This window comes from Cygnus olor, chromosome 26, assembly GCF_009769625.2.
Source record: "Cygnus olor isolate bCygOlo1 chromosome 26, bCygOlo1.pri.v2, whole genome shotgun sequence".
Taxonomy (NCBI): Eukaryota; Metazoa; Chordata; class Aves; order Anseriformes; family Anatidae; genus Cygnus; species Cygnus olor.
In genome coordinates, this window is record NC_049194.1 from 4707703 (window position 1) to 4846867 (window position 139165).

The window sequence follows — 139165 nt, forward strand, 5'->3', positions numbered from 1 at the left end:
TCAACACATCACGAAGAATAGTTCAAAGACCACAGCAGCATTAAAAGTGATGAGCAACAACTACCCCGGGACAAACCAAAGGCTCAGTAAGCCCAGCCCTACCAGCAGGCACTTGTTGATGCCTGAGGAAACTGCGCAGGAAACGAGGCGAACACGTGGCACACCCTCCTTAGGACGCGCATTCAGACAGGCTGAAGACACAACACAGAACCAGAACAGGGATCCAGTTTAACGAACACAGGCAAAGAAGGTAACAGCACCACCAAAACATCATTCACTTGGTTTATTTTGTACATCAGCTTTACAAATTACTTGCATTACGCCAAGACCAGCTGTGGAAGTGATGAGAAGAGCACTAGGCAGGCTGGTACGTGAAGTAAAATCCGCTCACAACCAAGTGGCCACAACTGCTCACGGCAGAGAGCGGGACGTGACAGCCCGTTGCAGAATCTGTACCAGGCATTTCAAGTTCACCTCAAAGCAGGTCTCAGCGGACGGATGGCTCCGAAACACTCAATCCAGCAATAAATTTCCTACAATAAACACAAAGCAGTCATTGAGCAGCGCTTCCCGCAACGTGCTGCAGCAGTCAGCACTACGGAGAGATTTCAAAACCCTCCGGTATTCACACAAGACATTTCTGTTACAGATACACAAACACCAGAAGGCTTTTAAGTCTCTTTGGAAGGAACCGTAGGCCACCGCAGAAACATCCTCCTTCTCTACAGCACTGAGCGTTTTCCAGATGATTTGTGCACACTGACACAACAGTGCTCTTATGTGAGGACAGAGAACGTAAGCTCAGGAAGGCATCCATGTACCTACTACTGACCAGGACAGTTTTTACATAAAGAAAGCCCCTTCTGCTTAATTTAATCGTTCCTACATCACCTGAGAGCTTTTCCGCTGACTTCTCCACAAACTTCCACAGTCACCTGAGATACTACGAGCACAGCTGAGTTTCATGAAAAATTTCTTTCATCCTTTGGTTACGCTGAGGAACAAATAACCTGTTTGATGCACACTTTGAAAACAGGGAAGACACAGTAAAGCATTTACAATCCAACAGGTACCTCTGCAAAAAAGCCTTACAGAAGTACTAATGTTCTTTCCTGTGACTGGTTTCTCTATGAAGTTGTGTAGCTTGAAGGCAAGCCCCTTACTTTCATCTACCAACGTTTATACGTAAGTTATTCTGAGAAGCAGCAGCAAATATGGAGGGGCATACAGCTTCTTGTCGGCCTCTTCCTGTCAGCATCCTTTAATGTAAGGCAAAGTCTTCAAAATTCTTATATCTGCAGCAAGGAATGAACTAGTTCTAAGCCTGCTTACTACACGTGTGTGTATTCAGAGGCCCAACAGCAGGTACTGTAATTGCTGCTCTAGCTTTATGGATGGTCAGTCTCCCCAAAGCCTCAAAACTTACAAGAACTTACAAAAAAACAGTGTATTTCATATGCAGTTAGAAAGGGAGAGGAAAAAACACCTCGAGAAAGCCCATTTTCAAATGATTTTTTTGTATATAGTAACCAGCACAGAACGCCTAGCTTAGTTTTAGTAACTCCATGGAACAGAAAGGCATCCGAATTTGCCTGACAACAAAACCAGTCTTGAGCTTGAAGCCATTCTAGCTAAGATTAGAAGCAAGTGGCTCCCTCAGAAGTTCCAAATTACCACAAAAGGCTTTATTTGGCTTCTCAAGAATCTCGGTAAACTGTGAAAAATCCACTGCTTACCAAATAATCACTTGAGAATAAGACTCTTATTAATATTTCATCCTTTGGCACTCTGAGAAGCCCTGCCCATAAAACAAGACAAGACAAAGCAATAAGCACTGAATAACACCAGATTAAGCAGCACTGTTTTGGACCAACAATTTGGCTGTGCCCCGGAGAAACGAGGCACGCCAACTGTCACATCCACACACCTCTGCCACTTAAGCTGCCAGGTGCACAAAGCAAACTCACCGTTAGAGGGACGCTTAGTCTTCATTTTTATACTTGCCACCGATGTAGGGCACATACTGAAGGACGAGCTTCCAGTCTGTGATCCATATTACGCCAGCACCAGCTACACCACCCCATGTGACAAGGGTGGGAGTCCTAAAGAAGAGAGGCAGACGCACACGGGTAAACAACCAATCCTCCACTGTCAGAGGGCTGGCAGACATTCACCCCGAGGTACCTGGGAAATTCATTTCAATCAAGAAAGCAGCTTGGCAGAAACTTGGAGAGAACCCCATGCACGAAGGAGCTGGTTTCTAAGATAACCAAGATGTTTTTACAGGAAAGGGTTGATAAGCTTTTATTTAAGAGGGGTGCTACTAAGCTTAGAAAATACATACAGCTTGGTTTATTATTCTAACTCTGCAGCTTGTGTCCCCTTTATTCTTGCCTGTGGCTACCTCATCCTTCCTCACCATGAACTGGCAACCTCAGGTGTTGCAGCAGGCACCTCTGAAACGCTCTGAGGACAGCCAGGACAACACGGAGGCCAAACGCACGGCTGTCAAACCATGGTGGGATAAAATCTAACCCCAACAGCCACCTCTCAGTGCTGCACACCCAGCTGTGGACTCCCACCGCACCAACAGAGAACCATGGAGAGGTTTGGGTTGGAAGGGACCTCAAAGCCCACCCTGTCCCACCCCTGCCATGGGCACAACCCCCCACCAGCCCAGGCTGCCCCCAGCCCCATCCAGCCTGGCCTTGGGCACTGCCAGGGATGGGGCACCCACAGCTCCTCGGGGCAGCCTCAGCCAGGGCCACACCGCCCTCAGGGGGAAGAATTTCGTCCTGACAGCTCACCTAAACCTACCCTCTTTTAGTTTAAAGCCATTACTCCTTGTTCTGTCACTGGTCCCTCCCAGCTTTCCTGCAGCCCCTGCAGGCACCACAGCCCGCTGTCAGGTCTCCCCGGAGCCTTCTCTCTCCCTGAACACCCCCAGCCTCCCTCAGGGCTCCGCCGGCTCCTGCAGCAGCCCCCAGCAGGGCTGGGGCGCCCCAAAGCTCCCTGAGGGGAGCAGAACAGGGCCCAGAGGGGGAGCTGAGGGCCGGCTGCGGCCCCCCAGGACTCCATAACCCCCCTCAGGACCCCATAACCCCCTCAGGACCCCATAACCTCCCCCCCCCCAGGACCCCATAACCGCCCCCAGGACCCCATAACCCCCCTCAGGACCCCGTAACCCCCCCCCAGGACCCCCCCGCCCCTCACCAGTTCTGCAGCAGCTGGGCGTAGCGCGGCCCCAGCACCCTGCTCAACATGGCGCCGCCTCAAAGTCACCCCCGCCCCGCGCATGCGCCGCCGCCCCGCGCCGCGCAGAGGAAGGCCCCCAGCCCGCCGCCAGGGGCTGCCCGCGGCGCTGCCTGAGCGCGGCGGTGTTGTCATGGCAACGGGTCTCCATGCCGATGGGGAGGGGGCGGGAGCTCTGAGGGGACAGGGCCTGGCTCCGCAGGGACACGGCGGGGATTGCGCTGTCCCCACAGCATGACAGGGGCACAGAGGATAGAACCATAAATCATTGAATCATTACGGCTGGAAAAGGCCTCCAAGATCACCTGGTCCAACCGTCCCCCTCCCACCACTGTCACCCACCGAACCATGTCCCCAAGCACCACGTCCAGCCTCTCCTTGAACACCCCCAGGGACGGTGACGCCACCACCTTGCTGGGCAACCCGCTGGGAGGGACTGGCCCTGTCCCCACACCAGGTCAGGGACACAGGATGGTTGGCCCTGTTCCCACACCAGAGCAGTGACACGGGATGGACTGGCCCTGTCCCCACAGCATGACAGGGGCACAGGATGGTTGGCCCTGTCCCCACACCAGGAGAGAGAGGTGAGCCCTGAGGATCTGGCCCAGTCCCCACACAGGGCAAGGGACACAAGCCCTCAGGGCATGCCCCCGTGCCTACAACGGAAAGCGCCGAAGGGGCTGGCCCTGTCACCACAAGGAAGAGGGGTCACAAGCCCTGAGGGGCTGGTTCTGCCCCTATACAAGGGCAGAGATGTGGGGTGAGCCCCCTGTCCTCATGCTGGAGCAGGAACATGACTCCTGAGGATCTGGTGCTGTCCCCACGCTGGCACCAGCTCAGCTTCTGGCACTCCGTGCTGGAGGAGGCTGGCATCTGTCCAGAGGAGTTTCTCCAGCGCCTGTCCGTGCCTCTGCAAACCCTCCTTGCTGCTGTCACTCAGCCTCTTCCAACAGGAGAGGGAGTTTTGAGCCAGATTTTTTCATAAAACATCCCTAAATCCACCAATGGTTCCATAAAGTTCCTCAGACCCCCCAAAGCCAGCTCAGCTTCTTGTTAATCTGCAGGTCCCAGGAAGTCCAGGGGGATGCTGGAGCCCGATGCTCTCATCTGCCTGAGCTCCGTGGCTGGGCTGCCTCAGCCTTGGGGCTGCAAACCCCGTCAGAGCTGGTGTCCAGGAGTGATGCCAGCAGCCAGCGTCTTCCTTCACACCCTGTGCCGCGTGTGCATGTTTCACAGAGCCCAGATCCACAGAGCTGAATCTCTTGCAAAAATCCAGCCTGTTTTTTTTTTTTTTTTTTCCTTCTCACAGGGACACAGAACAGCTATTTTATCAGCTCTTTGCATGATCAACTTCACCACCACATTTTGACGGTTTGAGTTTTTCTCTGCCTAGATACCAGCGGGGCGATGCAGGTTACTGAACCATGCAGGCTTTTGGGTTCATTTCTGTGAGTTTTTTTCTCCGTTGCCCACGCACCAGCTGGTGCATGAGGAAGTCAGACGGCGCTGCACGGCGTGCGACCCTGCAGGAAACCGGTGCCTTTGCCACCACCACTGTGGGTATGGAGGGGGAGTGAGCCTGGCGGGCAGGCTCTGCACAGGTTTTGCTTTTTTAATGACATTTCAGCTCTATGTCTTGAAGTCATGCAAATGCAGGACAGTCTCAGCTTTCAATTTGCAATTAGTTTCCTAGATGACCAAAAAATAAAAAAAAAAAAGGCAAAATAACTCCAAACTTTAGAGGCAATGAAAAACATCTCAATGTGTATCTTCAGAAAAGCCCTGGGGCTTTCAAGGCAATTCTGAGGGTATTTCCTCCTGCTTTTCCACAGTCCAGGCTGACACCGAAAGACACAATAATACTACCAATTTCCTGGTTAAACCAACAGCAATATTATCTTCTTCCAATGTATTTTACTGTCATCTACAGTTCAAGTGCTGCGCAAAGGGATCTGCTGGCTGCTCTGGACACCACACTGTGACACCATGCTTGCTCTTTCCTTGCAGAAACTTGTTTCGGCTGCTGGGAGGAGAACATGGCTCAGACCGCAGCAGGGAGCTGAAGCCTATCTCCTAACAGTAAGAGGCCACCAAGGTGAGGGATACTTTCTTCCCTGGCTGGCTTCTGTGGCACAGCTGTCCCTTTAGGTTTGGAAGCAGGAGAGAGGGCAGCGAGCCTGGTTGCCCAGAGCTGCCTTAGGGACACCACAGGGAAGCCTGGAGCGAACTATTTGCTCTCGGCCACTCTGCAGCACCTCCTGCATTGCTCCTGCCCACAGCTCCCAGCCCAGGTGCTTGCCTGCGTTACGTTCCGCCTGGTGCATCTCTGAGCGTCTGTCTTCCAAGCTGCAGCCTTGCTCCCAGGCACGCTTTTCTCTCACGTCTAGATTTGGTACAACCTTGGTTTCTCAGTCCTCACCCTTCCTTGTCCTGATAGGGGTAGATGGCTCCATCCTCACCCTGAGAGCGCTCTTCACTCCCAGGCCTGGCAGATTGCATCTCAAATTTCTTGATAACCCAAGTATTTGGTGTCCTGAAGCAGTTTGGCTTCTCTGGACCTGTCCTAGCACTTAGCCAGCTCTAGGGAGGAAAGCAAGTAGGCTGGGCACACGGCCATGCAACTCCCAGGGCCGAGCAAGCGATGAACAATGCAGGGAAAAACCAAGCCCTGCGAGGAGGCAGTGAAGGCAAAGAGGACGAGGCGAAGTGTATCAGCTGGGACAAGGAGACACTGAATTAAAAGGACAGTCATTTGATTCACTCACTGCGGCTCGGGAAGAGCAGTGCACTACCTCAAAGAGAGCTTGCTTACAGCCGAGAGAAGGGAGACAGGGCTTAATGACATTTAACTAATTACTGCAAGAGTCACTGCTTAGTTAATTTGGTCGGTTTTTCCTTCATGGCACTGTGTGGACAAGCCCTGGGCAGGAGCAGTGCAGCAGAAATGCCAGCAGCAAGCCTGAGGAAGGAGCTGCTGTCAGGCAGCATCGCGACACCAGGGCCTCAGAGAGGGTCCGCTGGGGCTCGGTGCTCCTGGTTGCATCTGCCACGGCTTCGTTTCCCCCCGAAGCAGCCTGATGTGATCAGCAAGCTGGCAGCAGGGGGCTAACCCAACCACTGAAACCACAAGGGTTAACGTGATGACAAGCTGGGGGAAATGCCTGTTGATCAGAGGGACAATGCACGGGGGAGCTGCCCAGTGAAGGCTGGGGGACCAGGGAAGGGAGAACCCAGCCAGGCAGCGCAGCGGTGGGCTGCAGATGCAGAAGGTGACGGAGTGGGACAAACCATCACGCCTGTGGCAGCTTGGCCAGGGCACTGCCTCACCCCTACGATGCGCTCGTGAGGCTGGGTGACCTCCTGCTACCGGCTCCAATCCGTTCCTGCTGGCTTTAAGCCCTCCCGACCACTCTGCAAGGTCGTCTCCCCCCTCCCCAGGCTGTGCCGGGCTCCTGGCAGGGGCTGGCCACATTTATCCCGAGTGCCTGCTTGCACCGACCGGCCCCGACCTCGCTGGGTGCTCCCCAGGCAGGGCAGAGGCAGGGAAGCAGCAACGCCCTGGGGAGGAGGCCCAGAACCTCTTTGACCATGGCACGGCCGAAGGAGAAGCTGTGCCAGAGACCCCAGCACCCCCAGGTCTGCCAAAGCCTCCTGGAAGCTGCCCCGATCCCGCGGTGACGGGCAGAGCTGGAAGCCTTCCCCGGGGGCAGCAGCAGCTCAGGCTGCCCCACGGCACCCATTCGGTGGGCAGGAGGAACAGAGAGTGAGGGGACAGCACCTGGAAACCTGCTGTGGCTAGTCTTTTCCTTCTTTCTTTTTTTTTTTTTGTACAAGGTAAAACCTTTATTACAACTTTTCATTCATAGGTATACAACATCTGAAAGACAGATATGGGGAAAAAAGGTAATATTGTTATAAAATGTCACATTTATTGCTACATTACTGTTATATACAGGACAGTTCTCAAAATCTACTTTAAAAAAGTTAGGATTATTTAAAAATTCCAAATAATCCAGCCAGCTGTTTTGACACTTGTATAAAATTATTTAAAAAAATGAAAACAATTCTTATCTTGAGGCACTCAGAAACACAATTTAATCCCCCAATTGTGATTCATTTCAAAGAACAACTCATTTCCCCACCCCCAAATACTTTATTTTTCTATTTTTTTATTTTTGCTGGGTTAGGCATATATATATATATATTTACTATATATATAGTTCAAAACTATAATGTGTATCTGATTTAAGAACAAGGATTTCAGCCACTTAAGTACATCTGGATTTACAGGTAGGCAGCATAAACATCAAAAGCAAGGACCAATTTTTTTTTTTTTAAAGGCCAAAAACCAAAAACAACCCAAAACTTTCTACGGGGTTAAAAATAAACAACGTCCGCAGGCATCTCCCGTCTGCTCTCCCCCCCCCCCCTCCTACAAAAATATATATGAAGAGCAACCAAGTAATGCTTCGTTTTCTCAGGGAGCTCCTTAGAAAATGGCTCCTTTCCTGCAGACCGCGAGGCCGTCCCCGCTCGGCCTCCCCGGGTGCCTCCTTCCCCTCTCACAGCTCCAACACCTCTGGCAGGGGAGCGCTCGGCCTCCCGCGGCCCCGTCCCTCCCCGAGCCCCCGCGTTACAAGGTTTGCTCAAGCGCTGGTGGGTTTCAAGTGATTTGGGAGACGCGGGAAGGGGGAACCGTGGCGTCCCCAGCTTGCTGCTCGTCAGCAGGCGGCCTCGGCACCCGGGTCCCCCCGTTTTACAGCACAACCCCTCTGCTCCCCCCCAGTGCCACTGCCTGCAGCCGCGCTGTGCCCACAGCGGGGATCGCAAGGCCCGAGGAGCAGGAGGCGTACAACAGCAGAGGAACAGCAATACTGGTGTGGAGCCCCACGGCGGGGCTGCCTCTCGCCCCCCGAGGGGGGCACGCAAGACGGGAACACAATTTTTAGCAGAAAGGATGCCACCTCCGCGCTCGGCTCCCGCGGGAGCCCCGTGGGTGAAGGCCCTGAAGATGAAACCTCCGCAGGGAGCAGCAGGTCCCCACACCCGCCGCAGGGGCTGCGGACCCCAGACCCGCTGCAGCACCCATCTCCCAAATCCTCCTGGCCCAGCGGAAGGGCTTGAGCCACCTCGGGGCTGGAGGTGGATGAAGGAAGCCCAGCCCAGCAAGGAGGTGGGACGCAGCTGCTCCAGGCGGAGGTGCTGGGGAAGAGGGGGCGAGATGAAGGATGCTGGCAGCGAGCTGCTGAGCATTGAGCAGAAGGCACGGGAGGGTGAAGCGTGCACGGAAGAGCCCCAGGACAGGCCCTGCCCCTCCAATTCAGTGCTCAGCTCCCGCAGCACGAGTTGGAGGGGGTGTTCCTGTGCTCTCATCACTCGTCCACCCCCCTGGTTCCGGGGCGCCGGCCTGAAAATGGTTTTGGAGCTGCTAGAAATGAAGCTGGACCCTGAGAGCAGCAGGGAGCAGGGGCTCAGCAGTCATGGACAAGAGCGGAGAGAAGGGGCTGGGCTGGGACCTGCAGAGCCCCGGGGGAGAGGAGAGGGGGTTGCATAGGATTTCACAGGGCAAAGACCTCGTGCAAGCTTGTGGTGCAGAGAACAGGTCTTGTTATTGCTGGTGTTAAGCAGGAAGGGGGGAATCCAGCAGCCACGGCTTGCTCCAGGTCAGCCAGCCCCATGTCTGGGGCTCACTGCCTGTCCCAGCCCAGCTCCAGCGCCAGCTCTGCGTCACCTCCCCGTCCCCAGCTCTTTGCTAAAGCCCCAGCCTGGGGGCTGGCTGCACCTGGAGCTGGCCCCGATTCACCAGCACGGCACACAGCAGGGCCTGCAGGACCACGGGCTCTGCTGGGACATAAGTTGGCGGCCATCCCATGAAAGCAAAGCTCAGGGATGGAGAGGAAGGGGAATGGGGGGTCGGAAGCCTCCTGTTTCTCGAGGGCCCCCTCTCCTCTGCGGGCTGAGGGGAGGGAGCAGTGAATCACCCAGCCAGGGCCCAGGCCCCAAAGGCTCTGCTGGCTTCAGCGTGCGTGAGACACAAAGGACCTTTGAGAGAAGCTTCTGCACTGAACCTGAAATTGCAGACTCCTGGGGAAATCCCAGCCTGCCTCTGCCCTTCCTGTCCGATCACCACCGGGCGGCAAGTGCAAAACCTCTAGGAAACCGGCGCATCGCCAACGCACCGACTGCCCGCCGACGTCACGGCTGGGGAGCTCTCACATCACGCTTCTGCATTTCTCAGCCGGAGAGGGCAAAAACCCCAACTGCCGAGCACAGAGCAGGGCCCCGAGCAGTGGGCAGGCAGAGCACGTCCCCGCACCGTGCGCAGCCGCATCCCTCGCTCCCAGGCTGGAGCTGGGTGCAGGAGGTGGCACGGGCTGCGACCCAGACGTCGCAGGTCCTGTCCCCTCCCGCCGGCACAGCACCTTAGGAAACCAGAGCGAGATGTAAAAGCAGGGGGCAGAGAGCCCGAGGAGATGTTGAGCAGGAGCTGAACGGCAGCCAGGCAAGTTGGCTCGGCTGCGAATGGGTCTGGTGGTGGGTCACAGGCAGGGGAGCGGCTGCCAAAGGAGGGGGGAGCTGGAATTCGGCTCCCCAGGGAGCGCTGGCAGCAGGCGCAGGCGGGGGCTGCCACCACCTCCCGCCGGTGCCGTCAGTGCGAGACCATCGAGGTGCAGTCTCGGGGAGGCTGCAGCTGTTTTGCTCTGGGGCAAAAGCAGGTGAAGGCGAAGAGAGGGAGAAAGAACAAAAATCTGCGAGTTTTGCTGTTAACAAACCAGATTCCAGCCACTCCCCAGCACCTGGCGGCATGCTCAGCTCTGCAAGTGGGGCTGAGGGAGGAAGCACAGCACCGAGTCCACCTTGCAGCACATCACCCGCCCACGGCACCTCCCTGGGCAGGACCACCCTGGGCGAGGGACACTCAGACAGGCAGGGAAGAGAAAGGGGGCAGAAAAGAGATGTCTGAGTTCACCAGCAGAGCTCTCTGGCCACTCCACCTGAAGTTTCATTGCAACAGGCTGGTGCTTCGGGGACAGCACCTGGCTGATGATTGTTTTTAGAAAAGCCACTTTCACTGCAGGTTACAGGCACCACGTTCACCCCAAGCCAAGCACAGCAGGCAAGCCAAAGTCATTTTTCCTCGCTACACTCCTATAAAAGAGGCAGCTCCTGGGCGCAGCAGCGCCAGGCCCCCACATCGTGCTTCCCTGCTGGAGAACGGAGGAACCAAACCCTCCCCAGGCCCTGGCACAGTGGGCTTTATGCTCGAGGACTCATGCCACACCTTTGTCCAAGCCCTGCCAAGGAAGCTAGCCGGTTTTGCTACAAACAAAAGATCTAAACCACCTAAACGCAGATGGAAAGCCCCCTCTCCGTGGGAATGCCCGCCGGTTTGGGGGTGCTGGGAAAGGCGCTGTGTCAGCCAGAGCCCCCTTGGCCTGCGGAGTGTCAGGCAGCACTCGGAGGGGATTAAGCTTTCAGTGAAATTTTGACCCAGTCATAAATTTTCACATGTTCTTTGCTGACAGTTTCTGCATTATTTTTTTTTACAGGGCCTTTTCTTTCAATCCACCTGTACACGACCACCTTCTCAAGTTCTTGTTGCTAAATCAAAGTGTTGGGGAAGCACTTGAAAGTCTTTTTGTATGGTTTCAAGCTTGCCAGGCTAGGACATTGCTGCATCCCCCCGGTACTGGGGCAGCTGCGCTGAGCCCACGGAAAGCCCCACACGAGTGCAGCTGACTCCCCACTTCCTACCCCAAAAGAGCACCCAAAAGAGCTCCGGCTGGACCAGCAGGGAGAGAGGGGCCCATCCTGCTCCAGCAACCGCACCCGGCTCCTGTCTGGGATGCCTACAGGGAGACGAGCGATGTCCTGAGTGTTTCCAACACGTTTTGCTAGAGCACAAAGCATGGCTACAAAAAAAAGAGCACCAGGTTACGCCAAGGAAGTGCCGCGGGACCTAATCCTGTTCACCAGCCCTTCCCCTTCTCTATGCTGAAGCAATGCAGCTCCCCGAGAAACACAGGCCAGAGAAGCAAAGAGGAGAGAGATGGACCCTGCTGCTGGAGCTCCAGCTGTACTCGCTGTCCCCACGTGCCCCCCGGCCAGCCCCGCACCCGCAAGCTGTCCTGCTCAGCCCGGCCCCGCCAGGCAGAGCCAGGCAGCAGCTGGCCCTGGGCATCGGAGGTGCTGCCGAGCTGGGGCTTCGCCTCGCCCTGGGGTGCTGACCCCATCTGCTGGGAAGATCCGGGCACAAAACACTTTGGAAGTGATTCTGGAGAAGGGGAAGGAGAGGGAAGAAACAAAAAAAAATCCCGGTGGACGCTCTTCCGTTGCCAGCTGCTGATGAGCTGCTGCAGCTCAGCACCATTATGGCCCTGCTGAGCTCCCTGTGCTGGCTCCTGTGCCGGCAGGGCCCCTGCCGTGTGCTGGGGCTTCCTCCTGCTGGGTACACTGGAGGCATCTGCAGCAGCCCCGGTGAGCTTCGGAGTGAAGGGGTCGTTGGCACAGCTCGGCTACCGGAGCATGTCGCGTGGGACGGGTGCTTGCTGCTCCCCGTCCTTCCCAGACAGAGAGAGGAGGCTGGGAGCACTCGACAGCGGCCACCATGCGTCCCCGGTGGCAAGAAGGGTGGCGTGCTGAGCTGAGCTCACCTCTGTGGATGCTTTGGAGACACGACAGCTGGTGAAGGCGGGATGCAAAACCACCCCTCTTCCTGAGCCTGCAGCATTTGCACTTCCAGTGGTCACAGCTCCAGAGCGCGGAGACGCTGCAGAGGCGGGGATCCTGCCGCAGCCACGGCTTGCCGAGGGCTGGAGTGGCTGCTCCCCTTCCCACCACCTCCAGCTCCTGTGTCCGTGCGTCCATCCGCTCCGACGCTGACGGAGCAAGGTCCCCACTGCTGCCTTTGCTCCACCTCCCTCTGCCTCTTCCCAGTCCCTCCAGCTTTGTTCGGTCGTCTTTGTTCAGCACAGCCCCTGGAAGCGCCTCTGACAGCAGGAGTTCGCTCGGATGCGCGGGCGCAGGGCGTTCTCCTCCGCCCCGGGTCTTCCTCTCGCACCCGCGTTGCTTCTTGGCTTACCTTGGAAGCGCACCAGTCCCTTGGTTCTCTTCCACCCCCCAGTGCCTGCTCTCTCCCGGCAGCTCGTCCTCCCTGCCACGGCACTCCGGAGGCGGGATGCAGCCGCCAGCAGCCTCCAGGAGGAACGCGAACCCTGCAGGGAGCTTTGATGGACCTCGGTCTCCTCCCGGGAGGAGCTGGAGCACTGCAGAGGATGCTGCTGCAACTTGCTTTGCTGTTTAACTTCCTTTTCCCAAATCAGAAGTGGCCAAAGCAAAGAGATGGTGAATTCAGCACGAGTTTGTTTGTTTTTTTTTTCTTTTTTTTTTTTTTTTTTATAATGGAAGGTACAAGCCAGGCAAGGAAGAACATCTCCTTGCTGTGGCTACATTCGTTTTTAGTGGCTTTCAGAGCCGAATCTGAGAATTCCTCTTTATATCCAGTCTCTCTTAATACAATTTTAATATTCTGGTTGATCCTAAAGATGCAACGTTAACTATAGAAACAGCAGCAGAAAAGCATGGGGTACAAGACATTTTTTTATACAAAAAAAAATTCTTTTCGTCGCTTACAAAACATATGCAAAAGAAGCTAAAAAAAACAAAAGGCATTGCTATTTGTTCTACATAAAAAATCTCATAACTAATGTTCTTTTTTTTTAAAAAAGAAATATTAAGCTTAGGCACAATTTTGCTGCTGGCTGCTTGTGAACAAGCCAAGAGAACACGCCACCCCCTCCTAACTGAGTGATATGTATTGACTGTTCCGCACTTTATACTTAAGGCAATTTTTTTGTTTTTGTTTTGTTTTTGACAAAAGTGTTTTTCCACCCCTTACGTCATGCCAGGATCCGTCCACGTGTGTCAGTATTAGCAGTACTAAAGTTTATGGTTCGAGAAGGTTGCAGGTCACACCGAGGGTTTTCTTCCTACAGATCTCTGTATCCAGAGGAACAAAAAGATCTACAAACAAAACAAGTAAAAGCCACAAATGAGAAAAACCCAAGTGAGAATAAAACAGGGCCACTGTACCGCAGCCTCATCTCTGCAGGAGAAGTCAGCCCCGAGGGCCTGATGTGGCTGAGGAGAGCAGAGACGTGAGCTTGCTGTTTTGCTGGGTTGCCAGCTTTTGACTTTTTAAAAATTATTTTTTGTTTTCCACAGCAGCACCATGCACCCAGGGGATGTGGGGCCACTATGGGGGGACTGCAGGCTGCTGGGTGAGCCCTGCCCCATCTCTCCTGGATGTGTTCAACCCCACGTCAGCACCCCTGTACTGCTCAGACTAAAACCAGGGACAGCCCAGCAGAACCTGCGCCTGCCACGGCCTCGCTTGGGTTTTTCACTTTCTGTGCCTTCCCCAGCATTTCCGGGACCTGCCCTTTCCCTCCCGTGGGACCACCAGCAGTCACTGGTTTCCAGTAGCCGACTGGGGCAGGGCTGGGAAGCGCAGCGCAGAGCTGAGCTTGCTCAGGGTGGTGAGAGCGCCCAAACCCCCTGTGCCAGCTACGGGATGGTGCCTCTGCTCGGGGCAGAGGCTTTGGGTGTGCATGGACGAGCAAATGGCACACGTGTGGCTCAGCCCCCAAAGGTAAATGAAGGAGGACGCCGGCTGCAGCCCAATGAGGGGCGCTGAGCTACTGAAAAGGAGCAGCGCACGTCTGGGCCTGGCTGGGATCGCGGGGCAGGGAACAATACCTTTACATGTGTCCGACAGGGTTGTGACCATCTCCTAGACCAGGATGTGAAGCTGAAAGTGTCATCTGGGGATCTCCTACCACTCCGGACACTTTCTCCTCTTCCCGACGCTTCAAGCAGGCTGCCTTAGGGTTCAGATTGCGCTCTATGCCAAAAACAGCAAGGGAGGAAAGGAAGCAACCTCAGTCTGGGCAACAGCATCGTGCACAGCAGCAGCATCCGAAAGCGAGAGGACAGAGTCCCAGGACAGACGCACGGGACATGCGAGGAAACGAGCTCGGTGAGAGCTGCTCTCTGCCTGCTGCTCCCGGCAGTGGCTGCAGTAACGTGGCCGGACCCTGCCAGAGCAAAACCCCGTGCCCGGCCGAGCCTCCGTGCCAACCGAAACGTGTGCTTGCTTTCAGAAACCCCCACGTGCCCCAGCCAGCTAACGGAGCCGAGGACTGAGTTTTCCAAAGCTGCTTAATGGGATCCAGGTGCCAAATTCCCATTAAGCACGACAGGAAAGGGACAGAGAGGCTCCGAATCTACCCCGGGGCAGTGGCTTTGGAGAGCTCAGCCAGCGGCGCGGCGCACCCGAGGCAGACACACAACGAAGCAGGAGTCGCACAGAGCCACACACGCACGCAGAGCCGTGGGGGGAGAGGCCCCGAAATGCACCTGCCAGCTGTTACCATACCTCGTACTTGCTGCTCCAGGCCCAGAATGACCTGCACCGCTTGCTGTAGGATGATCAGTTTGGTCTGTGCTTTGTCCGTTTTTAAGTGCATCTGACACATGCGTCCCAGTTCCTTAAAGGCCTCGTTAATGTCCCGCACGCGCACCCTCTCCCTGGCGTTATTGGCCATTCTCCTCTCCCGGTCCCTCAGATCTTTGTCCTCCAGTGACAAGGCCTCGTCTGTACTGCTGGGTTCATAGCACCACAGGGGTTAGTCAGGGGGGTGGTACCAGGAGGGGGGCTAGACGTTGCCGTGCTGGTAGTGCTTCTGGTGTCCGCTGCGTACGGCCCAAATGGCCTCACTCTGGGTGCCAATTCGCCTCGGGTGCGTTCCGGGGCGGCCCAGGCCACTCGGGCCATCGGCCACCCCTGCGAGCCGCAGGAAGGTGCTGCCAGCGCGGGGCTGGGGGGCTGCGGATGCAGCAGCAGCACCGACAGCTTCCCCCCCACCCCACAAAATTTCACCATTCTGTTTGTTTTCAAAAGTTTGGGAGGCGCGGGGGGGTGTCTCAGCCAAAAATGTTAGGTTTATCCCCCAAGACAAAGACTTGTTGGCAGAAACCAAATTCTTCTTTGCAGTTTCCTTCAGAACCCAGAGCTGCAGCCATCCCAGTGAAGGTGTTTGTGCCCCAGCAGCGCAGGGCAGCGGGGCCCAGCACCCTCTTACGGGTGGGGGCAGCACCGGGGTGGGAGCTGAGTGTGCTCGGCTGCTGCTGGAAGTCAGTCTCGGATGCAGACACTGAATCCAGGTCTTTCCACGGGGCCAAAATCCAACCCCAAAGTCAGCCTGGAAGGGGGGAATTTTCTTTTCCAGGCAGGGTTGGGAGCTCAGGAGAGCTTCCACCGCTGGCGGCATCCTGGGGGTGCCCCAAACAGGCTGGTGGGTGGGGAAGGCAGCACCGTGCTGGCAGCATCTTCAACCGTGGCCTCGCCTGCAGCCCGTCCCCTCTGAGCCCCCAATTTGCTGTACAGACGACCTTCTCCCCCAGAGCAAAAATTCTTGCAGGAAAGACACCTTCCTCAGGTGAGACCTCACACCAGGGCAGACCATGGCCTTCGGCTCCAGGGGAGCCATGCGGCGACAAGCTCCCCCTGAAGGTGGGCGGCAGAGGCAGAGCCTTCCTGGGTCCGCTCAGGGGTCTGGAGAGCCCCCGGGCTGCGTCTGACCGCACGGAGGGGAGGCGAGGGCTCCCCGGATGAGCTTTTGACTGCGTGGGGCTGGGGGCTGCCGCTGTCCCTGCCTCTCCCCAGCGCCTGGGGACGCCACGGCCGGGGAGTGGAGCCTGGCAGTGACGGGGCTCATTCCTCCCAGCTAAGGCTGGTGGCTGCGGCTCCTGGCAGCACTGTGGCTCCTGGCAGTGCTGCAGCTCCGGCAGCGCCTTGCACGCCGCAGCCGAGCGGGATGGAGCCCTTTCCCCGCCGCCAGCAAGTGCTGCTGGAGGTTTGTGGGACCGTGCGGCGTCCTCGGGGCTGTAAGGACGTGCGGCACCTTGGCCACTTTGTGGCACCTGCCTGCCTGGCTCCTGTAACACCTCCCTGATCTCCTTCCCCTTCCTGCCCTGTTAGCCACTGATTGCGGCAGAAGGACCCCAGCAGCCCTGGCTGGGCACACGGGGGCCCGATGGCCCCACTGCAGCCCCGCAGGAGGGGATGTGGGGTCGGCTTCTCTCCTGCAGAGCAGCCCGGAGACCAAAACTGCTGGAGAAGTGACACCCTAGCTGCCTGCGCTAAAGTCTGCCGACGGCAGCACACGGGGCTCGGCTTGCCTCCCCAGCTGCGTCCAAGAAGGGTTTAAAAAGGGACAAGCGTGGGAGACCAAAGTGACCACGGTGCCAACTCTGTCTAACCCGGCCCCCCGCCGCCCCTCGGCTCCTGTCTCCATCCGCAAGCAGCAAGTACAAGGTAGAGAGTGGGACCACCGAGAGGTCACGGCTGGGGACTGTCTGTAGGAGATCAGAAAGAACAGAACCAAAAAATAAAAACTCGAAATAAAAAAAAGGAAGGGGAAATTAAAAAAGAGACAGGAAAAAATATACGTTATGAAAGGCAAAAAATTACAAACTGAAGAGAGGCACAAAGGACTCCAACATCAATGCAACAGCAGAGGCCAGCAGAGAGGAGCACAGCCAGGCACAAACCACGGATTCGTGTTACAACAGCCTCTGCAGAGAGAAAGGGGGTTAACCTGCCCGGCTCCGGGAGGCAGGAGCATGCACTGCGGGTTGCGGGAACAAAGCAGCAAAGTCCTCCGGAGCGGGAAGCTGAGCCCTGTGAGCCCTGCGCCTCCCCTCCGGGCGCACACGCGTGGGGAAGGAGCGAGCCTGCCCCGGCGAGGGGGAGAGCCCACACGTGGCCGCTGCTGGCTCCGGGCCCTGCTACGGACACGCAGAGCTCCCGGCTCGTGCGGGAGAGCGGTTCTGAGAGGCGGCGAGGGCTGCCCGGTCCTGGGCTCAGCGGTGCCGTCCCATCACGCGGCGCCTGCGCTCCCCAGCGCTGTGCCAGGGAGGAAGGACGCACCTCCCGAGCAGCCACAGGGAGGGATGGGCACTGGGCTTGGAGCTGCCCTCGGAGCGGTTTCAGGTCCTCTCAAGATTTGCTGTTTGTTTGTTTGTTTGGGTGGTTTTTTTGCTGGCCAAGCAGCTGAGCAAAGCGGCTGGCTGCAGGAAAGTGGGGACAGCCGCTGGGGCTGGCGGGCGCAGGTTCCCCCTTGGGGACCAGCATGCAGCACACGCGATGGCAGAGGGGAACAAAAGAGAGAACAGCAGGGTTGCAAAAAAAATTAAAAAAATAAAAAAAAAGGACAAAAAAAGGAAAAAAAAAAAAAGGACATCAACAGCCTTGGGAATCCAAGGCCACAGGGCAGAGAGAGAGTGCAAGGCACCACAGCACATGTCACAGGAGACAGACAGACAGACAGCCCCGTGCCGATCAGATACGTAAAATATCACCACTCCGGGACCCTCACTGACCTCTAACTTGTTGCTCCAGGTTCAGTATGACTGATACGGCCTGGTGTAGGATTAGCAGTTTGGTCTGCGGTTTTTCGCTGTTTAGGTGGAGTTGGCACATGCGTCCGAGCTCTTTAAAGGCCTCGTTGATGTCACGGACCCGCAGGCGCTCACGGGCATTATTGGCGACCCTCCTTTCTCTCTCTCTCTCGGCTTTTTGCTCTGGGGGAAGAAGATCGTCCTCCTCATCCTCATCTTGACTAATGGTTTAAAATAAGAACGAGACAGGGACATTCCTCGCGTGCACTCTCAGCACTGGTCAACTCACAGAAAAGAAACACACATCGGGCACCGAGATGCTGCGCCCCACGTGCCCCTGCTGGGACACGGGGACATGCGGTGACTTTGGAGAGAAGCAATTAAAACTCTTCTTCCATCCCCTCCACCCCCCCCTTTTTTTTAAAACACAAAACAAATAAAGAAACCACAACAATGCGATTAAGGCCTGAGTTTGTCGCTGGGAGGTCGTGCGGTGGCCTGGAGAAGGCATTCAGGGCTGACCACTGGTGTCCCCAGCTACAATTTCGGGGATGGGCAGCACCTGCTTCTGGGGCAGGAGGCGGCTGCTGCCCGGTAGGAGCGGGGCCGGCACTGCCCCTCTGGGCAGCATTGCCCTGGCGAGGTCCCCGAGCCGATGGTGAAGCTGCGGACAAGCCAGCACGCTGGAAGGACTCTACCTGATCCGCTGCCACGTGTCTGGCCGGATGCAACGGGGATTCAGGAGCCCCGAGGCAGACAGCAGAGCCGAGCTGAAGCAGGGAGGAGGCTGAAAACTCCCCCAACCTCCGGCCAGGGACGCTGAGCGCCCCTTCCTGCCTGAGCACAGCCACGATGCCCCCAGCGACCACGCAGGCGGGTGCAGCTTGAACGGACAAGGCACAAAGCCTCCGGCCGCGGGGACGGGGGCAGCAGGGCAGGGAGGCCAGGAGCCTTCCCCAGCACGGCACGGCCCACGCCACGCATCTGCAAGGATGGGCAGGGCTCCTGTGGTGGGCAGGGGCTGGCGGGTCCACACCACGGGACGACCCCTGGCCTCACCGGGCCGAGCCCAGCGCCCGGGGGTCACCGTGGCCGTGCCCCAGCCCGAATGCCTTCAGACAGGTAACAGAGTAAGTGAAGGGAGAGACCTGTTCAAAGAGCACCTTGTTCTGTTCCGGGAGGGTTTCAGCTCCTTCTTCTCCTCTTCTGAGTTATCCGCCACTGATGTGTTCTCCTCGTCCTCCTTCTCCTCCCGCTTTATTTCGCTGGTTCCTGAGGAGACGCTGCTTCGCCCCAGCCCCCCTGACAAGCCTGCCGAGGAAGCAGAAGGGGTTGGAGCAGGCTGGGGGGGTCCACAGCCAGCAAAGCTGGAGGGTCACTGGCTCTGCCCCATGGCTGCATCCCATCCCCTTCACTCCCCATCCCACCCCCCACCCCCTCCAGGGTCAGAGCCCAGCCTTCCCCCAGCAGCACAGGGCCCGGGGGCTCTTTGCACCCACAGCCGAAGGGACAGGAACACGCAGGACAAACCAGAAGCCACGTCAAGGACCTCTGGAAAAGGGTCAGCACCGGAACCACCAGGGAGCACCAGCCTCGTGAGAGCCCCCACCCCGAGCTGCCGTGGGACTGGAGCGTGTGTGCGTGCAGAGCTGCCTTACCGCTGTACGTGTCCTGCGGCCTGCTGAGGTCAGGGAGCGAGCTGGGCTGTGACGGAAGTGTGACATGGTTGTGGAGCATGCTGGGGGTGCTGGACAGCCCGTCTTCTGGGTGACCTCCTCCCACCTACAGCAGAACAAGCAGAGCAAGCCTTGAGGGGTGGCAGCGTCACGGCCAGCGGGCGCAGGTCACCCCGAGCAGAGCCGCGTGCCCTCCCTGCACGCTCCCACCGGGAGGGCTTGCATGCAGGAGAGAAGAGCCAACCTACACCGGCTCCACTCCAGGGACTGTGGTGAGGACACTGCAGAAAGCAGCTCTGTGCCCCACGGGAAAGCCTCTCTCTGCTGGGATGCACGGCTCGCACACTGCAGAGACACCCTGCGTGGTTGCACGCATCCTGTCTCTGCCAAGCACCAATATTTCTGCAAGCCGCCCAAAAGCCCCTGGAGCAGGGGACATCCCGGCAGCACGGACGTCACCCTGAAGGGCTTGGATGCACGGGGCAAGGGTTGGGCAGCCTTCCCGAGCCTGAACCCCCCCAGGGCCACACTGCATTGGCAGGGCAGAGCCAGCCCTGCTGCAAGCGCTCATTTCTGCAGCTGGCACTGGTTTGTGGCACGGGACACACAGGTTGTCCATGGCTTAGCTGTAGAGATGGGGGTGCTCGGGTGCAAAGCACGTCTGGTTCTCCAGAGAGTGGAAATGCATTAATGTTCACTTCAGCAGGGAACCAGACCTGCCAAAAACATGCTGCTGTGGACAAGGGGGGACCCTGGGGAACCAGCACAAGACCCCGTGGGTGCTCAGAGCACCTGGGATCAGCGGTGGCAGTTCGAAGCTGCCACCCAAGCTGGACAAATCGAGCTGCTCTCACACCAAAAGCGACGTCCCTCCAGCTGTTGGGGGACGTCGGGACATGGGTTCCTGACACAGCCCCACCAGCCACCACCGTGTGCTCCCCTACTCACCAGACTCGGGTGCCTGCTCCCCAGGGACATGACCGAGGCAGGGAAGGCCTGGCCCAGGCTGCCCACAGCGGCGCTGTGGGCTGGTGCTGAGCCCAGGAGCCCGTGCATGTCCCCGTGGCTGCTCGGCATGGCAGCTGTCTGGCCCACGGCGTGATTCCTCAGCACGTGGATGGCTTCGTCCAACCTGTCTTCCATTTTGTTTTGCTTCAGGGAGTGGGTGGAGAAACAAACCTGCGTTAACGCTCACAAAGCCAGCAGCCCCTTGCAGCCCTCTTGCTAAGGCTGCAACCACACCTCCGCTGCTGTGAGGCGGACGTGGGGAGAAACAACACCCTGACCCTGTCACTGCCACCCCCAAGGACACGAGGTGTCACACCAGCAGGTCTGCTCTGACAAGGCGGGCAGAAACCAGCACAAATCTGTAAGGCTGGGCCAGCCCTGCAGTGATGTGGGTGGGCTGTAAGGGGCTAAGGGTGCTGGGCTACGTCAGCAAGGCTGTGGGCTCGGGGAATCAGGTGCCCAAATCTGCTCAGCTGCACCCAACCGTGTACCAACCACCCCCTTTCAGGTCCCAGACGTCTGGGGGAGAGGCGTTTACCCAGCCCGCTCCCACCAGGTGCCTGGTGGAACAGAGAAGGAAAGGAGAAAGGAGAACCTTGGGCAACACTTACTAAGGTGTGGAGGCTCCCTTCGTAGCTGGGAGATAAGGCACCCTGTCCGCTCGCTCGTGACCACTGGGATGTGCCTGCAAACAAACGGTGACAGCTTGGGACCGGGCACAGCAGCCGCTAGGTGGGGCTGGAAGCTGGGCCAGCACGGGGCCACCAGAGCGCTGCGCAGGCAACCATGGCATGCACTGCGATGCACAGGGCCACCAAGGCACTGGTCACACCGTGCAAGGCCACCGTGGCACTGGTCACGCCACGCACAGGGGCTGGCACACATAGGTCCGGCCACGCCACGCGCAGGCACAGGTTTTGCCTCTGCTCCCCATCACCGCTCCCAAGGCAGCGGGGTGCCTGCCGAGGAGCTTTGGCTCCGGGCAGGTGCCCACCTTATCTCACAGAGATGCTGCCAAGGGTTGTGGTCTGGTCCCACGGCCACCCGGGGGAATTTCTGTATGGCCCCTGCTGCTCTGCCTTGTCAGGAACCTGAGCTCAGGTCTTCAGAGCTTGAGAGGTTTTAAAATCCGTATTATCTCAGGGAAGAGGCAGGCGGTGTGCCCACGCTGCTGGGCCAGGGACCAGGGATGTGCAGCTCTGAGCACCCCTCCCAGAGCCTCCACGTCTGCTCCCATTTCGGTGGAGCAGCAGGCCGGGGGGGGTTACGTCGCTCTGCACCCAGGCACCTGGGAGGTGGACCTTCAGCAGATGCTGAAAATGCTTTTTACTAGTTGGCTGCGTCCCAGTTCAACCTGGGCTCCTCTCATGGGAGACAAAACCAGGGAAAAGCTGCCCAGGCCCCACTGAGACAGGATGCTCGGGGACGGAGCTCTCTGAACAGCGTGAGGAGTTCGAGGGGGGGCAGAGATGCTCCAGGCTCGCTCCTCCAGCAGAGCCACCTCCCGAAATACCTCCGCAGGGGCAAACCCAGGGGCATGCAGGGCCATCGCCCCGCGTGCCACGCTCCCAGTGCTGTGCCATGGGATGGGAGCTGCATTGTGCACTGCTCCACTCGGAACGGAGGGGGACATACACCTTCCAGCTTTCTTTTCCTCCCTCTTCACTCCCCTGCTTTCAAAAATAAGGGGGATTTGGTCAGATTGCCAAAAGCAGAGGGTCTTTAATGAGGGTTTGGAGCTGATCTGGGAAGCACACTGCTTTACACCCCCTGACAGCAAACCTCACGCATACCTTTACACGAAGAGCAACGCTTTCACCTACCTGCAAGGCCCTGAGGGGAGCCGACCGGTGTAGAGGGGTTTGATGAGAAGTTATTGCTAGAGTGATCTGGGGAATAAATCTGGAGCAAGAGAAGCAGGGCACAGTCAGCAGCGCTCACCCCGTGCTCGCTCTCCCCTTCCCAAGCACCGCCGCAGCGAGGACCAGCACGTCCCTCCCGTCCCAGCGCCAACCCCGGAGCTACCCCCAGCACCCTGGGAGCCTTTGCCCTGCAGGTCTCCCTTTAACACTGGGGTCTCCCTTTGTCCCCCCACTGCCGCTGCCCCTGCAGCTGCAGCCTCCCTTCTTGGGGTCCCACTGTGGAAGGAAGCAAGAGACCCAAGAAATTATCGTGGGGTGCAGCACCTTTTGCAAAAGCAAAGGTCCCTGTGCTGAAAGGGACAGGGGCAACCTCAAGCTCTGAGAGCCCAGCAGCAGAGGATGCTGCTCCCCAGGGGAACCAGTGCCCTCCAGTTTGAAGCAGCACACAGGGACAGGGCACCAGGACCCTCAGGTCCTACCACAAGGACAGTGCGGGGCACATGGCTGTGCGGTGCAGTGGCAGCTTGTGGGCACGGGTCTGCCCGTGGGGCTGTTGTAATGCCCAGTGCCTCAGTTTCCCCATCTGCTAAGGGGAAGCTGTGTTCCTGGGGTGCACAGGCTCACCCAAACTTCTTGTGTCTATCTTCCCCACTGCCAAGAGGGTCCCTGTTACAGAGGGGAGGCCTATAGGGACAGGGAGTGGGTTGGGGATCTGCCGCAGCTCTTACTGAAGCTAGTGCCTTCCCAAGCGCGTCTCCTGAGCTCCCGGCCGTGGTTCCTCTGTTACCTGTCAGGAGAGGACAAAGACATCACTGCAGGGCACCAGAAACCCGCTGGGACGAGACACCTCGTACCTGACCTCCTCTTTACCTGCTCTCAGATTGAAATCCCTCATTCTTACTGCTTTTCTTGAAAAATAAATGGATGCACAGCTCAGAGCAGCCCGGACGAGGGCATGTGTGCCCCAGTGGCTTCTCTGCGGCCATAGAAACGTCTCGATGAGACGAGGCTGAAGGCGTCGTGCCCTGACAGCAGCCAAGCGTCCCCACCACAGCAGGAGCCACTTTAGCAGGGCACTTTAGGCCCCTACAATCCCCAGCTTGTTCAGAGAAGGGGAAAGAAGGGTTTCCCTAGGAATCAAGGTCAGGGACCTCACTTGCCAGGGAACACGAGTCCTTTTCAGTAACAGCCTTTTTAACAGGTTCAGCAGGGCCGGAGATTCAAGCACTCAGGGCTTTAATTTGAACGCAGCGCTCCGGATTTAGATGAATGGCTTCATGCGAAGCCCCTGCGCCTTCCTGCAACTTGATTCCAACTTCCCCCGCAGCTCACTTGAGCCGTGGCATCCCCACGGGGCGATTTCACAGACCCTGGTCTCCTCCCGGACTCACTCAGGGGGGTGCCAGCCCCTGCTGCCTCGGGAGGCCAAAACCCCGCACCCGACCCCTGTTAGAGCTGGCCCAGGCATCCCGCAGGGGCGAGCTGCGCGTTGCGTGGCACACGAGGGACAAAGAGGGCACACAAGGGACAAAGAGGACACAGGTGTCACAGCCCGTCACCGTGTGTCGGCACGAGGCTCCGCGGGGTGCCCGGGGCCCTACGTACCCATCATGGTGTCCGTCCCGCTGATCGGGGGCGTGTGGCTGGAGACGCCATACGGGGTAGAGGCCGAGGAAAAGCCCGACACAGAGGGGAGCCCGCCGTTGACCTCTCCTGAATGCAGCTGGTAGTTCTGGCAAGAGGGGGGAAAGGGGTGAGGGTGGCCCCCGAAAGGCTGCAGCCACCGGAGCTCTGCCCGCAGGGCTGTGCCGTGGCTCCCAGGGGACGACGGGGACGTTACCATGCGTTCGTGCTGATGTAAACTGTTGAAGCCGGCGGGCTGCGGGAGCGGGGAGGAGGAGCTGCCCAGCATGGCCCCGTAACTTGACTGGCTCATGGCACCGGGTGAACTCCACAGGTCTGGTGAGTTATGGAGCCCGTCTGCAAGGGAAGGCAGAAGTGAGCTGGGCAGAGATGCCAGCACGTGTCCTGCAGCCTGGGCTGGGGGCTGCATCCGTCCCCTTCAGCCATTGCCCACACTGAGCATTGCCCTGTTTTGGCACATGGAGCTGTTTTGGGGCTGCATCTTGTGCTCCAGCCCCAACCACACGCCGTGCAATTCCTCCCCGTGCAATTCCTCCATCGGCTGCAACGTGCTGGGCAGCCCCTGCGGCACCGGGGTGGTTAATAACTCACCTGCCATATAAAAGGCTCCGGGATACACAGTGCTGGGAGGTTTCGAGGGGGTATATCCAGCTGGATCCCTGCTGTAGTCATCACCTGAGTTGGATGGATACACCTGCAGGGGGGAAGAAGGGGTGAGGAGCAGTGCTCAGCCACCCACCAGCCCCGCTTGCTCCCTGGGGGTCACCCCCCCAGCACGGCTTTGCTTCCCCTCATCCCAGCAGGCAACAAAAGAGGCAAAATTTGGCAAAAGAGGTGGGGGTCAAAGTGACGGGGATGGTACCAAACAGACAGGGAGTGGCGTGGGGTCGAGCCGACCAGCTTGCGCCTTCCCGTAACAGCGCCCAGGAGGCCGGCACCAGCACAAGTTTCGACTCGCTGCTCTAGTTCCCTTTTCTGCGGTTATAGCTTTTTATGGGTAACCACAAACATGATCATTTCTGCGCACTAACCCGCACCCAAGGGCATGGGCCCGGCCGGGAGGAGATGGTGCTGCGTGGTGGGGACGGGGACCAGCGAGCCCTTGGGACCAGCTCATCCCCACGCTGCGTTCACTTGTGAACCCGTGGGCTGCAAGGTGCCACAGCTTTGTTTTATTTATTTTAACAATCCTTCTTCATTCCAGCAGCAGGACAGCCCCCAAAACCCCAGCCTGTGAGCATCCCAGGGCTGTAGGGACACACGCAGCCTCCCAGACTCCACAGGGGGAGTGCCTGGCCCCAGCCCCGCTCCTTGCACTTGTGCCCGGGGTCAGGCTGCAAAGCACCAAAAACGGGGAGACCACAAAGCTGTGACCTGAGCAGTCCCTCGTGCGGAATGGCACACGGGAAAGAACAGCTTTTGGAGGGCTTTCGGCCAGATTTTTGCAGCTCCGTTCAGGTATGTGGTACTTGACAGTACATTAAGCAAAAAAAGATTTTTTTTCCCTAAATTAACCAACCGCATCCTAGAAAGCCCTCGCAGAAAACCATCATGCGCTTTGTGCAAAACCATACATTTTTAAAGCAGGAATTCAACACGCAAAGAAACCGAAATGCCACTCGAAATTACGTGAGAACCTTTGTTTCGGCCTATTTTCATCACCCCTTGATTCATTCTGAAACTGCTATTTGATTTTTTTTTTCTAATACCCACGAAAGCAGAGGCGGGTGCAGGGGCTGGCTGGGCATGCTCAACCAGCTCTGCCTGGAAGATGCAGCTCTCTTTGGAAAGGAAACTGGCCTCAAGTTTCTCTTTCCCCACACCCAGCCAGCCCCTCTGACCCCTTCTCCTCACCCAGTACGGGAGGGGGAGCATAACTGTTCTCTATTTCTACAATTGCCCAAAACACTGAGAATTTCTTCTTTTTAGGGGGAGGAATAGATTAAAAAAAATCTCTGAAATGCACCAGTGATTATATTTAAATGCATTGCTTCTTTTTCCCCTTGGGCCCCAGGTTCCTGCTTCTTGGACCAACTTCCCTTGAGCCCCGTGGGCAGCGCTCACCCTGCACACAGTTCTCATCCGTGCCAGTCTCTGTCCCTGGGAGCAGGCGGCTCCATCCGAGGCCAGCAGCCCCCCCGTGGCTCCCTGCCTGCTCCCCTTTGGGTGCTGACCTCCATGGGGAGGCTTTGCCCTAAACCAGATCTGAAGAAACCTCCCCAGGGCCAGCGCGGGGCTTCCCTGGTGGGCGGCTGGACCCCATGGGGCACCAGGGAGCTAAAAGCAACTTGTGGGCATCAGCGCCACCAGGGAGCCAGTGAAAAACGAAAATAAAGAGAGGGGAAGGGTAAAATCCGACAGACAGAAACCACCCTCCATCCCTCGCTCAACAAATGAAGATTTGGGGGGGGCTTTGCCTTTGTGCCGCATCGAGCGCGTCTTTGGAGGAGCCCCACGCGTGGGCAGCGCGTGCGCACGGCGGCCGGGGAGAGCGGGGGAATGGCGGAGGCTGCGAAGAATGAGAATCCAGTAAATTGACTTTTCCTATAATTTGATTAAATAGCGGGAGCTGGGACAGGGAATCGAATGAAGCACGTCTAATAGCCCTGCGCCATCTGCCAGGGGCTGGCACCTGGCCAGCACGCGAGGCAGCTGTGCGGCAGCGGAGCGGGGGGGCCGTGGTGAGCCTCAGCATCCATTTAATAAATCCAGAGTGAAAATAAGAAGAATAAAATAGCGGGGAAGAAGGGAACAGGGTTGCAAAGCAAGGGGGTTTCGCCTCGCTGTGAACCTGCCCTGTTCCGACGTCCCCAACCCTCTGCCTCCCATCAGATCCCGAGGGTCCCATTTCCCTACCCCAGCCCCAGCGGTGCCCCCAGCCCCTCCAGATCTTTAATTTCACTTTTGGGGAGCCAAGGGGAGGCTTTGAAAACGCCGTCTGAGCTTTTCCCCAGAGCAGCAGAGAGGGTGCAAGGCGCATCCCAGCCCCGCTGTGCACGGGGGAGCCGGCTGAGCCGCGGCTGCCGGCCAAGCACCGCAGGAAGCGGTAAATCAGCGCCAGGTCCCTGCTCCCCCCCGCGGCCCCAGCCCTCGCCGGCAGCTCCGGCGTCGGCTTCGAGGACCTCTAGGTGAGGTCATTTCCTCCGGTTAAAACTGCCAGCGCGGCGAGAGCTGGCGAGGGAGCTGCGTGAAAAGCCCCAGCACTGGGAGTCGCAGGGATTTTTTTTTATTATTATTATTTTTCCCCTTCCCTGTTTTTCTTGCTTAAATGCATAAACTGGGGTGGGACTCCAGGCAGACTAAAATCAAACAGAGCAGTGACCAGACTGCAAATTCACAGGCTGAAGCAGCTCCCAGCCACCATGCTCACTGCAGCAACAAAACCCTGCAGGAACCAACTCGCACAAAATCCCCCCCACCTTCCTCCAGCAAGGCCAGCTGAGGTGCAGGGGCCTCATCCAGCCCCAGGTGCTGTGCCTGGGGACGCCTGCGCGTGGGAGAGTGCGGCTAGGAGCCCTGACCCTGCCGTACAGCTCTGTAACAGCTCCGCATCGGACGGATGCAGCGATGGAGGCCTGGAGGCTCTCTGTGCCCTCCAAGGCACACGAGATGCGGTGCACTCTGCCGTGCGAGCCCAGCACCCAACGACCTATTTCGCAGGAACTGACCCCAAACGGGGTCGGTTCCCATGAGCCAGGGGGCACCATGGGCCTGTCTGCAGCCAGCAGCTGCCCCTCGCATCCCTCTTCAACAATCTCACACTGCCAGTGCCTTCGGCACCATCGCTCCCACCTCAGCCACCAACTATTTCAGCCGCTGACCACTCCCAGTTTCCAAAGCAGCTACAGAATTACAGATTAAAGCACTTTATTTTAATAAGAGGCTTATTAATCTATTTATTTTGCACGGGGTCCAGCGATAACACAGAGCGGGCTCCTTCACAGGCAAGCCAGACACGAAAGAGCCTTTGATCTGCTGCCTTTGAGGCAGGCGAGGGCCTTTTGCCTTCCTCACCATGTAGGTGTGGATTTCTTTCTCCTGGCATGGAAGTTCAAAAACAAAACAAAAAGCCAGAGGTCACGGCAGAAGGGCAGCCTCTGCCGGGGAAAGGGGCTCGGTGGGGACGAGCCTGAATGAGGTGGGCTTTTTTTTGGTGGGGGGCGAAAGCCGGGCGCAGGCAGCCGCATGCACAGCCCCGGCCCATGCAGCCAGGCCCGGGCTCCTCAGGTGAGGGCCCGCCGGGTCGGGAGGCATCGCTTCCTGGGGTGGAAGAGCAGGGTGCAGGTGTCGGCGCTGACACACACACGGGGCCGAGCTTCAGCAAACACCAACAGCTCCTCCGGGACGGCCGGGGCCCTCCTCCGGGCACAGCCAGCGCGACAGGCGGAGGGCCCCGCCGCCTTTGATATCCGAGGCCAATAAACGGCCATTTGTCGGGAGCAATGTTTTCCCCACATGTCAGCTGCGGTTTAGAAGCTCCGAATTTCACACAAGCACGACGCAGAGACACGAATTCTGCTTCAAGCAGGTTTTCTGTTAAAACACACGGCTCTCAGAGCAACCCAGCACTGCCGGTTGGAGCCGGGCTTCTGCTCGCTGCCATCTGCTGCCCTCCACTCTGAGAGGTGATGCCAGCAAGCCCTCAATGCCCTTCCCTTCCTCTGTCCTCCCCAAACTGGCAGCTGGGGTCTTGTTTCCACAGGCAGAACCCACAGCGGAGGTTTCAGACCATGCTTTACATTAGCAGCGACAGCACAAAAGCTCCTCAAGGCTGGACACCCATAAACGTCCCCTCACTCCATGCTGTGCCAGCACCAGCTGGGTAGGGGTACGATGTGTTCCGGCAAGAGCCACGTCTGCAGCCACCCCAAACCCCAGCTCCAGCCCAAACGCCAGCTCCAGCCCAAGCCCCAGCTCCAGCCCTCCCACTGGACGCAGCCCGCCCGAGCCCCTGCGAGCATGCAAACGCTCCGGCGAGGAATGCGGCCTCGGCCTCTGCACGGCCAGACAGCTCCCATATTCCTGCAAGAACCCTCCAGCCCACCCCAATTAGCTTTCCTGCAGATCCCATTACTTCTAGCCACAAAGACATTGTTCAGTTTATTCCCCTCTAACAGCCGCAGGAGCATGGCTAACATATTCCTACAGGCTGCTCGGTTTTCTTATAAAACAGCGCAGGCAGCGCACACACCTGGAGCAGCCCCAGCTGCCTGCCTGTGTTACAACTGGTTTGGTTTCCCTTCTGGAGTGAAATCTGATCGCCCCGAATATTGCATTTCACTGGGGCACTCGCGACATAACGTCAGGCCGAGGAGAGCGGCGAGGGCAGGGGGCCGGGCGCAGACGCCGCAGGCTGCTCCGCTCGGGGAGCACCGTCACCCCTTTGCCTTGATAGCACCCCAGCCCCGCTGCGATTCCCCGTTTTCCTCCCATGAAGGAAGGCATGGGCAGTAAAACCCTTCTTCGTCCTGCTAAAATGCCAGCCCCCCCCACAGGAATGAGGATGCTTTTGCTGGCTGGGTGGCTGGAGCCACGGGGACGGCAGCGTGGGCTGCAGAGGGAGCAGGGGATGGGAGATCCGCCGGGATCTTTGGTTTATTGGACTCACCGAGGAGGGGAGTCCAGGAGGCACCTTCCGAACCTTTTTGGGCTGTCCATCTGGGTGAAAGAGAAGAGAGGATCAAACTTTCGAAGGGGGTTAGCAGGAGGGAAAACAAGCTACAGCTAAGCCAGGGACAGAAAATGCAGCCGCAGATAGAGGTCAGACCTCAGATGTCCCATAGCCAAAGGGTCAGTAGCAAGAGCGACTGAGGATGAGCCTCTCCTCCTGTCCCTGACTCCTCGTCCCATCTGCACCCTCAGGGTGGGTTTCACCTGCAAACCGAGCCACAGGACAGCTGCAGTAAGGGATGCTCAGCAGGCACAGAAAGGCTGCGCTTGCTCCTTGGATGAGACAGAGCCCATAAATAATCCCTCGCTAGCTTTTTTGGACACAGTTTAACTCTAAGTTGGTTTATGAAGAGAGGATGTGGAAAGAAAACAAATGCAGCAATAGATTTGTATTTTCATTTGCTCCTTAGAAGACAAATATTTCGGAAAGCTTCCCCGCTGCAGGACAGCAGCCCTGGTGCTCATCTGGGCCGGTCCCTCCCAGGTCCAGCCCCAAACAGCTGGCAGGGTGGGAGACAAATTTTGGGGGGAGGCAGTGAGGAAACATCCTGAGGAATGGCTCAAGAGGAAGCACCGGTTAAAAGTTTGTGGAGCCAAGGACTCTGCTGGGTAGAGCTCAGGAGGAGAAATTCATCACACAGAATGAAACGGTGCAAAAAGTCATTTCCCAGGCTGACAACATAAAGCAGCACCATTTTCAAGTGGCAATATCAAAGCAAATGCCTTTTTCTGAAAAGTACTGGAAAAAATACATGTTACACTAGGTCACTTCTGGTTTCGTTTGCTGGGGAAAGCCCAAAATAGCAACAAAGAGACTTTTGGTGGGGGTGACGGGTGGAACCATGACAAGAAACACAAGTTCTGGTGAACTGGGCCTCGTCTTCACTCGAAAATTAAATTCACACCCAACCTTAACCTCCACTGGAAGCAAAATGCCCAATTTCCAGGTGGATCCAGACGTGGGCAGCTGGGCAGGGAGAGCTCTCAGAGCCAACCCCACCACTGTGGGGTGCGCAGCTCCCCAACCTCGCGCTGCTGCAGCTCGCTTGCAGGGGGACCAGGGCTCTGCCGAGGGCCATCAGCCACAAAAACACCTCAAAGACAGCCCAAGGTCTTCCAGGAACGACTACTGATGTGCAATGTGGCTGGAGGTGTTTTTACAACAACCTCAAGCCATTTGCATCTTTCACCCAATCTGACATTTGCTGGAAAGAAGGAAATTCCACAGGACTGAGAGTCCAAATTCCCAGGTGGTTTTTGTATATATACTTTAAAAAAAAAAAAAAAGCAAATGCCAGATTTGCACCTATGTGAACACATGGCAGCCTCAGCATTTTGATTTCTGAAGGCAGACCTGACCCAGGCTCAGCACAGACCGAAGCGGTGGCATCTGGGGGTGCCAGAAGCGACTTACCTATGTTGCTCTCAGCACCTCTCCTGCGAGGATTGTTGGGGTAAGAAAAATACTGAGACCCCCCTTTCACCCCGGTGGGGGAAAGCGTGCTTGGACTCGCGATTCCCATTTCGCTGGGCAGGAAACCAGTCTGCAAACAAGGAGACAGAGAAGCCCTTCCATGTGATTACGCTGGAAAACCACCGCACTCCCTCGGAGAGAACAGAGCTGCCTTGAGCCACCCCTGCACAAATTCAGCCAAGAGAAAAAAAAAACAACGAGCCAAAGGGCCAGAAGGAAATAATGTAAATACAGGGGTGGGGAGGAATACGTGTGCAGCAAGAAAAGGGTTTTTCAAGCTGTGTTTTCTCACTGGACCCCAGCGAGGAACCTCTCTACAAGCCAGGGGTGCACTCCAGCAGGTGCCGTAGCAGGGAGCATCGCGATCCCACGCTCACCGTGCCACCTCGTTGCCCACCGGGGCAGGATGGATGACACCCCACCGACGGTGGCCAAGAGGAGGCTACCGTCAGGCTGACGGGCTCTGTGTCTCCCTCGCCATCCTGCCGGCAAACCCAAGCAGGTGGGAAGCATCTGCTTGAGACCACGAGCTCTGCTCATGTGGCACCCACGAGGGGCCCGTGGGTGGTGATGTTCTGCTGGGGACCTGGCTGTGAGGTCTCATTCTGCTCGATGTGGTTTCACTGGCTTATTCTGCTGAGTAATGTACCCCATTTACTCTGGGGTAAGAGCTCTCTCCCTTTTCTCTCTCCCCCTTTTCAGGAACAGCTGGGAGCTGGGGGGGATGCACCAGGACAGGAACAAAGATACAGCGCTCACCCACCAGCAAACCCATGCGTTAGAGGATGCGTTCCTGGAGGAGCCCCTGTGCTGTCTCAACTCTCAGCCATGCCTGAACATTGCCCTAAACACACGTTTTATCTCGGTTGCAAGACATGGGAGAGGTTACACTGTCTGTGGCCCATCTGACCGCACATCTCCAAGTCCCTCCCTGCCTGTAAAACCAAGCCCACGATCCCAGTTCCTCTCCCGTCCATGGTGGCAGGCAGCCAGACCCATCGCAGGCAAAGCAATGGAGCTGCAATGCCTTTTCTCTTGGTGGTTTTCTCTTGTGTTTTTAACAGGGAAAAGTCAAATCTCTCTTTCTAAAAAGAGGAAACTCTTCCCTCGTGTTTATCCGAGCTGACCTTGGGGGGAGCCCGACCCCAGGGGAGCAGCACGGCCGTCGGCACTGCCCCTTGCACCTCGGGAGAAAATTACGTGTATTTACATGGAATTTAACAGGGCTGGCAAAGGGCCTTTGAGTCACAAGCTTAGTTTCAAGCCATCTTCGGAGGACAAGTTGAAATAAAGGAAGACTTCGAGCTTTTGAGAAACCGGAAAGAAAAATGGACTGCTGTAAAGCTCAGCCTCCTCAAAAAAGGGGTCGGGGAGGGAAAGAGTATTCATGTATTCACAGCTGGTAGAATTCCTGCAATCTGTTCCACCGGTCATATTACCTTTGTGCTCAAAACGCTATGCGCCATGGAGCAGCATGGCCAAGAAAAGTAAGGGGCTGGAGGAGGTGCTGGTGGTCGGTCACTGCTGCCCTGCTCCATCCGCAGGTACCTCCAGGAGAGCCACTGAGGTTTTAAGGCAACTTCCCAGAGAAAAGGGCATTTTCTTCCCCTTCCTCACGCTGGTAATGCTTCCGGAGGCAGCTACGGGTTAAGTGAATGGGGAGCTGCAAATCTGCCTCAGTGGAGGTGTTTTGGGAAGGAATGCTGGCATTTTGGGGAGGGCGTTTTGGAGAGGGCATTTTGGGGAGGGCATTTTGGAGAGGGCATTTTGGGGAGGACCGTGCTCCCAGACATCTGCCATCGGACAATTTTCCGTCACTTCTCCAGCAAACCAGGTTCGAACCCTCCGCCAGAAGCAGAGCCAGAAGCAACAACTGTTCTGGGGGCCACGGCGAGCAGGCAGACGGCCCCGCTCGCTGCCCGTGACAAGAGGGGTTTTGTCTCCCCTCCACATCAAACGGGCTCCGTCTCGCCCGCCGCCACCCGATCCGGCCCCGCGCGCCCGCGCCAGGGCCTCTCCCAGCCCGCGGCACCATTTGCCCACCCCATGTCTGTTACCTTATATCTCCCCCTCCTCCACGAAACCCCAGCAAAACCATAACATTAAAAAGCACGGCTTGGCATCTGTCCCGTTTTTATTTTAGCAGCTTCAGTGGTAAATTAAATCCACTCTGGCACAGACAGCCAGCACAGCTGTTTCAGCAAAGGAAACATCCTCAGTTCAGAGAAGAGGAAATTATGACAAATTTGTGTAAAATTAAAACACGTAATATGTGTGTGTGTGTACATCTATAAAATAAAAAGCTGCCCAGCCAAAAGCTGCTCCAAAAGCTGGATGAAATGGTCAGACGGCTTCCTGGGGCAGCGCTCGGGCACCAGCGCAGGGCTCCGGGGGCTCTTGCAGCAGCACATCGAAGCGGAGGTGCTCGCTCCTTCCCAAAAAGCTATTTCTGGCTGCCCGTGGCAGCAGGCGAGATTATCTCAGTGCTGGTTGACTGCGCTCCCGGGCTCTGATTTACACCCGCGGGATTCCCCACAGGAAGCAAATTTCCCCCCCACTGCACAGCCCTGGTCCTGCCCCTGGGCTTCCCACAGGGCAGCTCAGCGGGGCACGGCTGCTGCTGCGAGGGGCAGCTCTCCTGAGCCGTGTCCCTCCCCGACCAAGGAGATGAGCATCAACAGAACCAGCAGGACCCCAGCCACCACCCGATGCCCCCCCAGGCAAGGCAGAGACCACCCTGCAGACTCCCTCTGGCGCATGGGGTGATGTTAGCCAGGGAGGGCTTTTGCTTCCTTTTTGTTTCAAGCACGGGCTTCTCGCAGCCTGAGCTGCTTCCAGCACGCCCGGGAGCTGCGGCATGGTGTGATGGAGGTGTCGGAGCCAGAGCTGCCCCATGGGAGATGCCGGGGGCAGGAGGGGAGCAGGGAGAGGAGGGCGAGCAGCACCAGCGGTGCTCAGCCCCCAGGCAGGCAGCCGGAGGGGGCAGCACCTCCATCACGCTGCTGGCTCTGACAGCACACGTACAAACCGCACACGTACGAACTGCAGGCACCCGACGGTCCCTCCTGAGCAGACCAGAGGCTTTTCAGGACCCTGTGCCCAGAGGTGAGATGCAAGCTGCCAGGGTGCTTCGTGTTCCCCTTCCCTGGGCTCTCACGCCTCGCAGCGCAGCCACAGAACCAAGCAAAAATCGCGACGCGTTTTATCGTTACCTGGTTTAGTCCTGGCATCCCTGTGTCTCTTCCAAACGTGGAGTATGAGGCTCTTTCGCTGCTCTTCCCTACAGGGGAAGAAAAAACACAAGAAATGTTTGGTGTCCGAGGGAAGCGGGGGTTCCGCACACATGCTCTCCTGCCAAGGCGCAAAGCCCGTTCCCGTAAGGCAGCTTCCTGCCCCTGCCTGCAGGGGCACCTGCAGCAGGCAGCAGCTTGCTGCTGGCACAGGAGCTCTTCCAAGTTCATGAGCAGTGGGGCTCGCTCGGTCCCTAAACAGCAAAACCCCAAACCGGCTGCAATGCAGGGAAGTGCTTGTGGCCATGGAAACTGGCAGTTTCAGACCAGAGCAAAACAAAAAACAAAAAACAAAAAAAACCCTCCAGACACATTAAAAAAAGCCATCCGAATTTGGCAGAGGCAGGGGCAGAGCAAACCCGAAGCCAGGCGCGACCGACCAGACTGCGTGCACTTCCCATACAATAGGAAGCACTATCTCAGCAGAACTGAGCTCCTGCTCCTCACGGATTATCTCCTTCCCCTTTCTTGGTGGATATTCAACTTTCCCAAAAACCACGCGGCTCTACAGAGCAGGCATTGAACAGAAAAGCGTCCCCTTCCTCCTCAAGCCCCTGGGTTCAGTCCTGTGAGCAGGATCAGCCCCGCTGCCAGCCAGGCCCACGCGCCCCAGCACCCTGAGCACCCCGCGGCGGCTCCTGCCAGCGCTCAACCTCACCCTGCCCACGCGCTGCTGAGAATAGTGCTTTCGAGGGGGAAAAAAAAATAAAAATAAAAAAATAAAAAGAAACCCAAGAGGCATGGTGAAATGTTTCCATTCTGAAACATCCTTGCAGCCCCTTCCCTCGCAGCCACCTCCCTGGAGCATGCCGCGGCCCCGGCAGGCAGCACCCAGGGGTGCCGGGGCAGTGCTGCAGCCCGGGGCGGGTGGGATGGGGGCGAGGGGGGACCCCTGGCTGGGAGAAGAGGCAATGCCTTTGTACTGCATCCTGACAGCCAGCTTTGGGGTTTTCCCCCATGTGAAGCAAAACAAGACGTTTTTGTAGTGGGGAGCAGGCACTTTTTCACTAAAAAAAAAAAAAGAAAACTGGACTTAAAATACTTAAGATACACAAGGAGTTTTCCCCTGCTGTTAATTATAGCCTCTTAACGGTGCTGGGGAACAGGGTGATGGACAGGAGATGACCTTTAGAAAGGCTTTGGCCAGGGGCAGGACATCCCTGTCCCAGTGCAGGGGAATGTGCAGGGATGAAGCCAGGTGGTGACGGGCTCCATGAGCCCCCTGCGAAACCCCTTCCCCGATTGGGGTGATTGCATCCTGCCCCTGGGCTGGCTTAGCAAGCAAAAATGGCAGGGGGAGGATTTTGCCAATCTGCTTACCCTAAAGCCTGCTAAGATGCAGGGTAATGCAGTGGGGCTGCAGAGGGGCCGGCAGGCAGCTACAAGCGCCATGAAGAGGTTTGGGGGAACGGCTGAAAGATGTGGGGGAAGAAAACTTCCCCAAACCAGCCCCAGTGAAACAGGCAGAGAGGTGGGACCGGAGAGGAGGCTGCTTGGTTTTGCAGCCGCTGGCACTGACTTAGTTTGGGGCCTTGAACTCAACCCCAAATTTCTGAGCGGGTCCCTCCTCTGAGGCAGCTGAACCCGAGAGCCCCAGGAGGGACCGGGCAGCTCCGGCCCCGCCGTTCGGCATCGCTCCTCCCCGTGCTGGCATCCTGACGGCCAGGCCCCGCCGCTGTTTCGTTTCAGAGGCTTAAACGTTAAGTAAACTAAGGTCAAAATGTCAGAGGACAGATCTCTTAAATGACCTAATTTTTAAAAGCGCTTAGCGGCTATATTTGCCGCAGCGCCAGCGGCGTTACACAAATAACTCAACAAGTTGTGTCATCAGGGAGACGGCGATCACTCCTAAACCAGAGGAAAACCAGGGTAATTCCACAATGGTTTAGCTGTTAAGCAACCGCAAGCCCTCTCTTCTGCAAACACATCGCTGCTTCCACGCGCTGTAAGCCAGGGGCAGAGCACCTCGTCCGCCACCAGCCGCCCTGACGGTCTCCAACGCCGCGCTGAAAGGCACGCGAACAGAAATTCGACGACTGCAGCCCGGCGTAAAGTCTGCCCGATCTTTCTCAAAAACCTGCTACTTTCATCTGACGTGATTCATGGCAGGAACAAAGCGCGCCTGGTCCCACCGATCCGCGGCACCCTTTGATCGGCAGCGCTCTGCAGGACGGGAGCAGCCTCAGAGCGAGCAGGGAGCGCGGCCCCGGTGCCTGCGCGCGCTCTGTTCCGTAATGACATAGAAAAAGGAAAAAAGCAGCAAAAATCTCAGCAGCAGAAGTTTTAAATTCAGTTGTCTAGGAAAACAAGGCGGGAGGAGGAAGGCTGGAAGGATGGCAAACTTTTCTGGATCGTAACAAATACCGAGCTTATTGAAAAAAAGAGCAGGCAAAGCTGAAGTTGGCAGGAGGAGGTGCTGTTTCTGGTGCCGGGGAGATGGCCGGCAGCACAAGCAGCACACCAGGCTGCTCCAGGACTTGGCACAGCCCAAAAAACAGAGCCAAACCCCAGCAGAGCAGCATGGACCACGATGGAAGCAGCTCTCGGTAGAGCAAATGCCAGGAATCTCCCTAAACACCACCTCCAAATTACTGAAATCCTACAGGATGAGAAGGCAGGCAGATATCAAGCGAACTTTGGAAAAAAATCAGGATACCAAGAATAAAAGCCTTTGAATGAGGAATTGGATTCCAAGGGAATCACGTCCTTTGGATTTGCCCCTGCAGCTTTTAGCACGCAAAGGAGAAGCACTGCGGAGAGCACCTTAAAAACGAGGTGCACCCAGAAACTGGCTGGGAACATTTCATATTTATGGCGTTCACCGGTTTGCTTCGCTGCGAGCCCTGCCATCCACCCCCCTTTGCCAAGCCCTTCCCTTGCCTTCAACCCTGCTCAGCAAGTGCTTTCCCAATCCCTCCCCTCTCCCCGGCGTGTCCTCTCTTGCAGGATCCCGCAGCGCCGGCGCTCAGCCAAAGCCCTCCCCAGGGCTGCACCCAGGACTCCTGTTCTCCCCTCCCAAACGCAGGCTTGCTCCCGGAGCGAGGCGAAACAACAGGATAAAAATTCCTCTTTCTCGAGGCGAGCCGTGAGCTCCGGGAGGAGCAGGGTCTGGCCTCGCTGCCCCGCGTCCCGCAGCCCTTTCCGCCCCCGGGGCTGAGCGCAGGCATCTCCCCTCCAACACAAGCCGGGCAGTGCTTTCAAGCAAACCTGCGGTTTTGCCGTTTCTCTCCCCGAGACAAGCCCCGCTGGCAGATGCGCACAAGAAAAGGCGATCCACGTTGCCTACAGGTTCTGCCAGCGCCTGCCGGGAGGACGCAGGTGCCTCGCCGCCGCGCGGCCCCTTCCAGCCCGCGGGGAGTTCACACGGGCGCCCTCGCATCACCCCAGCCCCGGCTCCCACCCACAGCGCGCCTCTCCCAGCCCCGCTAATTCCATCAGGATTACGTCCTGGGGAGAAAGGGGAGGAAAAACACAGCCAGCCATTAAGAGGGAGGGGGGAAATAGATTGGGAAAAACAAAAAACAAAAAAAACAGGAGCGGCGACAAGCCCCCTGTCCGCAGGCAGATTAAAACCATTGTCCAGGAAGAACACAATCCACAACAGCTCACAATGCACACAAGATTAGAAACACTCCTCTGAAAAGAAGCTAATTACTAGAAATAATTACTAGAAAGAAATCTGTTATGGCTTATCAGTTTCCCTGCTGTTTAAGCAATCCCCCCCCCATCTCCCCCTGCTGAAGATGAATGGTAAAAGAGTGACTGACTTGGAAGATTGGTGAATTAAAACAGAAAACGCTCCTCGCTCTCTGTGACAAGCCAGTTCGTCACCGTGCCGCGTCCCGGCACCCCCCCTCGGGGCAGACAGGGATGGCCCCCATCCCCTCATGCCACCCAGGGCCACGGGGGTCCCCGTCCCACTGCGCACCCCCAGTGCTTGGACCTCGCCAGGACATCGTCACCCAGCCTTGGGGAGCGGCACCGAGGGGGCACGGGTTGGGAACTTGATGGAGGGGGCGATGGAGCACGCGGGTGTTGTTACTGCTCCCTGCTCATCGCGGTCACCGTCCCCTGCCTGGCGCCAGGGCAGGTTCTTGTTCATGGCACTAACAGCAGCTCCGTTCCAGGGCTTTTTATAAACTTAGCTCATCCAGTCCACTGCAACGCAGGCCAGTTTCCCACCCGGCCAGCCTTGCAGACATCCCTCTCGCTTTTTTCCCAGTGCTTTGCTGATTGGAAGCTGTGCCAGAGGGGGACCCTGCGCTTTGGAAAGCATCTGACTGGAGACAGCCCTCGTGCCATCCCCTTCCCAACGCGCACAAGCAGGGGCCCGGGCAGCCCTCGGAGCCCCGAGAGCAGCGGGAGCCAGCTCCTGGGTCCTGCTGGGGGAGCAGCCCCCCCGGTCTGTGCTCAGCGCCTCCCAGAGCCCAGCTCCCACCGTGCCGGGTGCCGTGCGCTCACCTAAAGACCGCCGGTGAGCCCCAAACGTCACATTTGGTGTCCCAGCTGAACGGAAAGGAAAGCAGCACTTCTCCTTTCAAAGGGTGCTCTGCGAACTCAAAACCAGTCCTGGGGGAGGCGTGCACTGCGTGGGGCATCTCTGCCATCTGCAGAGCCTCCCTGCGGGCCCAGCGCACCCGGGTGCCTGCAGCGCCCGTATCGCAGCCAGCAGCGCCCGTGCCTCCCGCCCCCCGGATCCATCGCCCACTGCAGAGAACCACATGTGCTCCGTCCTTCTGGGATCAAATCTCCCCAGCACTTTGCGCCGGAGCTTTGTGCCCCCTCCCCAGTGGGGGCTGTTGAAGCATTTTTCTCCCCACGGCTGCTCAGCCACGCTGCACGTGGAGGGGAGCCCTGGGCCAAAAGGCCGTGGTTTCCAACAAGGACAATGTTCCTCCGGAAATATTTCTGCTAGCGGTTTCTGATCCTCCCTGAAGAAATAGAGGTTGAGTGGGAAATGGATACAAACTCTTATTCTGGAGAAGGGTTTACGTGAGCGCATTTCATGCACCTTTTGCCCATCCGGTACCACCTGAGGTGTCTGTCCATGCTAATCTGCCCCTTCCATCTCCTTATGCTTTAAAATTCATCAGTCCCACTTGACTGCCCCGTTGGCATCACCTTTCCCAGCTTGTGCCCCCTGGGGGGAACCTTTTGGGAAACCAGGGAGTGACACACTGAAGTGACATCTCCAAAGCTCACACTTCCCGCCCACTTCGCTACTGCTATCATATGCAAAAGGATTTTTTTTCCTGCTCTCCTTTCTCTCATCTTCCATTTATGATTTTACCACTTGAAAAGTTTTCGGTTTGGCAAAGAGGAAGAGAAAACTCCACCTGTGGTCTTCCTCCAGCCTGTCATTCTCAGCACAAGAGCACGGAGGCTAAGCAAAACCGATTTATTTATTTTGGAACCTGCTCCAGGAGCCGGTGTTTTCTCCTTTAACCGCATTCAGTTTTAGGCACAAGAGAGACTTTGAAACGTCCGGAGGTCCCTGCCCCTCCTGTCTGCACTTTCCCGGCCCCCCCACCGCAGCTCCTGTCCTGGTGGTGGGGCTCTGGGTGCTGCGCCTGAGACCTCGCACGGGCAGCAGGAGGGCCGGGGGCAGCGCAGGGCGCTGGGTGCCACCGCTTTGGTGGCAGCTGCTGGAAGTCACCGCCGGGGCGGAGGCGGCTCCGGCTCCACGTGCTGGGGACCGGCTGGGTTCGCAGCCCCGTCGGGGAGTGCCGCGGTGCTTGCCAAGCACCGGGAGCCCTGGCTTTGAGAGGAAGCCAAACGCGTCTTCCCTGCACACATCAAAGGGGAAACCTCCGTGTTCCTCCCCGGGCAGCTCCTTCTCGGCTGGAAGCTCTCAAGGCTGCCTCTGCCCCCGGCATGGGATGGGCTGGGAGGGGCCCTCCCCCCGCGCACACCCCACAAAACCCTGCTGCATTACATCAAGGCTCCCCTGCCTTATTACGGAACGTCTCTCCTACTTTGCTTACATCCTCCTGGGGCAGAAAATGAGAAGGAACAACCACCCTCGCAGAGGGAGCCACTCGGAAACGCTCTTCCACCTTTGGAAGGCGAAGGACAATCGAACGTCCCGCCCCAGCAGCGAGGAGTTTAACAGGGGAGCGGGGCTAAGGATGAGCCCCGTGCCTCAGACACGGGCCAAGAGGAGGAAGCGCGCTGACAGCCACTTCCCAGTGCTGCCCCGCTCTTCTCTTCCCCTTTCTGACCAGCTCTGGAGGAGGAACCTCAGAGCGTGGTGGGGATTTTCTGCTTCAAACACAATTCCCTCTGCTAACCCCACCCTTGCAACCACGAGCGCTTGCTGGAGGGCTCGAGCCACCACTGCGTGGGCAAAGGTGGGGAGGACTAACCCCAAATCCTGGCCTAATGTCATTAGAGCTCTCTAAGACCTTCAAGATGGCTATTTTCTGCTCTTAATCTCTCTCCTTCCACCCCCAAGCTGGGAGAGGGAACCGGGTACATTGTGGCACGCATCCCAGTCCCGCAGGATCACGGTCCCTGGCACAGCGAGGCGTGCTGTCCCTTGTTTTGCCCGGCACAAGGAGCTGAGGAGCTGGATGAGGGATGGAGGAGCCCTGCAGAGGGCTCTGCCCGATCAGGACACAAAAAGAGCGCCCCCCGAACCCCAATGCCTCAAGGAAGGAGCACCCTGGCTCTCTGCCCACGGCAGCAAGGCTGGAAGGCAGAGCATCCCGCCACCACGAGCCTGTTGCAAGACCTTAAGCATGGGCTGCGTCTATTTCCCCCCCCGCATGCCTTTCCACCCCTGATTACCAGCTCCTTGAGAGCAAACTCAGCCCTTCCCGTGCCAGCGCAGCAGGCATCAATCTCTGTTATCGCCCTCGGGTGTTACAGCAGAACAGGAAAAAATAATCACGCACATAAAATCCAGAGGCTGCCGCGCACATCAGGCACTGATGAGACCCTCTGGCCAGCAGCCCCTTTAACCACAGCTCCGATAGCCCCTTCTGGAGCGGGTCCGATGGGGGAAGCAGGAGCGCTGGGCAGCGCAAACGCTCCTGGTAAGCACGTACCACTCCCCGTTAGATCGCCCCGGTTTAATCCCGCACCTACGGGGCAGCGGAAGGCACTTACCCACTAGTCCAGGTCCCAGGAATGGTGATGAAGATATGCTGTTGTGCGACGGCAGGTCCCTGTGCTCGCCGTAGTGGGGGCCTTCACCATAGCTCTGCTGAAGCAACACGGACATGATCAGCGGGTGCCTGGGGATGCTGAGCCGAACACGCAAGGCGTGCGTGGGTATCGACCTACACGTGTGCCCAACCTAACGCGGCGTGACGCTGCCTGGTGCTGCACGACCTGATGCCAGGGGGGAGGAAGGAAAAAGACCCGAGCTGCTACTGTATGGGCAGTCTCTGGAGAGACCAAAAACCCCAATCAGTCCCTAAGTCGCATCGGTGCACCGCACAAACTGGAGAGGCCAGGCTGTCGGGGCGCAGTGCCTCTCGCAGCAAGAAGGGTCAAAGTCAAAGGCAGCTCGCGAGCAGGGCACAGAAATGATCCCACCCTCACGGCAGGGAGCAGGCAGCGCAGCTGCAGCGTTTGGAGGGGACGTGGCACCAAGGCAGGGACACAGGGAGGCTTTGCCCCATGCTGGTGGCTCCTGAACAGTTTCTGCCTTTGCTCAGCAGCTCAGCACCCACCAGGTGAGAGGCACAGATCCCCAGAACCCCCCCGAGCCGGGGGGGCAGAGAGGGAGAGGAGGAGGTCTATAAAAATGAGAAATGATACAGCGCCTGCTCCGCCACTGACCTAAGGGAAGGGAATGGTGTCATTGCGAAAACGAATCACACAAACCCATTAAAACATGAGCATCTGTCAAAAAAACACCATTTCAATTAAGTTAATGTCTTTTCTCTCTTCCCCTCCTCAGGCCCCAATTCTGTGCTGTTGCAGCCTCGGCTGCTTCCCGACAAAATCCTCCCAGTTCTCTCCATCCTCAGCCCCATTCGGGGCCCTCCCCAACCCCCCTGCACTGAGCCCTCTTCTCCCCATGCCCAAACCCGAGCATGGGGAGAGGGAAGACCGCAGGCTCCGGGTCTGGGCGAGGTTTTTGCCTTCTCCAGGGGCACCTCAAAGCAGCAAAGCCTGCGGGGATGAGGTTGGGGCCCCTCTGCCCGCGGTGCCCCCTCTGGTAACAGAAACAACACTGAAAACGAGGCAAAAAAAGCTGTTCCAGGGTTAGAGCCAACCTGGGCACAATGCGCGCACTGAGAGGCCATCGCAAAGCCCCCGTTTATTTTCATTTGAGCTCGGTGTTTGTGCTTTATCCTTACCCTTCCTTGGTCAAATGTGGAGCTGTTTTGATCTCCCGTTCCCCAGGAACCTGATCCCGGTCTTTCATCCAAACCTACCGAAAAACAGGAAGAACAAAGGTTACTCTTGCTTTATCAGCAAAGCCTCAAAGGTGTTCTCGCAAAATTAACTCTTCCTTCTACAAACAAAACAATATTTTCATTAATAAACCACTTCCACTTGGCGTGACCGATCCTCCCCTCTCCATCCCCACCTTCCCACTTCAGCTGGGAGTTCAAAGCCGATCCCACCGCAGCCTGGAAAGGCTTCAAAACACGGGGCAGTGGGAAGAGGAGAAACGAGTATTTTACCTCCGCGTTACCCCGCGGTGCCGAGCAGCCTGCTCTCGCCGAAGCCTGATGTTTAAGAGGGCTGCAAATTAAGAACCGATCGCGCCCATCCCGGTGCTCCAGTGGGACCCGATTTTTGCTTGTGAGCAGCGTGCAAACAGACTTGCCCACTGCTGGATCATGGGCTAAAAAACTCTGTTCTCCATCAAAAGGGCACACAAGCCTGAAAGAGCCTCGGATGTGACGTGCTGGGGCACACCACTACCTGGGGCTCACGCTTGTTCAAGGCTATTTTTGATGTAAGCCCCGTGCTCCTGCAGAGGAAGGTGCGTGGACGCTGCGGCTCTGATCAGAGCCTGCTCCCACCCGGGTAATTTTTAGCCCTCCGAAGCGTGTCCCGTGCAAAGGTGACTCAGCCCAGGATGGCAGCGACCCAACGGGAGGGGTTTTGCAACGTGCCTGCTCGCAGGCTGCGGTAGGAAACCGTCTCCTTTCATCGCCTGCCAGGTCCGCCCAGGCTGTGCCTCTTGGGCAACCAGCACACGAGGTGCCCGAGGGAGGTGGCCGGCGTCCACCGGGACAGAATCGCCCGGGGAGCCGCAGCAGCCGAGCTCCGTGGTTAAATCGGGCACTGCGACTGCACGGAGGAAACTTCTCCTGGCAGACGAGGCTGGAGCCCTGGCCCGGCCGAGCAGTGGGATGTCCAACTCAGCGTGCAGTGGATGTGAGCTAGCACCCAGGGCTCACGGCTGAGGCATCACAAAGCCAGAGCGGACAGGATCCTGCACCCACGGGTGCCACGAGAGACCGGCACGAGGCAGAGGCCGTGCCTCCTCCACCTGCTTTCATCCTGGTGGGCCAGAGCTGGGTCGGCTGCGGGGCTGCTGGGGAGAGCCACCGAGCCCACAAGAGGGTTGGAGCCGCCTCTGCCTTGAAACTGTGCATGGAGCCCGTCCCCATCCCCGAAGGCGGGGACTCCGTGGGCTCCCCCTGCCCCGGCCAGCTCCGTCAGGGTGCCAGCAGCCCGGGTGCCAGCAGGATTTACGGGATGTTGAGCTCCAAACAGAGCGGCCCCGACAGGAGGAACTGGGGGAGCAGCGAGGGCTGGGCAGTTTCAGGGCGCACTCTGCCCGCATTTTAGCAAAGCTGATTATTATGGCAAACACGCCACTTATTTGTCTCCTCCGCTCCCCTTACTGTTCATTTAACCAGAAACTTCTTTCAAATTACATCCTTCTATTTCTGTGCCTTTGTGTTAATCATTTCCCCAGAGAATTGGTGTTTAATTGCTGTCTAATTTGCATAATTATGCATATTAATCTCTACACCTAATGAATATTCATAATTCTCATTTAGATTTTGTTTTCTAATCAAAAATTTCCAATGTGATTACTGTGCAGAGCAGGGATAAGCCTCTAATAATACCTTGGATACTAGGGAGAATTACTGCCAATTCTCCCACCTCCTACTTCCTAGAATAAACTTTTGCTTTGCTAATGTGTTTTTCTAAAGCAATTCATCTGCATACCCCGCAAACACCAGTGGAGATCGGGAGGCAGAAAGGCTCCTTCCATTCACTTTGCTTTCCCCGGTACTTTTTGAGCATCCCGGCAGTCGGGGTGACGATGCAAGCAGTAGCCGCAGCCTCAGCCACCCCTGGCAAAAACTCAGCCCCTCGTGCTGGAAGGACGAGGACGGTGGCATGCCCCAGTGGCTGCAGCCAGCGAGACCCCCCCGGCCCTTCTCCAGCCCCCCTGAACCAAGAGCAGCTGCCCCAGGGGGGGATGCTCAATGGGGCAGCCTCCTGGGGGGGGCTCTGGTGCCTGGAAGCCCACGATGATTTTTTGCCAAAATCCCTAATAATAATCATAATGAAAAAATAAAAAAAAATCAAAATTCACTGCCAGGCTCGCCCAGGGAAGGAGGGAGGAGGCAGAGGCTCAGTACAGGGGGGAGCACCAAAGGGCCCGCTTGGTGCCTGAAGGCTCCAAGAGGCTCCGGTGCCGTGAGCTGGCCGCCAGCCCCAGACAAAGCCCGGGGGGAGCCGAAAGGGCCCTTGTGCCTCCAGGCACCCACAGGGCTGCGGTGAGCTGAGGCTATCGCTCTCCCAGCCGGCCAGCAAAGCCAGCAGCACGCAGCCCAGCAGTAGGCACAGAGACAAAACGGGCTCGGGAGCCTCCAAACGCGCCCGTGCCGGCACACCGTGCGGCGGGGCCAGCCTGAGGACCAAAGCCTTTCCAAACAGCTCGAAAAAAGTCTCACATCCTCCCAAGCTATAGCAACCGGGGCGAAAGGTGCCTGCACAATGTCCCATTTTCAGCCTGGAGCTGTTCTAAGAATTCAGGCGTTTCTGGGATGAAGCCAGGACAAAAAAACCACCCTGCCCACCTTACGTTTCTGGCAACCGTCCCAATGTAGTGCCGACCTGCTCTCCCCACCCTTTGTATCAGACCTACAACTCGGCAGCAAATGCCCTCTGCCAAACCCGTGAAAACCCAAAGGCTGGCCAAAAGCAGGTGCTTCTGGAAAACCACCCACCCGAGGCTCAGCCCACACCCTGCAAGGCTGCGAAGCTGCTGCCACCACCACCCACGGCCACGCTTCCCCCAGCCTGTGACGCTCACCCATCGCTCCCGGTGCTCCAGAGCCCTCCCCACAGCACCAAGCAGCTGGGCTGGACCCAAAGAAGAGGAGGAGGAAGGGGAAGGAGCAGGAAATGGAGACGTCCGGGCTGAGAAGGGCCCAGGGCGGCGTTTGGGACAGGCTGCAGCAGCTCCAGCACATCCCCAGGTGCTCGCCCAAGGGTGTGCAAGCCTCTCACCAGGACCCCTTGGTCACAGCGGCCCAGGGGGAGAGGCCACACGCCTTGTCCCCATCCCGATGGAGACTGGGAGTGCTTTGGGCACTGCCGATGAGTTTCCTGCCTGCGGACACTGCTCACGTGCTGCAGGGAGAGCTGTCGGGCTCCCCCAGCTCTGTGAGCACACCAAGCCTCCAAAAGTCACACCCGAACCCCTCGAGGGGGACTCCAAAAAATCCCCCCTGGCTCAGGGACCTGCCTGCAGGACAAGGCTGTCACCTCCTGCGCTCCCTACCTGAGCATCCCCGCAACGGGACGGGGACCTGCGGGCACCTCCCTCCCTCCCCAGCCCTGCCTCGTCCCCAGAGCAGGTTTCCTGCACACGAACGTGCACAAGGTCCTGGGCAAGAAATAAAGCCAAGGCCCCAGCTGAGACCGTATCAAGCTCGCGTGGCAGGGAGCAGCACTGCTTTTGCACCAGCAAGTGAAATCCTGGCATATCCCAGCTTTTGAGCTTTGCAGCGCTGAAAATGCTCTCCCAGCGCAGGGCACGCGCGCAGTTTCTGCAGACACCCACATGTGCACGCAGCTGGCTGGGGCCAACTTTATTTTAAAATAAAACCCTTTTCCAACTAACCAAGTTAAGGCACACTTTCCAATTCAGAAAAGACAAAAATAGGAGCTACCTCCTCTCTCCATTAATACAGTTATTAAAAAACGTACAGATTAATTGTGCATTTTAATAACCCTGATCATGAATATTCATAATGCATTCCTTGCTCATGTTCTAATTAAAATGTACTAATAGAATAAGATGTAGCTGTCAGACAGTCATTTTTTTTTCTTACGATTTCTGTGCCGCAGCTAAGAAGAGCTGATAGACAAGAACTGCTCTAAGCTCTCAGCACGGATAAAAATAACTTGCCCAAATAGCCCGAGTAAAAGCCCTCCGTGCGCCACGAGGCCCTGCATGCCCTCACCACCCTAGCACACCCTCCAAGGACACATTCAAACCACGGGGGCTTTCAGTTATGAGTGAGAGGAATGGTGAATTTAGCAGTGCATTTACTACCCCAACTTTGCATGCTACAAAGCATCCCCCTGCCTTCTGCATCCCTTTCCGAAGGCGAGCAGGGTGCTGGTGTGTTTGCTCCGAGACGCCTGTCCCACCCCACACGAGCTCTCCAGGCCCCGGGAGCAGCTCCCCACGCAGGAGGGAACCTGCAGCTCTGAAACCAGCAAACTGGTTAAGGAGGGCGTGTGGTTTTCTGCCCCGTTCCCACATCCCAGCAGCAGCCACATGCGCTCCTTCCCACCCCGTTCTCTGCAGGCTGCTCCAGCCCCCGTGCCCGGGATGCCTGGAGCTGAAAATGCCATACAGAGATGCTGGCTCTGGCTTCAGTCAATAACCAAAGCCCTGGATGCTACCTGGGAAGGTGTCTGGTCCCTTGAGCCATCAGAGAGCCCCATGGCTTCAGGAGGGGCGCTTCTCGGAGCTTTCAACTCCTCGATCCCAGCACAGCTCTGGGATGCAGCTGGCAGGGAGCAGGGTTGGGTGTTGGATGTCTCCACCATCCAGCCACTGCAGGTCCTTCAACAGGAGCTCAATCCCCAGTAATCCCTTTGCAAGCAAAACCCACAGGGCAGGCAGTGCTCCTCTGGACCCAGGGGACACGCAGGAACACACGGAGTGGGACATCTTGCCCCCAAGACTGCTCAGTCACCATTTGTGCACCAAGACCAAGGGCTTGCTCTTAAACCCTGCACCAAAGTACACCTGGAGGAGCAGACGTAAAGCTGCAAAGCTGTGGTCCAGTACGTTCAAATGCCTTGTAGATGCCTCGCTTTTGGCCTCAGAAGAAGGCAGTGGTAGCCCCGCGCTGGGGGACATTGGTGGGGACATCACCGGGGGATGCTGCACGGCTCAGGCTGCAGCTGAGCCGGGCTGAGCGCTTCCCTCCCCCTGATGCCTCCACCCTGCCCGGCACAATCTGTCAGCATCAAAGCGCCCTCCTTAATCTGATTCCCATCAAAATACCCTTTATTATTATTATTATTTTTAATAAATCTATTAGAAATATTAAGGCCAAGCCCCTGCTCTGGGAGCAGTCGCAGCCCTGGCTTTGCTGGCGGACAGCAATGCCCAAGCACGAGCGAGGTGGCTCTGGTGGCCCTCGTCGCAGCAGGACGGGAATACAGAGCTGGGAATAAAAACCCCACAAGCAAAAAGCCCACCAGGGCCATGCCCGTGAATACACCGGGCAGCACAGAGGGTGCCCACACGACGCCCAGTGCCTGCCTCCGCTGGAGGTGGGATGCTGCGGTGACAGCCACCGGTGCCACCGTAATTTGATTTGAAAGAGAGGTGACAGAAGGCTGCTTGATAAACACTTCCAAATTAAGCGGCTTTGTGTCCTAATCGCTCTGGCGATCAGCCTCACAGCAAAATCTCCGCTAAAAGGGATTTGAAATCAATAAAATTAGTCGACTAGTAATTAGCTTTAGTCCCAGTCAAACCAGCAAACTTGTTTTTCCTGGCGAGGGTTCGCTCCCTGGGCCCATGCGCTGCTGTCCGGCAAGAAACAACGGCACCAACGCATCCCAACACCGAGGCATCCTCAGGGAAAGCCCCCCCGGCCACCGGCATGGCCTCACCAAGGGGAAAACCGGGGTGTTTCGGAGCGGCTGCCTGTTTATTTACCAGCCCTGTCCGCCCCCGAATAGGAAAAAACAGATTTGAATGGGAGGCAGTCGCCGGCTGTTTACAGGACGTTGATTGTGGACGGGACTATACAATTTGTTCACTTCCTTTTCCCGGCGCAGGACAAAACAATTCCACCCCCCCAACCCCCACGCAAAAAAAAAAAAAAAAAAAAAGGAAAAAAAAAGCAAGAGCAAGCAGGGCTGAACACCTGGAGGGTAGCTCGGGATGCTCAGCACTGCCAGCCGAAGGCAGGGAGGGCTCCGTGCTGCTGCTGCCAGGGAAGGAAGCGAGTACTTTGGTGGGCCCTCCGGATCAGGCCCCCCAAGGAGGGATGGACCCTGCCAGCGCACTGAACGAGGTCACCTCGGAGCCTGCCATAGCAGAACCCTACAGGTTTATGGGGCAGACCCTTTCCCATTTATCTTTGTGCCGATGAAAGCACGAGGAACTCAAAACCTAGGCACACGCAGCCATGCCGCACAAGCGCCCGCACCCCGACCCTGAGGGGGACGCCTGCTGCTGGCTCCCCCTCCCCAAACGGGGATAATTTTGACTTAAAAAAAAAAAAAGCTGATTCCACCACTTCCGTGATCATTAATTCCTCCGCTTTGCATCTGCTCTGGCATGTCCTGTGTCGTGTTCTGGTTCAGCAGTTGCTGCATGGTCCATACTCAGAGTGGGATTTTAGGAAATATTTGGGGCTGGGAAAAAATGGTAGAGGTACCCCAAAGAGAGCAAGGAAAAATGATCCATTCCCCATTGGCTTCGGGCAAGGGATGAGTATGGAGACAAAGCAGGAAAGAGAAATTAAATCTACAGATAAAACAAAGCCAGAAAGGGGGAAAAAAAGCCAAGGAGGTATTTTGTACTCACAGGCTTTCGGAAGATGGTCTGGGAGATGATGCCTGTGGCATTTCCAAACAGAGCTGCATTTGCAGCCCCTGCTGTGGGTTAGGGAAGTGCTTAGCCTGGATTTCTGAGCCCAGGGGTGGCTGCAAGAGCTCTTGCAGGACAGGGCAGGCTCCACGGCAGCCCCCAGGCCAGCACCAGGGGCCAGGGCGATGTCCCAGGAAGGAGCAGAGAAAACCAGCAGGCACCGCACCCAGCACAGGGGTAAGGGGTACCTGGTGCGGAGAGCAGGGACAGGGCCCCCGTCCCCACTGGTAATGGGGATCAAGGCGAGAGCTTGCCCCCTCCAAGTCATAATTAACAAAATAAATCACCTGGACCAGCCCCATCGAGGCCGTGCAAAACAACGGCGCGATGTGCAGGTGGTGGGAAAACGCTGCACTGTGGCCCTTCTCCTCAGGGGAGAGGCCAAGCTGGATGGGTTCATTAAGTTAATGACAGCCAACGAGGCGAGGCCAAGGTAGCAAGGCCAGCGGGCCTCCCGAGCACAGCCAAGCAGCCCGCTCCTCCAGCAGAAAGGCACGAAGGCACGAAGGCCTACCTCCCAGCCCCGAGTAAGGCCAGCAAGATGCCACGGGGAGAAAGAAAACAAACCTGTGACGACAACCAGAGGGAAGAAAATAAACTTTAAAGCTCAAAACACTTCCACCAGCTGTGAAAACAAAGGCACAGCAATGACCAAACAAGAGCACAAAGGAGCAGCATGAAAATGGGACAGATGATAACGGGGCTGGGCCAGGCAGTGCCTTCAGCAGGTCGGCAGCACATGGGCCGGTCCCGCTCGTGTCCCTCGTCCCCAGCCTCCCCGGGAGGTCCTACCTATGCCCCTCGCCCCCAGCCTCCCCCTGTGCCCACCGCCCCATTCTTGCTTTGCAAGGAGCAGGATGCCAAGCGGGGACACGTCCAAGAACAATGTTGGTTTAAGGCGGGCTGATAACAAACGTCAGAATTAGCCTGGCTTTGTTAGCACCTTGGATTACGGCGTAATTCAGAGGAACAGCTCTGCTACCCGTGGATGGAGAGGCCCAAAAAGCGAGGCGACAGCTTCCAGGCAGCTGCTGGCAGCTCCGAGGGCACCAGAGGCCGGGGGCGGCGCAGGGCCGACCCCGCAGGCCCTGCTTCCAGCATTAGCCCCCGAGGGGCACAGTACAGGTCCCCCCCTCCTGTCCTCCCCACACGTTTTTGTTGAGGACCCCTGGGAACATGCCCCAAAGCCGTGCTCCCAGCAGGGCTTTGGAAAACCAGTGGGAGGGAGCACGGCGCTGGCCATTGGCCTCGCTGCCCCTTCGCCTTCCCCGCAGTCTGCTCCCAGGCATGCAAACTTGAAAAAGCTTAATAGTATTAAATACAGAAACCCAAGGAAGTACGAGGAGTCCTTGGCCTACACACTGGACTCGTGCCACTCCAAATTCCCATCTCAAAGCCCATCTGAGACCTCCGAGGGCTTCTTGGGAGCAGCAAGCCCACAAGGCAACTTAAACACGAGGACAGCCCCGCAGAGAACTTCTCTTCATGTCCTGCATCACATACGTCCGACAACATCAACATGTCTGCTACCACAAAACAACTTAAATCCAGCAGATAGAGGCTTATCCGTGAAGCAAGGGGTTATATCCCATTAAACAGAAAGCTTTGGGGAGAGAGGAGCGAGCGTAAATCCACATCCTGTTTTTTCCAGCTCATTTGTTTTACCACAAAGTTGCACACTCATGAAAGATGCAGACACTCGACACTAACGCACGCATTGTTGTCCGAAGAAAGAATTCATTTTGCTGAGCGCGCACAGCAGCCCGATGCCAGCAGGGAATGAAATACGATGGCTGCGTGTCCCCCGGGACGACATGCACTGACCTTTCGGATTTTGCAGACAATCGTGTGCTTTGCATATACATACAGATGCTTGCACACCCAGACTATTTTGGTTAAAAGCATTTACCTCTATTTCCGCTGCAATTTGCATCTTTCCAAGTATTGTTTAATTTGCAACGTAAAATAAAATGAGGGCGTCAGAAATGCAATGGGGGCGCTGTCCTTTTGCAGGGGAATTTAAATCTTTTCCCGCTGGGTCTCCGTTGCTCCCAGAGCAGGAAAATAGGAGCCAGAAGCCCATTTACTTCCACCTGACCGTCAAAAATGTCGCAAGAGAGATGTTTCAGATCAAAGGAGAAGGCTTTCCTCAGCGATTTCCCTGGGACACGTCCCGAGAGTGGCAACAGCACCGCGTACGTGAGCGCTCCCAGCCTACCATCGCTGCCACAAGCAGGCAGGGAGGCCAGAGGTGGTTAAAAATTAGACAAATTTCAGGCCGTTTCCAAATAATGGGGAAATGATGTGGGGAAACAGCCAAACACCCACAATCTCGGTGGCCTCGGTAGTTTATCTGGGAGCCTTCTCTTCGAGGGAAGAGGGCCGGCAGTTAACACCATGTGGCTAACAGCCCAGCGGCGTGCCCTGCGAAATCCCCTGGAGCAAGAGAAAAAAACAGATCACGTCTGCCCAGGGAGCACGAGCACGTGTGGGCGGGAGGAAGGCAAAGGGGAGGCACGGCCGAGGCCATTTGCTCTGCCCTAGAGGCCGGGGCTGCAATCCCGCGGGGCGCTGGGCAGCCCCGCTCCCCGGCACAGGATGCCCCGGACCGCACAGGATACTGGCGTGGGGCTGGTGAGGAGAGCTAACGTGTTAGCCGAGCCGATGATTCAGCCCACAGGAAGGATCATCTAAGAAGAATTGTTCGACACAATGAGAAAAACTTTCCCAAACAAAGTGTTCTCAACACCACCTGCCTCCACCGCGGGGCCGAGGCAAGCCCCGAGCTCCAGCTTTTGTTTGCAAATAACTTCAAGACCGCGGTTGCCACAACAGAGGTTCGTCTGTTTTCCCCTTCTCCTTTTCCGAGGGGACATGGCTCAGTGTGGGGCTCACCCCCCAGACCGCCCCCAAAGCACGGCGCTGGGCAGCGCAGCAGTCGCGCACCCACTGCATTCGTCTGATGCCAAAACCCAAAAAAGTTCGGGTTGGAGGGCTGTAAGTGCAGGACTGTGACCCTCTGTGCCCAAACACCCACAGCAGGATCCCCAGAGCACACTCACACCCCAGCAGCGTACACGGCACGGGGTCTGGGGGATTAACCGCACGTGGAGCCCACGAGGGGTCCCTCTCAGGCACCGGTTCTTGCAGAATTCAGTCAACATGGCACAGCATGGTGAGATATTTACCTTAAGAACGGTTTAAGGACAGATGTGACCTATTTAGAGCTCTGCCAAATATTTCTGTAATTGAATATACCATCGATTATTTAAATTGCATTAAAAAGGGCTGTATTTGATCTACTTGCTACTAAGAAACACCATTTCCAAGAAGCACGACTTTTTTTTTTCCCTCTGTAACTATAAATACTTCAAGATGTTCACTTGTCCCTTCCCTTGCTAAGAATCCACATCTTTGCATAACCATGCTCCATGCCCCAAATTCCACTTCTGCCCCTAAAGCCAAGAGGACACGTCACAGGAAGAGCTTACCTGAAAAAAAAATCAGCTTTGTTTTCAGGGCGACACCGGCTTACGGAGCAGAGCCCATCAGGCGAGGTCTCATCCAGCCTCCTGTCCTCAGGGGAAACCAATGTTGGGCCATTGGTTTTGGCTGCCCATCAGCCTCAAGAGACTTTCTAAAGTCACCTCGGCCAGGGGACACGGAAAAGTTGCTCCAGCACCTCGTGCCCTGCTTCCCTCCATCCATGACACCCACGTCCAAGCAGCGTGTTATCCCAGACCCTCGAGGACAAATTGAGGCACTGCGATGGCGGCTTGTTTTAAACCTGCATCTGTCACGTGCCCACGCGCATGGGGACCAGCTCAAGGGATGGGACAGGACGGTGGCACTGCTCCCACCAGCTGCATCCCACTTAAACCAGCCGTGGAGGTACGGACGAGCCCACCGTGGCACCCGCGTGTGTCTGGGCTCCTCCTGCACCCGGCGGGTGGAGGACGTGCCCGTGCCACAAGGACGTCACCAAAGGAGCCAGGGAAGCCGTCCCTACTGCGCCTCCCCTCTGCAGGGCCCCGTTGCGGCCCCACGCTGCCGCTGCTCCCACCGAGCTCTCCTCTCGCTGGGCAGACGGTGCCGGGCCGGGGCGAGGTGCCAGCAGGTGGCACTCCTCGTGTGGCATGGCTCCTCGCGCTCCTGGGACCGACCAACGCTCCCCCCTCCTGCACGTGCATTTCACACCATTTCCTGGGTGCAACGCAAGCATCACTTAGTGATGGCCCCTAGGAGCCGGTGTGATCTCTCACGCTAACAGCAATACCCTGAAAATACCCCCCCTGCAGCTCCTCGGAAGCCCCGTGAGGCCCTCATGGTTTATTCTGACAGGTTTTATTCCGCAGGGTTTATTCTGACACCGCCACGGAGCGACATCTCATCCAGCTGCGCCTTTCTCTCGCCCTGCCCCGGACAGGCACCAACCCATTGCTCGGGTCGCACGCTGTCTCCCCCAGCCCCAAAAGCACCAGCCTGGCTTTGCATGACCCCCCGAGCCCTTTGGCGCTGCCCACAAACATCCCACTGTTAGAGGAACCATGGGCTGGAGACAAAAAGGGACCCATTAGATTATCTCGTCTCCCTCTCCTCTACATCATGTTCTGTGTTCTGGTGCTTTTGTCTAGACGAGCGGTAACACTTCTTATCAGGAACGCCGATACAACTGTCTAGCAAAATTCACCATTAGACATTTCTCTGGTGGTTTTCCTAAAGCTGCCTTTTAACTGCAAGAAGCTCAAGGGAATTATTTCCTCCATGAACAGCAGGAACTGCCCCGGTGCAGAAGTTCTGGGGTCCAAGGGGGGTGACACCGGGGGCTCCCGGTGGGCTGGGACACCACTGGCTGCGCAGGAGCCACTGCCCCACTGCTGCACTTGCAAATGCAACTTTGGAAATAATATATACATATAAAAATAGGGAGAAAACAAGCCACTCCTAACCTCAGCACGGAAAACCCTGCAAATATGAGTGACCACTGAAGGATCACATGCTGTCTCCGGCATGCAGAACCAAGCCACCTTCGGTTCCTCACTGCACCAGGCTCGAGAGATGGCTTGGGGCACGCAAGGCACTCGCTGCTTTGGAAAGGAAAAGATGCTTTGCCCCACATTTGTCTTGAGCAAGTTCTGGGGCTCACTGGACTTTCCAGGAGTTGCTGAACGCGTAAAACAGCAGGAAATCCAGTGAAAACCAGTTCCCCATTCAGAGCACAACGTGCCCCAGAAGCCCCCATGACAGGGCCAGGCCAGCAGGGAGGGGAAGAGGAAGATGAAGACCTCACCGGCTCAGCTGTTTGCAAAACCACAGCTCCACACCTCCCGAGAGCCCCGTCCGCTTCACCAGGCTGCCGGCTGGAGGGGACAGCCTGCTGCAGGAGCTGCCCCAGCAGGGCCGGGACCCCTTGGCCCCAAGCCGAAATGAGGGAGCAGCCCCCTGCGAGCCTCCCCGCTGCCCACGGGGCATTGCGGTACAGCACGTGCCCCGGGGTTTGCTGCTCTGTCGGGAGCAAGGAGCACATCTGCCTCTCTGGGGACTGGCCTCAGGCAAGTCAAGCCTAGTTCTGCTCCTTCTTGCTCCAGCAGCATCCCCAAAACCTCGGGTGCTCCCCAGCATCCTGACTGCCCTGAAGCATGCAGCGTGCGGTCTCGCTCAAACACAAACCCAAGCTTATTTAAAACTCAGAGGTCAGGGTCTCCAAACCAGAGCAAGAGCCCGGGCACAGCCCAGCTCGCTTCTGAGCAGGCACTCTTCAGATAAACTGGTTTCTCTCCTGTTAAGCCCAGATACGCACAAACCACTCAAACTAAAGCAAAAGGCAGCTCCAGGCAGCTGGGCACTGGTTGGATCTGTTCCTAAAACCAGCTGAAATGAAACCATCCCACAAGCCCCTTGCAGAGGAAGGAACGCCCGCGACCAGGCTGCGTCACAGCCCCGAACCACGCCAGCCCCCTGCTCCCGGTGTGGGGCTGAGAAACCCCCAGCTCACAACGGCCGTTGTGCTCGAGCCTGCCCCAGCTACATGCCCTCCTCCTCTCCGTGCCTCCGGCAGCACCTCGCTGCAACAGGTTTTAAGGGTCTCACATTATGGGGGAAGGCAGGGAAGCAGCAGGAAAAGATGAGCGATTCTCATGTGCCACGCATCCTGCTCCCAAAACGGGATCCTGTGTCCTCAAGCAGCGTTAACGCCCTCTGCTCCTGCCCCAACGCAGCACGGCACCCAAAGGAGACCCCTGCGGATCTCCGGCCCAACGCTCGAGCCCACCTGCCTCCAAATCCCTCGAGAGCAGAATTGCAACTGCTGGAAATCACTCCTTCCCACTCCGCCCTCCAAACCCCTGCCAAAAAAGCCCCAGCGCTGCCAGACGTCTGTTGGGAAGACTTACCCCGAAAGAGCCGGCGCGGGGCTGCCATGTCCGCGGAGCCGCCGCAGGCAGAGCCCAGCACCCCGTGCCGGGCGCCCCAGCCCCGCGCTCCTCCCACCGGCCCCGGTCCCTGCCCACTCCTGCCTGCCTTTGTTCGGGGGACTGCGGAGGAGTTCACTCTAAGGACAGGCAAAAGCAGTTAAAAGAAAGTTAGCGGGGTTTACGGAGTGGATTAAGTTCACCAGGGGATTTTACGGTGCGCTGCACGGGGAGCGCGGAGCAGCTCGGCGGCATCTCCTCTGGAGCAGGCTCCCAGGGAACCTGGGCACAGCCTGAGAGCACCCAGGGCAATGGGAAGGGCAGGGAAAAACTCACCTAAGTGCCCTGTGCTCTTACCCACAGACGTTACCTCCTTAACACAAGCCCTTCTAAAGGCCAGGGTTGGGTTTAGCTGCACCCCTGCTTGCAGGGCTCCGTCCAAGCCCGCAGAGCAGCTCTGGAGCAGTTGTTTGCCCTCGAACAAAAGCCATCTCCACCCAATCCTGCATGGCTCTGTTGTGGTGATACAGGGTATTTGTCTGGCACAGCCTTGGTCGCTGTTTATTGTCTTGCTTTCCTTTATCTGCAGATCTCAAAGCGTTTTATAAATGTTAAACCTCAAAGCCTCTCCAGGGAACAAAACTGTTTCTAGCTATTGTACATATGGAGAGACTTGCCCAAAAATTAGGGCAGAGCTGGAAATGCAGCAGCGGAGACCAGAGCTGACACAGCCTCTCTTGGCACAATATAAAGCAACACAGATTATCCCTTAAATACCTGTGTGGACAGACACATCTCCAGCTATTAACCCACATGTTGTCGAGCCACCGCTTGGAACGAGCCCTTGGCCTGAAAGCCTCGCGCGCTGGAACACAAAAATCTTTACAACTGGCAATCCAAACCACAACGTCTCACTGAGCTTTCAGTTTTCTTGTTTGGGTCAAAAAGCACCAGTCGTACGGTTTCAACTTTTTAGAAAATTATTTAAAGAAAACAGAACAAAAAACCACAATGCTTTTAAAAATACGAAGCGTGCTGGGGGAGAAGCGCTGTTCTCTATTTTTGAGCTGACCCAGAAGGGCTGGCAGAGGCAGCACGTTGCGCGAGATGCTCGTGCTGGGCTTCTCCTGCCATGTGGCACACGTCCTGCTGTCACAGGGCCCAACTGCAGCCGTTTCACAGCGGGGAGCGTCAGGCCCAGCTCCCCGTCTTCTCACTCCCTTTCTTTTCCGTGCGGTTCAGTTGAAAGGAACCCGAGGAGCAGCAGGAAGCACAAATTCTGTGCCATCCAGGCTCAGCTCTCCCAGTGCTCCAGGGAAATGCTGCGGTGACAGGATGGGAATCGCACCAGTGCTATACTCAAGGGATCACTGCCCGGAGCATCCAGCTACGGGACAAAACCGAAACAGCCGGGCACGTGGGACAGGCAGGAGCCAGTGCAGGGGTGCCCAGGTTTGGGGAACAAGGGTTCAGAAACCTCAGCCTACCGAGGACGAGCAGAAGCGCGAGGCAGTCTCGCAGCAGCCTCCTCCTGGATTCTCCTCCAGCTCCAGTGCAACCCCAAACCGCCCTGCCTGGGCTGTAAAGGCTTTGGGATGAGCTCCTACAAATAGCAAGTTCAGTGCCTGGCCCAGAGGACCTCTGATTTCAGCTGCTACAAGAAATGTAGCTCTGGAGAGGACCCCAGAAGTCTGCTGTGAACGCATGGCTCTGACAGCGATTCTCCAAGGTGCCTCAATTCCCAGCCCTTCATAGAGCATCATCCCAGCCCTGAGCCCAGGACCGTATGCAACGCTCCTGGGTCTGACCCATACCTAGTGCTCTGCACAAAAAGAAACCTGGAAAAGCTGAAGGAGCTACGAAGAGCACACAAAAACCCTACAGGACAGAATTCAAGACCCATTTGCCAATCCAAGCTGCTCACATCCGAGCACCATGCCCATTTGGACAAGCTTCGTGCTTCCAGGCAGCTCCTGGAGAGCCAAAGCCAGAGCAACACCTCTGTGCCATCCACCCCCAAATTCGGAGACAGGTCCATGGCCAGCCCCTTCCACTGCTCCCCTGGGGCCCTGCCCAGGAAGGCCCCGAGGGCTGCGAGGCAGCTCCTGCCGGCGGGGAGAGGACAAGCACGGTGCTCGCAGGCACCTCGGCTAGAAACAGCACCTTAAAAATAAACGAGGGCTCAGTTTTGAGTTCTGAGCTAACAGAAACCGAGAGGACTTCTGCAGGATCTCTGCTGACCACAAGGCAGCCAGGACTTCTTCTTCAGCTGTTTCGCCCCCAGACGACTTCTGCAGGTCAGGGTTGCAGCCGCTCCTGCCTCGGGGCTGCTCCGTGCGTCACGGCCCAGGAGGCGACGAAGGAAAGGCGCCGGGCACAGCACTGCCAGGGCTCCTCAGGGCATCTTGCCCAGCCAGGAGGAGAATTGGACTAGAACGAATCCCCTTCCACCCTGGCTTCAAGGAAGAAGACCCAAAGAGCCCCTGGCTGCTTGGGTGAGGATCCGCTGCCGTTGGGCCCCTGCGGTTTCATGCACCCACGGAGGGGACCCTGGGTGCTGCTCCCCAGGGAAGCTCGACCTGCAGCTCCTTCCGAAAGGGTCGGACGGGCAGAGTTCACCGAACCACCCACCCTGTCCTTGCTATCTATTTCACACACCTTCACCCGCAGATCGCCACGGAAGGGCTTAATTAAGGCCGCGATGACTGCTGAGCCTTGCAATATAGGCAGTGAATAAACTGCAGGCAGAGCAACAAAAAGGAGGAGGAAAGGAAGTAGGAGAGCTCCCAGATCTGGGGCAAAAAACAACATGCACACCCCCAATTTTTCCTTTCTCTCTGCATAAACACCCAACGGCCAAGGACTGGGTTACTCAGAGCCAGAAGAAACAGCGGTGCGACGCGGCACAAGGGGCAGCCCCAGCGTCTGCCACAAATTGCGCTGCGCAAATCGTGCCACTGCCACCGGGCAGGTGCGAGGACAGGAGCGTACGGCCCGCTTCTCCCACGTCCCTGGGACTGAGTGCAGGGAAATGGCTTTTGCCCCACGCAGCGGGCTCAGGGAAGATCCCTGCACTGCCCCAGCGAACACCTGGGGCAGGTGGGACTGGGACAAAGCAGCTGAGCTGAAGCGTTCCCCTGCCACCCCGCACTGGTGGCCTGGACCGGAGCAGCTCCACACCCGAGTGGCACGGTGTCCCGAGGACAACCGCAGCACAAGGTCACAGCCTGCCTTTTATCCTGCACGCAGACAGCAGCTCGCGCTCCTGTTAACAGCACAGCCAGAGCCTCGCATCTGGGGACTCCTGCCTCGGTCCCAGCACCGGGGATGCTGGCTCCAGACCCAGCGAGCTCCCCAGATGTGCTGCAGACCTGCTGGAGCACATTCCTCCGCTTTTCCTAGGAAAACCCTGCTTTTAGGGTTAAAGCAACACCGGTAGTGGGATTGTCAGCGGCACAAATGCACAATCAGGAGGGGAAGATGTGGGGGGAAAGCATCCAACTGGCGAATATAATACTTGGAAGGAAAAGCAGATTTTTAAAAAAATAAAAAATGAGGGGGTGGTAAAAAAAATATCTCAGGAAGTCATCTAGTCATTCCTGCTCTTTGCTGAAACAATAGACTCGGGATGCTGGCTGAGTTATAAATAATCCTGCTGGCTACACAACACAAATACAAGATGGGAGCGGGGTAACTATCGCTCCATGGAAAGTGACTCACCACCTTCGTGCCGCAGACCCAAAGAAGGGCAAACACCGCGGCCCCGGGGCAGGCTCTGCCGCTGGGACCCCGGCGCTTTGGGAGCCCAAACCCACGTGGCCCCGAGCCGCAGGCGCCCTTCGTCGTGGCGAGGCTCTCAGCGAGCTGAAGCGCAGCGCACGGGCTGGTGCCGAGGGCAAGAAAGGGCTCAAATTGGGGAAAATAATGGGAAGCCACCAACTCCGCAACATCCTTCTCTTTTTTAGAAAGGAAGTTGCCGCTGCAAGACGACTTCGCTGGGCCGCTGGTGCCCGCTTCCCAAACCTCTCCTCCACCAGCCGGGAGCGAACATGCAGGCGAGCGGAGCCAACGCGCGCCGGCTCCTGCGGCACGGGGAGAGGCTCGTTCCTGGACAAACCCTGGGGAGGGGGAGGCACGCGAGGCTCCCTGCCCTGAACACACCCCTGGGGGACACACACAGCCCCTGCCATCTCTTGCTTCTACTAGGGAAGACCCAACTTTTTGGGGAGCCAGCGACAACCCTGCAGCTGCTCCGGGTCCATTGGTAACCCCGGGAGGGAGCACGCGGCGCCCGCAGCCTTGTACCAGGACCAGGGCGCTGCAGGCACAGCCACGGTAGCAGGGAGCTCTGGTGCCAAGAGTAACTGAGAAAGAGAAAGATCTTCCCAACGAAGAGACTTGGATAATTTGGAAGTGACACAGATTCTCACTTAGAAAAAAAAAAAAAAAAAAAAAAAAAAGCAACTGTTCAAAAAGAGCTTCCTGACTTGTTATTCCATTACCCAAATCTGGAAATGTAATCATATTAGTTCAGCTGCATTAACACAACTAAAAAAAAAAAAAAAAAAACACAACAAAAACCGTCTTAAAGATTGAACTGATCTGAGGGGCCAAGGGAAAGGAGAACAAAAGTCAGAGACCTGTGGCACCCACTCCTGCAGCCGGCCCATCACTCCTGCAGGCCTCCGAAGGCAGATCCGCAGAGGATGTGAAATAATCAGGATATGAAATGATTTTTAAGGTTTTTTTTTTGCCAGGTAGGCGAGGTAAAGGTCACCGAGAGCCGTGTGAGCACACGCAGCTCAGCGACGTAGCGCTGAGCTGGCTGCGGAGCTGAGCTCGGTTCACACATACCTCGGAGGAGCAGAAAAATCAGCCCTTGGCCCAGCACGAAGCGTGCGAGCTCGGAGGGTCTGTGGACCCGCTGCCGGGGGCCTGGGCGCCCTCAGCTCTTCCCACAGCAGCGAGGTGGCAGCATGTGCTGCCCAAAGCTGCCGGAGAGATGGCGGCCACAGGGAAACGGTGGCCCAGGCTGGGAAAATGAAAATTCACCCAGCTTGGGAAAACGAAGTGAGGGAACACTTGGCAGCTCCGTGCACCACGCTCCTGCTGCAGAGACCAAGATGCCTCGGAGCCCACGCAGCCGAGTCCTTTACTTATGCTTATTTTTAAATAAAAGGTGCCTGTCGGTGCTGATGTCTTCTTTAGGTCAAGCAAGGAGATTGCAAAACCTACGAGGCTGAAGCAGCCGTGCCAGAAGCACTGGCAGCTTCGGCGCAGGCTCCTCTCCAGACCTGCCACCGAGAGGTCACTGCTCGGGACAACACCCATCCCTCTCCTTCGCTCAGCTGCAGCCTCCCTCTGCTCTCAGAAGATGCAGGAGCGAGCGCCCGGCCAGACACTTTTGCTTAAGGTTTTAGAGGAAAGGTGCGAACAGTTTGAACCACAGCACATGGAAGAATAAAGGCATCTCGCTTTCAATTTTTTTTTTTCTTTAAAAAAGAAAAAAACCCAAAGACATTTGATAGGGAGACACATCCATCTTCCCACAGCCTCTCAGGCCATTCATCATTTGGATAAAATCCAGTTTCACATTGAAATTCAGCTGGACTTTCAAATGCAAATACGAGGAGAAGAGCAACATATGGTAGAGGTTAGTACGTATTTTTCCTAATTAAATGGCATACTGCTGTTTTGTATAACAATGTTAACGGGGCATTAACAAGCCTTTGGAGGAGAGACCACCTCACTTTCAAAAAAAATGCCTTAGAAAGCAGAAGGGGCCCAGGACCTCCCCGCTCTCCGAGGAGCGGTCACACATTCACCATGGCAAGGACAGCTTTTGTCACGTGCCACGAGCCAACTGTCCCCCTGTGCCACCTGGGGAAGGAAAGGAGGTGATGGGCACCGCCAGCGTCCTCCGAGCCTTGTCCTGTCCTGGCGGGTCCTGCTGGAGCGTGGCTGGGTCCTGCTCCGGGCCAGGGACGTGATGGGTCATCCCCTGCGGCCCTGCTGGATGCCACCAGGTCCGGGTGGCACGCAGCACCATGACAGAGCCCAGGACAGCTCCTGGAGGGGGAAAACTGCACCAAAACCCTATTCCCGAGGGATGGAGGACGGGCAGAAGATGCTCTTTGAGGAGAGGAATGGCTCCGTGCCCAGCGGTGCCAGCCAAGCCTGGGGCCACCAGAGCCAAGTGCCACCACTGAAGGAGAGGCCACCGCTGGCTGGCAATGGTCTGTCTGTGCCCGCAGAGAGGACACAGGGCATGGCACGTGCCTTCCAAGAGGCTTCCTCCTGCTTAGGACTGGTCAGGGTTTTGTACAACAGCCCTTTGCCCTGCTTCGTATAAAATCCCACCCCCAAACATGCTGGGGGTTGGTGGAGGCTGCCCTTCCTGCCATCCCCAGCCGCTCTGGAACGGGGCCATTCATTTATTTTTGGTCCCTGTCTAACCAGGAAGGCTCCCCTGCTAGAAAAAGCTTGTGCCACATTAACTTCACCTCCCTCTTGCTCCTGACGCAATCTCTGGCTAAATTTAGAGAGAGCTGGTGCCTTCGGACACTTCAAGGCGGGGGTGTGCTGCTCTGGGTTAACAGGCAGATGGACAGCAGGTTTTTAGGTTTTTTTTTGCCCCACTCGCCTTGGAGCTGAGCTACCTGGAGAGATAATATAAAAATTCAAGGGAAAAAAGGCAGATGTCTGGGTATTCACCTCCCTTAGGGGTGAGGCAAGGTGATGTGATTCCTGTAAAGACATCCTCCCTCCAGAAACACTATTCACGGCAGCAAGAGAGGCATCAACAAAACCATTAGGAAAATCCTCAAAAGCTGATTCACGAAACCTTTGTCCTTTTCCCCTTCTGATGTTTTTTCACGTGCTTCCATCCTGTGAGGTCACCCAGGTCAGACAAACCCAGAACCTGTACAAAAAACCTCCCCATCCTACCCCAAACCCAGGCTGCGCTGGGTTTAAAGCCGCAGAGAGCCCAAGGGCGCCGCAGGGCTGTGCGGGAGGCTGCAGGGGCACAGTCCCACACCCCCGGGGGGGTCCCCAGGGCACGTTCCCCCACAAAGGGCACCGTGGGAAGCCCGGCGGTGCCGCAGCTGCCAGCTGCATGTTTCGGTGCCACGAGAGCGCCATGCCCCAGCTCGCCTCCAGTGATCTCCAACCCTCAGCGCCCGCCGCGCTCCTGGTCCCCCGTACAATTACGCATTCAGCACCACAATGTATTTCACACCGTATTTCATGCCTCATTTGGCAACAAAATTAATTAAACTTTAAGTCAACACTGAAGGAGTGCAGTACCTTTCTTCCCTCCGTGGCATATATAACTCAATTTGTTTAAGCTAATGCGCTAATCAAGACTTGCAAAATACTTGGGAACCTTCTGGCAGGAGGGCCTCCGAAACCCGCAGCGAGATGCTCTCCATGCTGGCTCTGCTTGGAGGTCTGGCAGGGCACAACCATCATTCAACAAGCCCCATTTCCCTAAAATTTAACCTTTCTCCCCAGAAACACTGCTCACAAACATACGCCTGCGTTCTGGCCTTCTGCTCGTGCAACGCGATGCCGGAGGGTCGGTGCCATCCTCACGCCCCAAACCCGTCTGCTCCGGGCATCTGCACGCACCCAGCGGGGTCGGTGGCCTGGGGATGCACCAGGGAAGCTGCAGCCCTCGGATGCTGCCCACGTCCCTCCTCCTCGCTGCCTGGGGACACGTGGGACAGCCAGCGGTCCTCCTCGGAGGCAGCTGGGAGCCTGCAGGCTGCCACCCCCTCGCCGTGCTCCGGGGATGTCTCAGCTATTTGGAGGCGCTGCGAGAGGGCAGGCTAATCCCAACCCACGCGGCTGGGAATCCGAGAGGCAGATGTGGGCAAACTTTTTGGCATAACTGAGACAGCTGCATCGGCCGGCACCAGCCCACCGCCCTGCTGCACGCCCCGGGACGGGGTGGCAGGCAGGCAGGGCGCGGGCAGGCAGGCGAACGCCTCCGCTCCGGCACCCGGAGCCGGCAGAACGGGCCGAGCCGAGCGGCGAGGAGCGAGCGCCAAGGCAGAAGAGGAACAGCTGCCAGCAGCCTGTGACCCGGGGCTTACCTGCGTCGCGATGCCTGCAGCACGGGGCAGAGGCACCGAGCCCGCCCCGAGAGCGCAGCGCGCTTTTCAGGCACGGCACGGCTCCTAGGGCAGGTTTCCAGCCCACGGTTAGAGGATCATCCCGCATCAACCCCATCTATCAGGGGTCACCGTGCATCCCAGGAGGGCTTCGCCGGCCTGGGGAGTTCAGCCCATGGTCCTGTCCCATGCACACAGCCCAAAGCATGCAGGAAACACGTGTACAACCTCATTGCCCTGGCCCTGGAGGCAAACACTGCCTAGTTCCAGCTGAAGTGGTAAGATCTTCATTCACCTTCCCACTTGTGAAGATGTCGTAAACAGCATCATCAGAGTCTGCGCTTCTATTAGAACAAAGATGTCACCTTTAACAGTGATTTTGGATGCCAGTGAGCAGAGAAGATGCGTTTACAGCATCCTTCAGCCTAGCTACCGCAGTGCCTGACTAGGTATGAGGCCCTCCAGAGTAACAAAATGGCACCACGCATTACATCTGTCCCCTTAAGACACCCACTTGCTACCTCAAACTAAAAAAAAGGTTAACTCCAATCCGAGTGTAAGCGCACGTAACATTAACAATGGGGATGCAATAGCAGCGGCTGGTCACACGCGGGACACGTGCTGCAGCAGGCACCCTACCGAGCATGCAGAATTTGAAATTAGCAGCAGCGAGGTCCAGCAGAAACGCCTGCCAGACCTGCTGGGCCCCTTCCAAAGCCATCTCTCCCCTTTGGAAAGGGCACAACAAGCGTGGAAGGCTTCGAGCTGGGATGCTGAGCCAAAAGCGAGCTTTCTGCCTACTCCCACCGGCAGAACGCAACAGGAGCAGAGGATGGAGAAGCACCCAGGGGATGTAACAGCCAGACACGGCCAGGTTAGGCACATGCTTTTTCCCTCCTCAAATGCAGAAGTCCAAGTCTCAGCCCTGCAACAACGCACAATGCTCAAGCTGTGCTGCATGAGCAGGATTGGAGGTGGGCTGGGGCAGAGCTGCTGCGTCTTAGCACCAAACCCCAAGCGCGCTGCCCTCCACGAGATCATTTTTAATGAGGTCCTGGCCCTCGCCATCAAGACACCAGCAGCCTAAGCAGTGCAACAGCGCCGGGCACCACCTCCTTTTAATAAAAGGAAAGCAGGTGCTTGAGCTTGAAGGCAGAAGGCTCCCTCCTACCCCAGCTTCACGCCAGGTAAGGCACGTGATACTTTACATAAGATGTACTCCTCTCGCCACAACCCCTCGAGCAGGCACAGTTACACCAGGGCTGCGTTGCCTCATCTCGGGAAGGAAAAAGCTCCGCCGGCAGGAGATGGCTGCACCGCTCTAACTCTGCTGGCAAAGTTAAAACTGTGTGCTTAAACAAGGTCTGTGTCAAATTTGCAGTTTCTAAACAAAAGCTGTCGCTTATCTCAGTACAGCTTTGGCTCTCTAGCACCTCCGACATTCCCCGTGCTCTTTCCTTGTTCAAAGTCTCAAATCCAGCCAGGAGGACCCTTCCTTGGGGTGGGAGATTGGCAGAAATATCCCTCCCCTGAAAACACGCACCCTGCCAGCCCCTGAAGTTGCAGGCACACAAAGAAGGGAGATTTCTCTGCCGTACCCGCAGCCACCGGTGGGACTCCTGAGCGCTGAGCTGCCCCTAGAGCATCGCTGCTGCCCCAGCACAACGCTTGCCCTCAGTGCTCTCCCCAGGTTCACTCCTCACGCACCCACTGGAAACCTGCTCCAGCGGGACGCCCTCGCTCCCAGCCTTGCCCACTGTACAGAAAATTCAAGGCGAAAAAAAACATATTTGAAGAAAAGCAACAAAAAACAGCTGCATGTCATCCTCGCCGCGATGGTGCAGGAGAAGCAGCTGCCATGGCAGGGCAGCCCCAGGAGCAGGGACGCGCGCTCCAGGACACGGGGACATGACTGGAGATGGAACTGGGGCGTTACGCGGGGTTGAGGGAGACAGGCGTGAAGATATGCCCCTGCCTTTTGTTCCCCTACGCTTGCTATTATTTCCTGCTCACCCAGCTACAGAAACGCCCCACTTTCGGGCCCTCCAAACCTTTCTTTCTGTTTTTGTTTCTCAAATCCTATTTTCCATATCCTCGACGTGACCCACCCCACAGACAAAACACCGAGGAGAAAGCAGGGAGTAGACCGGGAGCTTCCCCAAGGCGGCGAAAGAGAATAGAGCCGAGAGCCCTTCAAAGCACCCGGCTGCAGCATGTGGGAGCTGAACTCCACTGAAAGCCCTGAAAACCCTCCAGGCTGTGGCACGGAGAGCCCGGGGGGGTCCCCCCAGCACCCTCCTCCGCAAGAACGCAGCCCTGGGGCGCGCAGAGAAGCGAAGCCGGCCGCCTCCTTCCAGGCTTTGCAAGCTTGACTTGTCCACAGCAAGAGGTTTGTTTTTTTTTTTTCCTTCCTTCAAAAACGGCTAAAAAGTCATTTTAACTTCGAAAGACAAAGCCGTGGCAGCAGGCAGGCAAGCAAGCTTGCTGCTCTGACTTTTTGTTGTGGTGGCTCTCCGTTTAGTGACAGTTTCGCAAGCCTGCTGCACGGGCACGCACACGACCGCAACATAAACAAGCAGCCTGCAGTGCACGCTTTAATGGAAAGTGCCAGTTTTAAATATCAAGTCCCATATTGCGTACCTCATGTCTGCCTTCCATCACATATCAAAATAGCAAGCAAAGCCCATCACTCCCACTCCAGCATAAGCAAAACATGTGGGAACTCGAGGCAGTTAGTAGGAAAACGTGATACATCCTTACTAATAAAAGCTCCTCTTTTCCTCACTATGGCAAATAGCTGCAAACGCCATTCTGCAGCCTGAAACTCAATCGCTGACAGCACTGCGCCCGAAACGTGGTGCTCAGCTCCCCACAACCCCCCGAATTCGCCGCTTTTACCACCAGCATCCAGCCCCCCAGACCCTCCCTTCCACACCGGGATCCTCCTGACACGCGGCTGCGTGCACACGCAGAATAATTAAATCTTCAAACAGCTAACCCACAGCCCCAATTAATGAGACAACCTCATCTTTCACAGAATTTATTACTCTCAGTGCTGTTGCCACAGGTATCCAAGTTTGAACGTTGTTTAAAGCAGGCTTTCAAAGGGGATAGAGACTCACCTACCTCCAGGGAGAATGCATTTGCTTTGTTCACTAGACTATAACTTAAAATTTGTTACATGCACCAGCTTGTAACTCTTTGAAAAACTCCCTGGTTAGCCGGCTTCAAATGTATTTTATGAACTTGCCCCGATCAAAGCAATTCCCTCAACAATGAGCCTCATCTCACAATCTCACTGGCAAAAAAGCACTGAACAAATTTTGGGGCTGGAAATCACAGTGCGGAGCGGGGGGGAACTCTCCCCTCCAAACCCACCCAGGGGAGCTCAAGCACGGGAGCTCCTTTCAGCACAAAGCGAGAAGGAGAAGACATTTAACGGTGAATTCGGTTACTCAAAAGGAAAACAATTAAGGCTATTTTTTTTAGCAAAGATTTTATTTATTGTGAGCAGGAATCACGTCGGCAGAAGGCAGCCTGGGCTCCTGTTCCGATAGGACACAACCCTGGCATCGCACACTTTGCTGATGCTTTGGGGAGAGGGCTACAGGCGCTGTATATTCGTTGTGGATGCAAAGCACTGCTGGAGAGCAGCTCCAGGAGATGTATTCTGCTCCAGGAGATGTATTACCTCGTGCAACCATTTGCCTCAGTTTCCCTTCCCTGCTCGGCAGAGCCCTGACGTGTTTGCTGCGGCAGCGGCACAGCTGGCACGCGCTGACCCCAAAAACTCAGCAGCCAAGAGGTGACAGCCCCGGCGCGGCCCCGCGGCGATGCCACGGCCCAGGAAGAGACAATGAAACTTCTTTGCCTCCCGCCACTCCTACTGTCTCAGCGTCAATTAAAACTGGTCATTTCCATGTGAAATCCAGTACGCGCGGTTTCCTGCTAGAGGCGCAGTTTAATTAAGCACGCTGGGAGGGCGCTCGTTTCTGATCAGATTAGTCATCTACAAACTATGACATGGGGGCCGGAGGGGGGACAGAGGACCCGGCTTGAAATGTTTTGCTACTGCAAATAACAAACAAACAGTTTGGCACGGGGATGACGAAACCACAGCCCTCTAGGAGCAGGACAATAGGCATGTGCTGAGCGCCCCGGCAGCAAACAGCGGGGCTCACGCTGGAAGCGCTGGTCGCAGCTCCAAGCCCCAGGAAGACCAACTTCCCCGCGGTGACCTATATGTGCTATAAATGCTGCAGACACGGTCCGCATGACGTAAGCTCCGTCCTAGTGGCAATTGTTGGGTTTCGCCTTGCCAAAAAAACGCAAAGCGGAGGTGCTGAATTGTCCGTGCGGCGGGATAGCTAAACCAGTTCCTCCCTGGTGCATTTAAGGACAGAAATGAGGGAAACAGTGGCAGAGCTTAAAATAAAACCAGGAGACAAATATAAAAGCAAAGAGATCTCAAAGCTGGAGGGCTTGCATTAACACTTTGAATTTTCCTGGCTTCGGAGAGCGAACCGGGTCACCCCTCGCGAGGAGGCCACCCACGCACACGCCAGCATCCCAGCCAGGGGCGGCCAAGGCAGTCATTAATGGGGATTTGAAGAGGATTTCAATTTGGGGCAGTTTTATCACCGCAGTTTTCTAGTAGCAATGTTTCGAATTACCGCACTACCTTATTTACCAGCCGGACTTTGGAAGCGAGAACCTTATCCTGGCAAATGGGGCATTTTGGCTGGGAGTCAGCAGGGTCCCTGCCCGGCTCCTTCCACCTCCAGCTTCCCCTGGGCAGCAGAGAGCCTCGAGCTGAACGTTCCTCTGGAGGGGAAAAAAATAAGAGCTCCGCCTTGCCCCAGGATCTCCCTGAGGAGGAGGCAGATGAAGAGTGGGAGGCCACGAATTCATATTTCCAAGGGTGGGCAGAAGCACCAAACATAAATGCTTCTGGCGCAGAAGGCATCAGTTTATTATCTCGGGGTTATTGCAATAACCAGGTATTGATGTTGCAGTGCGCACTGCTGAGCCAAGACTTGAGCGAACTGGCGCTTGGTTCCTCCTTCCAAGGAGAGGGATGGCAGCGGAGAAGAAACAGCACTATTTCACCAGGGGCATGGGACCCCAGCTGAACGCAAGCGTTTGAAAACCACGAGGCACGCTGAAGATGAAACCCAGGCCTTGCTGTGTGGCAAGCAGATTTAAGGAGCTAATCTCCAGGTCCAGATTACCGATGGCTGCAAGGCGCTCCGCTCCCTCAGCAAGTCCAGGTCCCCGAATCCAAGGGCCATCTGCTCTTCACCTCCAACCAAGCAGTGCTGGTGACAAGTTGCCGTCGAGTTCTGAGCTGGCTGCCTGGCTATGCCTTTGAGGATGAACTAGCCTCTGATGGTACCTTGCTGTCGATTAGTAGATTAAGCTTAACCACCATCCACAAACTATGAAGACCACTGTCCAGGACCCTCTGTAGACAGCCTGGATCCTTCTAGCAGACGCACTGCACCCCTGTACACTGCACACCTTAGTGAAATCTTATTGCAGTTATTCACCCAGCAAAAATCCATCTTCAAACACCCAGAACCAGAAGAAGTCACAAATGTGAAGAGGAATTGAAATGTGTCCCTCTCACTCTCCAAAGGTGAGGCTGAGGAGCTAACGCTGCTGGTGGAGCAAAAGGTTTCCCCTAAACCAAGCCTCAAGCTGCATTTGAAACACAGGCTGCCCGTCTGCAGGACAAAAGAGCTGCCCCAGAGCCCCAAAACCAGGACAGCAGCGATTGTGCAACTGCTGTTGTATAATATCAGTCCTCTGTTTTTATGAACTACTCACAGCCAGGCTCAAAAAGCAGCAGCCCAGAGGAAGGGTGGTGTCAACATTACCTTTCACTCACCCGAAAGAAGAGAGAGGGGAAGAAAAAAAAAAGAGAAAAAAGATTTTGCATCGTTTTGGCTGCTGCCCAGCCAGGCAGAGGGGGTCCGGTCACCGCGCTGGCTGCACCAGCACAGCCTTGCTTGCAGCCTCTCCTCGCTGGCCGGCTCTGCAAGCCAAGCAGCCAAGCCAGCCTCCGAGCAGGAAACGAATTAATGGGAGCTTGCTCCAGTGCTATTCTCTCACTAGTGTGTAGCATGTCTTCGGTGGATTATTTTAACAGCAGAAGTCGCAGGCACATTCATACACAGGAACGCTCGCTGGGGAGATCAGCTTCCATCTGGGTTAACCCGAGAGTTTCTGCCCTTGAATTTCCTCCCTTTTCTCCAGCACCCACTCAACAGCTTACCTCCCTGTAAAAATGTTTGCTCAAAAACATCTTGACAAGCAGCTAAACAGTTCCACATTCCCCTGGCCCCAAAGAGCAGGAGCAGAGCAGAGCACTCTTCTTGCACGTTGCTTTCACAGGAGCTCCCAAGAGCTACCCCTTCTCCGCCACCACCCAGAAATCCCACCCTGCTCCCTGTGGCTGGGCACAGGCATTGCCCTTTCCCCAGACAGCTCGACTCGAGCCGGCACAGAAAGGTCAAGTTTTAACCATCCCCAAAGCAGCAGCATGTTTCAGCAAGAAGGGCAAATTAAGCGAACTTCCTGCACGCCAGGGGCTGCAGCGAGCCCTGCGCAGAGCACAGCTTCCCCGGGCATCAAAAGCCTGGCACGGCACCGCGCCGTCCGCCCGGCCTGGGAATTCTCCGCTTCAGCCTCAGATGAATCCACACCGTGCTTCCAAAACCAGACATCTAAAAGCTACGTGCCCTTCAGAGCCTGCTGTTGCAGCCAGAGCAGCAGCCCGCTCCTCCCACAGACGCCCTGCTCCAAAACCCCTTCAATGCAGGCATCCTTGTACCCTCGCCAGCGGGGACGGGGCCGCACGGCTCTGCTCTGCCCCCCAGCAGCCCCAAACCTCGTGCACGGCTCCAGCCGCCCTCGTTGCCCATCTCCCTGCTGCCAGGAGGGCTTTGCGAAGGCACCTGTGGGAACAGAGAGATCCCACCCGCAGCAGGGAGCTGAACGGAGCAGACACCCACATTGCACCGGAGTCTCCCTTCGGGCAGCCGAGCCCCAGGAATTCACCACCAAGGAAGTGTCTCCTCAGTGATGTACAGAAAAAGTCTTCCAGGGTACAGTACACGACCTCCAGCTCCGGTAGCAGCTTCCCAACCAGCGACAGACCAGAAAGAGCAGCTCTGCCTGCCCAGAGACACGCGGAGCAACAAGGAGAGCATCCGACAAACCAGCAGCAGACAACCACCAGAAAAACACACAACACACAAAACTACCGAAACCGCTCCGGTTGGGTCCCTGGTAGCAAACACACATTTATTGCAAGAGACTTTATGTTGTTAAATAACAAAAAAAATTAAGATGACAATACCTGATCCTCCAAACTGAGTGCTTGCTAGGGTCGTGGGTCTGTTTTTTCCATTAGCCACTGGCAGGGGAAACATCTAGAAAAACAAGGAGATGAGAGGGAAGGGAAGAGAAGAGAGATTTCAGTATGTTAGTTTTGCTGTGCTGCTGCAAAGGGGAGTCGTGTTGGGCAGGCAGGGGGAGGAAGGGGGAAGAGAAGCACTTTACTGATGCAAAAAACTTTCCTCTCCTCGCGTCCCTGCTACATAGATCAGCTGCAGGAGGGACGGGAGAGCGGCGCAGCTGTGCGCTAATATACACACGCATTCCTACGTGCATAAACTTCTCCTGTGTACACAGCATGTCTGGTTCCTTAGGTGCAGTTGAAAGCCATCCAAGACGCATCGCTGCTGCGGTCAAAACCAACAGTTTCTGCCCCAGCCTAATCACCAAGGCCCAGCCGGGAGGGTGCCGCCGGAGCCGTGCCGAACGCCTGACTCCATTCACAAAAAGCTCCCAGGCCAGCGACAGCACCCGGCAGAGCTCACTTCATCCCTCGGCCCCTAGCGCGGTCCAGGTCTCGCCCCGTGCCCAAGGAGGACGCGGGCTGCCCTCCGGCCACCCAGCAGCCCCATGCCAGCTCCCAACCCTGGTCCCTGGGGGCTCCAGCAGCACCACGAGTGAACGCAGCCCATGGGCTGGCAGAAGCCGTGCCAAGTTCAAAGGTATTTAACTCACGATGAGCAACGTTCACATATTTTGCAAAGTCAGTAACGTTGGCTACTCGTTTGCTACACTGCTGTGGCCGCAGCACCACAGCTCGTCTTCTGCCAGGGAGCTTCCTCAAAAACACAGTGAACCTGGGTAAATATTTTTAATGTAAGTTGGGAGGGCTTCAGAAGCTGTTATTTAAAAATTTATATGCACCTGCGTGCAGCAGAAAACTAATTCTTCTCCACACAAATGGAGCTCCAGCCAATAAAACAACTGGTGGGAAAACGCTTAGTGAATTAACATTTTAATATCCTTTTACTACTCAAGATACTTTTACCACCAAGTCATTTGAATTTTTATTATTTTTAGCTTTGCAATGTCTGAGTAACTCAAAAGTTTAATGCTTTGAAGATTAAACAATGTAATGGCACAAGAGCCTACAGAAATGCAGCGTTTCGTGCCCTGACATAGCTGATGTCTGGCTGTGGTCAGAAACATTCCTTTGTACAGAACCGTCTACCCAGCTTTGTTTTTACAAACGCTGGGGAGAAAAAAAAAAAAAACACAGTTAAATGTGGTAGAGATGCAAAGAGAGCAGTTAAGAAACCAACTGCCATTCAAAAAAGAACTCAAATTTGGGATCATATATATTTATGAACGCGCACATTTGAGCGGTACAGAAGCACACGCCATTTAAATAAAGGCGTAAGCAGCGTTTAAGCGCGCGTGTGGACAACCGGCGGCAGGCCTGCAGGCACCTGCCTCCCCGTGGCTTCGCCCTGCCGCCAGCACCCGCTCCCTGGGGGCTCAGCCCCTGCTGGGGGCCCCCCCTGCAGCCCCGGGGGCTCAGCCCCGCACCCAGGGGGCCGGCGGCCCCACCATCGAACAGGCCTTGTTTCCTCAGGAAGTCGGGCTAGAAAACAAAAACAAACCCTGACGACACCGAAGGCTCGCAGCCTACCTTCCTCTCAGTGCTCTGGTTTGTTTTTGTCAGCGCTGTTTTCTGCAAAGATCCCTGAAATGACTAAAAATGGAATTTGCACAGCTGACCCGGCCCGACCCCGCTCACATGCCCTCCCGTTGAGGTAGGGAAGATGACCAAGGGGTCCGAGACCCCCTTTTCCAGGCAGCGAGAGGCAGTTCTGCCCACGTGAGCACGGGGCGCCGCGGTCCTGAGCAGCAAAACCAAACCCCAAAAGCTCCCCTGCCTCCTTTTCGCGAGGTTTTCTGCTTCCTACGCGCCGATGCCGAAAACCCCGAGGTCGGAGCGGCAAGCACCAGCGGAGAAAATGAGCAGCCCTGTTCCATTGTGCACCGAGCGCCTCCTCCTCTGCACAGAGGTGTCCCCCCCACGCAGCACGGCAATCCCCAGCACGCCCCCGCGGGGATGCCCTCACCACCGCGCCGCCACCGCCGCGAGGTTTCAGACTGATGCAACCCTTCCTGCGCTCCCTCCCGGAGGGATCCGCGACCAAGCGGGGTGCCCCAGGTCACCCCGCGCCTCGAGGCAGGCTCCGAGCGCCTTTATCGCTCGCCGGCTCCAGGAAGCGTTTCAGTTTTTTGGTGGTTTTCTTTTTTTTTTTTTTTTTTTTTTTTTTTTGCTGCCAAGTTGTTTTTCCACCGTGGCGCGGGCTGGTGCGCGGCCGCATCGAGGAGCTGGGTGCAAGGCATACGCGAGACGCTCGCTGGCGTGTGTCACTCACAGCCAAAGTTCACCCACCCACTGCGAATTTCCTTTCTGCTTCGAAACGCAGCTTTAAAAATAAACTTCGAGGGGAGAGGAAGGACGACACCGGACCGGGGCTGGCACGCACCAGAGGGACCCAGGCGCAGCCTCCGAGGAGCTGTAATTGGGTCATTACTCGTCCTTTGTTGGATTTGAATAACGTAGATTTAAGTGGTTATGTAAAATCCCCCATCTTAAGTCTCTGTATATAGTTTCTCAAGTCATGTCTCCGGCCTCCCTGACAGCTGACAACGATGCCCGTGTATCCTCGCAGCTCTAACTCCCCCCACCAAAGGATTTATTCCCCCTCCACTTCTCCCGGATTAAAAGATGCAAACCCAGAGCACGGCGAGCTCCAAACACCCGCGCTCGCTGCTGGGGAATTACAGCTGAGAGACCCCACGCTCTCGGCAGCGAACTTGTAAGCAAGAGAGGGAATTTGCCAAACACAAGTAACAATATCAAGCAGCATTTCATTTATTGGGCACTTCCACCAGTGCATCAGTGTTTTCAAATTAAAGAGCTGTTTTCACTTCCCCCGCTCCTCCACCTTATGAACTCCAGGCTGAACCAACCTCAGGCCTGAACCCAAAACCTGAAATCTATTTTGCAGAGTGGAAAGCATCCAGCTGTTAATTCGGGGAGAAGAGGGAATTCGACTCAATAAACGTTGCCAGCAGGATATTTCATACGTGTTCATTTAAGGCAGACCTTCCTGACTACGGCCCCAAACGTCCACCGCGGCGTAAAGCAAACTTCACGACCTCTTCGCTCGAAACAAAAGCGAGAGTTTTATCATGGAAATGCAGGCGCTGTGCCTTGGCCAGAGCAGGGCACTCGGCGCCGCTTCAGCAGCATCCAGCACTTCGGGAGCCGCAGGAGCAGAGGCAGAAGGAGCTGCTCAAGCCCTGCTGGCTGTGAACAGTTCGGTTTTCACCCTTATTTCAGCGGCTGGATGGCGAGGGCCAGCAGGCAGCGAGCGCCGTCACTTGCCGAGGAAGCAGCCCTAGGCGACTGCTCAAGCCTCTGCCCACCCTGCAACTTCTCACCGAGTTAGAAACCCGCCCTGACAACCGGCATCCCCGCAGCATATGGTTAATACTCTGCTAATAATCATGGCTGTTAACAGTATTTCACTCCTGCCAGAGACCCAGGCTGGCACGCAGCCGCCTGCCTCTCTCCGGCTTGGCAGGCGAGCACCACGGCACGGATGAGCCCCCAGCACCGTCCGTGAGCAAGGCAGAGCCCCGTGCCTGGGCACCCACCCCCACAGCCCGGCCGGGGACCTGGGACATGCCCGTGCCTCCCCAGGACACGCAAACACCAGCAGCAGGGCACAGATGTGGTCCGGGGTGGCTGCACCGAGCATCTCGCGATGCACGTGTGGGCAACGCCCGGGCGCAGCTCGCACCGCACGTGCCCGCAAACCCCAGCCTGGCACAAAGTCACGCACCAAAACGAAGGGCTGCTAAAGAGGTGGAAGCCGGCAACACGAAGCAATAGGCAGGATGCTTTCTCGAAAGCTCTCCTCCGGATTTGCAAGCCTGTTCTGGACTATTGCCAGGGAGCCGTGGTGAAAGAAAGCTTACAAATTACCTGCACTTTGGGGCAATTATAAAAGGCAATTTGTTCCGAGGTAGAGGTAAGCGCTCTGCCGCGCACACCCCAGAGCAGCAATCCGAATACAGAGCTGCGCGTTTGGCTCCAGCTCGCTCAGAAGCACATTGCTTTGGTTTTCACCCTCATTGTCAAATTACACTGGCAGAAAGCTTCGGGTGAGTGCTTCGCAGCTCAGCAGCTACCCGACGTATTTGTTTATTAAAGAAGGCACAAGTCTTTCTTTTCAGGACTCTAAGACCCATTTACAGCCTCTCGCACAACCCTTTTACTGACTCCGCAAACCCACGCCTCGCCATGCAAACTCACCAGGGCCAGATATTAAAATCCACCCAAAAGACAGCACAAAGCTGGACCACGGGCTACAGGGGCTGAACATTCCCTAGGAAAACGGAACCGAAACACTGATCTGAAGCAAACGCCTCCAGCCTCTCTGAATCTCTCCAGTCTTCCCTCCTTCCACTCTCTTCTAGAGAGGATTATTGGGCTCCACTCCTGCTTATTCCAAAAAAAAACATATAAATACACTTGAGAGTGAGCTTTGCGGCCAAAAATCCTGCATCCCAACGACACAAGTACAGAAACCCACAGCGCAGTCTCCCTGACACCCCCACGTTTTGCACAAGCCTGCGATTCCAGGGTGCCCAGCGAGGAAGCTTTCCATTTCCACTTCCCATCCTCCAGGAGAGATGCTAATATCCCTTTATGCAAACTCAGGAGAAGGGTGTGCATGTGTGGAGAGACGAGGGCTTGTGAAACAGATCTGGCTCAAACCCAGCCTGCATCGGAGCCCATCGGCCAACTTATCCCGGAGGGAATGTCTTCGAATCACTTGCTGGCAAATGACATTTGCAGGCCCTGATCCTGCAAGCAGCCGCCCCCGGAGCCGCTGCTGAATACATAAGCCTCAGACGAGCGCAGAACAAATTCTGGTCATTCCCCAGGTTTACATCAGCGTAGGAGAGCTGGAACTGAACCCAAATCCATCCCTTGGCTGCAGATTAATCTCCAAGGACAGAAATATTCATATACAGAGGGAACAGGTCAGGACCCCTCCAGGGAATACAGCTCTCAGCATGCAACTGAGTGCGGATGGGTTGTCAATTCTGAAAATAAGGGCTTGCGTTTTTTTAAAGCTCTGAATGGTGAGTGGGATTTGACTTTTTTCCTCAGAGACCAAGTAAAGCAGGAGCTGGCGCAGCCCCGACCTGGGAGCAGGCTACGGACCGCTGACCGAGGCTCAGCCCAAAACCTGGCACTGCCTGGTGTATGGGCTGGCGAGCCCTGGGACGCCTGCTGAACAGCAGGACCTCGAGGATGAGAGCAGAATAACCGCACACCGCTCCCCAGCGAACCTGGATGTCGTCCTATTTTTAAAGGTATGCTTTAACCCAGTCCCACAACCAATGGTAAAACATCCTGCTGTTAATTTAACAGAGCCAGCCTCCCGACAGAAGCCCAGAACTAGGAGAACTGGACTTGTCCTTCTGCAGGAGACTTGGTCTTACATGGGACAGAGGCACCACCACCAAAGCTCCCCAGCACGGAGCCCAGCAGGGACATGTAAAGCCCCAGCTGTACAAAAAGGTTTATTTCCCACTGCTAAACCTCAGTGCTTGGCTGCAGAAAAGCTGCCAGGCTTCAGCACTTTCCACAGGCGTAACAGCTACAAGGACAGCAGGCGCCCCCCGTTTTGCCACCTTTTTCCCCCCTTTACTCTTCTCCCCCCCTCCCTAAGGGGCAAGAAAATCAACTCGGGGGCCATCCCACAGCCACAGCAGCGGCACCCATGGTTATTCCTCCTCGAGGAGCTGTTTTCTCTATCTTCGCAGTATGTTTGCTTATCTTAAAAGCAAGACGCACGCTCCAAGCCCCGTGAGGGTGCAGCACACGACAGAGGAACCAAACAAAGTTATTTTCTTTTGAACACGAGCTCTCCCCTCCGCAAGTCGCTTGCCAGCCCCGGCGTGGCAGAGGCTTGATGTGCTCGGCGTGGCACATCGCTGACTGCAGACGGCAGCACAGGCGGCTGTGCTGGGGACTAACCCACGCTCTGCTGCGGCTACCAGGGACTTCTCTTCCCTCTGAGCTGCGCACATCCTTCGGGGGGAACTCTTAGGTTCTGTTTCTTTGAAAACGAACAGCCCCTAAAGGCAGCTAAAAGGTTTCCAGTAGAGCAGAGCGTGGGGAACGCGAGTGCCTAACTCCTGCAAAAATAATGTGCTGGAGAGCTTGGACAAATTTCAAACCGAGATAGAATAACCTGTGGGAGCAAAAGTTTAATAGTCTGGATCTGGGGAGAGGAAAAAAGCCTGATTAATCAGCTACTGAAGTTACATCTTTGCGTTAGCTTTGTATCCATGGCTTCAAAAACAGTTACCTGGCCCTTTCACCACCAGCATTTAAACAGCCTACACACAAGTATGTTATGCTTCCCCAGAATTTCCCATCCAAAAAAAAAAAACACAAACCAGCAAAACCCACCAACCCCCCCACCTCTCTGTACTCCCTGCGAGGAAACAATATACATTGAGGGGAAGGGGGGGGGGGGGGAAGGAGGGGCAGCAGCTTCGCTTTAACTTGAAAATAAACAAGTTGCAGCACATGTGCATGCACACAAACACGGCACATCTGAAACCCATCACGGCCAATTTCCAGGCTCCCATTTCCTCCCCCGTGCAGCTCCGAAGCCCCGGGCCCTTCACCGCCCCCCGGCCGCTCGCTCACCATACTGAAGTCCAGCAGGTCACTGAGCTCTTTGTCTGTCCCAACTGCAGCCATTCTCTGCTGCTGCTGCTGATTCATACTCCCACAGACTCAACAGTGGCAGTCCTAGAGAAAGCAAGGGGGGGGGGGGGGGAGGGGAAGGAGATATTTTAATGACTAGAGCAAACTACCCACCCCACTGATGAATATTTAAAAAAAAAAAAAAAAGACACAGCGAGAGGAGAGAGAAAGGGGGAAGGAGAAAAAGAAAAACCCAGCCGAGCGCTCTGCTCGTCCGGGCTGGGAGCACAGGCAGAGCCCTCACATCGCACCCAGGGGCAGGAACAAGCGCGCTATTGACCAGACACACTTGGATGTTGGTTTTTTGCTGCCAATTCCACTAGTTCGGGCCAATTCTGTTCCTGGCGTGCGGCGAATGAAGGGGGGGGGGGAAAAAAAAAAAAAGAGTCAACTCATTTATCAAAGGGTTCAGGCAAGTTATCACTCGGGCGCTTGTCTGGCTCGGCTCGCCCCCTTGCCTTCCCCCACGCTCGCTCCCTGCAGGAGGCTCGCTCTTGTCCTTGCCTAGTTTTGTTTAAAAAACGAGAGAAGAAAAAAAAAAAAGTCTGATCTTATGCCTCTTTCCTTGAGGTTGCTGAGCACCTGCAGCTGCTTTTTCGGGGCTGAGCGTGGGGATGCCCAGCGCCTGCAAGAGGAGCAGTGAGAACTGCCCCCCTCCTCTCCCAGAAGGGCCTGAAGAAAATAAAATTAAAAAAAAAAGCCTTATTTTTGGAGGGTACTGCAAAAATAAAGCTCTTCAGGCAACCTGGCAAGATAGGTAAATATTATTCTTCCTAATTTTACAGATTTTTTTTTTTAAAGGGAGATTGATCTTTTTGGCCAACTCACTATGATAGAAAAACATTTCTTTGGGAGGGAGGAAGAGAGGCCTGGGAGGAGATAAAAGATTCCTTTTTTTTTCCTCTCTCTTTTTTTTTTTTTTTTTTAGGAACTCATTCATGGTTATAAAGGGCAGCTGGCCAATAAATTTAACTCATTAATCATAAGGTTAAAAAAAAAAAAGACGACAACTGCATGCGATCCAAACTGTTTGTAAGCTGTGCCGGCTCAGCCACCACATTTCAATAAAGTTTAAAAATACAAAATATACCGAAATCTGCCCAGCATGTAAAAACCTTCCACCACTATAAAAAAAAAAGAACAGCCCGGGGATTTTTATTTTTTGTTTAAAAAAAAAAAAAAAAGAGTTTAAGTGTCACCAGTGCATCTGGACATTATTTTTAAAGCGCCTTCACCCACCCACAGCCCCGCTCCCGGCTGTGACGGGAGGGGGTGCGGGCAGGGAGCCCCCTTCTGGGGGTCCTTTGGGTGCTGGGGGGGGGGGCGCAGCACCTCGGGACCCCCCCATTTCCACCACACGAAGCCCCCTGAGGCAACCCGCGCCCCTCGTTACGCTCCGGGACAACTTTAACAACTCGCGGCCCAGGGTTCAGCCAGGGCCTTTTTTTTTTTTTTTTTTTAAATTAATATTCTTTTCACCTCTTTTTTTTAAAAAAAGAGCTCTGTTTTTAACTTAAAAGTTGAAAGGGCCGCCGGGCCCTGCCCTCCCCCGGGCTCCATCCGCCCGGCGGCAGCACAAAGGCCGGGGACAGGCTGACCCCGCGGGACGGGGGGCCCGGGGGGGGGGGGGGTCCCGGGGGAGCCCCGAGGCCGCTTCCCCGCTCCCCCCGGGCCCCCCCCGGCCTGGACAAAGGCTGCCAAGGCCCGGCCCGGCTCCGTGCCCCCCTCCCGGCCGGACCGGGCCCCTGCAGCCGCCGCTCGGCGAGGCCGGGCTCCGGAGGGAGGCCGGAGTGGGGGAGGTGGGGGGGGCGAAGCGGCCTCTGCCCCCCCCCTCCCCAACACCCCCTCGCATCGCCCCGGGACGGCCCCGAGCTGCCCCAACGCCGCCCGGGGGGGGCTGCCCAGCCCCTTCGTGCCCCCCCCTCCCCAAACCGTGCAGCCCCCCCGGGGCGGGGTGGAGGCCGAGGTGCCCCCCCCTATTTTAACACCCCCCACACACACACACCGGCCTCCCGCTAACGGGGGGGGGGCCTCAGAGCGGGCCGCCCCCTCCCCGTGCCCCCCCGCGAAACTTTCACAACGATGGGGGGGAACAGCGACCCCCCCACCCCAACCCCCGGGGGGGCCCGGCCTCAACTTCGCCGCCGCTGCGGCCGGGAGCGGGGCAAGGGAACGGGGCCGCCCCCCCGCAGAGAGCCGGGACCCCCCCCCCCAGCGAGGAAGGGCCGCGGGAAGGCGGGGGGGGGGATCCCGGTGCCTGCAGCCCCCCCGCTCCCCCCGCCACAGCCCCGGTAAAGTTCGCGGAGCGTCGGGGACAAAAGAGCCGGGCCGGGGGGCGCCGGGCACGGACCCCTCCCGAGCGCCCCCCCCCCCCAGTTCCCGGCCCCCCCGGGGGTCCCGCCCCGCCCCCGGCTGCTCGGGGGCTGCCCCGCGACCTCCCGCGGGGGGACGGGCGGGACCCCCCCTTATCAACCCCCCCCCCCTTATCTCCCCGCTACCCCCGCCTCGCTATTATTATTATTATTTTTTTTTTTTTTTTTTTTTACCTGTTCCGGGGCACAACCGCGCCCCCGGTGCGTGCGCGGAGGGGCGGCGGGCGGGGAGGGGTGGGGGGGGGGGAAAGAAGGGAAGCGCATGAAGCTCCCGCGGGCACGGAGGCGGCGGCCCCGGCCCGGCCTGGAAGCGGCCGCGGCGCCCTGTGCCGGCGGGCGGCCCCGGCCCCTATTGTTCTGGCGCCGCCGGCGGGCACGGCGCAGCGAAGCGGCAGCGCCTGGCTCCGGCCCGGGCGGCGCGTGCGCCCCGCGCCCCCGCCCCCGGGGTTTGGCCGGGCCCCAGCGCCGCCGCCTCCCCCCCCTCCCCCTCCCCCTCGCCTCCGTTGAGCCACGCCCACTCTTCGTCAGGCGCCTCCCATTCGCTGTATCCCTCCGCCGCGCCTCGGCGGGGGGGAGCTGGCTGCCGCCGCGGCGCGGTGAGCGCCGAGCTGAAGGCACGGTGCGGGGAAGGGGGGGGAAGGAGGGAGCGGGGCGGGGTGGGGGAGGGCCGCCGTGAGGAGGGGAGGGACTATGTTTTGTGGCGGAGGGATATGGATGTGTATTGAGTGACGCCGCGCGCCGCCGGGAGATGGACTGATAAGGCCGCGCGGCGCTGTCCAATGGAAAGGGCGCGCAGCTCGAGTGGCGGGAGGTGTGGCCAATCGGAACGCGCGCTGCCGCGGGGCCCGCCCACCAAGCGGGGAGGCGGGGCGCTGCGCGGGCAGGGGGCGGGCGTTGGTTCGCGTCGCCGCCCGCAGCTCCCTCGGCGGCCGCGGGGCCCCCGACGGGGCGGGCGGGCAGAAAAGAGCCCGGCCGGGGGCGGGGGCGGCCCGCGGGCACGGGGGGGACCGGGGGGTGCCGCGGCCTGGCCCGGGCCCTGGGAGTCGCCTGGAGGGGAGCGGGGCCAGGCCTCCGGGCAGCCGCCCGGCAGCAGCTCCGTGCCAAAGCCTCGCCTCGACGGCCCCGAGGGGGTTGCGCTCCCCCAGGCCCCGGGGGGGGGGGGACCCAGGGGCAGCCCCGGCGTGGAAACCCGGGCACGAAGCTGCCCCAGGCGGTGCAAGACAAGCCCGGGGCTCGTCTGCGTGCGGGGCCCGCCACGGCAGCGGGGGGCGACAGGCGTGGGTGCTGCGAAGCCCCCGACACCCCTGGGTGCTGCGGCCCCGTCCCCCCGGGGGGCAGCGGCTCGGGCTCTGCGCCAGCGCCGCTCACCTGCAGCCAGGGCTCCGGGCAGGCGCCTCCGCGTGCCTTTTGCCAGCCTTCAGCCAGCTTTTGTTGGCAGCGCGGGGCGATCGTTTCTCACGTTGCTTTCCCAAAGCTCCCGGGAGAGCCGTGCTGGGGCCGCTGGCTCCCGGCTCTCGGGGGCCCAGACGTCGTCTCCCCGCACCGGGTCTCGCCCACGCAGCCCCTGCCCCGCGTCCTGCGCTGGATTTCCAGGGGCAGGTGCAGGAGCAGGGGCAGGAATTTGCGTGTGGCTGTTGTGGGTGTGGGCAGGGGGTTATCTAATCTAATAAAGTTTATGCTGCCGTCTGACGGAGGGGAAGAGGTGGAGCTGGATCGCTGCGCTCCCGGGAGCGGACGCCGAGCGGGGCTGGGGGGGGAGATGCCCCAATTCCATGAAGGATTTGGGGTTCTCTCCCCTCCCCGGATGTCCTCGCTGGGGTTTTACCCGCTGGTTGCTCAGGTGCTGAGCAGCAGAGCGGTGCCCATCTGGGGGCAAAGAGAGCAAAGGATGGGGAGGGAGGACTCAGGACCCAAGACACAGGGTCCCCATGGGGGATGTTGCCCCCCCAGGGTGCACATGGCAGCAGAAACGTCCCCTCTACGTAGCACCTGTGACATCCTGAATGCCTCCCGTGCCTGGAGACCAAACACAATCCTGGAAGCATCCTCACCCCTCTGCCTTCAGCCCCGTCCCTTCCCGTTTCATCGAGCGCCAATCACCCTGCTATGGCTGGCTCAGGTTCCCTGCAGCCTCGGCACTGCTGTGCCCTGGCCAGGAGCCTTCCTGGGGGCAAAGCCGGGTGGGATGCAGGGCACCGAGGGGCTGGTGGCGGCGTAAAACCGCTGCTGGGAGCGGGGCTGAGCCCTGGGGGACTGGGGTGCAGAGATGTCACCCCCTGGCCCATGCTTCATGCTCCCCGTGCTAAAGGAACAGTGGACCAGCCTCGTGCGGTACCACTCGCCTTTCCTCCTGTGTTTTGTCCCTGCCTGGTGGCCCCCCAGGGTGCTGTCACCTCCTTGTCCCCCTCAGCGCAGCCGCTCTCCCCTTGCTGCGAAGCGTCGCCCCTCGCCCACTCCCCCTCCGCTTTCCGCTCTTCGGGATGACAAGGAGGAGATTAAGCATTTCCCTAATGCAATTATATTCTAATTTTGTGTCTGTGGCCGTAATTTCCCTGTCAACAATTGCAATTAAATCTCAGAGCCTGGGTGCCCTGCCACCGATTGCTGTGCAAAGCCCCACAGCAGCGCGATGCGGCGGGCAGCGGCAGGCATCCCGCGGGATTTCCCTTCTCCGGGACGCCCCACACCATGATCAGCTTTGAAGATTTCCCTGCTCCGAGCCCTGCTCACTGCCGTGTGTCTTTGCACAGGTTGAAAATAGTTTGGCTTTGGAGGTGGGAAAGAAAAAGGGTGAACCCTGTGTGGATTTGGGGGTGGGCTGGTAACAGCAGCGGGAGCTTAGGGGGGTGCGAGCGCGGCACTGGGCTCCTGGTGGCAGGGGCATGGCAAGAAGCGTGTGCCCAGGGCTGCCCACGAGGCTCAGGGCTCCTCCAGCACCACGTTTTGCTCTAAGCAAAGTTCCCAAAGTTTCTCGGGCAGGGGGACAGGCTCCCCAGGGCAGTGGTCACAGCCCCGAGCCTCCCGGAGTTCAAGAAGCATTTGGACACCGCTCTCAGACACACGGTCTGATTTTGGGTGGTCCTCTGGGGACCCAGGAGCTGGACTTGATGATCCTCGTGGGTCCCTTCCAACTCAGATATTCGATCATTCTATGATTTGCCCTTCCAGCTCGTGGCACAGCCCTGCAGTTTCCCATTTGGGGGCTATTTCAGGGCAGAAGCAGCAGGGATGGGGGCAATACGGAAAGGGATACAATAGGGAGACGGGTCGCCCGCTGAACAGATGTGTGCGGGGCAGACACCTCCTCCGCCTCCATCCTCTCCACCTCCGCTTTCCCCACCCATGACCCCGGAGGGGCTCGCGTGCAATTCCCCGTGCAGAGATGTGAGGAGCCGACAGGCTCGGGAGCAACCTCGGCCTCCCCAAGTGCCCCGCGGTGTGCGCCGCAGGCAGACCCCACGCAGAGCTGCGCGGCGCTGTGACACGGCGTGGGCAGCACCTCAGGTTCTCCTTATTTTCACAGCCCAGACCTTTGGGATGGGGATAGCAGTTCTCATCTCGGCAACTGTTCGGGCTACAAACAAGCGAGCAGAGCTGAGATCGTCTCCTGCAGCGCCAGGAGCTCCAGTAAAGCAGTTTCACAATGACTCCTGCAATGCTCAGAGCGAGCGATGGCAGGGGAAAAAATCGCTGCAGAAGGGGGACCCCAGAGCACAACCTGACCTGCAGGAGGGCGTGCAGATGTTCCCCCGTGGGCAGGTTGTTCCACGGGACTCCTCACAAAGCTTTGAGGACGCTGGGGACATGCCCTTGGCCAAGGCTTGCTGGAACAGGGTGAGCCCATCCATGCACCACTCTCTGGGGAGGAACCAAGGCTGTTGCAAAAGCATTTGCCACCTTAGAGAAGGGTTTTGCTGCCCTGGCAGCTGGCAGCGGCGGTGTTGGAGGCCTCCTGCCGGCCTCCTGTGGGTCCAGAGCACCCCAGCCAATCTGGAGGCATCAGCACAGGAGCACCACGGACCCATAGCAAGGCTCCTGCCCACGCTGGGTGTGCAACTGATGGAGACAAAGCCCCGGCTGTGTCCCTTGGTCACTCCATGGCGTGCAGCCCACGTCCCCCAGCTCTGTCCTGCTGCCCCCAGCACCAGCACCCTCCCGTCCCCAGCACCCGTGGCTGCAGTGCCCAAAGGCAGCCCCGCAAAGCTCGGCCGTCGCATGGGTGGGTGAGATTTCTGCAGGAATCGCCCAGGTCGTGCTGGAGCCGGACACGGGTTCCTCGCCCACCGAAGGAAGGCGATGCTGTGTGTGCGGCACAACCAGAAGCGATGAGATACCAACAAACAACGGCGCCGCCGGCAGCCAGAGCAGGAGGCGGAGGAATGCAATTGTGTCAAGCCAATACAGCAAAAATCCACTCCAAACCAAAGGTGCCCAGCAGAAAGCCCAACAGCCTCTGACTCCAGCACGAGCTAAAATACCCCCCCCGGGTCTCTGCTGCCTGACAGCCAACCTCTGACAGCTCCCGTGGCTGCAGCGCAAGAAGAGCAGCAGGATTCCCAGCGGGACGAGCAGGGGCTGCTTTGCACTGTCCTTAACCCGCTTAGGTCTTCCTGGAAAACAAAGGAGGAGAAGGAAAAACCCTCCTTGCCCCTCCTGGAGCAGCAGATCCGAGCTGAGCCCTTGGGTTTTGGCTGCTGAGGGAACACTTTTCTGTGCACATCACATCAGCGTCCCTGTGCGCTGCCCTCCCCAGCCTGCGAAGCCCCAGCTTTTCTGCAAGGCTGCAGGAGTCCCTGCCCCGCGGCGCAGCTCCGAGCTCTGTCCCAAACAAACTCCCTGCCCTGCTCTCACTGCCCAGACTGCAGCTGTGGAAAAAAAAAAAATTCATCCAAAAACGAAATTTGTCACTTAATGGTGCAGGACCCGGCGCTATTGGCAGGGAAGGCATCGCTGGCACTGAGGCAGGGGCCAAACCCGACCTGGCAGGGATGGAGGCTGGCTCTGGGGTGGCTTTCTGGGAGGTTGCTCAGCCTCCGAGCCCCCACCCGTGGCCGTCCCCGTGTCGTGAGTGGGAGGGTCCGGGCAGGCTCGCTGCTGTCCTTGGCCGCGATGCTGGCCCGACCCCGGCATTGCAGCAATGCCTGGGGGAGGCCTTGGCCTCGGTGGGATCTGTGGGATGCTGGCCTCACCCCTCCTCCACCAGAGCCTCCCGGCCTCCGCAGACCAAACTGGAAACAAACGAGACTTCAGGTCAGTGGAACTGGCTTAGAAAAAAAAAATACAGCGACTTCAGAAAAATCCCCGTTTCCGTGAAATGTCCGTCAAGTGGGGCTGCGTTTCTCGGGTGGGCCGTGTCCCCGAGGGAGGCTGGGGGCTGGGAGCTGTCCCCGTGCCGCTGTCCCCTCTGCGAGTGACCGGTGGAGCCGTGTGGCAGCCACAAGCACCGACAGATGTGCCGGGGTGCTTTTACCGAGGGGCATCTTTGCAAAGGGACGTTTTCGCCTCGCGCATCCCTGCAGGCAGATGATGAGAGAAATGCCGCTCAGGTGGTGGAGGTGGCAAAGCCACTGGCAGGGGATGGTGGCATGGGGGGGACGATGGCATGGAGGGGACGATGGCACGGAGGGGATGATGGCACGGAGGGGACGAGCGGGGAGCAGTTCCTGGGGTGCCATCCTGCCCCCAGGCCGCCCGCTCCTTCCAGACCCCGATGCCCGCATTGCTGGGCGCTGCCACCCCGCGGGGTGCTCGTAGGGGTGCTGACGGCCCCGGGGAGCCCCGGGGTGCGGGGCCGGGGGCTTGGAGCAGCCGGGGCTTCGCGCTGGATCCCGGTGACTTTAAGGAGCTAGTTGGGCTTCATATTTGCATTTAGTCACAGTGTGAGTCAGACATTCCAGCCCCGGCTGCCGAAATACCTCAGCTCTGACTCTGTATTTCCCACTGCAACCTCTTTTCTTTTTTTCCCCCTTCTCTTTCCCTTTCTCCTCTTTTTCTTCCCTTTCTCACCCTGTCTCTGGCCAGCCCCATCTCGAGGGCTCATGGGGCACGAGGAGCTGCAGGGGACGGACGTGGGCACCCAGGGCTTGATTCTCCCCATCACAATCAGGACCTGGGGGGGTTAAACCCACCCCACCATGGAGGGGTTCAGCCACGGGGCTTCATCAACACCGGGGGGCAAACGGGGGTGCACACCGAAACCAGGAGCAGCTTCCAATAGACTGAGCACGGGGAGCAAGGGGAGCTGGCAAGGGGGGTGCAGGATGGGACCCCCACCCCAGGAGCCCCCGGCGCAGGGGCCAGGGAAGGAGCTATGCTGAGTATTTGGAGAGAAAGGCAGTTCTGTGCTTGGTTTCCTGAATGATGCATTCCACATGGGGTTGCATCACGCACAGCTGTTACATCACTTTAGCCAGGAAATTTAAAACAAGTGGTCTCGGCTGGAAATGGTGGTTTAATTATTATTTATGGACAACAACAACAGAGAGGGGAAAAAAAAGCCTCAAAACACTTTTTTCTTTCTTTTTTTCTTTTTTTTTTTTTTTTTTTTAGCACACACAAACCCACCCCTCTCTCACGTCCCAGCTTTGTCCCCAGCTCCTGCCCAGCCCGCATGAATGCCCTGGAGCTTTGGGCTCCCTCTGCCCAGGTACAGACCCTGTGGCCGTGCTGTCCCCAGGGGTGTCCCCTCCTTCCTGGCCGCCCCCGCAGCACCAGCTTCACCCCCTGCTCAAGCGCTCTCCGAAAGCCTCATCAGCTTCGCTCGCCATCCTTTGGGTGTCGTTTATTATTAGCGACAGCCCTCGTGAGGCGCGTGACTATTGGAAGTCTATCAACTGAATTATGACAGCAAATATCTCCCCGGGGACAGCCTGGGGTCATGCGACAGACCCGAGCCCATCCCTGCCTGCCAGGGCCACCCGCGTGCCCCGTGGGGACCAGCCCCAGCCCCATGGATGACCTCGGGGACAGCAGTGGGGCAGCACCGGGTCCCCTTCTCCATCCCCTTTTGCTCCTTTTCTTCCAGCTGTGGGGGACCGAAGCGATGCTGACAGCATCACCTTCCTCCCATCACGACCCTCATCTTCCTCTCTTCCCTCCAGGGGGATGAGGGGGGTCCCGCCAGAGAGCAGGGACTCGGTGGGGCTGGACGGATCCAGCCCCCCACACAAGCACGGACACGGCGCCTGCCTGCGCCCGCCTCCCAGCCAGGGCAGAACCGGGATGGAAACTTCTCAGCCGCACGTCGCGAGCTTTGGGGCAACTCGCTGGAAAATTCAGAGGGGAATTTACGTGCGCGCGAACCCCCTCGCCTCGCGCAAATCGTGAAAAATGCAAAAACGCCTCATCAAAACGCTGACCTGCCGCACCGGCGATGAGAAATGCTGCAGCCCTCCTGCCACCGAGGTGGTGACAGCAGGTTCCTGCCGCTTGCCGTCCCCCTTGCTGCCCTGCAAGACGCCACTTCTCCTCCTAACTACACCCAAAATGATGTTTTTCAGCCCATCGCAGCTGTGTGGTCTTTGATGGGGCTCAGCAGAAAGCGGTCCCCAGATTGTGACTTTTTGGTGACTCGGTGCTAAGGAAACCCTCCCCGTGCGCCCTGGGTGGGTGACGGCTCTCCAAGACCTTCCCCCACCCAACAGCGGGATGCGGCACCCAGAGAGCGCAGCACCTCGGGGTGCAACCCTGCATGGGGGGGATGGAAAAGCTGCCTTCAAATACCCCCTTGAAATACAAGCCTAAAGAACTGGGTGCTGCGAGAGAGCCCTGGGCACGGCTCGGCACGGAAACGCGGCGTCCCCAGCCCGGGCGGAGCCCCCCCACGCACGCTGCAGCCCGCGGCCCAGGATAGCAGCCGCCTACGAACAGGAAACCCTCTGCACTTTCGCCTGCGTGGGGGCCCGGGGAATCTCCTCTGAATGGAAAGAAACGGCACCCCCGTGCCCCGGGGCCGTCTGGGTGCCCCCGCCTGGGCGGGGAGCTCTGCGGGGGTGTGCGGAAGGGCTGGGGGGGGGGGGTTCCCCCACCACGATGCCTGGGTGGAGGGTGCAGCCGACTGGCATCGCTTTGGGGTAGGAGAAGGGGAAGGGGAGCTCTTCCTGGCAAGATCCTGCTCTGGGGATGTCAGAGGGACCGGAGGAATGGGGATGGAGCAGGGAGGAGGGAGAGGAAGGGGGACGGAGGGACGGATGACCATAGTGCAGCCATCACGGGACAGAAGGGACGGGGTCAGGAGCTGTGTCCGTGGGTGCCAGCTGGAGCTGGGTGCGTCCCTGGGGAGCATGAGACCACTGGGACAAGGCTGGACCAGCTCTGCACGTGTCCTTGCTGCCCTGGAGCATCAGCTTGGGTGGGGGGCTTGGGGAGACATCGACGGATGGGAAACCTCCTTCCTTTGCTGCTCCCAGCTCTCTCCTCCTCCTGGCTCGGGGTGGGGGTCCGAGACCACAGCCGCTCTGCGGTGCACTTGGAGGGATGCTGAGGACTGGGGAAACTGAGGCATGGGGGGACACCACCCATCCAGGGGGCCCTGCAGGCAGCACAACACCAGACTGGAAGAAATGCAGCTGGCTGCATGATACAAAAGTGAGGCTCAGCAAATTTTTATTTGCAAATGTCTGTGAAAGCGGAGCTGCTCCGGGTGAGCTGGGAAGAGCCAGGGTCCCCCGTGGGGACACCAGGGACATTGGTGGCCTCTTCTGCCTTCGGTGCAGGTCAAGGAGAGGACAAGGCTGGTGGCTTCTTTGGGACCCACCTGGGGATTTCCCTGCCTCACCCAGATTTCTTCCCTTAGTGGGTTTCGTGATAGCGTGTCAAGTTTCAGCATCGTTTGAGGAGTAATAGAAACCACCCCAGTGAATTGCGGGCTCTGTCCCCCCGCTGGGCACGGCCGCGGAGTGGGGGCGGCCGCATCCTGGCAACCTCCTGCAGCCAGAGCAGGGCCCAGCCTCCTGCCCAGCGGAGCGGGGACCTGCAGCAGTCACCGTCCTCCTGTGCAGTGCTTGGGTCTGCACCACATCCTCATCCCACCCCCTGTGTGGGTAGGAGATGCTGACAGCTCTCCCCAAAACCCTCAGGGCACTGAAAAAAAAAAAATCAAAACAAAACAAAACGCCGCTAAATCTGGTGCCTCGGAGAGACAGCCCTCGAGCAACCCAAATTTACAGATTAAATCCCCAGCGATGGGGCTGAGCTTTGGATGTGCCTCTCCCGGCACAACACGAGCCCAAACCTCCTTGGATCGGGGGATGCTGGGGGCCGGGGGTGGACGGCAGCCCCCAAAATCCCCCCTTTCTGCTGGGGTGCAGGGATGTGGTGGTCCCGCTGGCTCCATCCCACCCTCACCCCATGCCCGTGCGGGGCTGCAGCTGCATCTGCACCGCGTCCCCCCCCCGGCCCAGCCCGTGGCTCCACTTCTCTTTCGCTTCCCCGGGGCCGGTGCACGCGTGGGCGGGGGGGACCCAACCGCACCGGTAAAATTAGGCACTGGCAACCCCGGGGCTCACGTCACTTCGGGTGAGAGGAAGGAGAAGCAGAAACTCATGGGAGGGCTGAGATGCTGGCGGGGGGGGGGGTCCCGGGGGGACAGCCTGCAGGATGCAGGGGGGTGAGCAGGGGGGGGCGCGCTGAGCGGTGACCCCGGCTGTGTCCCCAGGGGATGTCCCCAAGAGCCCCATGGATCGGCCCAGTCCCTGCTGTGGCTGCACCCCAAAGCCACCCCACGGCTTTTTGGGGGAGCAGAAGGGAGACGGGAAGAAATACGGGGGTGGGTTAAGGGAGACCAGCCGGAGAGGAGGAGGAGGAAGATGCTGAGCCCTGGGCGTGCAGAAGGACGTGGCAGCAAACCCACCTCCACCCTGGCAGAGGGCTGTGCCAGCGCAGCTGACAAGAGGGGACATTTTGGGTCGTGCTGGGGTGCTGGGGGCATTTAGGACACAGCTGGATGCTGGGGCTCTAGCACCGGGCTGGGGGTTCCCACAACCCCTCCGTGGGCTGGGGACACCCCCGTTACGCTGGGGCCCCCTCCCCGCGTCCCCACAGGGCCCCCCCGCTCGGCAGCAGCGGGGTGGGCCGGGGGGAGGGCGCAGGAAGCCAGCTTAACGGCAGCCAGTCGTGAAATCTAGGGCAGCCCCATCTGTCAGGCGTCTCCCGCTCGAATCTGGCTGCGGTGCCTCCCCCCTCGCCCCCCAGCCCCTGCGTCCCCTCCCCATCCCACTCCCTGCAAAGCAGCCGCGGGGGGAGCCGCCGGGGCGGGGGGGGGTTACCCTTATTAAACCCCGGTGCCCGTTGTTCCATGGACAGCCCTGTCCCAGGATCTCCTCCGTGCTTGCTCCAGTTTTTGGGCCCCCCCGGGGAATGTCTCCTGAGGTTTCGGGAAAGCTCCCGGTCAGGGAGCTGGGGAGGGGGGCACAATGGTTTTGTTCGGAATCCAAAGCTTGGGGGGAGGAAAGTGCGTTTGGAGATGGAGCGAACAGGCAGCAAGGTGATGCTGGCTGTCCCAAAGGCTCTGAAATGCGGCGATGGGGCCCTGGATCTGCATTTATTCCCCGCACGGCTCGGCTTTCAAAGCTGCTTTCAAAGCTTGGGGTGACTCAGAGTCCCCTCGCCGTGCCCTGATGGTTCTGGGGGTCCCTGTGGTGCGCAGGGGGGTCCCCACCACCAGCAGGGATGGGCTCAGTGATGCCAGAGCACCAGGACCGTGCCCTGGCACCAAAACACACGCCAGCCTGAGGGGAAGCACCGACCCCGTGCTCTGCCCGTGCAATAGGAAGGGGCTGCTGGCCCCCGAGCTGCCCCTCTCCTGCAGAGCGCTGAGCACAGCGGGATTTTAGGCAACGCGGGGTCCGGAGAGCCCAGACCTGCCACAGCTCTGCTCGAGGAGAATGGTGCCATTTTATGGGAGCGCCGAGCTGCAGGACGCAGATTTGCCTGAAATGAAAATACACCTCTACGTGTGCGTGTAGCCGTGCACAGCGGGGGCACGCTCACCGTGGGGCTTGCAGTGACCTCGGTTTAACTTGGCAGCCGTCAGACAGCTTATCTTATCTCTGCATCGCGCTCTGTGCTGAGCCAAACAAGTGCCAAGCGCTTCTCCTGCCCCTGCCTGCTGGGGCACTGCACTCCCAGCCGGTGGCACGGCTTTCCCTGGGTTAATTCGGGGGGCTGGGGAGGGCTCCTGTCCCCACATCCCTTCTCCATCCCCCAGGGAAGGGGAGGCAGGGATGCTGGGCATCATCCTGCCTCTATTTTCATGAGCAGAGAAGCTAAAGCCACCCGTGCTGGAGCTGCTGGCGGTGCCCATGCTGTGGGTGCCACAACCGGGGCTGGCATGGTTGGGACAGGCTCTGGGGCTTGTGTCTAATCCTGCCTCCACACGTGTGCTCCCAAAATAAAGCACTGATGCTAAAGGATTCACCTGCTCCAACCTGCTGCTCACCGGGGAGGATGTTACCCTGATTTCTTTCTGCTGCTTTCCTTCTCCTGGTGGGTTTTAAATGTGAATATTGACTTTTTTTTTTTTTTTTTCCTGCAATGGGGGAAGGAGATGGGGATGGGGAGCTGAAGAAAGGAGCCGGGAGTCCGGGCTCCCTGCCGTGAGCCCTGCCCTGTGATATGCTCCCCCCAAACCGTGCAAGTAGGGTGTGTTGCTGGACTTGTCTCTTCTCATTTTCGGCGCTGGACAAGGAGCTGTGCACCCCCAGCCCAGCTGCTGCTGCCTCTGTGGTTTCCCTACCTGCTCCAGGAGGCCCCCGGGCCGGGGTGACAGCGAGGCGCAGCAGGCAGGATGTCACCTCAAACCTCAAGAGGAGCTGCCGCAGAGGGGGAGGGCGGCGGGGGTGCCGGGGGGGGGGGATTTGCAAGTCACCCTATGTAAACACGGGCGCTCCTTCCCAACCGTCCTCTTCCGCAGCCCTGCCAGGGGCTGTGTGGCTCTCGTGTCCCCATGGGGACAGGGACAGGGCGGTGGCACAAGAGTGTCCCCTTCCCTCGGGGTCTGCATGGCACCCCAACTGCCCCCCCCCAGCCGCTGTGAGATGGGTTTGGTAGCTCTCCCCGCTCCGGCAATGGCTGGGGACTCTGTGACCCCCACAGCATGTGGGTGAGGGGGGGGGGGGGGGTCTGTGCTTAGGGGGGGGCATAAATTTGGGACTGCCCTCAGCCAGGTCCGTGCAAGAACTCACCTGATGCCTGTTCGCCAAACACTTTTGCTCATCCATCCCCTGAGCAACTTCCTGAGCCCCCTCCGCCCCCCCCCCCCCATAGAACCAGGGCCCTGAGCGCACTGGGGGTCTGCACCCCTGGCAGGGGGCTGGGGCAGAGCACGGGGCTGGGGGTGCTGTAGGAAACACCCTGCTGTCCCCAGAGCCCTGCCGGTGCCCCTGGCCCAAACAGGGCTTGGGAGGGTGGTGGTGGCGGGGGAGGGACAGCTGGGTACAGCAGCGCTCACAGCCCCATGGTGCCGACACTGCTCGGCGGTGGTGGTGCCACATGGGGACTGCATCCGCGTGTGCGTGCACCCATGAAGCACCCATGGGTGCCCATACCCTCAAAGAACCCAAAGAACCTGCGTGTGCACACACACCCACGAAGCACCCAAAGCACCCATGGGTGCACACACCCCAGGGTGCCCCTCTCCCCAGGAAGGGGACAGCCGAGGCGCTCCCCCCGGCGCCCCCTCCCTGCCGCAGCGTGGGGCTCCCGCAGCGAGGTGCAGGTTTCCGGCCCTGCAGGTGCACGGGGGGGCTCAGAGCAGCGGTGGGGGACCGGGGACCGCGGCAGGTGGGGGCTGCCGGGTTGTGTCTGCCACCCGCCCTGCGTCCCCTGCCAGCTCTGCCTTCACTCCCCGTCCCCAGCAGCGTGGGGCCGGGAGGACCCTTCCCTTGGGAAGAGCCGAGGGGGTGTCCCGAAATGGGGACGAGCTCAGGTCCGGGTCCCCAAGGCCTTGGATAGTTCTGGTCTCTGGCCACCAGCCCCTTTGTCACCCGCGTGATTGTGGCCCGGGGCAGGAGGTGGCTGTGGGAAGGGGCTGGGGCTCTGCAAGAACTTCTGTGGCTTTGAAAGAGAGCAAGAAAAAAGGAAAGAGCTGCATCTCCGGGGAGCAGCTGCTCCTGTTTGCCCTTCTCCTTTCCTGCTTTTTTTTTTTTTTTTTTTTAAATCTTCTCTTGCCTCGACCACAGCGGCGCTAAGATGGAGCTGCTTCCCTCCCAGCTAACCCCTACCCAGCTCCCCGCGCCTCCCCCAACCTGCCACCTCCACCACAACGATGACAATGACAGCTGCAGGGGCTGCGGGCGTCCCTTCCCCCTTCTTCCGCACCCCTTCCACCCCCTCCCCACCGTCCCCGTCCCCCTCCTCGCCCCCCGCAGCCCCCCGCAGCCCCCCGAGCCGGGCTGCCGGCAGCCCCGCCGCGCTTGGGCTGACATTTGAAAAATGCCAGGCTGAGACGGGAGACGGCAGCTGCAGGGTGGCACCCGGCCAACTATTTCATTTTGGGTGGGTTTCAGTTTGTTTTCCACGGCGGCCGCTCGCATGAATGAAAGGGGAAGGCTGCGTGCCGCCCCCATTCCCCCTGCCCCCACCCCCCCAATGCTGTAGGGTAGGGGGGGAGCGGGGGCTGCCGGGGGTCGCGGCACCCACGTGCCGGTGGGACAGTGCCGGTAAATGGGGGCTGAGCAGTTTTTGGTCCCGGTGGTGTCCGTGTGTCGGCTCCGCCAGCGGTTTGGGGACCCCAGCCATGGGGCTCGGCTTCTCCCCGTGGTGTCCGAGTGTCCCATTGTGCTCCTGGCCCTGGGGTCACCCCTGGCAAGGGACAGACGGACAGACAGACAGACAGACAAAGTACTGCTTAGTAGAGCTTGGCCAGGAGCGGGAGGGTGGATCGTGGCAGGCTCAGGCAATGTGTCCCCACAGGGACGTGGCCACGGGCTGGGGGTCCTGCCCCACATGGGGGCACCCATCAGGGAGCCCGACCCCAGTGGGGTGTCCCTGTCCCCACTTCGGCCTCGAGCCCCTGGGGAGATGGAGACCTGGGGTGGCCCCAGCAGGGGGCTCAGTGTCACTGTGGGGGACATCACCGATGGCGCTGGGTTCATCGGGGTTTGCCAGCGGGTACATGGCACGGGGAGCACAGAAAGGCTGGTTTCTCCCTCCCCTCCCGGAGGTACCCACGTCCCCAGGCTGTCACCCTGCTTGGCGATGGGCAGTGCCAGTCGGGACGGCACAAGGGACAGGGACGTTGTGCCCTCTGCCCTCCTCTGTCCGGGGCAGGGGACTGCAGCAGGCGGCAAGGACAACCTTTGGATACTCATATTTTATATTCATGTAAGCAACATAAATCCGCCTGGCTGCTCTTTCCCTGACAATAGAATTCATTATGATGGAAATATCCTCCGGAGGACTGCAGCTTAATTACCTCCTCATTTGCATTTTTGCATATTAATGACTGCAGAGCTGCTAATTTTGCTGCATTATTTTAAAGGCGAAGCCACACCGCTCCGCCGCTGCCTGGCCTGCCATTTTCTCGCTCCATCCCTCGCTTTCTCCCCTGTCACAGCCGCAGGTGACCCAGTCCCGGGCGCAGCGGGTGGCTCTGCACTCCCGATGCCACCGTCAGAAATGTCAGGCCTTCCTCATTAGTGCGGTGCCCTCGTTAGCTGCCCGGGCCGCCCCACGCCGCAGGACGGTGCCCACGCTGGCTGTCCCGGGGATGCTCCCGGCTGCGGGGCGAGCGTTGGGGCGAGCGCGGCCGCCCGCGTCCCCGCGTGCCCGGCCATTGTTCTGGTGGCGGCTTTTTGGGTCGCGGTGTCACCACGCGTTACTTCCACTCCGCGGCTCCAACCGCAACAGGCTGGGGAGGAGGAGGGGGCCTCGCCTGCCCCCGATAACCACCAGCACCACGCGTCCCTCCTCCTGCTGCTGTCGGTGTCCCCAAGCACCGGGAGACAGCGTTGGGCACGGAGGTGTCACCCTACTGAAATAAGGGACAGCAGGAGGAGGGATGCTCGGTGACAATACCGTCCCGTGGTGGAGTGGCAGAAACAGAACCGAGGGTTTCCTGTCTGAAGCCCAGAGCCTGATGACACGTCCCCAATGACATGTCCCCGATGATATATCCCCAATGACATGTCCCCAGTGATATATCCCCAGTGACGGGCTGGCCCAGATGCCACCACCCCGCGGCTGCCCATGCTGACTCAGCCCGCCGGGTGCCACCAAGGGCTGGGCGCAGCCTCGGGTGTCACAGTGCGTGGGATGTCACACGGCGTGGGATGCTGAGCGTTGGCACCGGGCAAGGGCAGCCTCTGGGGCCGGGCAGGGAGGAACCCCCCGGGTGTGTGTCCCCAGTGCCTGGCAGCTGCCCCTCTGTCGGGTGGGACCTGACCGGGGAGGACGGGGTCCCTGTCGCCAGCTGGCAGAAAGGTGGAGCCCGGGAGTGCTGGGGGGTGGGCAGTGCAGGGAGAGCGTGGGGACAGGGATGGGGACAGGGACAGGACTGGGGCTGGGGACAGGGACAGGGTTGGGAATGGGGACAGGGAGACGACAAGGGTTGGAGTCAGGGAGAGTGTCGGGGACAGAGAGAGTGTTGGGGACAGGGACAGTGACAGGGCTGGGGACGGGGACAGGGAGAGGACCGGGGCTGGGGACAGGGACGGGGTTGGGGACAGAGCCAGGACTGGGGTTGGGGACAGGGCCAAGGGTTGGGGACCGGGAGAGGACCAGGGGTGGGGACAAGGTTGGGGACAGGGACAGGGCTGTGCTGGGGGACAGGGACAGGGGAGGGGCTGGGACCGGGACCAGGGACCGGGCTGGGGACGGGGCTGCCTTAGGGACAGGGGCGTGGCCTGTGTCGACGGGCGTGGCCTGGGACAGGGGCGTGGCCTAGGGCGTGGCCGTCAGCGCGGCCGGGCGGGGGGCGGGGGCGCCACCTGGCGGCCGAGGGCGGCGCTGCGTGGCCGGGGGCGCCGCGGGACCCCTGGGTGCGGGGAGGGGTAGGGTTGGGGGGAGGGGGTCGGGGACCCCCGTGGGTGCCCCCCCGGGGCAGGGCCCCGTGGGTGCCCTCAGCACCCTCCTGGGACCCCCGCGGGCTCCCTCCTGATGGGTGTGTTTAACCCCAAAACGGGGGGGGGCAGCGCCAGCATCTCCCCCGCCTCTAATTAGTTCCCCCCTCCCCTCTGCCGACCCCCCCGGGTGGCTGCGGCCGCGACCCCCGGCACCCCGTGTCCCGCCACCGGCCCCACGCAGCCCGGCTGTGCCCCCCCCGTGTCACCGTCGGGGGACGCTGCGGGCACGCGGGGGTCGGGGCGGGGGTGGCAGCGGGACCCCCCCCCCCCCGTGCTGGTGGTGGCAGCGGGACCCCCCCAGTGGCGGTGGTGGCAGCGGGACCCGGAGAAGAGGGGACAAGGAGGGGACAGCGCTGCCCGCTAGAGGGCAGCGGGAGCCCAGGAATGGGGTCCCCGGGAGGGACCCGCACCCTGCACCCCTCCATCCTCCATCCCGCACCCTGACCCCCCCCATCCTGCACCCCCCTTCCGACCTCCACCCCTTCCTCCTCCCCCCCCCCCCGGCCTCCCCCTCTGGCCTCCTTCCTGCTCCCGTCCAGCCCCAAGTTCTCCTGCCTCCCCACTGCACCCCCCCCGTGCCTCAGTTTCCCCCCCCACCGCCCCTCACCGGTGACTTGTGCCACCCCCGGGGCACCCCCAGACCGGGACCTGCCCCTCGGGGTGCCAGCCGCCCCCGGAGTTTAACCCTCGCCCTCCCAAATCCACTTGCATCCCACTAATGCACTAGCCTTGACACGCTGACCTGCCCCGGCGCCCCCCCCCCTGCATCCCGGAGCCCCCCCGTCCCGGGGGACCGCTGGTGTCACCGTGGCAACCGGTGATGGTCAGCAGCCGGTGACCTGGGAGCCCTGGAGGGAGCCCTGGCCCTGGCCGGGGTCAGCGGGGTCAATCAATCTCATTGCTATGCACAGCGCCCTTCGTTAGCTGCCAGCGCCGGTAACGAGTGCCAGGGCTGGCAAAGCGTGGGGAAGGGAGAGAAAAAAGGACAAAAATGGGGGGAAAAAGTGCTGCTTGGAGAATTTTGTTTCAAGAGACTCTCCGCCAGTTGCGGGAAAGGGCAGGGGGGCTTCACCCCAGTAATGGGGGAAGTCACCCCGGGGAGGGCTCGGGGTGGAGAGGAGAGGTGACAGCAGCCTTCCTCCATCCCTGGTGCTCTGCGTCTTCCTCACCGCCCGGTGATGGAGGTGCAGAGCTGGGCTCGGTGAGCGCCGGAGCTGCGGCTCGGGGCCCTCCTGGGCTGGCTGAGACCCAGCAGACTCATCTCCCTGGTGGGACGCCCGCCTGCCCTGCCCGGTGGGCTTCAATCGGCCGCTGTCTCCGGGCTGTGCTGAGATGGGTCTGGGTGGCAGAGCCTCATTGTGGGCAGGGGGATGGGGTGGGGTGAGGTAGGGTGGGGTGGGATGGGGTGCGTTACAATGGGGTGGGATGGGATGGGGTGGGATGATGGGGCACTGAAATCCCCCCCAAACTGGGGTGCAGGACCTCAGGAGCAGCCCAACTGGTCAGGGCAGATGGGAACGTCCCCAGAAGGTGTCCAGGAGGCAGATGGGGTAGGAACCCAACTTCTTGTGCAAGCCCCGATGCTCGGGTTGCAGAGACACAGCCCCGCAGCGGGATGAGCTCCCAGCCAAAAGTCCCAGCAGAGGATGCTCAGCGTGGACGGGTCCCGAGGGCCCACCCCAATTCCACAAACTGACCCCCAAAGGGACATCCTGGAGCCATGGGGGGTGGCTCTGGGGACAGGGCAGCAGGGGGGCACCAGCCCCCCCACCGTGCTATCGCTGCCCACAGACCCCCCCACCCCCGCTCCCCATTGCTCCGGCCGGGGGCTGGAGCCTGCGGCGCACAGACACGTTGTCTCCAGCGCACAACCACACTCATCTCGGAGATGGGGTCTGCTGGGAAAAGGCTCCCCCCCCCTCCGCCGGGTCGCCCGCAGACGGGGGCATTTCCAGGATTTACCGGTAAGGCTGGGGCCGTGCACCACCAGCGCCATTTCAGGGCCTTCCCGCTTCCTTCGGGTCCCCCCCGCCCCGTGCTTGAGGTGCTCAGGGGGCACCGGGTTTGGGCCCTTTTTGTCACTTCGGTGCGGTGACATCTCGGTCACAGCAGGGATTCGGGGCTCCCGGCTCCATCCCGAGGCACCAGGCACCACGCAGGATGGGAGCTGGGTGCCAGCATCAGCTTCTGTCCCTATAACATCGTCCCAGGTTCCCATTTTGGGCTCCAACCTAGGGACACCACTCTGACCCGTCCCCGTACTGGTGTTCTGGGGGTGCTCCTGAGCCTGCCCCCCAGCTATCCTGAGATTGGGAATGAAGGCAGATCACAGCTGACGGCTGGGAGATGGATTTATTGCAACGATGCAAAAATTAGTTTATAGAATATATAGAAATAAAGATTTCCTTCCTTGATGGGGGAACTCAGAGCAGCAGCAGCTCCTCTGGCAGGATTTATTAATCACGCTGGTGTGCTGCTTGTGCAGCAGCAACGATTTCCTGGGGGGGTTCTGGAGGGACTCGGGGGGGGGGGGGGGGAAGGGCACAGGCCCCCCCCAAGCTGTGGTCACCCCCAGAAAAGGCTGGAGCCATGGCAAGGCAGAGCTCACTCCTCCATGAGCTGCGATGTCGGCTGCTTGGAGGCTTCTGCAAGCTGAAAGCTTCGATTTCAGCCCAGTAACATTTATTCTTGCTGTGGTGCTGAAAACCAGAGCAACCTGTCCTTAACCCTAATCCTCACCCTTGCCCTGCAATTTGCTGGGTTAAACACGGGGAAACTGAGGCACGGGTGCAGCGCGACTTTGCCTGAAGGCAGAGAGAGCCGAAGAGAGGGCACGGCAGCGAAGGGCAGGAGGGGATGTGCGCCCTCTTACATTTGGGAGTGGGATGCATGGCGATGAGCATCCCCCGCCACCTCTCAGACCCCCCATTTTATTGGGAAAGGGGGAAAAATCCCTGATACCAGCCCCTGTCCTTTGCACCCCTTCACTCCCTGATCACCATCGCCCGGAGGGTGCCACCGCGGGGGGACCGCAAGGGTGGCAGCGGGGGCTGCCGGGCGCAGGCGGGCTGCAGGATGCTGCTCTCTGTGTCTCCTTGCTGGGCGGTCGATCCCCAGACAGGCTCCTCGCCTTGCTGCGTGTGCTCTTTCGAGCCCATTGATTTCCCTGAGTAAGTGAGTTTGTATGGATCATGCAGCATGCAGCCCGGGCTGCCCATCGGTGCAGCAGCCGGCGGGGGGGAGGGCGGCCGAGGAAGGGGGGAGCCGGGAGAGAGCAGAGCCGATCAATATGGACAGTGTGAAGTGAATTAATGGAAGACGTAGAGGCTGGCTGACAGCGCTGCCGAGGCCGGGCTGCCCTTCGGGGACCGCGGGGAGGCAGCTGGCGATGCTGCCGGGGGCCCGGCGATGGCTCCGTGCCTGCAATGGGGGGGAGCGGGGCTGGGGGATGCCGGCATGGTCAGGCACGGGCGCACGGTGGCTGCTGAGCCCCCCCAGGAGAGATCGGGGACCTCAGGTCTCTGGGTTGGCGCTGGCTCGGACAGAGGCTCCCGGTCGGAGGCCACTGGGACAGCGTCCTCCAAGCCCAGAGGATGCCTGGCTCCGCAGGAGCAGCTGCAGCCACTTTCCCAAAAGCCAGGCACCTTGGGTCTAAAATATATATATATATTTTTTTTTTCCTTGCAGCAAACAAAAAACTCTCATAGATGGTTTCTGATCAGGATTTTCATTAAAACGTTTTTTTTTTTCAGGGGGGAGGTGAAGATAAAAGATGGAGAGAAAAATCCCTCCTTTGTCATCTTTTCTTTCATTCTGTTGTGTTCTCTTTCCATGCCCGGGGAAGCTGGATGTAAACAGGACCCTGCCTACAACCAGCTTTGAGCAAGTACAAACATTCCCGACATCTCGTTTGCCTTTGCAGAGCATTGGGTGGCGAGCTCGGAATAAAATAAAAAAAAAATAAAAAAATAAAAATAAAAACAGAAAAGCCTCAAAAACGCACGCCAAAAGCACTGCGCTGCTGCCTGCTCCCCACAGCACCGAGGGGCCAGGAGCAGAGGCATTTCCCTTTCAAGTCTCTTGGCCGCTTGCCACCCTGCCCTCGGCGCAGGTGGGCGATTCCCATTACTGCTAATGCAAGTTAAACAGAACCACCTGCCAAGCACGTGGTCCGTGCAGAAACCTCCCGAACTCCACCCGAGATGAGACAATTTACGACCATCGCTGGTTGCTGAGGCTCGTTATGGTCTCACATAATTACTCTTCCTCTCATATCTTTGCTGAGAATGAGAGATAAAGAAGGCAAGCATAGCTTGCATTGGTAGGTTTTGGAGTTAACATGACTAGAGAAAGGAATCATCTTGATGAGCTTGCTTGTAATGTAGAGAGAGGGGCTTGGGGAGCTACTGTGGTCACTGAGAGGTTGCTGTTGTTTGGCTCTTTGCTGGTGGGTTCTGGTTTGTGATTTCTATTTTCCATTTTCCCCTATATAATGGGGGGAAGCAGCTCAGTTGGGATCAGTGAAGTATCAGCAAGGCCCGTTTGCCAACCTGTCTGTAGAGGATTGCAGGCACTCAAGGAAGAGGATGGTGCCTTGAAGGCAGCACCAAGTCTGGACATTTGGGATGCGTGGGGGTTTGTTGGGCAGTGCCACTGTGCACGTGCTCCTTCTTGCTCCATGAGCAAGGCTGGAAGCACGCAGGGGCAGGTAGCTCCTGGAAAACCCAAAATGCTAGAATTGCTCCCAAACACCCTCCTCTCTCGGAGGCTGCAGAGCCCCTGATGCCTGGGGACATGAAAGCTCTGACAACGTGCCAGGGGAGGCAGCAGGGGCAGCACCACGAGGCTGTGCTGAAAGGAAAGGGCTGGCAGGGTGTTGGGGTCCCCGAGGGGACACGTGCCCATCCTAAAACCCCCGGTGATGGGTGCAAGGAGCTGGGGGCCATGGAGCAGGAGATTCAGATGCTGCCTGGTCCTGCGCTCGCATCAGAGCTTTGATGTGAGCTACTGGGAATCGGAGCAAGGGGAAGTCGCACTTAGCAGGCGGGCTGGCAGAGCAAGGTCTGATTTTTGCACGCGCTTCGCCTGTGGCTGCCATGTGCGTGCACGCGAGGGTGCTGCTCCTGGGGTGCTGCGGTGGTGTCGGAGAGGAAATCGGGGGATGCAGAGCAGGAAGATGCTGCCGAGTGGCGAAGGCAGGCGGGCACCCACGTGTCGGGCACACGATGGGTGCAGAAGGTGCCACCCCTCCGCCTGCCCAGCACGTGAGACCTCCGGGCACCGCGAGGCAGAGGGACCGGGGTGGGGGGAGCGTGAGGTGTGCTGGCCCTTTAAGAGAATAATTTCGGAGCTGGCCTACTGAGTTATTGATTGGCGCTATGGTAACGTATATTAGATTATGTATGGCTGGAAATGTGTTGTGGACTGGGAGGCTTGTTTGGGAAGCCAGCACTCTTCTTCTTGTAAACCAGCTCCCTGCTGAGGGGCTGGGGTGCGAAGGGTCTGCGGCGTAACGGCTCTGCGGGGCTGAGACCGGGCACACCTCGAGGCACGTGTGGCTGGGGGCATCCCTGGGGCAGAGTGGTGGAGGCAGAGGAGATTTTTGTTCAAAAGGGCATTACCAGGTGGATGGGAGTGCCCAGCAGCATCCCAGACTCAGGAAGGGCCTTTCAGCATTCACAACACCTGGGTAAAGGCAAGTCCCAGCCTCTCCGGACATCCTGCCAGGGCTTTGGCTTGGCTGTAGTTGAGAGAGCTGGCAAAGCCCAATTTTGGTTTAATTGCCCTGGCAGAAGCAGGGCAAGCAGGCTGCAAGGGAGGCGGGTTGACCAGGCAGGTGTAAGAACTTCACCTGCTGGTGGCTTCCCACAGCGTGGGCTCCGTGTTGAGCCCAAACCCCCCCAGCTCCACGTCTCGGATGCGCTTTTGGCTTGACGGGGCAGGGAGGGCTTCTTCCATGGCAGCAGGCAGGTTCTGGGCTGCTCAGGGAAATCTGCTCGGGCTGCAGCTGTGCGATGGTGCCTGGAAATCCTGCAGCAGAGAGTTGGGGTGCCTGGGAGCTCAGCGAAGCCTCCCTCTGTGCACGTGTGCCGGCTGTCACCGTGCCGGCCCCACCTCACCAACGCTGCTGGAACTCCACAGCACACAAAGCACCTCCAAATGCCCCAAACCACTGAGTACCTGTTCCCGACTCATCCTGCTTCTGCTACAAAGTCCTTTCCAAAAGGAGCCTGAGGTTTGCAGGGCGGTGCAGGGGCTGAAGGCACCGTATCGATCCCTCCAGCGCTGGCCTCGCACCGTCACCTTTTGGTGCTGGGCACGGGGCAGTGGGGAGGCAGCGGAGCGTGCACCGAGCCCGGTTGGGGGTATTGTGCTGGAGTAATTGGGCTTGGAAAATGAGAGGCTTTGAAATCCTTTAAAAGCAAGGAGGGAGGGGAAGGGCCCTGGGCTCCCCGTGCTGCCGGCTGAGAGCAGGGAGCAGCTGTCCCGTGGGGGACCCCGGCGGCGTGGGGACGCCGACTGCTCCTGCAAACCCAGTCAGGTCCTGGGATGCAGAGGGGCAGGGATGGAGGGAAGGGGACAGGACCTTGGGAGGAGGTGATGTCTGTGGGCACGCACGTTGCTGGGGCTGCAGGAGACTTGCTGGAAGTGTGACAAGGGATTTTATTTGGGAAAAACAAGGATATCTCTTGTATTTTGCATGGCTGCTTTTGTCTGGCACTGGTGTTTGCAGCTGGCAATTCAGTGCTACAGCAAAGATCTCTGGGTCCAGCAGCCACCAGGTATTGAGACATATCTCTTGGAGGCAATTATCAGCGACTGTTCCGGTGCTAAATACGTCGTCTTCTCCTCCCTTTCCTTCCCATCTTTTTTTTTTTTTTTTTTTGGTCTCCCAGTGTAACATAAAAACATATTGATCGCTCAGCCAGGCGCTCCGAGCATGCGTGCGATGGGAGGCAGAAGGCTGGGGCCATCAGGGCTGCCCGAAATTCCAGCAGCCGCAGTGCCCGCAGCACCCCTGTCCCTGGTGGCCGGTGCCATCTCCCAGCTCTCTGCACCGCGCTGGTGTCCCCGAGCCCCTGCTGGGGGAAGGAGGCAGGAACACCGACTTGGGCTTGTGTGGGACCCATCAAGCCCAGGGCCCCGTTTTGGGCAGGGCTGTGCACTTTTCCCCTCGCTGAAGCATCTCTCCATGCCTCAAGCAGGGAGGAGAAGGTGTGGGCACCTGGGTGCACATCCCAGCCACAAGCGGTGATGCTCAGAGCATCACAGCAAGCCGAGGACGTGCCTCCCTGCCCTCCCACACACCCGTGTTTGCTGCTGGCCAAGAAAAATTAACTTCAACAGCTTTTCCAAAGCCTGGGACTAACCTCCAGCTCCCAAATACCCTGCAGCATCCACTCACCAGGCTGGGAGAGCAGGAGGTAGAAAAGACATCACTGCTTTTCAGCTATTCCTCTCTGCCCCAGGAGCCTGCAGGTGCTCAAGTGCTGTCCCCAGCTGCAGGGATGGCCCGGCCATTGTGGGAGCCGCTTGTCCCCATCGGCAGGCTGGGGACCCTGGCTGGCACCGAGGTTGTAGGGGACCTCGGGCTGCTCTGGGGCTGAAGTTGCTTAGAAGGAGATTGCTTACGGCCAGGCTGGGCTTTGGTTTGTAATGCCTTGGGTTCTAGGAAATCTCAGGAGAATTTAAAGTGAATTTTGGAGGATTTAAAGTGAATTTCTTGCTTTCTCCATGCACAAGGAATTGCCAAAGGCTGAAAAGCCTGGGCAGACCCCACTGTGGGTTTCGGGAGCTCAGGGAGAAGGGATGCGTCCTGGGTACCACAAATGCACCGGTGCTGGGGGGTGGGGGTGGTGTTAAGCCCCTGCTCCTGCTTCCCTCGGAGCTGTTGGCTCCCGAGGCTCTGTCTGAGCCCAAAACTCCCGATGCCCGTGCGAAGTGGCTGCTCCCTGCACAAATAGCCTGCCCCAAATTTTGTCCTGGCCAAGGAAATGACATGTGGGGTGTTTTACTGTCCAACTGGCGTGAGCCGCTGCAGGGCAGGATGCTGGGTGCTGCCCGTCCCTGTGCAGGTAGTGGGGGGTGGCCAGGGGGGAACAGCATCGGGGGAGACGGATGGACGGACAGGAGAGGGCGGTGGTGATGACAACAGCGCTTGGCTCATCAGCACGTCTCTGATAGCAGCTTGGAGCCCTCTGCGATCGATCAAGGCAAGGTGCACGGACTGCTTCAGATCTATTTAAAGAGCCTGGCTGCCTGGCCCCGAGGGGGAGAAGCTGAGAATAAACCCCCCCGGTCACCGCTGCGCCTCTCCGAGGTGTCCCAAGGGGCTTCCTGACCCTCTACCATGGGGACACCCCTGGTGTCACCTTGTCCCTCAGCTTTGGTCCCTGAAGTTCGAGCATCCCAGCTCGGACATGGGGCAGGGGACACGGCGTGGGCATGGCGCAGGTGTCCCTCGGTCGCAGCCCGGGTGCTGGAGAATTGCTGCTGAGGTTCGGGCTGGAGGCGCAGCTCAGCACCCGGCACGGTCATGGCTCAGGGAGCAGGGGAGGCTGGGCTGGGTGGTCGGAGTGCGGGGTCTAATCCTGCCCCCCAGGACCATTGTGCCAAACATCCCCCCCCTCTCAGCACTGCTTTGATCCCATGAGGTTCGGGCTGTGCCACCCACCCCAGCAGTGACCAGGGGACAGTCCCAGGCCACGGCCACCCCTGGGCACAGCACCCAGGTGCATGCACAGGGGCTGGATTTGGCCGTGGCTGCGCAGCACAGGGAGCAGCGAGGCTCTGAAACTGTCCAGCTCCCAGGATTTCTGCAGAAGATGCTGCTTGTTTTATTTATTTATTTATTTTTCCTTGCTGAGAGGAGCCAGCAGCTGCAGACAGAGCGGGGTATTAAGGAAAACAAATGGGCCGGAGCCGAGAGGGAGAAGCCTGGACACGGCCGCATTTGTCAGGCTCCGTATCGGCATGTGGCCATCGCTCAGCAGCCCGTTATACCTGGAAATGGCAGGGGAGCACAGTCAGAAGTGAGCAGATGGGGTGCTGGTGGTGGTGGAAGGAGGTGTAGGAGTGGGGAGGGCAGGATCTGTCCTCCACGAAGGCAGGTGCTGGTGCCTTTCTGCAGCGGTGGGGTGAAGGATGTGGCCCCAGCCCAGGGAAACAGCACTCCCCTGCAGACCCCAGCACCTGAAGCTGGTGGTGCTGGGGGTGATGGCACAGGGACGCAGCTGGGGACCCCATGGCAAGCACCAGCCGGGTCCTTGCTCCGCCGCTGGGACGGGCAGGATGTGACAGGCCCCGTGGTGCCCGGCTCCCAGCTGCAGAACATTGGGTGGTGGCAGCTGATGGGCCACATGGGCTGCCATCAGGGTGGCTTTGGTGGCATAACGGGGTGCCTGCCACCAGTATGGGAACAAGGAGGGGGTTGGCACAGGGGAGATGGTGCCAGGAGGCAGGAGGAGGATCAGCCGCCCACAGAGCTCCCTGGTACGGAGACATGCAAAATTTCAGCAGTCGTCTTTTGGCTGTAAACTTTGGCTCCAAGGCAGGTGGGTCCTGGGGGGTCACCTGCAGCCAGGGGGTTGCAAGGTCCCTGGGGTGGGCAGCTGCACCCATCAGCCTTCAGGGAGCCCCAGACCTCCGTTACGCTCCTCACCCCCCGTGCTGTCTCCCCTCGCCCGGTCCCCTCATTAGCTGCAACACAGAAAAGTGTTTTGAAACCTTTGCAGAGGGGTTCCCCCCCCCCCCCGGCCTCTGCCACTTTTCCCGTCATGCTCATTAGAGCCCTGAGTATCAATCAGGCAGGCGGAGATGAAAGCCAGCTGGGGATGCATTACACACCTTGGAGAGGGATGAAAGCGCCTCTTTAGTCCTAACAAACCTCTCGAAGCTGAGATGCAGATGGACGCGCGCCTCGCACCAGCTGCCTTTCATCTTAATTTTCTCTTTTTGGGCTCCTTGTCCCGGCGGTGTCATGTGCGTGACAAGTGTGGTGGCCTTGGGTGGCACCCAGGGCTGGGTGGTGGGCAAACTGCAGATATACTGGGAGGAAGATATTTTTTTGTCCATCTGTCCTCTCTAAGGACCCGGAGGATGACCCAAAATGTCACCATCCATTAGAAGCCTCCATGGACACCTCTGGGTGCAGCGTTGGTCCCTGCACAGCCCTGGGGACTGCTCCCACGGAGGCAGGTGGCAGGATCTGGCTCATGCTGGGTTGTGCTGTGCAATAGATTTTAAATTTAGAAATTGTTCAGATTTGTACTTTGAAAAAAATCCATGGGGCATTAAATATTTACAGAAAATCAGCAGCTGTGTAAATAATAGAAAAATCCAATATTCTGAGAGTGGACCGGTTTTCAATAAATTTGAAAATTTTATGATATTGTTATTATTATTTATTGCCTATTTTATTTGTCGGTGTCTCTTTTCACAGGCCGTGTGGATCTGGGTGTTTCACCAACTTGCGCAAAGCGAGCAGCCAAATTTCCTGGGCTGTAGCCACCCCTGCCCAGCATTGCCGCTGCCCCCTGAGCCCGTCCGGCTCGTCACACCAATGGGCTGCTCTGGGAGCAGGCGTCCTGGGAGGGTTTCCTCTGCTGCTGCCTGGGCAAACTGAGACATCCTCTGAGCATCTCCATATTCCGCAGCATCTCCATATCCCGCAGCATCCCGCATCCCGCAGCATCCCACGTCCCTAAGCCAGCAGGTCCCAGGCGCAGGGCCGAGGGCACAGCAGGAGCCCCGCAGGGGTGGGGGGCTGTGGAGGGTGACGGCGACGTAGCACCTACTCTAATGGGATCCTCTCCACAAGTAATTAAGCCTCGGCTAATGCTAACCGTAATGTGATGTATGTATGCCTTTAACTAATCATTTATTAGCCTCGTTGATGGTTTGTCAATATTAATTCATTTATTTAAACAACTCCGAGCTGTAATGAAGATGTTTGCTTTAAGGGGGAAAAAAGAGATGGAGCTGCCAGGAGATTTTTTGTTGACTCGATGGATGTCGCTCTGCCCTGGGTGATGAGCGGCGTCCCTGCCCTCGAAACCTGGCCCCTCACTGCCAGCGGTGTCCCCAACCTGGTGGCAGCCCCCGGAGCATCCCGAGGGGCTGCTGTAGGGACACCCCCCCCCCCCCCCTCACAGCACCTCTGGGCTGGCTGGGATGGGGCCACCCGAACCAGCTGAGCTCTGTGACCAGAACAACTTTGTTTCAAAGACTTTCCGTCAGTTTGACCTTAAAACGTTCCAGCCATACTTAGACGCCTGAAGTCAGACCCAAATGTGCTGCACGACCAGGAACAATTGGTTTCTGCTGACTTTCGACTTGCTAATGATTTCAAATTGGTTTTCATTTCAAATCAAATTACTTCTATTTAATATTTTTTTGAGGTGGGGGAGAGGGAAATTGACAAGAAGCTGAAAAAATGTATTTTTTTGTCCAGTTTGATAGCCCAGGTTGGGCTGGATTTGCTCCTCCTTCTGCAGCCCTTGGTTGCCGAGGCCAGCAGGGTGCTCTCCAGGGAAGCATCCCCAGGGCAGCTGGGTCCTGTGCCGGGGCTGTGCCAAGTGGCTCCCGCAACACGGGCTTTGGTGCTGGCCCTGGATATTGCAGCAGCTGCTTTCAGCTTTCCTCGTCAGCTTCTTAATATCAGCTAGATCACAGTATTAAAGTTAACTTTCTCTTAAATAGGGTTAATTAGCGTCCTTCAGACAAACATAAATTAATCCCGGACTGCTCTGGAAGATGCGGAATTTCCCCTTAATCGATTGCCAGTCCTAGCTCCAAACAAACTCCTCTGAAATCCAGATCTCACTTTGGGTCTGCCATGCATCATCGCCCACAGAGCTGGTGAGCTGGGGGCATCCCCGTGGCCTTGGTGGGGTGGTCAGCCCTGCTCCAGGCACAGGGATGTGCCTTCGGGTGCCACCACAGCCGTGGGTGCCCTTGGGTCACCATGCATGGGCAAGTACAACCATGCATGACCACCTACACCCATGCAGGACAATATTTGACCGTGCCCAACTGTGCGTGACCACACATGACTATGTTTGACCATGCACAACTGCTCACCACCACTCATGACGATGTGTGATCATGCACAACAATATTTATCTTGTGTGACCGTATTTACCTTGCACAACTGTGGATGACCACACATGGCCACTCACCACCATGCCCAACCATGGCTGACCACACACAACGACATATGACCGTGAAATGACCACGCAAGGACCATGTACCACCACCACACATGACCACCCATGCCTCTACCTTGCCCCAGGTATTCCCCCCGCCCCAGGGCTGCAGGGACCCCTGCAGGGTTGGTGTCCTCACCGTGCGTGGTCTTGGATGGTTTGTCTCCCACGAATGTGCTTGTGAGCCCTGGCCGCCTGTGCAGTGCCCACAGTACCCTGTCACTGCAGGGTGACACGCCGGCAAAGCATGACCTTCTCCTGCTTGGTTCGATCCTGCTACCTGCTCTTTTCCTTTGACGCCCATCATTCTGATATGAGAAGAGCCAGCAAGATGTCCTAGTCTCCTTCTCCAGGGGAAAATGGGAAAAGTTTTGGTTTGCTTTGGTAGAAGGGCAAAGCATCCTTGGGGGTGAAAAATCACTCTTTTGGGAAGCTGTTCAAGGACAGCCCTGCAGTTTGGTTCTGTGCTGGTACAGCCCTGCACAGTGGGCACCCCACAGCCCCGACCGTCCTTGCGAGGGCTGACCCCAGCAGTTCGTGCCAGGATCTATAATGTCTGCAGGAGGCAGCTGGGTCGAAGGCACGGATCCTCCAGGAAACGGGGGCGGAAGAAACCAGGCTAATTCAGCTTGAATTGTTGGTGGCGTTCATCCACTTTGATAAAAACAACACCCGGAGCCGCCTGCGCCTTGTCCTTCTGTGCAGAAACCTGCTTGCAAGCAGGGAAACTGAGGCACAGGGGATCTGATGGGCTTTCTGGGGGCAGCACACATCCTGGCACCAAAACCCTTGGGCACAGGGCTGAGAGCCAGCCTGGGGTGGGATTTCCCTTTGAGTGTGCTGTGCACAGGGGCTGTATCCTGCTCAGCATCAACCGACACAGCATGGAGAGATGAGGCATTGAGTTAATGGGGTCCAGGTCCATGGGGGGACACAGTGACCAGGTCCCTGAGGGTGCCAGGCTGTCACAGGGCACAGGACCCTGTCCCAGCTGTGGGTGGAGGATAAGCTGGAGGGGGGGGAACAGAGAAGGAGGGGCACCCAGCCTGACACCGGGTCACAGAGCCAGGAGCGTTGCGAGGTGCCGAAGGGATCAATAGCAATTCTAATATCATACAAGTCAATTTTGACCTGTCATGGGCAGCTCGGCAGGCTGACTCCAGAGCTGCGGGACCTGATAAATGGGCTCTCAAAACCATATTTATAGCAAGAAAAAGCTCATAAAATTGAAACAAGGCCAGAGCACGGGGAGGAGGCTGGTGCCCGGCCGCAGCCCTCACGATGAACGGAAATCAGGAAGGGGAAAGGTGGGATGCAGGGTGAGGAGGGGAGAAGCCTGGTGCAGGGGGTGTTTAGGGGTGCTGGGGGGGCTCAGAGGTAGAGACCCAGCCCATGGGGCAGGGCAGCGCCAAATGATGTCCCCACTGCAGGCACATTGCCCGGCTGGGGGACAGAGGTGAGGTATGGGGACCTGGCTGTGCGTGCATAGGATTTTGGGGTACAAATCCCTACTAACTTCTGCACCCCATTCTTTTGCAGCCCCACATCAGCCCCAGTGACACAGCTGCTGCGTGGGGGGGGCTGGGAGCGCTGCGTCCAGCCCGAGCCCCGCAGCAGTTCCTGACCTATTTGAGTGGGGGGGAAGCAGGGGGAAGGTGCCTTCCCCCCATTAATGCCCCCCCAGGCGCCCCCCCCCCGCAGCCCACAGCGCGGCTGCTCTTGCCGGGAAGGCCGTCCCGTCCCTTCCCTCCCGTCTCACCGCTCACTCAGCCCCACGTCCCCAAAGAGCAAACCTTGCCCTGGGTTTCCAGTAGCTGCAGTTTTCCTCCAGGCCTTGATGTGGAAAGACATTTATGAGAAGAATTGGAAAAAAAAAAAAAAAAGCAAAAAGAGGGCGGGGGGAGATGGGCTCGCAAGAAGCTGAGCCCCTTCCCTGCCTGGCTGCACGGTGCAGGGGACACGGTGATGTGGCCCCAAAAACTTGCCACCCCCTGCCTTGCCGTGGGGACAGCAGGGAGCAGAGTGAAGGTCTCTGTGCTGTCCCCGTGCACAGATTCATTTCTTTTTCATCCCCCTCCTCCTCCTCCTCCTTCCCCCCGGTTTTAAACCCCATCCAGTGCCGGGGCACATTTCCCTCCTCCACCTCTCCGTGCACTTTCCCTGCTGTAAATCCTCCCCCAGATATTGCTCCCTGTGGCTCCAAACCCAACGGCCCTGCGCCCTTACTGGTTACAGGGCGTCCCATGGCCATGGTTTGTTCACACCACTCGTGTTTTTTGGTTGCCCGGACCTCTCCGGGGCACAGCTGGCATCTTCCCTGCCCCTCTGCCTTCGGACTTACCGGCTACCTTTCCTCGGAGCCACCTGCCACGGGTGTGAGGAGTTGCCTGGTCTCAGCTTGGGTCTCTCAGGGGGCTGTGGCTGGGGGTTTGGGAGGGAGGAACAATGCTAAAGGAGGGTCCCAGACCCCATATCTCCCAGGTCTCAGCTGGGACCGGCACGCCTCAGCTGGGCAGTTTGCACCACATCCTCTGTGTGCCTTGTGGGCGGCATTTTGGGGATGCTCCTGCCTGGCTCTGGGCTGGGGCTGCTGGGAGAGGGGAGGGGGAGGTGTGTCTGGCTTTTTGCCCCCCTCCAGAGCATTATGAGGGGTGGGAAAATGCTGACCTCTGATTTTCCACTTCTTCTTGCTCTTTCCGTCCCTCCGGGGGCTTTTCTCACCATCCCCTGCGCAGCAAATAAAATGTCCTGATAACACCGGGATCAATGCAATCTGAGTCAATCAACCCAAGAGGGACCCAGCTGGAAAATCGTGCCCTGTCCCCCTCCCTCCTCATCCTCCTCATCCTCCCCCCAACGCCATGGGGAGATGCAGCCTGACCCCCCCAGCCGTAGCTATGCAGCATCTGGGGTTGGCTTCCCCCAGTGCGAGCTGCGTGCAGGAGCAGCATCTCCATGTGCTGCTCTTGCATGAAACGAGTCTGCCAGGTCTCAGCACTGCCTGCAGCCAGTTTGCACCCAGAAGGAGCTAGGGGCATCGGTGGGGCTGGCCTGGGGGGGTCCTGGGCAGTGCCAGGGTGCAGAGGGGCTGCGGGTACACCCCAGGTTGGTGCAGCTGCTTGGGGAGCGTCTCTCCTGCCCCATGCCTCAGTTTCCCTGATGGTCCCGGGGAGACAATGCACCTTCCTTGCTTACACACTGTATTTGGGACAAGGTGCAACTGCTGTGCAGAGACAAAATCCTCCCAGGAGCATCCCCAGGGGTTTCCTGGTCCAGTGGTAGCACAGACACTTCAGGGAACTGAGGCATGGTGGGGCCAGGGCCAGGCAGGATGGATGGTTTGACCCATGCTGGGAGCCAACACCAGGCAGCTCAAGCTCAGAATGGATGAAATAACATCAGCCTCAGAGGGATTTATGGGCAGGATGAATATTGCCTTGCTGTTGCTGCCTCCCTGCTCCTGCCCCAAGGGAGGGCTGGGATAAACCAGCTGTTTGCCCAGGTTTTCTCCCAAAGTGGGAAATTTCCCCCTTCAAATGGGAGAGGAGGAAGGAAAGATCGGTGTATTTAAGCAGTTTCAGTCCTGCTTCTTCCTTCATTTCCTAACGAATCCACTGGCTCCCAGAAACACTTGAGAATCTTTTTATAGATAAAATTAGCAATGTTCTCCCCCAAAAGCTTTGTATATGGATTTCTTTAAAGTAATAAAAAAATAATTCTTCATGGAACAGTTAGCTTCAACAGCCCCTTTTTCACCATGTGAGTGGGTTCCTTGACCACATCAGTGGGCAGGGATCTTTGGGATGCCTTTGCCCCAGTGCCAGCACTGCCCAGGGGAGGTGTGGGAGCCTGAGTGCAGCCTGGCTCTGCAAGGATTTATTTCTGCATGCAAAGCCCCCACTGCAGTGGGGCCAGGCAGGGTGGCTCACAACATTGTCACCTCCATGCAAGAGCAAGGGGTGAAAGAGGGCTTCAGAGGTGGCTTGGGTGCTGCTCTGGTTGGATGGGATGGCTACAAAGAAATGATGGGGCAAGGAGAGGTGCAAGGTGTTGGTGGTTATTGCCTTGCAAAAGCCTTCTCCAGTCCTTGTTGAGTGAAAGACAGATGCAGAAAAAGAAAATGTCCCATGGGACTCAAACACCGCGTTCCCCTCTGCAGACAGAGCCCTGGGTTTCTCGTTTGCCCCCTGATGAGGATTTGAGGAGATCAAAGAATGGGCCATCAGATCTTGGTTTTCTCCATTTCCTCTCAGTGGTCCCTTGAGGGGCTGAGTGACTGCCTGGCTGGGTCGGTGGCAGCTCAGCCACCCTCTGCCACCAGGCTTCAGAGCCTCGCATGGGAACCCGAGTCCCCCGGAACTGCCAAGGTGCAGGTGCCATCACCCTGCCTCTTCCTGCTCACCTCCCCTCCATCTCACCACAGGCACAACCCAAAACTCTCGGCAGCCCCAAGCCTGGTCCCTTCCCCATCATGTCTCACGTGCTTTGCTGGTGTAACGCAGGTTATTTCTAGACGGGATGGAAAGAAAGCAGGAAATACCAGTCTGGAGATGGTTTCTGGACAGCCACCGCTATGATGAGCCAATGACCAGCATCTCCCAGTGCGGATGGATCAGGATGGTGGCTGGGTGTCCCTCACTGCTGTGCTCACGGGGATTTGTGAGCTCTCACCTGGTGGCGGTGGCCAGCTCCCTGCCACCAGGGGCACTGCATCCACCACCAGCCCCACCGCCTCTTGCTCAAAGGGTCTTCACCCGCAGCAGCCTGGTACGGCACTCCAGGGACTCAGCACCACAGCAGCACCTCCTTTCCCCAGGGATGGACACAAAATGCCCAAGGCAGACAAAAACCAGGAAGAAAGAGCTTCTGGCAGTGGCAAGAAGCTGAGTCCAAGCTCCTGAGATGTTGCGCTCCCACCAATGGGCCATGGTGCGTTCCCTTGCAGATGGAGATGAACATGTCCCAGGGGGTTCTGCTTCTTCCCTTCTGCTCCTTGGCCACCTGGGAGAGCATCTCCCCCGCTATGGACACGTGCTCAGGCCTGGCCTCTTGGAGAAGACCCAACCACGGGCGTCCCAGGCCTACATCCTCCATATGGGCCCACTCTCCAGGCCTCCATTGCCTCCACCTTTCACAACCCTCAGGCCCTGCTACATCAACGTGTCTCTGGAGAAACAGGGGCGGTTGCGTGGAGAACAGATGCGTGGCAAACAACGATGGGCATTGGGACAGGACACGTCTGTGTCTACCCGCTCTGCCAGCCCTTATCTGGGGGATGCGCATCCGGAGGAAACAAGGAAGAGCTAAAGGGGACATCTGGCTGCTCGAACCCTTGGCCCCCATCTCCACGTACCAGGTGAAGATCCTGGCGTCCTCTTGACTGAAGCTAGGCAGAACGCCGTGTCTCCGGCCTTCCTATCTCCTTGCAAAGCGTGGCAGTTCCTGAATTGCCCGGCCGCAGCGGGCCCTAATGGCCCAGAGCTGATGTTTTATTGTCGGGTTTAAAAGTGTAATTAGTTCAAGTGTAAACAAAAAAACCTTGCTTAATTAAGAATTTTTAAACAGGGCAGAGAGAGATTCCGGAAACATTAATGAACCCCAGGCAAGCACCATAAAATTGATCGAGGGAAGAGAGACAGCGGGGACGGGGGAGGGCTGGGACGGGTATGCGTGATGAGAGGGTATTACCGCAGAAATCGCCTTCAGTTTACTTTGGCCGCTTAATGCCGGAGTGCATTTGGAAGCCTGTGTTTATGGCGATGGGTCTCCATAGAAATATCTAATGATTTTTTATGCATTAATGGGAAAGTTGGACAGTGGTAATATATTGTTTAAGGAGACGGAGAGGATCCTTTTAAGGCTGACATGTTGTAGATCAAGAGTGACAGGCCAGGTCCTGGGCTGAGGTTCCCCGTGCCATAGCCTGTTGGGCCCCATGCCTCAACACGGATCAAATACCAGCCTGTGCCTTTAAGAGTCCATAAAAAGAACAAATAAAATCAAAGCACCGTTTTCCCACCACCCCATCCCTCCCTTCAATGCTCTTTTTGGCTGGTGCCAAGAGAAGCTAAATATATCTGCCTTTCCCGTCTGCAGGCAATCGGCGGTGGATGGGAAGAGGGTCTGAGCGTTTCCCATCCAGACTGCTCCCAGCACGGAGTGGCAGATGCGTGTCTCCACGTTGGTAAGTTCTTTGTAGGTTGGAACCCTTCTGGAGCAGGACGAGGTGTCTGGAAGGTGCTGCTTCTTTCCAGTCGCTGGGAAGCAGCCAACGGCTCCGCTGGGTTCTGCCCAAGGCTGTCCGGCCTCTCCTGGGCTCGTTGGGTTTCTTGGGTGAGCTGCTGGAGAAGGTTGGTGGAGGGAAGAGTCTTGAAGACTTTCTGTGCGTGGGTGTTCTCTCAAAAGTGATAGGCTGGAGAGCTGGAAGGGTCTGGAGTGAAGTGAAAGAGCAAAGTAAACAACTTCTAGCTTGGAAAGGCCATTCCTCTTATTCTACAAATTATGGTGAGAGCCCTCTGCTCAAGAAAGGAGTCCTGCTGGCTCCTTCTCTAGTGCTGGGAGCCCAGACGAGCTCGAAGCGAAGAGAAGCCCATGCTGTTGGCTGCCAAGGGACTTTGAAGGCCTAGGCATGCTGGGCTCTTCCCTTCCTGACTCAGCAAGGGGCCCCAAGCCCCAGATGTGTCTTGCCCAGTGCTTTGAGACAGCCAGGTCCTGGAGAAGTTCAGCAATTTTCTGCCCTTCTGGTCAAAGTTCCCTTTTCCAGACCTCCTGCAGGAATATTCCCCTCATAGTCACCAGACCCCTGTAATCATCATGTTTGATGCCACTTTTGGCAACCAAAATCCTCGGAGAGAAATTGGCTCCTGGCTGGGAGCCCATCTTCAACCTGAGATGGTTCCTCCTGTTCTGCCTTCAATAGAGATAGAGGAGAAACCAGGCACCAGCCTTGCTGCCAATGTCTTCTCCCTCCTGCAGTACATGAACTCACTGCCTTCTGCTCTTCCTCAAAGGCCACATCTTCCAAACATCTTATTTTTGTCCCTTCCATCCCAGGCTCTCCAGTTTGTCTATATTTTCCCTGTAAATCTGGCACCCAGCACAGCGAGCTGCTCCAGCAGAGCTGAGTCAAGCAAAGAGGACGGCTGCCAGGCCTGGCACCGCATCTGGTCCCTGTGCGCTCCCCGACCTGCTCAGGGCTTTCCCCCCCCAGATCAGGGCACTGGGCTCTGCTGAGCACTCAGGACTCGCTCCTTGCCTGGAGGGATGGGACTGAGCAGGCCACCAGGTGACACCTTGGTCCTTAGTGAGACTCATGCCAGGTGGCACTGAGGTTTTCTGCTGCCCTGTCCCCATCATTGCCACCATCCATATTCAAACTTCCCTCCCTCAGCTTCCCAGGCATGTCAGCTCCATGGCAGAGCTTTGCTGGGAAGAAAGAAGGCCCAGAAGACCAACACGAAAGAGAAAGCTCTCCTGATAAGGTTAGCCTTGCTCAAACTCACTCATTTTGCCAACATTTTCCAGGGAGGCATTTTCCAGAGGTAGGGACGTTGGGGTCTGGGGAGTTAAGGGCATACCTATTGCTTGGGCGTTCATAAAACACCAGGCTGTGCTAAGGGAGGGATGCCTCCTGCCAGCACAAGGAGGTGGAGTTACACCACAACGTGGTGCAAGAGGAGATCAGAGGCCAGGAGATTATTTCCCGTGTGCCGTTTGGGGTACTTCTGCCAGCAGAGCAATGTTCAACAGTCCTCGTGCTCCTGACCACAGCGGGCAAGGAGGGGGTGGCATTCAGCCTGGCTGGTCCTGGGCACTGTGCTGTGGCTGTGATGCCAAGGGCGCATGTGCACCTGCAGCAGTTACGGAGCCCACACCTTGCATTAAAACAAGGGGTAGACGTTCAGGTAGGGACTGGGTCCCTCTTCCCACCCTTCAGACCTTACAGCTGACACGGCACCCACCCATGGAGCCCCCTGGGGCAAGCTGGGCTTTGTCCGCCTGCCTCCCCTTCCCTCCTCTCCTCTCTGCCTCATCCTTCATTATTTCTCCGCTCCTCCCACCCTCTCTCTGCCTCTCCTCCCTTCCCCTGCCTTTTGTTCCTTCTCTCCTCTTCCCCTCCCTCCTCGCAGGAGCCTCCCCCCACCTCCAATCCCTGCTCCAGTTGCCCAGCCTGTGTCAATTAAGTATCGATCCCCTGTTCTCTATCGGTGGTCAGCTGAGCTAACCAGTCCTGCTAGGTGCTTTTCACAGTGATGAATAATAACAATAATAATAAAGGGGCAGGGGGGAGGCAGCTGCACTTCGTGCCTACAGCCCTTCACCTCTCCCTACCCCGCGTGCGCCCGCCCTCACCCCCTCCACAGCTACAGGCAAAATCAATAGCGCGTGGAGTCAGGAATGGAATATTTTTATCCTCTAATTGGGAAATGTGCTTTGACAAAGCCTGAGGAGCAGGGAGGGGGCCGGCAGATACTGTACCAAGAGCCGGGGAAGGCGGCAGAGCCCGGCCAAGGCAGGGACACTGGGGATTCACCGCTGTGGCTGGTGGCAGCCGGGAGGAGGTGGTGGCGGTGGGGACGTTGTTTGGGTCCAGGCATGGCTCCGGAGGGCTGGGGCAGCGTTGGATGGGTGGAGGAGCTACTGTTGATGGTGGTGCAAGGACTAAGAAGGGACAAAAAAGCCCTTTTTCCCCCCAAGTAATGCTTTGCTGTTGGGTTTGCTCCTCCTTGCTGGGATCCAAGGGACATCCTAGGAAGCCTGCACCATTGCAGTGTCCTGGAAGGTCCAAGGTCCCCTGGGACACTGTGATGGTGCAGACTCCCCCAGGTGACCCAGCAGCCCTCCCACCCCATAACATGACGTCCCACACATCCTTGCCCAAACCTGCGGTGCTGAGCAAGGTGAGACAGTTGGGCATGGGACACCACAGTGAAGGAGAGGAAGCCACCAGTCCCCCTGGGTTGTCCTTGTCCTGCAATGCCCACGCATGGATGTCCCTGCGGAGACGTCCACTTGAGCAGCAATCCTGCAGTGACCCTTGTGCTGCAGGTCCGAGTTTATCAGTGTTAGACACCTCTTCCCATCTCCAGCCGTGCAGGTCAGACTTGCTGCGTTGTCTTGAAATACCCCTTTCCTCTGGGAAACCAGCCACTGCAGTCCTCAGGCACCACGGGGTCTTCAAACACCACCAGCCCCATCCTGCTCCAGGACACCGGGGTGCAGCTAACCTGAGGTCAGCACAAAAGATGCCGGGAATGGGCTCTGCCCCATATAGAGGGGGACAACCAGGGTTTAGTACCCATGGCTGAGCCCTGGGGCGTTGGCTGGAGACCATGGGAAGTTTGAACATGGCTGGGAAGACCAGGCAGGACCATGGAGGGACACCAGGACACAATTCCCTATCTCAGCTCCCCACCAGCCCAGACCAAGCCAGGCTCACCCCAGTGGGGTATACAGGGCCAGCACGAGCACCATGCAGCTCTGCTTGGGGTAGCTTTGGCTCCCCAAGGTGGAAGATGATAAAGGTTCTGCAGGGCTCTGCTAAGCCTATTTTGGGGGTAAGTAACAAAAAAATGTTCCTCTAGGAGCCATGAGCCAGCAGCATCTATTTGGGACTGTTAAAAAAAAAAAAAAAAAAAAAAAAAAAAGAATTCTATTTCTAGCCCTTCCCCTTCTTTCTGAGACACCTGTAACCTGCCCTTGCCCTGATCCATGCCCAGAAAGGGAAAGATTTCAGCCAGCACAGGAGGCCTGAAGTGCTACGGGGCATGGGTGAAGCCTGGTGCTAAGCAAAATCACCCTGACCCTAGAGCCCTGCCTGAATATTGGGGCTGTACTGGCCATTTCTGGAGATCAAGGAGACTTGAGCCTTGGCTCTGCAGTACAGTCCTCCTCTCTTCCTCAGAACTTTGGGGTGAATCAGCCTGCTGCCTCTGAATCGGGTTCTTGCTTCTAAATTAGTCTCTACTCCTTAAATTGGGGCATGTGGTGTTCTGCTTGGTTCTTAATTGGAGCCTGGGTGCTCGGGAAATAGTGCCCAGAGTGAGGAGCTGGGGACAAATCCAGCTGGGTGAGTGTGCCGGGGACTCGAGACCTCGGGCTTTAAATAGCCAGCAAGGAAGGAGCCCAGCTGCTTGCTTTGGGGAAAGCTGATGTGAAAATCAACAAAATGATGTGCAGAAAGGGCTCAGAAACCTGTGCAGTGACGACTCCTCCATCAGGCAAATACCAGGAGCGATGTTGACTTTGAATGAAGCGTGCGGGGAAAAGCTGCGGAAGGAAATGCCATTTAAAAGCTGAAATTAAATACTTTGACCTGCCAGCACAGGATGTTTCAAATGATACTTAATTTCCCAGGTTAAGATGCCTATAATGCTTCAGAGTAAGTTAATAAGTTACTAGATTTTAGTCTAATTCTATATTCCCTAGTTTTATTTCATAGGAGGTTTTGAAGAGCTCTAGTTTAGGAAAAAATCCAAGGGCTGAAGGTTTTACTTTTTGCTTCTCTGGACCAAACCTGCAGAGATTTGCTGCTCCTGCTGGTGCCAGGCAGGTGACCCTGCCCCTCAGCAGAAGGCTTAAACCTGGCTTGTCTGCTTCAAAGGATCCTGACGGAAGCTGTGTCCCAAAACCATGACTACTCTTCAGACCCTAGGACAGCTCTTAAAACCTATTAGATTCTGTTTTACTGGGTTGGAAGAAGCCAATAGAGTCTGCAAGTGCAGGCACTCCTTGCAGGGGTGTGTCAGATCACTGCTGAAGGAAGGAGTTTGGGCAAAGGTCCCAGCAAGGCACCCACAGCATGAAGTCCCAGCCCCACCAGCAGCACCCAAACCCCTCCTTACCCGCTCCTTGGAGGGAGCAAGGTCGGGGCTCCCCCAGGAGATGGAGGTGGGCTGGCCAAGGTGCCAAGGGGGCAGCAACTGCCCATGGTGAGGTGCAGAAGCCAGGGGTGTTTTTACTCTGTGCAGCTGCTTTCTTTTTGATCTGGTTTTAGGTTTGCTTTCAAACCTTTTAAACATCTCATCTCCGAGCCCGGTTCTGCCTTCACCATAAGAGCACTCCATGTTTGGCTGGTTTATTTTTAGGCACGACAGGATCTGTCTTGTGATTGCACACAAAGCCTTCGCACAAACAGAGGGAAACCTAGCACCAAACCCAAAACTTCTCCTTTCCACCCAGCTGCCAAACCCCAGAGCTTGTAGCGCTAGGTCTGACTCCCTTCTAACTGCCCCATGCCCTGCCATCGGTGCCCACGTCTCGCTGTGCCACCCATGGGTGCGATGCCAGCTTGCCCACCCTAGGAGAGACTCCCTGGGTCCATGCCTTGGGCTGGGCTGAGCCAATTCTCTAGGAAATAAAGCCAAATGGGCAGCTCTGCCTCCCCCAGCAGGGCAGAGAGTGATGGCAGCTGCCATAGCAGTGGGCACCGTCCTCTTCCCCCAGCCCTCCTGGCAGCCTGCTTTATTTTGGGCTATTATTTTCCAGGCTGCTTTAGATGAAACCAAGAATGAGTTGGAGGGAGAAACAAAGGAAAATGCCTTGAGCTCTATTCTCCTACTTATCCCCATATCATGGGGCAGGTGGGAACAGCTATGGAGAAGGTTACTGGGTAAACTGGTATGGCTGTGGTGCCCACCTGTGGCCAGAGGGTCTGCTGCATCCCTCGGGGTATGGTGTGGCTGAAAGGCAAGGGGAGGTGATGCAGCATCTCCACAGCTTGGTTGGTCAGCAGTGGAGGTGAAATGGGATGCCCTCATTCATGGGCTGGGCTGGAGGATGTGTCCCAGTCCCCCCTCTTTATATACAACAACTACAAAAAACCCCAAAGGTGCCTGTGCAGGACAGGAGCAGGGGCTGAAGACAGCTCCTACATGGGCAGAAGCCTTTTGTCTTGGTGAAGAACCTTCATCAATGTTCCTAATTATTTTATGGGATCCTTTGCTCCCCAATTCCATGTTCTCCACAATTATCTCCTTCCTTCTGTGGTATCCTTGACCTGAAATGGATTTGCTTCTCCTGGAGAACCTGGGACCAAGCCTGTGGGCAGGCAGTGCCTGGATGTCATTTCTTCAGCACTGGACCTTCAGAGAGGACTTCCATGCAGGATCCACAGGGATCAGTGCTGGGCCCCACTCCAATCAACACAGTCATAAATAATCTGGGGGGAAAAATGAGAAAATAAAGCAATAAAGCAGAATTTTTCAGGCTGGTAGACACAAAGAACAACTGGGAAAGTATCTAAAGACATGAGGAGACCGGCCAATAAAAGGGCAGATAAAATACGATGTTGATAAATGCAAAGTCATGCACATGAGGAAAACAACCTTAACTACCTACACACTGCGATGGGCTCCAAATTAGCTATTACTGCCGAGGGAAGAGCTCTTGGAGTTAATGTGGGTAGTTCTCTGGAAATGTCAGCTCAATGTTCGGCTGCAGTCAAAAAGGCAAATCAGATGTTAGTAATGATTAAGAGAGGAACGGTGGAGAAATCAGAACACGTCATTATAGTCCTGTGTCAATCCATAGAGTGCCCATTCAATCTTCCCATCCACTTCTGCTTGGAGATGAGCAAGGAGAGGCACTAAGGGTGGGATGGACAGATTCCCACGTGCGGGGACGTTAAGGGACATAGGAAGGGCCCTAAAGACCATGAGCAGTCTGGAGATGAAGAGAAACAGTAGTTTTCTCATTTTCCTAAGAGAAGGACGAGACAAAGCCCTAAGCCACTGACTAGCAGCCTTAGAGCAAACCAGTGTTTTGTTGTGCGAGGAACTCCCTGTCTCCAGGCTGTGGGGACCCAAAGTGTTTGGAGGGGCCAGAATAACCCCTCAAGGGCAGTTACGTGGGATGGCCAGTGCAGCTTCACCTAACTGTCATGGTGCTGAAGATGAGGGGAGGTAGTTCAGCATGGGAGATACCACGTTATTTCTGACAGGCTTCCTGTAGGCATCTTCTGCTGGGGAGAGGGATGTGCTGGGGGTCCCAGAGGTCTCCTTAACTTTGAGGGAGGGAAGAGCAAATGAGCAAGGTCCCCTCTGCATCACAAATTGGAAAACTTTAATGCCCAAGGTACATCTGAGCAGGGGCCCAAGGGGAACCCCTCTTTTTCCAGCCATTGGGAGCATCACCTAGCTTCTCCTCTCACCTCAGTTTGCCCATCTACGTGGTGGGGAAGGCCACAGGACGCAGGGTAAAAGCCCGAGGAGAGAGACCACATGCTCTCCAGGAGAAGAGGACTTTGGGGAGGGGGTGTTTGCAGTTAGCACTTCGGTTAATGCCTCCACAGTACCTCGTATTTCAGTGGCAAACAATAAAGCTCAAGGTGAGCATCACCTCTGCCCTATCTCTTAGATTCGCCTCTCTCCTGTCCATCCATCACACGCTTGCTCTCCTGCAGCCGATTGCAGCCGACCTGCATCAGCTATTGATTTATTGACAGAGGCCGGGTCTGGAAGATTCAGGGAAGCAGCTCCCCACAGAAACGCCTTTCAGAAGTAGAGATTTGATTTTTTATTTATTCTTCTCTTCAATGTATGGATTTAACAAGCTCTAGGCAACAAAGAACTTACTCCTCCAGCATGCAGGCTCTCACACTCCCTCCATCTCCTCCCCGTCTCTGGCAGTAAAGTCATCTTTACGGGATTACTCTCTTAGGGCACGAGGCAGCCCTGCGGATGGAGGCAGACCTGCGGCTGGAGGCAGCCCCGGGCACACACATGGCGTCCCCGGGGCTCAGATATTTCAGAGCCTCTGTGCTGGCCTCTTTCAAAGAGGGACATTTTTCCTCAGTCTCTGTGTTTAATATGGGCATGTGGCAGTGTCAACACAAGACAAAAATTATATATTTTTTTCTGGATTGAGACGATGAGTACCCAGTGCAGATGGGTGCCAGGAACCAGAGCCACCCATGGGTGCTGTGGTGTCTCCAGAGCCACCAAGGCAGGGTGCAGCTGGCAACGCCTGCACCTCCCAGACCTGACTGCAGGGTGATGCTGTTTGCTTTGGGATTCTTCTCCTCCCTCTTCCCAGCTTGGAGAGATGGGAAAGAGGAGAGGGGTGGGAGCAGCCCGGTGCCCTCACAGCATGCAAGGCATAGTTGAGGGAGCACTGGTTCTCCCATGCAGCTCTGAACGCTCATACATTTTTGGGGTATAAAAGCCCCTGTGCTTTGCATGGGGGAAGAAGAGGCAGCACTTAGCTCCATGGTCCTTTCAGCCTGCTTTTCCTGGATCCAGAACATCAGCCAGGCTTCAAGCCCAACGTGTTTTCCACTAATGGGAGCGGCAGACTCCAGAGGACAAATTCACCCCATCCCTTCCCTGTGCTTCTCCTTCACCCCAAATGCCTATCCCAGGGACCTGGGACAGGGCTCGACAACCCCTCGTCCATCCCAAACCAGCCTATTTTTGACCAGTATCTCTGTTTCCACTCCAAATACACCAGCTGGCCTTTGGTTTGTCGAAGCCATCCCTCTCCGTGCGCTTTTCAGGCAGGCGAGAACCTCACTCTCAAAGCGCAGCTCTTGGCATCTGGAGCACCCTCAGCGCCCCCCCATCCCCACTGCCACCTCAGAGAGGTGACCCCAGCCCTGTCCTGGCTCCAGAGGTGGATTTATTGGGCCCATCCCTTACAGACCTCTTGTTTTGAATAGTTAATGATGGGTGATTTCATTTGCGGCTGCATTAACCATCTGATTACTCTCCTGTGGAAGACTAATTTACAGACAATGGAGACAGATGCTTCCCAAACTATCAGCCAAAAGGCCTAATTCCTGCACAGCCAACTTTTTTAATTTACTTCCTTGCTGATTAAAAATAAACATTTTAAGCCATAGCAGGAGCCAAGCTGGTGCTAACGCTGAAGATGCTTTGAAGCGAGCTCTTTGTAGCAGGTCAGGCAGCACCAGATGTGCCCTCGTGGAGGACAACTTCTTGTTTCGGGGATGGAGGTGTGAGGTGATGCTCAGGAGCTGCCCCTGGGGGAGCACTGGCTGGGTTTGGACATGGGATGAACGCTCTCATCCATTTATGACCATATGGATGTGCTTCCATCCCGCTGCCCTCTTCAAACCCTCTTCCCACCACCCCATGGCCCCTTCCTTGCTGCAGCCGGGACACAACTGCCTCAAGCACAGGTTGGATGTGCTTCCCACCGTAACTCCCCCAAGCTCTGGTGAAAAAACCCAGCTTGCACCAATTGTCCCTAAACTCAGAGGAGGTCCAGGACCTGCACTGATGCGCGCTTCTGCCTCGCCAAGGTCAGCTGCTTTCTGCAAGGACATTTGCAGCAGTATTTCACTCCTGCTCACTCTCCCCCAGCTCCACGCAGGCTGCATTGCTCGTAAGAGCTTAATAATTACTCTTAGATAACTTTATTGGCTGAGAAGTATTGGCTGGCTTTGCTGCAAAGACAGCCTCCTGCCTCTCTGCGCAGCAAGCCACAGGTGAAGCTCGGTGTGAGCAAGAAGGAGCCTACAGGCTGGCGGATAATTTGGGGGGCTCTGGTGGGACCTGTGGCCAGGGGTGTGTTTTCTTACACGGGACAGGATGGAAGTGAGGCAGGGGACATCCATCCTTGGCTGGGTTAAGGTTCTCACCATGCTCTCCGATGCTTTTCATTCCCAGAGCACATAGAGGACATGGGATTTAAGGATTTAATTAATTCCTCCAAGCCCCTAGGAAGAAGGAGGTAACGGGATGGAGCTGAGGCTGCAGTGGGTGCACTGGGATCCCGCACAGGCACAGGGGCTGCTCAGAGCTGAGATTTCACCCCTGGTCCGTTGGATGGAGGGGAAACAGGACAAGGGGTTTCTCTGCTGCCAGCTGCGCCATGGTGCCACCCTGCATCACATCGTGCCCGGGGCCTCATCCAGCCCGCGGGGTTCAACCCCACTGCCGCGGCGCTGGGAGGAGCAGGGCGGTGGGAGAGCAGCCCATTGCCATGGAAACCGTACATCCTGTGGCGATGCGCATCCTGGCGTGGCTTTTTTTTTTTCTTTTTTTTTTCCCTTCCTCTCCTTCTGCGAGACCTCGGCATTGATCTGGGAACGTGCTCTTCGCATGTATGATCCATGCAAACACCGTGTTCCTATTGATCAGGCTCCTTTGCTGCTCGGGGTCTGCGCTGGCAGCAGAAACAAAGGCCAGAGGAAGGAGGGGAGAAAATTACCCAGCGCCACTCCGAGCAAACAGCAGTGGCAACGTCGGCGGGGTCTCTGCGGAGCTGTCCCCTCGTTCCTTCCCACTCCTGCCACCTACTCTCTGTCTTCTGCTTGTTCGTCCCTTCTCCATCTTCCCTTCTGCTGTCCCTCTCCTGCCCCTGTGCCAGCAGGCACCAAAAGTGTCCTCATCCGTGCTCAGCTCTGTCCCCGTTCATGTGCCAGGGCTACGCCATGTGCCACTGCCACGTGTCCACGTGCAGAACAAGCCCAGGGGACACTTTTAAGGGACCCAAAAGGAATTTGTGGGGGCAGCACTGGAGCTGGAGGGGTGCGAGCTGTAATGACGGGGAGGAGCCAGGGCACAGCCCAAATCTCCCAGAGACAGGGGTGAACGTGTCACTGTGCCACCAGGCCACTGCTGTCCCCTTCCCATCCCTGTTCCTGCACAGGACCCCAGCAGGTCCAGGGGATGATGGCCTGTCCCCAGCACGGGGACAAGGGGTGCTATGGGGGCGTCCCAAACCTGCCTCCCCAGCCAGCCGAGCTCTGTGTGAGCCTTAATAATTACAGCGCCGAGTCAATAACAATTAGGCCTAACAGCCACTCAGCAGAATTGACGCAAATTATTTTAATTTTATGTTTGTATTGATGAACCTCTCCAGGTTGGCACCTTCCCCCCCACCTCCACCCCAGCGCCTCCCGGCCCTGCTCCCTGGTGGCACTGGCACGAGGGTGGCCGGAGGAGGCAGGGGATGACGCGGCGCTCCAGCAGCCTCCTTCGGTCCGAGAAGGCACAGCCAAAGCTGGAGCTGCCTGCAGGAGATGGGTGTGTGCGTGCACGTGTGTCTTTGCACGTGCATCCATGTGCTTGTCTGTGCACGCACGTTTCTCTGCTCTGGCAAACCGGAGGTAAAGCTCTGTGCTTCCCGAGCAGGTGCTTCCCTCTTGGCATTGCCCATCAGGCACAGGCTGCGGGCAGAGGCTGCTTTCAGGCTCTAGTGGCTGGGGAACCGGCACCGATCAGGCTTTGTTTCACAGAGCCGAGTGCAGTCTCCCACAGCATTATTTTTGTCGTGTTTTACATGCGTGTCTTTCACTTCACGAGGTGTGTGTCCATCACGTCAGATTTTGCTGTTATAGGTATTTATTTTTCCTGCTATTCTAAATAATTGACACAATATATTAATATTATATAAAACTTCTAATGAAACTTATCAAAATGGAGCCTCAAAAGGAATCATTTCATCACGCCACAGCCGTCTTAAATCTCCTCGCAGGGGAAACTCAGCCCCGTGGCTCCCAGTCTGGAGGTGCACCCACATCCACAGGTCCCTGCTCTGTGCCTGGGGCTCTGCAACCCTCCCAACCCCCCAGTGGCAGTAAAACCCCTTTGCTGGGATGTCTCCCCCAAGAGCCACCATTCAGTGAAAGTAAAATAAAATAAAATTAAAAAAAAAATGGGTGGATAAACTTATATTTTTTATTCTGTCTGGTGACCAGTGAAAGATTCCTTGGATTTTTTTCTTCCCTATGCACTGAGCTGAGCAGCTGATGGCACAACCAGCTCCATGTCGCCAGAGATGGAAAGCAAGGGGCGATCCTACAGCTGTGGCACCCAGGAAGGCTCCTCTTGGCTCCTTTCCTCTTTCTGTCTCTTGATGTGGTTTTTCCAGCCCCTCTCAGAGCCGGGAGCTGGCAGTGCAAAGCTGTAAATCGCCAGCTTCCCCATCCCTGCTGACCTGTGTCTTTTCTTCGCTCCTGTCATTAGGGCGATGCAGCCCATTCAGCTCGTGACAGGTGCTCAATTGCTCTTAAGTGGCTCCCAGATAATTGGGGAGGTCTTTAGCTACTTGTAACTTCCAATAATAAACAATAGAGAGGGGGAAAAATATCCACACCGAGCACTTAACCGGCGGCCTCGCTGTTAAAACTGCATTAGGGCTCTTCTCCTTCCCAAAGGCCAACCCCAGGCCATTGCTTGCATGACACCGTGCCACCCAGACAAGCCAGCATCACCCCTTGCCATCGCTTTGGAGGCTGATGAAGGGTCAGAGCCCAGATCCGGCCGTGCCCCTGGCTGGGTGTCACAAGCCAAGTCAGTGTAGACCAAGGGGCGTGAGCCATGCATGGCAAAACTACCCCCTGCCCTGGAACAGCTCTGTCTGAGAGCAGCGAGCTCAGGTCCATGTGTCGGGAGCACGTCATCGAGCTGCTTGTGTCTGTGCTTGTGCCACAGCTTCATTTTCTAATTAAGGTCTGGCTCTGGGGAATCATGCAAAGAAATAGCTTCATTCACTGTGTCGTGGGCTGGTGGGGATGGAGCACGTGGGCTCGTTGCAGCATCAAGCAGCGTGGAGGCACATCGAGATGTCCTCCCGCCTTCTCCACCACCCCTTTTCTGTGGCCCATCCGCAGGGGGCATCCCAGCCGCAGGTCAGGCTGAAGGCAAAGCCGAGGGTCCAGCTCTTCTAGAGTTCGCTTGGGCTCCTGCTCGGCGTCGCACTGAAACACTAATGCCTCTAGAGCAGCTTCCTGACAAAGTTAAGTCAGTTCATCAACCTGAACTTCTTAAATAGGTGAGTGAGCAGGTAGGAAGACATTTCAGAGCATGCTGGGCTCGTCCAGGTAACCTCTGGGCACTTGTGTGCAGAAATGTCCCCGTACCAGGGTGCAGGGCAGGGGGTGTTCTCCCAGGCTGGGTCCAACGCCGTCCATCCCAAGGCCACGTTTGGTCTTGGCCAACAGTGAGCAAAATCCTTGCTGTGCCCGGGCTGAGCATCTCTGTGCCCCAAGGGCTGCCGCTAGCCCAGTTTTCACGAAGACTGTGGATGGTCCCCCAATAACAGGGACCCTCTGCCATAAATTGGCATTGATTCCCCACCAGAAGAAAAGGGCAACAAATATTATTCCTGATGAATAATTCAAGCAGCTCTAAGGCGTGCATTGCGCGTTCATTACCCTCCAGGAGAACCTGGGGGATACGGCTTGAAAGGCCCTATAAAAGGAAGCAGGGGAAGATTTATTTTTAAGGTTCGGCAAATCCCGATAACTCCTGGTGGGAGGGGTCGTGCCCAGCGCTGCTGAGAGTTTGCTGGGCGGCTGTCGCGCTGCTGAGCCCCCACCGCCACCCTTGCAGCTCTCTGATGCTCTGTTAAAAAAAGAAAGCACTTACCGTGCTGTTGGGGGATCGGTCCATTCGCCTTTCTTCCACGCCGAAGCTTTCAGGGATGAAAGCATTCTGAAGTGCTGGCTTCGGTGCTGGGAGCTGAGCAGGGAATGAGCCCCCTCCGTCGACTCCCTGCCCACTCAGGGGGCAGCAGCAGGGTCTCTGCGATCAGCGGCATGAGCGGGGCAAACCTGGGCTCCTCACCCCCCCCCCCCCCCCGGGGCCGCTGCTGGGCGCAGGGCAGAGCCCTCGGTGCCACTTTTGGAAGAGGCGTTTGGACACCACACTGTGGAATCATGGAGTTGTCTGGGTTGGAAAAGATCTTCCGGATCATCAGGTCCAACCATCGTCCTGAGCTACCGAGTCCTGTCACTAACCTGTGCCCCTCAGTGCCATATCCACGTGTCTCTCAAATACCTCCAGGGATGGAGGATAGAGGGGACCCCACCACTTCCCTGGGCAGCACGTTCCCGCCCCACTCACTGGGACTCTGAGCCCAGCCATCCAGCCGGGACGGGTGGTGCTGGAGGCACCAAACCCACTGTGGTTGTGTGGCTTACCCAACAAGTGTTCCAAAAGGTAGGGAAAACAGCCAAAATTGCACTGTTTAGGCAGGTACGCTCATCCTGAGCATCTTTCTGCCCGCCCTGTCTTAGCGCCGTGTTTTCCACCACATCCCAGTGCCGCTGCGGGACGTGGCTTCATGGTGCTGCCTTCACAGCGCAACCCGTTCAGTCACCCTAAGCCATCCCCACAGAGAAGCCACGGCATGTGGAAGTTTGATTTGGGGGATCTGGGGGCTCATGAAGGCACAGAGCACGAGGCTCTCTTCCTGGAAGAGTTGCCTTTGCAGGAATCGTATGGGGGTTTGCTATTTCTTTTAAGAAAATACGATAAAGCGGGCAGGTTTGGATGGTTTCAATACAAGTCTGATGCTGCTGAGATTTGGCATTGGGTGCCAGCTCTGCCACAGATTCACAAACAACCACGGGCCAGTACTGGCTCCACCAGGGTGTAACCCCCTGGTATAACTCCCCCGGGATGCTCATGTGATAGAAACAGCAGCTCCTGCTGGCTCTGCTTACCCACAGACATCTGCTCCTTCAAATAGGCAGCATCGTTTCACTGGAATTTTACTGGAATTGGGCAAATTGTGCCCAGATTGACTGCCTGGGCTATGATGCTTTTGCTTCCCTGGCTTGTACCTCCTGCTTCCCTCTCAGTTTTCTCTGCCAATAAAACCTGCCTCAGAGATTGAGCCCTTGATCAATGATGGCAGGATCCATCTCCCATCACCTGCGTGGGACGAGAGCGAGGTGGCTGGGCCGGCCGGGTGGGGAGAGGCAGCCTCCTCGAGAGGACAATTCATCCTGAGTATCGGACACCAGCCGTCAGAGGGGACAAATGGCTCTCTGGAGGTGGCGAGCCTCCTCTGCCAGCCATCGATGTGATGCTGGTGATCGGGCTGGATTTAATGCCTTGCTTTGGGGCAGCCAAAGGCCAAGACTTGGCTGGAAAAGCCGCAGCTGACCTGACCTGGCGGTACCAGGCTCATGGGGACCAGACCCGCCCAGCGTGGGCTCAGCCCACTGTGTTTTCTGTCCTGGCAAACCTTCCTGTCCTTTGCAACAACACTGCACCAGGCCACGGAGCTTTTAGGGCAGAAACAGACATGTGCTCCTTCACGGAGCAGGGCACGAGTCAGTTCCATGCACCAGGAGGAGGCTCTGCTGCCCTCATCCATGCAGAACGGACACCTCTTCCCTGCTCCACCAAGGCAGGGTATCTTCGGGTACCCACAAGTGTTTTGGCCCAGGATCTGCTGAAGTCAGGGGAAGATTTCCCACTGTTTCCCAGCCTCGGGGTATGAAAGCTGTGAGGACCACCACATTCCTCTCTCCCAAGTGATCAGTTCTGTCTGACCAGGGCACGCTCAGCAGGAAGGTGCCCAGTGGCAACTGAGAGTCCAAGTGATGGAGAATCCTTCTATAGCACTAGATAACTGCTGATGATTAATTACCCCTGCTTTTAATAGCATTTGCCTTGTTCCTAGCTTGAATCTAAGCAGCACAAGTGTCTCATTAGGTCTTTATCATGGTCCTCTGCCATCAGAAGCCCTCCTCTGTGTTGGTGTTTATGGAACAACCCCATCCTTACATCTCCTTGTGGCCCCCTGGAATTGCCCAGGACTGCTGGCAAGGATACCTGCCTTCACCAAGCAATGTCCAGTGGTGCCAAACCCCAGGCAGAGGCAGGGGGACACTGGGTTGCACATGCACGGGAGTCTTTGCCATGGCACAGGGCTCAAAGCACAGCACGGGGGACAGGGACACCTTCCCCTCCACTGATCAGGCTCTTGTTGCAAAAGCCAGGGCCAACAGAGCAAACCTGGGCTACTGCAGGCTCCCAGACCTGGGTCCTGCACCCCATGGGATGCTCCTCCAGCCCCTGCTCCCCCAAACAGCACCGCACGAAGGCACCGATCAACTGAAAGGTGGAAAAAGGTAATTAATCTACAGAGAAAAAAGTGTTAATACCTCTAAGACACCGGGGACACTGGCTGTCAGCTTCCACCAATTAGTCACCTAAAACCCTGCCTGTATGATCTCTGTGGTACAGCTGAGTTGATTACTCTAATTAATTTTGCATTGATCTGCATGGATCTGAAGCACCAGGGCCTATCACGGGCGAAGGAGGAGATGGATGCACGAGCCGGGGCGAGGAGGAGGGAGCGCGGCCGCTCCGCTGCCAGCAGCCCAGCTCCACAGCTCGTCCCCGTCCCCGCTCCCGGGGCTCCTGGGGCTGGAAGCGACCAATGGAGCTGGGCAGGGAGGGAGCACGGGAATCCAAAACGGCACCTGCACAACTCCCAGCATTTTGGGGGTACCCTTTGCTGCCTCACATCCAGCAAATTTGCCCCAAACCCACTCTGAACAGCCCACAAAGCCTCAATCCCTGGGTGGATCCATGTGGGACAGGATCCAGCACCGTGCAGCCGTGCCGCCCTGCCCAGCAGAGGATTATTTTATCCTTTTCTTCAGTCCTTTCGGTACTTGGGGCTGCTGACTGCAGTGCTGGAGGTTTTGTTACCTATTTTCCCATCTTCCCGAGCTCCGGCTGGAGCTGGGCACCAGCGCTCATCCTCCAAGCCAATGCCTGGCCCTGTATCCTGGAGGATTTGCCCAGGAGCAGGTACTGGGATGTTGGTCATGCTCCGCACCCCTCCATCTGCAGGCAGCTCTCTTGGCCAGACGGCTGGCTGCCTTTGATGTGATTTTTGCCATGGAGGCAGCAGCAGGTTTTGCAGGAATGCGGCTGCTCTCGGCAGTGCTTTGATCTGCTCTTAACTCTCCTCGTGCACCCAAGGATGTGGCCACCTCTCTACCATGCGCTGCTTGCACACACACACGGCTCCCCACACCCAGGCACCAACACCCACCCCAAAACCTGGCAGAGACCCAGCCTGGACCGAGGTGTTGCAGGACCCCCCAGCAGTCCCCGAGCTCGCTGCTCCCCATGCTCATCCCCAACCATCCCCTGTCAATGCATTAAAGCTTTGGTGCTAATGAAAGCTCCTTGCTCGGTGCTTTTAACCACCACCAAAAAAAATATTCCAGCCTGCCCATCTTGTGCTGTTATTCCTCCCTTTGCAATGCCACTTTCAGCTCGGGATTTGTTCTTCCTGGAGGAGGAAAACTGAGGCACGGAGAGGTGTAACCCCCTCCAGATAGGATTAAGTAAGCAAGTGGAGCATTGTCCTTGCCCAGCCCTAGCACATACAGGGTTAGCCGCTGCCTTCATAAACGTAATTTCCTGGGATTAATATTAAAAATGTTTCTAATGGCTCCCACTTGTTTACTAAATAGCCAGCGCAGAGATAAGTTATCAACTGCGGCTATAATTCGTTATTAATCAAATATTCAAATCAGTACTGCAGTTGGCCACAATGGGACGCACACATAATTCTCCAGCTCTGGTAATAATTAATCTTTTCCCCCCCTTTTCTTCCCTTCACTTTGGACTCTTGCAAATATCTTTTGGTGTTAAGAGGTCCCTGGAGAGACCTGCCTCTAAATGAGGTGTAAAAATCTAAGCCGCACAAAAAATAGCATGCGGCTGGGATCAATATTCTCTTCACAGCTACATCGATTAACAACAATATTCTTCATTTATTAATTATGAAGGGGAATTTTCCATCCTTGCATCTCTTTCTGTGCTCGGGTTGGCGGGGCCCCGGCGCGCCCCCCCCCGTCCCTCCTTGTCTGCATCCCCTGCGCACTGGGTACCGGAGATGGCGGCTGTCGGGGCCGGGGATGTCGCTGGGCAGGAGGCGTGAGCGCGGGGCTGATCGCACCGACACGGCCCCACTCGGTGGGCTGAGATCCTGCGTCACGAGCTGGAGCACGGGGGCTGCAGGGTGGCACCACCAGTGCAGAACAGGGGAGGGAAGAGGCGGGGGGGGGTCAGAGCCCTGCTGAAAGCCCGCTTGCTGTCTCAGCTCTGTGCTGCATCCGATAGCTCTGTCCCCGCTGCCTCCTGGGTGCTCCGCTCCTTCGGAGGCCGTTTCCAGCAAAGTCCCTTTTGTTTAGGCACTTCCAGTTCCTGCAAAGGGCTTTTGCTGGGCTGCGGTGAAAACCTGCAGAGCCCCGGCAGAGCTTGGCCTTGCTGGGTGCTTGCTTTGCTTGCTTGGAGCACCCAAGGGTGCCGCAGCCTCCCCTGGCACCGGACAGAGGATGCTCCAAGCCAAAGGTTTCCCCCGGACAATGCTCTGCACAGCCCACCATGGAGCAGCTCCTGTGGGAAAACCCACTCTTGCATCAGCAAGGAGGGATTTTTTTTCTCCTCTTGTCCCCAGGAAAGCTTGGGGTGGGCCGACACAGCAGGGCTGCTCCTGCTGCTCTCTGGAGCCTCTGGGCTCTGCCCGGCTCCCTGGCTTCTGGAGCCACTCTGCAAAACCCCTCTGCGAGCAGGGACGGAGACCACATCACTGCCCGTTCCTAACAGTAGCATCAGGCCCAGTGTGTGCATTTCAAAATAAAAAGTTTGCCCCAAAACCCTCTTTCTAAATATAAAGAGGACTGGCGGGATAGGTGCAAACACCAAGTGCACTAGCGAGGCACCGAGCACCAATGCTCGGGCAATCAGCCAGGACGGAGCAGCCGGGGCTGTTGGCTCCTGCCGTGGATTCTGGGGGTACCCGGTCCCACGGCTGCGTCCCTGCCTGCACAGAAGGCACACGTACTTCAAAGTGTGTAATCGTTATTTAAAGTGAAAATTACCACTGAGCTCTATTAGACTTTAAAATAAAAATTAGAGATTTTTAAAATAGATTTTCCCTAACGAGGAGCGTGACGGATGGGCGTATTGGAGAGCGCGCGAGCGGAGTGCTGCTAAGTGAAATGAAATGGCATTAGGTAGCATCCCGCTCCCTCCCCACTGCCCTCCTCCCTCTAAAATCTATACCAGTACCATCCTCCCGGAGTGGCACTAGGACGGGGGCCAGGACACGGCTTTCCCTCCAGGTTAGCGTGAGCAAAGACATTTCCTCTCTTTGCACATAAAGACATTTCCCTTCCCCTACATCAAAGACAGCCTGAGAGGCAAGCAGCCCTGCACAGCCCCATGGCAGAAGCAAGCCCTCTGAATGCACCCGCACCTCCTGCCACAGCATGTGTCCCCGGGAGCAGCGTGTGTCCCCAGGCACAGGGAAGCATGGCCAATGCCTCGTCCTTCCCCACCCTGCTGGCCTTCATTCCCAAACACCTGCAATTTTGAAGCAGAATTAGGTTTAGATGGCAAATTTCTATTAAAAATTCAGCAGGGTTAAAATACTATATTTTTCTTCTCTAGACAACCAAAACCTGAAAACTTTGTGACGGTGATAAAGGTCAGATCTGGCGGTGTGGAACAACATTAATTTTTTTGTTTGGTTTTCTTGCTTAAAGCACATTTGGCAAATCAACATTTGGGGCTTTCATATTTGTTCCAACAAGAAAACATTTTCACGGGGAATGTGGAAATGAGGTCTCTGTAATTCCTACAAAATCCAATTGACGCTTTTCCTAGCTTCATTAAATGTGCTATTTCTACCTTGCCCAGTGTAATCCCTACCCATGCGTTGGTAGCGAAGGGGCTGGGACACGTTTAAAGCAGCAGCTCTTAACGTGAAGTTCTGCTTAATTTCTGCTTTATCTTTCCAAGCACCTTATCAGCCGTTCTCGGCTATCTGCCTTCCGATCCCTCCCGTCACTTGTCAGCGATCACAGGGATGCTGAATGCAAAGATTCTTTCCCATCAAAACCTCAGCGCAGGTGATGATGATCCAGCCCTTGCGTGCTTCTTCCCATGGCTTTGTGACAGGTGAGCTTGGTGCTGGTGGTGCTCAGCGCACTGAGGACCTTCAGAGGTCCCTCCCAGCCCTGTCTCCTGTGATGCAATGGATGGAGCAGGGGCACTGCTCCAGGCACTGCTGGGAAGAGCAGGCTGCTGGGGGGTTCCTTCCTGCCATGGTCACCTCTCATTCAGCCCTGTGAGCTGCGAAGGGTTGTCCTCACCCTCCTTCTCCCACTGTCACCATGAACCCAGCTCCTCCATCTCCAGTTCTGGGGACCTCCCAGCTTGATCGGGCCCTGCCACGCGTTGTCCCAGAAGAGCCAGCGGGTTCCCAAACCCACGGGGTGAACCCGCTGTGAAGAAATGCCACCAGGAGCTGCCAGCTCTTCCCTCTCCCTCCAGCTTGGAGTGCCACCAGCGACTCAAACCTGCAAGGTCCTTGTTTTCACCCCCATGGTGGGACCAGGCTGGGTGCCCCTGCCAGCGCAAAGAGGGTGGCCAGGACGTGTGCTGGGAGGGGGCAGCATGGCTGGGGCTGGGGGCGATGGGGCTGGGGGCGAGGAGGCAGCTCGGGGCTCCGGCGTGAGGTTAGCACTGAATCCGCAAAAATCAGCGTACCTTGAAAAGTGCTCAATACGCCTATTGATCAGTCCTTTCGCCTTGATCAGTTTGCTGGTGTGTGCTGCCGCAGTGCTGCTTTCGGGAAGGGAGGGAGAGGCAGAGGAAAGAGGCAGAGGAGGGGGCAGGGAGGCGAGAGCACGCCTGCGCCAAGATGCTCCAACTTCCCAAGCCCAACTTTGCCTTCTCCTTGGGGACACCTCTTGCCACCAGGTCTGCTGGCCTCCAGGCCATGTCACCATCCAAGGGGGGCAGACTGAGCTCTAGCCTGGCGCATTGGCTCGGGGCAGGGGGGGAGGTAGGAGGGAGGGAGAGCCACCCCCAAAGACTCCTTTCTCCTGTCCAGCAGCGTTCTTGCCAAAGCCTCCTCAGATGCCTACAACTGGGCATTCATACAAAGCCAAGAGCAGAAGCCAAGGGCCAAAATAGGGAGGGGTAGGTGTGGGAATCCCTCCTGGCTTGGAGCCCACTGAGGGCACCCAAGGGATTGTGGGGAGCTCGGGGGCACCTTGTCCTGCTCCCTGGAGGACACGTGCCTAGCAGTCACTGCACAGGAGCAGACGTGGGGTCAGGGTGTCCCATCCTGCCCAAGAACATGTGCCTGGTAGGAGCTGTCAGGTAGCAGAGGCATCCAGAACAGTGCGATGGGATGGAGCAGAGAGGGGAAGGTGGGTGGGCACCAGAGAGACCCTTTAGACCTGGGCATAGGAATATGTGAATGCACATCCATGGGACCAGGACTACTTCATGTGTGTGCATGTGCTGGAGCAGGGACACCTGTGTCCTGCTCCATGCCCAACATCTGAACACCCTCAGCAGCCTGGGGGCTGCTGCTGGCAGCATGTTCTTGGGAGCAGCCACGGTTCTGCTCAGAGGACTGTTAAAGCACACTGGGCTTGGGAGTGGAGGGAGGTAAAAACCCACTCCCAAAGGTCACGGAGTTAATTTCCAACTCGTGTCCCCCTCTCACACCTCGCTGATTAATAATTGAAGAAAATGTATTTCTTTTTCGGCTTGGCATAAATCAAAAATAAACACAGCATCCATATTCTGCCCCAGGGAGAGAGCAGGCACGTGGGCTGGAAGATGCTGAGCAGGCTCCACAGCGAGGTCCCCCCAGACCCTTTGAGCCTCCTTGAAGCAGGGGGAGGCTGGGATGGCACTGGGGGCTCTTTGGAAGTTGTCCATGTTGGCTTTGAGCTTTTCCCATTGAAATTGGTGCTAAAAGGCTTCTTGAGACGAGACCTGAAGTGGAGCTGGGCTGGGACATAGTGCAGGGAAAGCCTGAGGTGTCCCCAGTGCCCGGGTCCTCAGGTGCTCCATCCATCCCTCCTGCTCCCACCCACATCCTCCAACCCTCCTGCCCCCAGCTGAGTTCCAGACAGCCCCCGGGGAGAGATTTTTGGTTGCTGGAGTAGCGATGGGAGAAGCCACCAGCTGGAGCTGGCACATCAGCACCTGGAACCCTCAGAGCCCGGGCACACCTGGCAAGGGAGCAGAAGGAAGGGTGACAACGCTGCCCTGCCTTCACCAGTGTCACTTGTCCGAGCAGGTCCTGAGCACCAGCCATCCCTCCCCATTACTTGTTCCTTCTCCCATCCCTTAGGGCATCTCTCCTGGAGGGTGTTGGCTGGAGCACAGCCATGCTGAAGTTAATGTCCTCTCCATCCCTGCTGCTGCAGGTGTCACCATCCCTGGTTGTTTCTCTCTGTATTTCCCTCCTCCTCCTGCTGCCTGTCCCCGTGGCTGTCTGCGGGATCTGCCCCCCAAGATTTGGGATTGCTGTAATATTGATTTGCTATGAAACAATTGAATAACTCTCCCCACCTTGCACGGGCATCCCAGGGGCCTCAGTGTGTGCAGGTGCTGTGCTTTCAATATGAAAGATGATTGGGGCTTCTTGCACCTGAGCAACAGAGCCATGCTCTAGGAAGTCTTAAAAATGAGATTGGGAGGCATTCAGGATAAATTAGGATCAGGGCCGTGCTATGACGGATGCTGGAGGGACACCCAGCAAGGCTCCAGCATCCTCACTGGGTGCAGCTCCTACGAATTCATCTCCCACCCAGCATGGGTGCATGAGTGCTGTCTGCAGCCTCACGTCTGGGGGTGTCTCTGCACTGCTCGCACACGCACACACAATTATGCAGATCCCCATTAAGGTGGAGCTTCATTTTTGCCCTTCTGGAAGCAGCTGAAGCCCTTTGTTAGGAAGATGGAGGTGCTCAGGTGCAGCACGAGGACAGGGCATGGTGTGCAAAGAGACCTCGAGGTGGAAGAGCTGCTGGAAAGCTGGGTGCTGTCAGCATCACCCGCAGCACCCTCCTGTTGGGGCTGTGACCGGGCTCTGCATCCTACAAAAGCACCCCAGGGAACACATCTGCTGCGAGCAATCCCGAGGACATGGCTGTCCCCCGGGGCCGGGCTGCTCTGATTTCTGGCAGCCGCCTCCCGGCTCTCTTCCCTTTTGGTTAAATAAAGCTTTGGGCTGTGATGAAGCCCATTAAAGTCAGAGGCGAAGGTGTGGGATTGAAATGTAGGACAGCAGCCGCTGCAGAATGTGGTTGCATGGGATCGATAGGAAATCAATACCCAGCTCTGCTTCATGGGCTCCCGCCAGGCTCTGCCGGCCGGCGGCTCCGCTGCGTGCCCCGTGTCCCCTGCATCAGGGACAGGGCTGGGGGCCGTGGGGACACCAAGGGCCCTTCTGTGTGTCGGGGGCTGCAAAGTGACACCAGGGAAATGCTCCAGCAGTGCAGCCCCCAGCCCCCAACCACCCCACCCCGCACCCTGGGATGGTCCTGGGGCTCATCTTCTCCCAGACTCCCAACAGCAGAGCAGGTCCACGCGGCGGGGACAAGTCCTGGAGGCAGCCCTGCATCCTGCTGGGGCAGCATGCTGGAGGCCAGGGCTGATCCAGCTCTGGGGGAGGAGGCTGCATCCTCCAAACCATCACCATTGCCATCACCTGTGGCTGGCATGGCCCGGTGGGGAGACAGAGACACAAAGGGATCTATCAGAAATGATAGTTTAATTGGAGGGAGGTGAGCACAGCACTATTTAACAACCGCTGCGCATTGATGGATTGATCCGAGTCTAGTTACACGCTGTTTGTGACATTCAGAGGGCTCCCAGCCAGCCTCCAGCTGTAATTTTGGCCAGATGCTGGGTGCTGCCTGGGGCCTGGGCCCACAGGAATGGTGTGGGTGCCACTGTCACCTACCCCATGCATGAGCAGCCTGTGGCTGAGCACCACCCTGCAGCCCCCTCGAGATGTCCCCCCTTCCAGCTGCTTTGATTTTTGGGGACAATCACCTCTGTCCCTCCTGCAGGAGAAGGGATGGGGAGGGTTGTGCAAAAGCACCATTAAATGGTCGGTTCTGTCATCCCAGCTCATCCCCGCGAACACAGCGAAACCGTGCCATGATCAATCAGGGCTGAACATTAATTATGATTACACTCTGGGATCTGGATTGCGATTGATTAATTGATTCCTGGGCCCCTTGCAGCAGCAGACCCTTCATGGGAATTGCAGAGTGGTGCAATGGCTGGCCTGACAGTGGGCAAGATTTGGGGACAGGAGCACGGTGGGTGCTCGGGAGGAGTAAGAGGATTGTGTTGTGGAGAGGAGAGGGGGAAAAGCCAAGTCTCTTCTCCTGCGGTGCCCCAGCACCCATGGGGGACATCATGTCACCTCCGTGCAGCCACCCGCGGCACAGAGGAGACATGGCCACTGGGGACCCTGAGAGCAGATCCCATTGGGATCCCATCCACAGAGCTGGGGCAGCTGAAGCCTCTTTGTCACAGGGGCTGCGCCCCCCCATTCCTCCCCACTGCTGATTTCAATCGACCTGCTATTGAAATCAATGCTGGCCATACCAAGCCCTGCTCCAGCAGAGAGGGGGGACGGGACTGCGTGACCTAGGAGGGATTTTTCCGTCATTAGGCTCCTGAAGGAGATACCTCGGGGCTGCACACGCTTGGTACATCCAGCAGTGCTTCCCAGTCCAGCTCCAGGAGTGAGGGTGAGAGAACAAAGCTTTCCTGGGCACCCCAGTGGGGTTCACGAGCCCTTAGGTGTTCTGGGGACATGGGGATGTGGGACCCCGCTCCGGGCATCCAGGAGCCATCCTTC

General features: G+C 57.4%; 2 protein-coding genes and 1 long non-coding RNA gene across 21 annotated transcripts; 1 reads left to right on the forward strand and 2 right to left on the reverse strand.

Moving 5' to 3' along the window:
* Positions 1-268: 268 nt before the first annotated feature.
* Positions 269-3308, reverse strand: LOC121060017 (cytochrome b-c1 complex subunit 10). Of its 3 annotated transcripts, XR_005814714.1 has the most exons (4): positions 3214-3303; positions 1968-2102; positions 892-1024; positions 269-533 (listed from the first exon to the last, which is right to left on the reverse strand). XR_005814714.1 is itself a non-coding variant. In XM_040537348.1 (3 exons), the coding sequence occupies exons 1-2, from the start codon at positions 3261-3263 to the stop codon at positions 1982-1984; spliced, it is 171 nt and encodes a 56-aa protein (XP_040393282.1). In that variant the 5' UTR covers positions 3264-3278; the 3' UTR covers positions 269-533; positions 1968-1981. The 3 variants fall into 3 exon arrangements, 1 of the variants encoding a protein (XP_040393282.1); XR_005814715.1 differs by having other exon boundaries at positions 892-2102; positions 3214-3308; XM_040537348.1 differs by lacking the exon at positions 892-1024 and having other exon boundaries at positions 3214-3278.
* A 3853-nt stretch (positions 3309-7161) lies between these two features.
* TCF3 (transcription factor 3) lies at positions 7162-80917 on the reverse strand. Of its 17 annotated transcripts, none has more exons than XM_040537359.1 (20): positions 80656-80917; positions 78050-78154; positions 71291-71363; positions 42652-42725; positions 41450-41546; positions 34262-34329; positions 30990-31119; positions 29514-29563; positions 24497-24599; positions 24102-24241; positions 23867-23993; positions 22990-23048; positions 22223-22301; positions 21011-21084; positions 20340-20543; positions 19374-19497; positions 18879-19026; positions 14690-14916; positions 14011-14155; positions 7162-13275 (listed from the first exon to the last, which is right to left on the reverse strand). In XM_040537359.1, the coding sequence occupies exons 2-19, from the start codon at positions 78125-78127 to the stop codon at positions 14013-14015; spliced, it is 1998 nt and encodes a 665-aa protein (XP_040393293.1). In that variant the 5' UTR covers positions 78128-78154; positions 80656-80917; the 3' UTR covers positions 7162-13275; positions 14011-14012. The 17 variants fall into 17 exon arrangements, with proteins under 17 accessions (XP_040393293.1, XP_040393294.1, XP_040393292.1 ...); XM_040537360.1 differs by having other exon boundaries at positions 41450-41543; positions 80656-80910; XM_040537358.1 differs by lacking the exon at positions 14690-14916 and adding an exon at positions 17698-17936 and having other exon boundaries at positions 41450-41543; positions 80656-80910.
* Positions 80918-100741: 19824 nt separating this feature from the next.
* On the forward strand, positions 100742-108876 carry LOC121060020. The gene is made up of 3 exons (XR_005814720.1): positions 100742-100989; positions 105412-105574; positions 106984-108876. It is a non-coding gene; the product is annotated as an uncharacterized LOC121060020 (long non-coding RNA).
* Positions 108877-139165: the final 30289 nt, after the last annotated feature.

Excerpts from the sequence above, each read along its gene's own strand:
- LOC121060017 (XM_040537348.1), bottom strand. The coding sequence starts at position 3,263 with ATGTTGAGCAGGGTGCTGGGGCCGCGCTACGCCCAGCTGCTGCAGAAC. Across the intron at positions 2,103-3,213 it reads GCCCAGCTGCTGCAGAACTG|GACTCCCACCCTTGTCACAT; the intron begins GTGAGGGGCGGG and ends TCTCTTCTTTAG.
- TCF3 (XM_040537349.1), bottom strand. The coding sequence starts at position 78,127 with ATGAATCAGCAGCAGCAGCAGAGAATGGCTGCAGTTGGGACAGACAAA. Across the intron at positions 71,364-78,049 it reads ACCTGCTGGACTTCAGTATG|ATGTTTCCCCTGCCAGTGGC; the intron begins GTGAGCGAGCGG and ends TTGTTTTTCTAG. Across the intron at positions 42,726-71,290 it reads CACTCAGTTTGGAGGATCAG|GTTTGGATGAAAGACCGGGA; the intron begins GTATTGTCATCT and ends GTTTTTCGGTAG.